Source organism: Pleurodeles waltl, chromosome 6 (assembly GCF_031143425.1).
Source record: "Pleurodeles waltl isolate 20211129_DDA chromosome 6, aPleWal1.hap1.20221129, whole genome shotgun sequence".
NCBI lineage: Eukaryota > Metazoa > Chordata > Amphibia > Caudata > Salamandridae > Pleurodeles > Pleurodeles waltl.
In genome coordinates, this window is record NC_090445.1 from 1248332017 (window position 1) to 1248460570 (window position 128554).

The 128554-nt window shown below is 45.7% G+C and overlaps 1 protein-coding gene across 2 annotated transcripts; it reads left to right on the plus strand.

Annotated features, from left to right (window-relative positions):
• Nucleotides 1-23037: 23037 nt before the first annotated feature.
• Nucleotides 23038-118208, plus strand: MACROH2A2 (macroH2A.2 histone). Of its 2 annotated transcripts, none has more exons than XM_069240555.1 (9): nt 23038-23167; nt 44074-44307; nt 45886-45992; nt 61902-62105; nt 73632-73742; nt 75804-75903; nt 78284-78373; nt 97781-97955; nt 117035-118208. In XM_069240555.1, the coding sequence occupies exons 2-9, from the start codon at nt 44136-44138 to the stop codon at nt 117198-117200; spliced, it is 1125 nt and encodes a 374-aa protein (XP_069096656.1). In that variant the 5' UTR covers nt 23038-23167; nt 44074-44135; the 3' UTR covers nt 117201-118208. The 2 variants fall into 2 exon arrangements, with proteins under 2 accessions (XP_069096656.1, XP_069096657.1); XM_069240556.1 differs by having other exon boundaries at nt 23056-23171; nt 117035-117625.
• The last annotated feature ends 10346 nt before the right edge of the window (nt 118209-128554 follow it).

A 128554-nucleotide genomic window follows, 5' to 3' on the forward strand; every position in this document is an offset into this window, starting at 1 on the left:
TCGACTCATATTAACTAAGGCCTAAAAGATTTATTAGCAAAATTGAATACATTTAGCCTTTCAACATTAATGTAAAATCACAATTTAATCAAATATTTCACCATTATTAGTTAGCTTCATTAGTCTCCGTATTCATCGGCGGCCACTCCCAGTGGTCACATTTCAAGTGCACGTTTTAGTAAAACATATTAATACAGTTTTTATGCGGCATCATTATACATTAGTTCATAGACATTTCATGTTAATATAGATTATATAAGCTATGCTCTCTCAGCAGCACTGTGTGGGTTTGGTGAGGGGTCCCTGGGGGTGGCACAATTGGTGTTACAGCCCTCAGAGACCTTCCTTAGGACACCAGGCCATAGGTACCAGGGGTACCATTTACTTGGGGCTTATAGTGGTAGCTAAAGAGTTTGCCACTTGTGCAAAACAACTGTGCAATGTTGGAGAAAGAGATCTGGCACTGGGAACCTGTTTAGCCACATCAGAATCCAGGCAAAAAGTAGGGGCTAACCATGTAAAAAATGGTGCTTTCCTACAGTGATTATAGGAAAAAAGGCACAGCGGAGAAAAGTAATTGCCTAGGGTCATACTGTTTGGTCAAGCTTGGAAGCTGGGACTGAAACCAGGTTTCCTGATTACACCTAGTGCAATCCAGAACCTAGACGGATAACAATTCTTTCTCCCTTCTGCCCTGTTGAACATTTTATTTGTGATCTCAAAGGAAAGTAGGTTGTCTTATGCCTACAATGCAAGGCCTGTTGTCATATATGGAGCAACAGTATGGTCAATTCAACCATATATAAGAGAGAGGGCTTTGTACAGCACACATCCTGAACTAAATTATTTTATGTTGCTCTCAAATGTGATGATAACTGAAAATGAAGCAGAGGGAAGAAACTTGCCCTGGGTCACACAGTTTGCTCAAGCTGGGAAGCTATGATTGAAACCAGGGTCCCTCAACTAGTTTGCCCTGGGTCCAATAATTTTTTCTGACTGGCCTGGGAATGTAAAGCAGGGGCATGCAAATTATGCTTTTTATGTAGGATGAGGCAACAGCAATGGAAACACCCCTCTTCGTACAAGAGCTTTGCTTGGGCAGAAATAGTGCAAGTTTCCCCTTTCAGAGGGCATGCACAGCTGGGGAACCATTGGAAGGAAACAACAGTGCAAGCTATAGTTCCTTATGGAATAGAGACAGTACTACAGTAGCAGAACAAGTTTCTCTCACTCACAAAAGGCAATACATAGAGTCCTCCATATTCTCAGAACAAATCCAGCATTGTGTAGTTGTGCAAGGTTTCATTGCTCACATAACATAAACAGTAAAAACATTTCTAGCATTCGCTTTAAGAATTTTAAAATTCTATTAAGGACATGGAGGCAAGGATTATGCTTATCTATCTTCACTTTAATTTTAGCAGCAGCCAATCAGAAAGTATACAAAGAAAGACCAATCTGCAGCTCTTAAAATGTCTTCTAATTGGGAACCCAAGACAAAAGATTTTGATGGCATGGCCCCTCTAGTAGAATGAGTGCCAAATTTAGAAATATCAATGCCCGCTTCAGCCAAGAGCCAGCGAACCCATCTGGCCAGATTGTCAGACGAAACAGGGTGGTAAGGTTTGACCAATGAAATCAATAACTGTCCCCCCATATCAGAACAAAATTCTTCTGAACTTACCTCATAAGCTCTCAGACATTGTACTACACACAATTTGGAATTTTCAACAAAACTAGGATAAGAAATGTATTTCAGATTACATTTAGTACGATGGGAAATAGAAAAGGTTACTCCCTCAGGAAAAAAAACCCTACCTGCCAAATCCAAAGCCCTAACATCAGAAACCCGTTTGCAGGAGATTAAACATAATAACATAGTGAGTTTACCGAAAGCTGTTCCCTGGAAAGGAATCTATTAACCGGCCATGACTCTAAAAATCTTAAGACTATATTCACATCCAAAAGGGTAGAATAACGCGGCAAAGGGGGACAGCCAACCTTATGCCTCTCAAAAGCTTATAAACAATGGGTAACTCCCCCACAGGTTTACCATCCACTGGCAAATGACCCATTGAAATGGACTACCAATAATTATTAACCGATCTATAAGCCAAGCTTGACGAAGCAAGAGAAGACAAAAAATGTAGGACCAGACTGCAATCCGCTGAAGACGGATCAGCGTTCCATGCACCGAGAACACCATCATTTCCAAGCGGAAGCATATCTCTTGTGGGTACTGGAAGACCAGGCTCCAGCACTGAAAGCGGAAAACTACTGCAAAAGTCCTGGGATACTCCATCATTCCCTGAAAGACGCCAAGCCACTTGGGCCAGCTGCCCTGTGAGAATTAGAGGATGAGGAAGGCCCAGGGGATCCAGTAGGAGGTTGGGTCGGAACGGAATCAATATCGGTAGGTCGCAACTCAACTCCAGAGCTACCGGAAACCAAGCCTGGGACCTCAAGAGAGGAGTCACTAGAATGAGATCTGCCTGCTGATGACGGATCTGAGCCAAAACCCTGGGAATCATCAAGAAGGGAGGAAATGCATAGCCCAGACCCAGAGACCAGTTCTGGAGAAAAGCGTCTGTCTCTACTGCCCCCGGAGCTGGTCTCCAGCTGGAAAATCTCTTCATCTGCCGATTGAGGTGGGAGGCAAACAGATCTACTGAGAAGGGACACCACAGGTAGGGGAGAACTCGAAAGACCTTGGGATGATGCCTCCAGATGCTGAAATCCCGAAGGTGACGAGAGTGCCAATCTGCCACAGAATTGCGGCTCCCCGGTAGGTATTCCGCTACTACTGAAATCCAGAGTTGTAGACAAAAATGCCAAAAGTCCTTGCCAATCTCTGCTAGAATGCGAGACTTGGTCCTGCCCAATTTGTTGACATATCTCATTGTCGATATATTGTCCATATGAAGAAGGGCACAACAATTCGTCTTGACAGGAGACAGGCTCTTGATTGCAAACGAGCCCGCTAGAAACTCCAGACAATTGATATGGAGGTCCAGCTCTGATCCGGGCCAGGACCCCCTGTGGAAACCGACCCTCAACGAGCCCCCCAACCCCAAAGACTGGCGTCAGACTCTGGGGAAGAACCAAAGATGGCCCTGTCATTCCAAGCTTCCATATGGTCTAACCACCAACGCATCTCCGAGCGAGCCTCCTTTGAAAAGGGAATCTGGTCCACATATCTGAGACCTCTCTAAAGATGAAAAATGTTCAATCTCTGCAGAGCTCTGTAGTGTGAGGACCCGGGAGGATCGCTTGAATGGAAAAAGAGAGCAGGCAGATCATGCGGGCAATTTCCCTCAATGATGCAGTCTGTCTGAGCAACAGTAAGCTCAATTCTCTCTAGATCAGACAAATCTTCTGAGGAGGAAGGATCAACTGAGCCAGAGTAGAGTCTATCCGAAAGCCCAAGAAATGGACCATTCCAGATGGTCAAGGACTAGACGGGGACATTGAGCCATAATGAGAATGTCATTGAGGTAAATTATAAGATGGACCCCCCGAGCACGGAGGAACTCTACCACCGACCTCATCACCTTTGTGAAGCACCAAGCGTCTCAAGTAATCTTGTGCCATGCTTGCAAAAAACACCCTGTCCTGCCCCTAAAACAACCTCTGAGCTTAAAATTAGGCTCACCTGCAGATCCTGCGTCCTGGGAGTATGATTGGGAGCCTCTAGATCTCCGTCTGCGGAATCTGGAGCGACCTGCTCCTAGGCGGGAGGGGTAGAAGGTGGACACAGAGAAATCGTAGTCTTGGAAACCACCTCTCCCCTGATGACAGTATCCCCACTGAGGACCTTGTTGGCTGAAACAGCCGAAGGCTAGCTCTCTGTAGTGTCCGGCCCCACGAAAAAGTGGGCGAGGAAGCTTCTTGATATACCCTTGGGCCTTGTCCAAATTGGCATAAGTTGCCGTAAATTTAGAAAGCTCCTTGAGGAAAGGAGAACCGAAAAGCAAATCCTGGGCCAAAGGACCTGACTCAAATGAAGCAAGGTCTGCTAACTTTGGATCAATTTTTATCAATAGAGAGCGATGAAGTTCACTGGAAATTGCACAATTAGCATTGCCCAGAAAGCATAGGGTCCTTTGTGACCAACCAAGCACAACATCGGGTCAATAGCATCACCAGAATCCTTGGCCTGAAACCCCATCTCCAAAATCTTGGTCAATGGGCCCGTCACGTCTAGAAGTCTGTCCTGGTAACCGCGCCAGGCACAATTGATCCCCTTCTTTGGATCCTTTGAAAACTTTTTCAAATATGCGACAAGAGTAGGATCCAGTTCAGGTGTCTCTGTCACCTTAGAGGGAAAAGCTGGTCTTGGGCATTCTGAACGTAATCTGGAGCGAACCTCCTTCTCGAACCCATGTCTAATGCGGGATTCCACATAGTCAGTTACTTCCGCAGGAGGCAACCATAGAGTAGAGCGGGGATGAACAATGTCCTCCGGTTCAAAAGTAAGAACATTTGGGGTAGGAGTAGAATCACCTGGTGGCGCATCTTCTTTTTGCGTTTTCGGGGAGGATCATCCCCCTAGTCTGAGGAATGCTCTGAGGAAGAGGAAGCCAAATCCTCCTTGGACTTAGACTTCGGGGTAGCAGAAGCATTATAGTCATGATCCCTGGCCAGAGATCTGATAAGACTCTCAAAATCCGCAGCATGCAGATTCTTACCTGGCCTGAGGGCCTGTGAGCTGCCAGACAGGAAGGGATCTACGATTATCTGAGACCCTGAGGGGGCCACCCATCCCTGCTGCTCTGCGAAACCAATGAGATGGTGTTTAATAGGCCTGATAGCCTGGCCAAGGCTTGATTGACTGTATGACGCACACCAGCATCCAGAGCATAGACAAGGTCTTGCTCAAAGGATCCCACAGGATCATCCACATAATATTCATCACCTCCTTGATCCTTATAGGCAGCCATACTGACTGGGTAAGAAATATACAACTCCAAAGGAGCAGAAATCCAGGTGAAGCAGGACAAAGTGGGCAGAATACCAGCCCTGAAAGCAGGTTAAAACACAAATATTACGTGGAGGGAGCTTTGCCCAAATATAAACAGGACCAACCTGTAAAACAATTGTTTCAACCCCAAGGAGAGCACACTTGGGGCGTATAATGGGGAGAAACACAGCCAAAAGCTAAAAGGAGACGAGGACACGTGTCTCAGCGTGTTAGATAATTATGGGGCACCACGCATGCGCAGGAGAACAAGCTGTGTGCAATAGAAAGAGGACTGTGTGGCATCGCCGCGTGTCCTCAATCCCCTGCTCCACCAAAAGCAGGACGCGTGGTGAGCAGCCACCGGCGGGAAGTGCAGCAACGCTCCTAAACACCAGGAGTAATATAACAATGCGCGCACAGCACGATTGAAAAGCGATAAAAAACAAGTCACGATCACAAATATATTCCGTGTTTAAAGATAAATCGAAAAGCCCTTACCTGGCTGCGAAGCAGCAAAGAAAGAGGAGTTGTTTCATGGTTGTCAGCGTTATATAAGGGGACTGGCTCAATGGTTATTAAGTATTGTGGATACACTAGGGATTTTTAGTTTTTTCTGAGTATACTTTCTGATTGGCTGCTGTTAAAATTAAAGTGAAGGAAGAGAAGCATAATCAGAGCCTCCGGACCTGACAGAGAATTAAGGCATGAGTGACATTTAGGTTGCAGACAGATTTCCGGAGTAGGTGCTTAACTCCCTGAGAGGAATGTTATGTGAAAGTAGTCTTTTTCTCACATGGTTAACCCCATTTTTGGCCTGTTTGTCAGTGTTTGTCAGTGTGCTTTTACTGTCTCACTGGGATCCTGCTAGTCAAGACCCCATTGCCCATAGTTTGTGTCCTACCTGTCAGTATGTTTTACTGTTTTGTCAGTATGCTTGACTGTGTCACTGGACTCCTGCTAATCAGAAATCCAGTGCTTATGCTCTCTCTGATTCCAACTTTGTACTTACATACTGGTAACCGAGTATTCCACTCCAAATTGGCATACTTGACCCCTCCCTTATAAGTCCCTAGTATTTGGTACCTAGGAAGCCAGGGCACTGGGGTTCCAGGAGAACCCTATGTGATGCAGCATTTGTCTTGCCACCCATAAGGAGCTTATACAAACACTTCTTCAGGACTGCCATAGCAGCCTGAGTGAAATAGTGTAAACACTATTTCACTGCCATTTTCACTGTACCAGGTCACTTATAAGTCACCTCTAAATCTAACCTTCAGACCCCAAAAGCTAGGTGCATAGTATACTGTGTGTGAGGGCGCCTCTGCACTAGCAGAGGTGCTCCCACGTCATCCAGGCACATTTTCCCAGACTTCGTGAGTGCGGGGAAGCCATTGTAACTGTGCACTACATATAGGTCACTACATATATGTAGCTTCACAATGGTAACTCTGAATATGGCCATGTGAGGTGTCTAGGAACTGGTAATTGTACCCCAATCTGATTCTGGTACTGTGGGGCCAATTCCATGCACCCTAGGGGCTCAACCAAGCCCCCCTACTGCCAGACCAGCCTTCTGAGATTTTCACTGCAGCCCCAGCTGCTGCCACCTCACAGACAGGCTTCCGCACTCCTGGGGATTGAGATGCTCATTCCCAGGAAGACAGAACAATGCCTTTCCTTTAGGAGAGGGGTTTAACACCCTCTCCCTTTGGACATAAGTGTTACAGGCATGGGAGGGGTATCCTCCCATGGCCTTTGGAAATGCTTTGAAAGGCACAGATGGTGCCCTCCTTGCACAATCCAGTCTACACTGGTTCAGGGACCCCCATTCCCTGCTCTGGCATTAAACTGGACAAAGGAAAGAGGAGTGACCACTCCCCTGTCCATCACCACCCCAGGGGTGGTGCCCAGAGCTCCTCTAGAGTGTCCCTGGGTTGTGCCTTCTTGTTTTCAGTATGGTCAGGGAACTCTGGGAGCATCTGAGTGGGCAGTGCCAGCAGGTGACATCAGAGACCCCTCCTGGTATGTCCATACCTGGTTAAGTGATCATTCCCCCTCTAGGGGCTATTTAGGGTCTCTCCTGTGGGTCTTTCCTCAGTTTCGGTTTTGCAAGACTCCACCAGGAATACTCTGCAACCTCTGCTTCGCCTTATGCTGTCTGATCAACTGCAGAACTGCTCCAGGAACTCTACAACTGCAACAAAGTATCCAAGAAGACTACTACAACTCTGTAACATCAACTCCTGCCAGCAACCGCAACAGTTTCTGGGTTGTGCACGCTCCGAGGACTGCCTGTCTTCATCCTGCACCAGAAGGTCTGAAGGAATCTCCCGTGGAGTGACGGAGTCACTACCCTGCTTCAGCAGGCACCTCTCTGCAGCAACAACCAGTACTCTGGGTCCCCTCTCCTGATGACGAGCGTGGATCCTGGAACACAGGTGGTGGACCGAAGTGTCCCAGACTGTCCAAAAGTACAACTGTCCAAATTTGGTGGAGGTAAGTGCTTGCGTCCCCAAGCCAGGCAGTACCCCTGAGCACCGCGTGTTTTGCAGCTCCTAGGGCTTCTGTGTGTTCCTCCAAGGAATCCTTTATGCACAGCGTAGCCCAGGTCCCCAGCACTCTATCCTGCTACTCTCAGCTCCCTGGGTTGTTCTTCGGCAGCGTGGGATCTCTTTGTGTAGTGCTGGGACGACCGCTGTTGGAAATGGACCGTTTTGCAGGGTTATCCCCAGTCTTTTTGCCTCCTTCCTACTATTTATTTTTTCTGACCTGTTTTTGTTGGCTTTAGGACTCTGGACACTTTACCACTGCTAACCAGTGCTAAAGTGCATATGCTCTCTGTGTAAAGTGTACTGTTGAATGGTTTATCCATGAAGGCATATTTGATTTACTGGTAAGTTCCTAGTACAGTGCACTAGAGGTGCCCAGGACCTGTATATCAAATGCTACTAGTGGGCTTGCAGCACTGGTTGTGCCACCCACATTAGTAGCCCTGTAAACATGGCTCAGTCCTGCCTCTGCAGTGTTTGTGTGTGCAGTTTTAAACTGCCAATTCGACTTGTCAAGTGTACCCACTTGCCAGGCCTAAACCTTCCTTTTTACCACATGTAAGGCACCCCTAAGGTAGGCCCATGGGCAGGGTGCAGTGTATGTTTAAGGTAGGACATATACTAGTGTGTGTTATATGTCCTAACAGTGAAATACTGCCTAAGTTGGTTGTAGGAAGTTGGCTCTGTATGTGCTATTTCAAAGTAAGGAATAGCATGCACAGAGTCCAAGGGTTCCCCTTAGAGGTAAAATAGTGGTAAGAAGAGATAATACTAATGCTATATTTTGTGGTAGTGTGGTCGAGCAGTAGGCTTATCCAAGGAGTAGTGTTAAGCATTTGTTGTACATACACATAGACAATAAATGAGGTACACACACTCAGAGACAAATCCAGCCAATAGGTTTTGTATAGAAAAATATCTTTTCTTAGTTTATTTTAAGAACCACAGGTTCAAATTTAACATGTAATATCTTGTTTGAAAGGTATTGCAGGTAAGTACATTAGGAACTTTGAATTATTTCAATTGCATGTATACTTTTCAAGTTATTCACAAATAGCTATTTTTAAAGTGGACACTGCAATTTTCACAGTTCCTGGGGGAGGTAAGTATTTGTTAGTTTTACCAGGTAAGTAAGACACTTACAGGGTTCAGTTCTTGGTCCAAGGTAGCCCACCGTTGGGGGTTCAGAGCAACCCCAAAGTTACCACACCAGCAGCTCAGGGCCGGTCAGGTGCAGAGTTCCAAGTGGTGCCCAAAACGCATAGGCTTCAATGGAGAGAAGGGGGTGCCCCGGTTCCAGTCTGCCAGCAGGTAAGTACCCGCGTCTTCGGAGGGCAGACCAGGGGGGTTTTGTAGGGCATCGGGGGACACACAAGCCCACACAGAAATTTCACCCTCAGCGGCGCGGGGCGGCCGGGTGCAGTGTTAGAACAAGCGTCGGGTTCGCAATGGAAGTCAATGAGAGATCAAGGGATCTCTTCAGCGCTGCAGGCAGGCAAGGGGGGGCTTCCTCGGGGAAACCTCCACTTGGGCAAGGGAGAGGGACTCCTGGGGGTCACTTCTGCAGTGAAAGTCCGGTCCTTCAGGTCCTGGGGGCTGCGGGTGCAGGGTCTTTTCCAGGCGTCGGGACTTAGGTTTCAGAGAGTTGCGGTCAGGGGAAGCCTCGGGATTCCCTCTGCAGGCGGCGCTGTGGGGGCTCAGGGGGGACAGGTTTTGGTACTCACAGTCGTAGAGTAGTCCGGGGGTCCTCCCTGAGGTGTTGGTTCTCCACCAGCCGAGTCGGGGTCGCCGGGTGCAGTGTTGCAAGTCTCACGCTTCTTGCGGGGAGATTGCAGGGTTCTTTAAAGCTGCTCCTTTGGATAAAGTTGCAGTCTTTTTGGAGCAGGTCCGCTGTCCTCGGGAGTTTCTTGTCGTCGTCGAAGCAGGGCAGTCCTCAGAGGATTCAGAGGTCGCTGGTCCCTTTGGAAGGCGTCGCTGGAGCAGAGTTCTTTGGAAGGCAGGAGACAGGCCGGTGAGTTTCTGGAGCCAAGGCAGTTGTTGTCTTCTGGTCTTCCTCTGCAGGGGTTTTCAGCTAGGCAGTCCTTCTTCTTCTTGTTGCAGGAATCTAATTTCTAGGTTCAGGGAGAGCCCTTAAATACTAAATTTAAGGGTGTGTTTAGGTCTGGGGGGTTAGTAGCCAATGGCTACTAGCCCTGAGGGTGGGTACACCCTCTTTGTGCCTCCTCCCAAGGGGGGGGGTCACATTCCTATCCCTATTGGGGGAATCCTCCTTCTTCAAGATGGAGGATTTCTAAAAGTCAGAGGCACCTCAGCTCAGGACACCTTAGGGGCTGTCCTGACTGGCCAGTGACTCCTCCTTGTTTTTCTCATTATCTCTCCTGGACTTGCCGCCAAAAGTGGGGGCTGGGTCCAGGAGGCGGGCATCTCCACTAGCTGGAGTGCCCTGGGGCATTGTAACACGAAGCTTGAGCCTTTGAAGCTCACTGCTAGGTGTTACAGTTCCTGCAGGGGGGAGGTGTGAAGCACCTCCACCCAGAGCAGGCTTTGTTTCTGTCCTCAGAGAGCACAAAGGCTCTCACCGCATGAGGTCAGACACCCGTCTCTCAGCAGCAGGCTGGCACAGACCAGTCAGTCCTGCACTGAACAATTGGGTAAAATACAGGGGGTATCTCTAAGATGCCCTCTGTGTGCATTTTTTAATAAATCCAACACTGGCATCAGTGTGGGTTTATTATTCTGAGAAGTTTGATACTAAACTTCCCAGTATTCAGTGTAGCCATTATGGAGCTGTGGAGTTCGTTTTTGACAGACTCCCAGCCCATATACTCTTATGGCTACCCTGCACTTACAATGTCTAAGGTTTTGCTTAGACACTGTAGGGGCATAGTGCTCATGCACATATGCCCTCACCTGTGGTATAGTGCACCCTGCCTTAGGGCTGTAAGGCCTACTAGAGGGGTGACTTACCTATGCCACAGGCAGTGGGAGGTTGGCATGGCACCCTCAGGGGAGTGCCATGTCGACTTAGTCATTTTCTCCCCATCAGCACACACAAGCTGGCAAGCAGTGTGTCTGTGCTGAGTGAGGGGTCCCTAGGGTGGCATAAGACATGCTGCAGCCCTTAGAGACCTTCCCTGGCATCAGGGCCCTTGGTACCAGGGGTACCAGTTACAAGGGACTTACCTAGGTGCCAGGGTTGTGCCAATTGTGGAAACAATGGTACATTTTAGGTGAAAGAACACTGGTGCTGGGGCCTGGTTAGCAGGATCCCAGCACACTTCTCAGTCAAGTCAGCATCAGTATCAGGCAAAAAGTGGGGGGTAACTGCAACAGGGAGCCATTTCTTTACACAAGCCCCCCCCAGCCCACAGGCCAGGAGACTCAGCCAAAGCTGGGAGAGTCTTCCTAGTCTGTCAGGCGAGGAAGAGTAGAGGAAATAGGCTGGTTTGTTGCAGGGCCTACTCTGCCTTACATCCTCCTGTTCAGGTCATTCCCTCTGGGGAACTGACCTACTTCCACAGTGATAGGACCTAGTCTGAACTGCCTCTTGTCTGTGCTTTTTATGTCTTCACCCATTCTCTCTATTTTGGGGTTAGAAGTATCCACCTCTGCTAATCTTATCTTAGCCAGGGTCACCCCTAGCTTACCCAAAGAGGTTACCCAGAGCTGGAGTAACCCCACCATGACCAACAGGGTCAGGGGGCCTAACTTGCTATTTGGCATGGGGTCAGACCACCATGCCAAGGATAGTGCAGCCATAAAGGCTAACACCCAGCAGAGGCCACTGACAGCTGTCAGTGCCCAGAACCACACCTTTAGCTCTTCACCTACAAGGGAAGGGGCTAAGTTACAGGCTTCTTTGGGTTCAGGGTGCCTGTCTGCTGTATTAGAGTGGGGGGTTACCACATCTTGTAGTAAACACCCTTCTTCCACTCTTTCTTCTGTTAGCTGAGGAGCCACCCACTCAGGCTTAACAGTTGCCTGACTAGCCAGGACTTCTTGTGGGTCAGGTTGGACTTTATCAGAGCCACTTTTGGAGTTCTCCTCTACTGGAGCAGAATCTCCTTGGCTTGCTGGAACCTTGGCTAAAGGTTGTCCACCTTTCCTACTCTGTTTCCTTTTCTTTTTCTTCTGGGGCCTACTTGCATTTACTGCAGAGGCAGGCACTCCAGAATCCTTGGGAGAGGACTGGCACTGGACCAGTTCCTCTCTTGGGCTCTGACTAACCTCTGGGTAGTCATTTCCAAGGAGACAATCAAGGGGGAGGTCTGTACTGACTACCACCCTTCTCCAGCTAAAAGTCCCACCCACTTCTATGGGCACAAAAGCCACAGGCCTATCAGTGACCCTGTCTGGGCTAACTCTTACTCTGGCCATCTCACCTGGGATGTACTGGTTTGAGAACACCAGCCTGTCATGCACAATAGTGTGACTGGCACAAGTGTCTCTCAGGGTAGTGGCTGGGATTCCATTCACCAGTAGGTGGTGGAAGTGTCTACTTCCCTCTGGAATCTCCAACTCACCTGTTGGGCCCTTTTTCCAGTTGAAGGCTATGAAGACCTCCTCATCTGGGGAGTCATCCCCAATGGCTACACCGGTCACCCCTGGGATTTTGCTAGGGGGTTTGTTTTTGGGACAAGAAGTGTCCTTGGTGTGGTGCCCTGTCTGTTTACAGTTATGGCACCATGCCTTAGTGGCATCCCAGCTCTTACCCTGGTACCCACCTTTGTTTTGGGTTGTGTCTCTGGGCCCACCCACCTGGTCTGGTTTTTGGGGGCCTACAGGGGACTCTTTTTCTTTGTTTCTAGTGTCACCCACTTTCTCCTGGGGAGGCTTTGTAACCCCTTTCTTTTGGTCACCCCCAGTGGAAGTTTTGGTTACCCTAGTCTTGACCCAGTGGTCTGCCTTCTTTCCCAATTCTTGGGGAGAAATTGGACCTAGGTCTACCAGATACTGATGCAACTTTTCATTGAAGCAGTTACTTAAAATGTGTTCTTTCATAAACAAATTATAAAGCCCAACATAGTCATATACTTCATTTCCAGTTACCCAACCATCCAGTGTTTTCACTGAGTAGTCAACATAATCAACCCAGGTCTGGCTCGAGGATTTTTGAGCCCCCCTGAATCTAATCCTATACTCCTCAGTGGAGAATCCAAAGCCCTCAATCAGGGTACCCTTCATGAGGTCATAAGATTCTGCATCTTTTTTAGAGAGTGTGAGGAGTCTATCCCTACACTTTCCTGTGAACATTTCCCAAAGGAGAGCACCCCAGTGAGATTTGTTCACTTTTCTGGTTTCACAAGCCCTCTCAAAAGCTATGAACCATTTGGTGATGTCATCACCATCTTCATATTTAGTTACAATCCCTTTGGGGATTTTCAACATGTCAGGAGAATCTCTGACCCTAGTTATGTTGCTGCCACCATTGATGGGTCCTAGGCCCATCTCTTGTCTTTCCCTTTCTATGGCTAGGATCTGTCTTTCCAAAGCCAATCTTTTGGCCATCCTGGCTAACTGGATGTCCTCTTTACTGGAGTTATCCTCAGTGATTTCAGAGTTGTTGGTCCCTCCTGTGAGGGAACCAGCATCTCTGACTATTATTTGTGGAGTCAGGGCTTGAGAAGCCCTGTTCTCCCTAGATAGGACTGGTGGGGGGGAATCACCCTCCAAGTCACTATCATCATCCTCTGTGTTGCCATCCTCAGAGGGGTTGGCTCTTTCAAACTCTGCCAGCAGCTCCTGGAGCTGTAGTTTGGAAGGTCTGGAGCCCATTGCTATTTTCTTTAGTTTACAGAGTGACCTTAGCTCTCTCATCTGTAGATGGAGGTAAGGTGTGGTGTCGAGTTCCACCACATTCACATCTGTATTAGACATTATGCTTCTAAAAGTTGGAATACTTTTTAAGAAACTAAAACTAGTTCTAGAATCTAATTCAAACTTTTACCAAACTTTTAAACTCTAAAAGAAAATGCTAACAGGGACTAACACAAGGCCCTAGCAGGACTTTTAAGAATTTAGAAAACTTTTCAAATTGCAAAAATCAATTTCTAATGACAATTTTGGAATTTGTCGTGTGATCAGGTATTGGCTGAGTAGTCCAGCAAATGCAAAGTCTTGTATCCCACCGCTGCCACCAATGTAGGAAGTTGGCTCTGTATGTGCTATTTCAAAGTAAGGAATAGCATGCACAGAGTCCAAGGGTTCCCCTTAGAGGTAAAATAGTGGTAAAAAGAGATAATACTAATGCTCTATTTTGTGGTAGTGTGGTCGAGCAGTAGGCTTATCCAAGGAGTAGTGTTAAGCATTTGTTGTACATACACATAGACAATAAATGAGGTACACACACTCAGAGACAAATCCAGCCAATAGGTTTTGTATAGAAAAATATCTTTTCTTAGTTTATTTTAAGAACCACAGGTTCAAATTTAACATGTAATATCTTGTTTGAAAGGTATTGCAGGTAAGTACATTAGGAACTTTGAATTATTTCAATTGCATGTATACTTTTCAAGTTATTCACAAATAGCTATTTTTAAAGTGGACACAGTGCAATTTTCACAGTTCCTGGGGGAGGTAAGTATTTGTTAGTTTTACCAGGTAAGTAAGACACTTACAGGGTTCAGTTCTTGGTCCAAGGTAGCCCACCGTTGGGGGTTCAGAGCAACCCCAAAGTTACCACACCAGCAGCTCAGGGCCGGTCAGGTGCAGAGTTCCAAGTGGTGCCCAAAACGCATAGGCTTCAATGGAGAGAAGGGGGTGCCCCGGTTTCAGTCTGCCAGCAGGTAAGTACCCGCGTCTTCGGAGGGCAGACCAGGGGGGTTTTGTAGGGCACCGGGGGGGACACAAGCCCACAAAGAAATTTCACCCTCAGCGGCGCGGGGGCGGCCGGGTGCAGTGTTAGAAACAGCGTCGGGTTCGCAATGGAAGTCAATGAGAGATCAAGGGATCTCTTCAGCGCTGCAGGCAGGCAAGGGGGGGCTTCCTCGGGGAAACCTCCACTTGGGCAAGGGAGAGGGACTCCTGGGGGTCACTTCTGCAGTGAAAGTCCGGTCCTTCAGGTCCTGGGGGCTGCGGGTGCAGGGTCTTTTCCAGGCGTCGGGACTTAGGTTTCAGAGAGTTGCGGTCAGGGGAAGCCTCGGGATTCCCTCTGCAGGCGGCGCTGTGGGGGCTCAGGGGGGACAGGTTTTGGTACTCACAGTCGTAGAGTAGTCCGGGGGTCCTCCCTGAGGTGTTGGTTCTCCACCAGCCGAGTCGGGGTCGCCGGGAGCAGTGTTGCAAGTCTCACGCTTCTTGCGGGGAGATTGCAGGGTTCTTTAAAGCTGCTCCTTTGGATAAAGTTGCAGTCTTTTTGGAGCAGGTCCGCTGTCCTCGGGAGTTTCTTGTCGTCGTCGAAGCAGGGCAGTCCTCAGAGGATTCAGAGGTCGCTGGTCCCTTTGGAAGGCGTCGCTGGAGCAGAGTTCTTTGGAAGGCAGGAGACAGGCCGGTGAGTTTCTGGAGCCAAGGCAGTTGTTGTCTTCTGGTCTTCCTCTGCAGGGGTTTTCAGCTAGGCAGTCCTTCTTCTTCTTGTTGCAGGAATCTAATTTCTAGGTTCAGGGAGAGCCCTTAATTACTAAATTTAAGGGCGTGTTTAGGTCTGGGGGGTTAGTAGCCAATGGCTACTAGCCCTGAGGGTGGGTACACCCTCTTTGTGCCTCCTCCCAAGGGGAGGGGGTCACATTCCTATCCCTATTGGGGGAATCCTCCTTCTTCAAGATAGAGGATTTCTAAAAGTCAGAGGCACCTCAGCTCAGGACACCTTAGGGGCTGTCCTGACTGGCCAGTGACTCCTCCTTGTTTTTCTCATTATCTCTCCTGGACTTGCCGCCAAAAGTGGAGGCTGGGTCCAAGAGGCGGGCATCTCCACTAGCTGGAGTGCCCTGGGGCATTGTAACACGAAGCTTGAGCCTTTGAAGCTCACTGCTAGGTGTTACAGTTCCTGCAGGGGGGAGGTGTGAAGCACCTCCACCCAGAGCAGGCTTTGTTTCTGTCCTCAGAGAGCACAAAGGCTCTCACCGCATGAGGTCAGACACCCGTCTCTCAGCAGCAGGCTGGCACAGACCAGTCAGTCCTGCACTGAACAATTGGGTAAAATACAGGGGGTATCTCTAAGATGCCCTCTGTGTGCATTTTTTAATAAATCCAACACTGGCATCAGTGTGGGTTTATTATTCTGAGAAGTTTGATACTAAACTTCCCAGTATTCAGTGTAGCCATTATGGAGCTGTGGAGTTCGTTTTTGACAGACTCCCAGCCCATATACTCTTATGGCTACCCTGCACTTACAATGTCTAAGGTTTTGCTTAGACACTGTAGGGGCATAGTGCTCATGCACATATGCCCTCACCTGTGGTATAGTGCACCCTGCCTTAGGGCTGTAAGGCCTACTAGAGGGGTGACTTACCTATGCCACAGGCAGTGGGAGGTTGGCATGGCACCCTGAGGGGAGTGCCATGTCGACTTAGTCATTTTCTCCCCATCAGCACACACAAGCTGGCAAGCAGTGTGTCTGTGCTGAGTGAGGGGTCCCTAGGGTGGCATAAGACATGCTGCAGCCCTTAGAGACCTTCCCTGGCATCAGGGCCCTTGGTACCAGGGGTACCAGTTACAAGGGACTTACCTAGGTGCCAGGGTTGTGCCAATTGTGGAAACAATGGTACATTTTAGGTGAAAGAACACTGGTGCTGGGGCCTGGTTAGCAGGATCCCAGCACACTTCTCAGTCAAGTCAGCATCAGTATCAGGCAAAAAGTGGGGGGTAACTGCAACAGGGAGCCATTTCTTTACATTGGTGTTCCCTGTGCAAGGCCTATCTCTCTCATAGGTTAACATGGAGGCTGCCTTTAAATATCCTTAAAGCTCAGATTCTCTTTGAGGGCAGATATAAATGTGGAGTTTAGGGTCTCTGAGCTCACAATTTAAAAATACATCTTTTAGTGAAGTTGGTTTTTAGATTGTTAGTTTGAAAATGCCACTTTTAGAAAGTAGGAATTTTCTTGCTAAATCCATTCTGTGATTCTGCCTGTTTGTGGATTCCCCGTCTGGGTCAGTTTGACAGATGAGCTGTTCACACCTCTCCTCTAGACAGTGACACAAAGGGGGCTAGGGTGTAGCCTGCATATCTTGATTAGCCATCTGTGCTGGAGGGGAGGGGAGCAGTAGTCACTCACAACTGAAAGGACTGTGGCTGCCCTCATACAATGCCGTCTCTGGTCCCCTGGGGAGTGTCTGGGGCCTGGCCTGGACAAGGAAGGATCTTGCAAACACTTGAGACTTTGCTTTGAAGTTCGCTAGGTTCAAAGGCAGAACTGGGTATAAGAATAAGACCCAAAACCCCAGACTTTTTTAAATATCTTTCTGGAATCAAGAGGAACCTCTGCCCAGGAGAAGAGCTGAAGAGCTGAAGGAGGAGTACTGTCCCTTTGCAGTGTTGCTTTGCTGGACTAGCCTACAGTTGCTGTTCTGCCTAAAAAGAGTGCAAAGGGTGAACTTTGTTGTGTGTCCTGCTTAAGAAAATTCTCCAAGGGCTTGGAGTAGAGCTTGCCTCCTGTTGGAAGTCTCAGCGACACCAAAGACTTCAGTTTCCTCGACCTGCAGCACAGGGAACCGTGTGTTTTGTGCTGTTCAATAGGAGAAACCACTGCGACGCCGCCAACGACGCCGCTGGCCTGCACCGTGACCTGCAGATGCCACACTGAGTCGCATTGCCCCGCTTCGCACTGCGACCCTGGTCTCACCGACGCTGTCATCAGATGACTTCACTGAGCCGATGCTTGCACCGCGACCTGTGGGCCCCGCACTCTGGCATCGCCTACTCACACCGCAGCCTGGGCATCCCCAACGACGCCGCTCCTGCTGACACCGGCGCCACTGCCTGCACCATGGCCTGTGGACACCCCTCGTAAGGTATACGAAGCAGCGTCACATCCCACACCACAGCCCCAGTCCACCGACGCCAGCATCATTGACTCCTGTGTCGTCACCAGGAATCCTGCCTGCACCGTGGCCTGTGGACACCGCTCGTGAGGGTCATGAAGCACGGTCCCGTGCTGCACTGCTGGCTTGGGCCTACTGATGAAAGTGATTCAGAAACCAGGACACCGCATGCCACACCGCCCCGCTTCATATCGCAGCCCTGGTCTCACCGACACCGCTGGACGCCGTCACCAAGCCGCTGCCTGCACCGTGACCCCACATGTCGAATCGTCCCGCTTTGCACTGCAGCCCCGACGCCATCCACGCCGGCGCACCTGACTTCATCAGCCTGAAGTTCGATCTGCAACACGTGTGACCTCAAGGGCCCGACGACTCCTGCACAGACACCGGACCTGACACCGCGACATCAGCGACGCCACTCTCCAGAGCTCACTGCGAGGAACACAACGTGCTGCAAATCCAAGGTACTGTTTGCGGGTCTTCCCACACCGTAGCTGGCCCAAAACGCTGCGGCCGGCCTGAACTGTTGGTTTTGCTGATTACGACACCCTGATAGCCCCAGGTGGAGCTTTTGACTTCAAGGAACTGTATTTTTTAGTAAATCTTGCAGAATTCATATTTTTATTACTGTATGTTGGATTTTTATCGTATTTGGTCTTGTTTTATATAGATAAATATTGGCTATTTTTCTAAAACTGGTGTCTGTTTGTATTGTTTTCACGTATTATTGAGCGTTATGTGCAAATGCCTTACACATTGCTTCTGAGATAAGCCGGACTGCTTGTGCCAAGCTACCAAGGGGGTGAGCAGGGGTTATCTGAGCGGGTAGCTCCCTTATCCTGAGTAGAGTGAGTGTTCCTACTTGGACAGGGTGCAAACAGACTGCCAACTAGAAACCCCATTTCTAACAACCGCGATTTGCAACTCCTTTGTCCCCGTGTCCTGGGACTCCTGTGGGCGCATCCTGGTCTTCTGAGCTGAGGGCTCTCTGAAGTGCTGAGAGCCCCCTCTATCTCCTCAGTCTGAGTTGAGACCCACAGATCCGTTCTGGGCCCGGGTAGCGCCTTTTCCCGCCAAATGTGTCTTTTGTGTGAGCCAAGGCTTGTTCGCAGAATCCAACAACGAAAACCAGCCTGCATCCATCCATTTGACGTGGGACATCTCTTGCACCAAGCAGGAACCCGCAGCTGTCTTCTTTGGGGCATTTCTGGCTTTTTCTTCCAACCGGAGAATGCACTTTTGCACCTACATCCGGATTAGCAGGGGCTCCTGTTCTTCCTGAACTCTTCAGCTGTTCTTGGACTTGGTCTCTTCTCTCCGCAGGTCTTCAGGTCCAGGAATCCATTGTTGCGGTCTTGCAGTCTTGCTTGGTTTATGCATAATTCTTTATAACGACTTCTAGTGTGTTCTGAGAAAACTTGCTGTACTTTACACCTGCTTTTCTAGGCTCTAAGTTGGGGTATTTTACTTACCTTTGGTGTTTTCTAACACTCCTGGCCCACCTCTACACACTACTCTTGCCTAGGTGGGAAACCGACATTCGCATTCCACTATTTTAGTATATGGTTTGTGTTCTCCCTAGGCCCATTGTACCCTCTGGTGATTTTCACTATTTGCATTACCCTATGACTGTTTACGTACCTGATTTTGGTTACTAGTGAATATTTTGTGTATAAATCCCTTCCTAAGGGAGTATAGCCTCTATGATATATTTGACATTGTGTCACTAAAACAAAGTACCTTTATTTTTGGTAACACTGAGTATTGTATTTCTTGTGTGTAAGTACTGTGTGACTACAGTGGTATTGCAAGGGCTTTGCATGTTTTCTAGTTCAGCCTTGAATGCTCTGCCTACTTCTACCTCTAGACAGCCTGGCTTCTAGACACTGACTACATTTCACTAATAAGGGATAACTGCACCTGGTATAAGGTGTAAGTACCTGTGGTACCCACTACAAACCAGGCCAGGCTCTCACAAATGTATAGGAGAATGATTGAATGCGTGTACTGACACCATTCTCACTTAGGTGATGTTCTATGTCAGGACCCTCAAATCCTGCTGCTGTCATTCTGAGCCCTGTCTGAATTAATTCTTTGTTCTTTCACATATTGGTAAAATTGCAGTGACCTAGTAGGTCATTATTTGGAACAACCTCGCCACAGACAAAGTAACTACGCTCTAGGCAGGCACACAGTTTTCAACCTCTTTAAAAAATGTTTTGAATAGGCATGCATCAACTTGTGTGCTATCCCAGCCCATGTGTTGCACCTGTTCAAAATTGCTGGGCTGACAGTGGTGTTAAGCAGAAGGACCAGGGTTATGCACTGCCTCGTATATTCAGATGCTGGAAGAGACTTGACAAGACTTCCTTAAAGGCACTAAGAAGCCAAATCAGACCATGCTGGGGCGGATATCAGGATGCCACATCATGGGAGGAGATGAAGGCTAGAGGCAGCATCATCTGTGTTATTGCATAACTGCGTGTAAGGCAGCACCAAACATGAAACAGGATGAGATAGCTTGGTATCCATATCAACTCATTACCTCACCTCGACCTGGGCCCAGCTCGCAGTCAGGCTGCCTTGGGCAGCACAGCAAGCATGCTGCCAACCACTGCCACTGCTCTGAGAGCTGCAGGAAGCACCTTGCTGCACAATTTAGAGGAACGTCATCAAGTGTGATATACCATTTTATTATGGTGATGCTGAACTAGCACTAAAATGCATTACTAATCTACAATGCAGGGCACTTGGCTGGCCTGCTCCTGACAGATGGGGGGCAACTTTTCTGGTGCATGCATTGGAGAAATGCACAACTGGAACTACAGAGGCAGGGCAGCAGGGAGATTTGATGCAAAATTACTAGGGGGCATATTTATCAAGGGTTTTGTAACGCCCTTGCACTAAGCAATGCGGCATAGGGCAATGCAAAACCTATCACAAGATTTACGAAGCTGTGGATGTTCACTTTGTATGTCTTGGTAAATCTGGATTAATGCAAGGCAGTGCATTGTCGCTGCCTTAAGTTAAGTTGCCCTTGGGAGACGTTCCATGGGTGCAGTATGGGTGCTCCTATTACAGCAGGTGTTTTAATAAAAATATTAATGAATATTCATGTATTCTGAGTAATGGATTTGCATAGAAAAATGTAATAATATAGAGAACAATAATGCACGCATTTGAAAATGTGTCCACCAATGTTCATGAAGTAGACTTATTAATGGCTTATTAATATGAAATATGGAGCTTATGTTTGATGAATGTAATAGTATATCATATTAAGGGTTATGCATTATGTCTTTGCTTTATTAAATGCAGACCGTAACTTAGCGGAGGTCTTGGCCTAGGTTCCACAGCCTCATGTCAAGCTGTATTTCTGAAATGATTAATCAAATGTTTGCTTTGAGAGTTAAATTGTAATTTTCCACTGTGCTGACTACATGTGCTCGTAGCTAAAAGTCTTTCTCATGAGAACTGCTTCCTAGAAGATGATATTCTTGTAAAATTGTGTGTAAAACTGACTTTCTCAGGAGGAGAACAATAGAAACACTGACTGGAGTACAAACTGCAACAATATTGTTAACTGACGAGCTGGATGATGAGAATGGGACAAAAGAAGCCAATCAGCGACATGTGAACTGAGTACTAGCAGAAATTATAGATTTGTTATTTTAGTTTTATTGGACAAAGTGCGAACACATGATTCCTTGACCAATAGGGACTTGGGAAGTAATTTTAGGAAATCTAACTTTGCCGGACTGCACTGAAGGAAGACAGCACAGTTGCCCATTTTGTCTCTTACCGAAAGGCCATTACTTTACTGAGAGTCTAGAAACGTGCTTTACTTTAATGCTTAAAGACTTTGAGTTTTCTGAACTTTGATGCCGAATACTGATGCCTTGCCGACCAAAGTGATGTCCTGATGGCGAAGACTATGTTAGCTTTCCAATCCAATTGAGGAGAGGTATACTGTTAAGCATTTGTTTTGTTATGCCTATCTGCTTTCTTTTCTAGGTACTAATCGCACTATTTTGATAGAGCCATAGTTAGATGTTTTCTACATTTGTGTTGACTAAATGTCTTGCATGAAGCCCAACATGCTAATGCTAATCTGGTGTTAGATAAGGATCCTCACTAATGAAGGTCTGCCATAGGGAGTAATAGTCGATGTCTTTCCTTTGCTGAATCTAAATGTATGTGATATCGTTTGCGTAATTGTTTTTGTTATTAATTTGCGCTGTAACCTTAGAATGTGTAATTGTTATAGCTTTGATTAGATTATGTTTCTTTCGCCGCTTTTGGACAGCCAGGGATGTTCATGTATGCTTATCATTTGACTTTGAGATTATTTTACGTGACATTAGCATTGTTAATATAGGGAAATAAATATCCTAACTTTTACTAAAAGGTGTAGCTATTCATGGGTGAAAGGTTATGATGTGTGATAATTACTAGCTTCAATTGATTACTAATGCGATTGATTATTGATTGGTTATCGATTATTGATCTGCACGTACTGGACCTATGGTGGGAACATGAGAGTCAAAAGGTTAATCGACCTATTGGCCTCCCCTTGTAAGTTTAGCTAACACTCCCACTTAAGAACCCATGGATTCAGAAGCATTCCCAGATTTACCGATACTGGTAGACCTGAAATAAAATCCCTACTGATGAGCGTGTGGGAGACACCTTTAGCATGTCTTGCATGCGGGGAGGGGGAGCTCACGTTTTGCTACATTTGCTACGTTTTACTACGCCATTGATTTCACGTAACACAGCAAGATGTATTGTGTGATATATTGATAAATACGCCCTAAGTGTCTGTATTATAATTAAAAAAAATGCAGGTGTGTTTATGCCTGTTGGCCACTGGTCAATGAGCACCTTATGGTTAAAGCAGGCTATCATTGTTTTCTTATTTATTCTGATATGGTGTATTAGATACCTTTTGCGGCTGACTGCTTTAAGAAATGAAGGAAATACGTATTTTGGTCCCTTTGCGTCCGGGCTGGTCACTTTATCTCTAGGAACAAAAACAACCATGTGTTCATGTGCTGAGAATGTAGAGTTGGTCTGAGCTGTGTAAAAAAAATATTTTTAACGGAGCAATTTTGCCTATGGTTGGTTTCGTAATAATTCAAAGACAGTTTCGACGGTCCTAAAATACTTTTGATGATGTGATCGCTTCTTATATCTGTAGCTTTAAATGAATAATTCAGAGGGGAAAATAGCAAGTGCCGATTTTTCCAGTTACTACTACGGGCCTTAGCACAGATATCGGTCATGCCGATAAAAGACTGGTCAAGTTTTAGCTGTATCTCGCGTTTAAAATGCGTGCATAATCGATTTCATATTAGTTTAGTTCGGTGTTTCAGAGTTCATAGCATTCCTTGGATTTCACTGAAAAATTAATGTTAAAGGTCCGAACTAAAGGACGCGCTATAAAATTATCAAATAAAAATGGGAACTGAATTTCCCAGCGTATGAAATGGATTGGCCAGTTGGAACAGCTGCACTCGTATGGGCAGCCCCTTTCCACTTATATTCCCTCCCCTTTCCTTTGCCCGCCATTTCCCTACCGCCTTCTACTACCCGAGCGCCCTGCAATCTAAATAGACAGAGAACAAGGAAAGAAAGGACGAGGGAGGGTTCTCGACTGTTAAGGTGCTGCGTCGACGTTGACCGTAAGTAAGAGAAAACCCCGCCAATGCTGTGTTAATCGTGGACTTCGTCCACCGGGCCATATTTTTAAAAACAAAAAAACGTTGATTCTTTACCTAAACGAGCAAATGCCGCCTGAGCTCTTCAGAAACGAACACTGGGTTTGTGTCGAGTCAATAAATGGCATTCTAGCTGTTTTGAGTACGTCGCTTCCTCTACTGTGATATGCACGAAAAATAATCGACTGTAACTGTATTGTATCTTCGTTTCAAGACCAAGAGATTTTACGCATACATTAGCCGTTTGTTGTATTTGATGCAGCTGCGGGTTTTGTGAGCTCTCCTCCCGAAGGAGCTCTGAACGTAGGGCGCCATCGCCTCTCCCGCACGCGCGCTGCTGTCCCCGCCTCTTAATGTCAAGAAAGGCTTGATGCCCGATCTGCTAAAATAAACGTAATTAAATAGACTTCGCGACCCCTCGCATCATGACAACGACTTTTATTATTTTACATTAGACCCTTTTTAATCGTTTCAGTTGTTTTCTTCATCCTCCCGCTTTTTAATCCCGCCTACTCGGTGGCCTCGCCGAACCTGTATTTGTGTTCATTACAAATGATAAATGATGCGGCAAGCGCGATCTTGACTTATGTTGCCACTTATTTTACATAGCCTTGTAAGTAACCTCTTCACAGTAATCAGTTTATTTTTCGTGGTGACAATAAAATTTTTTTAAAAAACACTGTTCTCTCAATGTGTTTGTCCGTTTTCGTTTCACAAAATTGTTTAACCGTTTCCCGGCCCGAGGGTCTAACCAACGGGCTCCATTTTCGAGGTTCTAGGTGGTGGGTTGGAGAATACTGGACTGCACCGTGTTACCCGTAGAAAGGAATTTAAGAACAATACAACATATTACAAAAGACAAGATGCATTGCGTTTTGCGACTACAGTGAGCGTATATACCTTGGCTTGACACATTTTCTAGTGATCTCGTTTAGTTATAAGTAATGCTTTGCACACCCCGTACGTATGTTCACCGTTCTGTGATAGCTCAAGGCATCTCAGCTGGAACACTTAAGGCGCGTCCCCCAGGGGGTCCTTGCAGTAGCTGTTTTACACCCACTGTGTAATGGCGGACTTCTTCCGGATTGGCTTACTGTGCATCTTGACGGGAGGTGTGATCGTGCACCGGGGTTACTTCCCGTATTTGCTGATGTTACTAAAATGCCAGCTTGTGCCTCGCTGAGCCGTTTCTTTTTAGCCGCGTAATTTTCTCTGAGGTGAATTGTGCAATTTGTCCCACTTAAAAAGGTGCATTTCAAACCACCTTTACAATGTTGATACATATGTTATATTTTAAACAGCCGACTACCTTTGTGGGTAAAATGGCCCACAATTACCCTAATCTAGTGAACATTATAACTACGTGTTCTTAAGCTAGAAATGCCACGTAGCAAAAGATAAACATCTCTGCATATAATTTATCGTGTTTTAGGATTTATGCTTTCTAACATTGTGCCTCACCATATCGGCATAATTTCGCCCAAGTTGCCATGAGCAGCAGTAGCTCTTTAGCAACTAAAGCCAATAGTACTTAAGCACTCCAGACTTGTCTACTTTGACAATGTAGAAAGCGAAACTGCAACCAACGGAACTTCGAGGGTGACTATTTTTTTTTTTTTTTTACCAGAACTTCGGCTCCCCACAAACATAGAAATAGGACTATCATGTGCATCCATGCGTGGGCATGGACATTTGTGAAATATGGCAGGACAAATGGTGAAAAAATTGTGTTAATCCAGCAATTCAGGGTCGCCTGGTCTCTCTACATTTAGTATGCTGAGCATCTGAAAACCAAAAATGCGCGAGAAAGTAAGCGAAACAAAAGTGTCATGCATGAATATTAACCTGAGCAAAACATACTTGTATTTGCAAACTTTTCAGACAAGCCTTATTCGTCTTTCACTTATTCCCAGGGTCGCAGGAATAATGTGGCAGCGATTCCACATTATGCGGCATGGGTTAATAAATTATGCTGCAAGAAAAGAGTTTTTGGAACACTTATTGTATTACGTATTATTTTTTCTTTTTTACACCTGTTAACACAGGGCCACATTGGACCTTCAACCTTTGGGATGGGCTTTCCACGGCGCGGCAACTCATGTTGCCGCTTGTAGTGAAGCTCACATTTTACCTAACTTTTGATCCAGTTGAGCGCAAAAAACCTTTTTTAATGTGCTGGCTATGTACGTGTCAAATCCATAATTAGTGAAAAACGCTACAAAATATCATAATTTGAGTGTCTCTGGTTATACTGCAGTCCTACTTGGAAATCACCCAGCCAAAATATTTACGTTACTTTTCCACATGTACACACATTATGATGCTTTTATGTCTGTCAGCTGAAGCGCTGCAACTTGCTGAATGTCATCTAGGAGCCCAAAATCCCAGCAGTATAAAATACTCCGCTGTTGGTTCTAGGCGACGTTTGGCACACTTCAAGGCACATGTGTGAACAAGAAATGTTTTTATATATTTGTATTACACATGCATTTAATGCACTTGTTATTATTAGGCCAGATTTTAAATTAAAAAAGCCTTTTAATACGTTTTGGGGCCATTTGAATCTGCACAAACCTTTACGATAAAAAAACAAAAGTTCACCCATTTTATGTTTGACATGTAAAGTTTCGTGTAGGTCCGTAAAACGTGGTCAACCACAATGAGGTGATGGGTGAACTGCTTGCATTAATCTGGGCCACTGGCAATCGCTCAGCGCCACATTCCAGTCCGTTGCTTTTTGCCAGCCATGACACTAGGAAGAGGCTCACTTAATGCAAATCGGTACTGGCCCTGGTTCTCATAGGAAAAGATAACTTTCTACCTATTTGGTCCTCAACAGTAAGGTGCAGCTTAAGTCCTCTAACACAGTGAGCTTAGGATTTACACCAGGGCGAATCTGTCAAATTTAGAGCATAAACTAGGTTAAACAAGGTGATGGATGGAATGCTTGAATTAATCTTAGCCACGGATGATCACTCAAGGCCACATTCCAGTTTCTTTTTAGGGTCGAGCCTAGTTTGCATGTGTTGGTGCCTGCGTCTCGCTTGCAAGAGACTCTCGTGTACAGTAAAAGGCTTGGAGCTCGCTCACTACATAACAACATTTGTTGGCCTGCAGCACTCTTCTTTACAGCCTCGTAATTCATCACTGCAGGACAAGCATCTTTTCCGTTCATTTCCTTGGAGCAGGGACCAATCACTGATTGATTCAACTTATCCTGTGACTGTCTGCTGCTCCCGATGTGACATAGGCATTGTTTTGTTCTTTTTAATTCGTAGTGCCCTGCAGACAGATGTGTGAAATTGCATTTTTTTTCTACAGTTACATTTCTTTTTATTTTGCAGTCTTCTTCTCTCACTTTAATCTGCCTCACCCCAATCCAAAACAATCCGCCTGCTTCAATAAGCATCCCTCAATCCACCCCATCTGACACTAATCCACCCCACCCAATCCATTTCAGTCTGCCCCCACTTCAGCCCACTCCATTCCACCCGTCAACGCACTCTTATCCAATCCAGCCCAGTCCATCAAATCAAGCTTGCTGCTACCAGTCCACCCACACCGCCCCAATCTACTTTGCTCCACACCATCCAGTCCACATCAATCCTCCCTACTCCAGTCCAAACCACCTCTATCTACCCCACCCCACTACAATCCAGTTCACCCCATGCCATACCAGTCCACCTCATCTCAATACAATCCATCCACCCCATCCTATTTCAATCTAGTCCATCCATCCCACCTCCTCTCAGTTAAGCCCAACCCCCTCAATCAAATTCACCCCACCTCAGTGCAATCTACCCCACTCTACTTCATTCCAATCCACCCCAGCCCTATCACTTAAATTCAGTTCACCCACCCCAGTCGAATCTAACACACTCCATCCCAACCCATTCCAATCCACCATAGCCATATCACTCAAATTCAAACCGCCCATGCTCATTTAATACTCTACTCAAATCCATCCCATTTCAATCCACCCGCTCTTCTTCAATCCATTCCACACCACTACCTCAAGCACTCCAGCCCACTTCACCCTATTCCACCTGACCCCATTCTACGATGCTTGCTACCACTGAATTCTACTCCTCTCCACGACACCCTCCTCCACTCTACAACAATCCAACAAATCCACTCTCCCACACTCTACTCTCCACTCTGCCGCTCCACAACGCTAACCTTTGGCCGTGCTGAAGAGCTGACACACTGGTCTACATCATGGCGAGAACACATTGCCAAAGCCAGTAGCTCTAGTAAAAATGAGACCAATTGGCTTTGCCAACACCAGTTTTTTTGCTTACTCTGCATCTAGAGTGAGGCTTCCTTGTGCACGTCAGTGCTGATCCTGCTACTAACAGTCCATCCCAAAGTGCCAGGCTAGCAGGGACTAAAAATGGAGACAAGGGGTCAAAAATGTGGCTCCCCATTTTAATTTTACACAGCTTTCGAGCATTCCGATACAGAAAAGCTCGACAGAAGTTTGCTGAACTTGGTATAAAAGGAAAACATTATTCAAAGAACTTCCTTTTGGTTGGTTTGGGGTAAATCAGCTAGTAGCTTTTGAGAAATTAGCTTTACGTTTGTGTGTGTGTTTGTGTTTTTTTTTTCTCGTTCATGAAGTTGTTATATTGAATTATAGAAATCTGGACTATTAATTGATGGAGGTCTGTGTATCTGGGTCTGTGGGCCACTGCAGACCCAAAACTAAACCAAATATTTGTGTCTTTTGCGCAAGGTATCTTTTTCATCTGTTATCCATGTTGAGTCCACAGAACTGAAAGGCTGACAGCATTAGAGAAAATGTTGTAGCCACCATTACTGGACAGTTGGACTCTTTTCTTTTCCATGGCAAAAAAATTGTTGGGCATTTAGTGAATCGGAGTGACTATACTGGCCCCTCAGGTGTTTAAAAAAAAAACAACAAAAATGCTGTTATTGCCGGAAGACTTGCAGGCCCTTAGTCTTGAGGTTGTAGGTGCCTAAGAGATGCAAATCCTGGTTAGAGGTTGTAGGAAGTTGGCTCTGTATGTGCTATTTCAAAGTAAGGAATAGCATGCACAGAGTCCAAGGGTTCCCCTTAGAGGTAAAATAGTGGTAAAAATAGATAATACCAATGCTCTTATTTTGTGGTAGTGTGGTCGAGCAGTAGGCTTATCCAAGGAGTAGTGTTAAGCATTTGTTGTACATACACATAGACAATAAATGAGGTACACACACTCAGAGACAAATCCAGCCAATAGGTTTTTATATAGAAAAATATCTTTTCTTAGTTTATTTTAAGAACCACAGGTTCAAATTCTACATGTAATATCTCATTCGAAAGGTATTGCAGGTAAGTACTTTAGGAACTTCAAATCATCAAAATTGCATGTATACTTTTCAAGTTATTGACAAATAGCTGTTTTAAAAGTGGACACTTAGTGCAATTTTCACAGTTCCTGGGGGAGGTAAGTTTTTGTTAGTTTTACCAGGTAAGTAAGTCACTTACTGGGTTCAGTTCTTGGTCCAAGGTAGCCCACCGTTGGGGGTTCCGAGCAACCCCAAAGTCACCACACCAGCAGCTCAGGGCCGGTCAGGTGCAGAGTTCAAAGTGGTGCCCAAAACACATAGGCTAGAATGGAGAGAAGGGGGTGCCCCGGTTCCGGTCTGCTTGCAGGTAAGTACCCGCGTCTTCGGAGGGCAGACCAGGGGGGTTTTGTAGGGCACCGGGGGGGACACAAGCCCACACAGAAATTTCACCCTCAGCAGCGCGGGGGCGGCCGGGTGCAGTGTAGAAACAAGCGTCGGGTTTTCAATGTTAGTCTATGAGAGATCTCGGGATCTCTTCAGCGCTGCAGGCAGGCAAGGGGGGGGTTCCTCGGGGAAACCTCCACTTGGGCAAGGGAGAGGGACTCCTGGGGGTCACTCCTCCAGTGAAAGTCCGGTCCTTCAGGTCCTGGGGGCTGCGGGTGCAGGGTCTCTCTCAGGTGTCGGGACTTAGGTTTCAGAGAGTCGCGGTCAGGGGAAGCCTCGGGATTCCCTCTGCAGGCGGCGCTGTGGGGGCTCAGGGGGGACAGGTTTTGGTACTCACAGTATCAGAGTAGTCCTGGGGTCCCTCCTGAGGCGTCGGATCTCCACCAGCCGAGTCGGGGTCGCCGGGTGCAGTGTTGCAAGTCTCACGCTTCTTGCGGGGAGCTTGCAGGGTTGTTTAAAGCTGCTGGAAACAAAGTTGCAGCTTTTCTTGGAGCAGGTCCGCTGTCCTCGGGAGTTTCTTGTCTTTTTGAAGCAGGGGCAGTCCTCAGAGGATGTCGAGGTCGCTGGTCCCTTTGGAAGGCGTCGCTGGAGCAGGATCTTTGGAAGGCAGGAGACAGGCCGGTGAGTTTCTGGAGCCAAGGCAGTTGTCGTCTTCTGGTCTTCCTCTGCAGGGGTTTTTCAGCTAGGCAGTCCTTCTTCTTGTAGTTGCAGGAATCTAATTTTCTAGGGTTCAGGGTAGCCCTTAAATACTAAATTTAAGGGCGTGTTTTAGGTCTGGGGGGTTAGTAGCCAATGGCTACTAGCCCTGAGGGTGGGTACACCCTCTTTGTGCCTCCTCCCAAGGGGAGGGGGTCACAATCCTAACCCTATTGGGGGAATCCTCCATCTGCAAGATGGAGGATTTCTAAAAGTCAGAGACACCTCAGCTCAGGACACCTTAGGGGCTGTCCTGACTGGCCAGTGACTCCTCCTTGTGGCTTTCTTTGTTCCCTCCAGCCTTGCCGCCAAAAGTGGGGGCCGTGGCCGGAGGGGGCGGGCAACTCCACTAAGCTGGAGTGCCCTGCTGGGCTGTGACAAAGGGGTGAGCCTTTGAGGCTCACCGCCAGGTGTCACAGCTCCTGCCTGGGGGAGGTGTTAGCATCTCCACCCAGTGCAGGCTTTGTTACTGGCCTCAGAGTGACAAAGGCACTCTCCCCATGGGGCCAGCAACATGTCTCTAGTGTGGCAGGCTGCTGGAACTAGTCAGCCTACACAGATAGTCGGTTAGGTTTCAGGGGGCACCTCTAAGGTGCCCTCTGTGGTGTATGTTACAATAAAATGTACACTGGCATCAGTGTGCATTTATTGTGCTGAGAAGTTTGATACCAAACTTCCCAGTTTTCAGTGTAGCCATTATGGTGCTGTGGAGTTCGTGTTTGACAGACTCCCAGACCATATACTCTTATGGCTACCCTGCACTTACAATGTCTAAGGTTTTGTTTAGACACTGTAGGGGTACCATGCTCATGCACTGGTACCCTCACCTATGGTATAGTGCACCCTGCCTTAGGGCTGTAAGGCCTGCTAGAGGGGTGTCTTACCTATACTGCATAGGCAGTGAGAGGCTGGCATGGCACCCTGAGGGGAGTGCCATGTCGACTTACTCGTTTTGTCCTCACTAGCACACACAAGCTGGCAAGCAGTGTGTCTGTGCTGAGTGAGAGGTCTCCAGGGTGGCATAAGACATGCTGCAGCCCTTAGAGACCTTCCTTGGCATCAGGGCCCTTGGTACTAGAAGTACCAGTTACAAGGGACTTATCTGGATGCCAGGGTCTGCCAATTGTGGATACAAAAGTACAGGTTAGGGAAAGAACACTGGTGCTGGGGCCTGGTTAGCAGGCCTCAGCACACTTTCAATTGTAAACATAGCATCAGCAAAGGCAAAAAGTCAGGGGGCAACCATGCCAAGGAGGCATTTCCTTACAGAGGTCTTGTAGAGGTGCAGGCTTTGGGTGGAAATTGCAGCTCCGAAACAATGTCCAAGGACCCCAAAAAAAGGATAAGCACATGCCATGAAGCTTTCTGTGAAGCTGCCATCCATTGCAGCAAAGTTTGCAGCAAATTTCGAAACTTTACAATCAGGTGTATTGCCGCTGCCCCACTCACTGGAAAACTTAAAGACTAAAGGAACTGTGTGGTTAGCTTTGGTTACAACACCTAACCACGCACATCATTTGATGTAAACCTCATCACATTTTGAATTGTCTGCAGTTTTAACTTCTGAATTTTGCTATTTTACTCACGTTGCATCTAAAATTATGGAATAGAAGATGAGAGAGTATATAAAAAGGGCTTGTAAAGTGTATGGAGGATCACAAGGGAGTTGTATATATGTTGCTAATGCAGTTGAACAACAGTTAATTTACGCTTTTGTTTTCTTCTAAACGTATATGGAAGAGTGAATTCGTGCACTGGAATAGAGAACACCCCGCTATTCTAATGTTGGTACTTCATTTTTACTTATTAGTACTGGCAGAGCAGTAAAGGCACATTGTTGTTTTGAAATACACTTATTTGGATCAGGTATCTAAGACATACAAAATACATGGTTCCTGTTTTGTGAAGGGCACCGAATTCTCAGGAAATGTAAGAGACCGGAGGAGTGAAATCTAGCTTAAACAAGGGGTAGTGGATGAGGACTTTGAAATCTTTAAAGTATGGGGTCGGAGGATGGTGATGTTCAGTACATTGAACTGGAGTCCATGGAGGGGGTGGTGAAAACAATCTGATTGTGTGGTTGCTGTCCAGTAGAGGTTAAAAAAGAGGGCATAAGCATGGGCCAGTGGCCATGTGAAACGTAGATGAGAACCATGGAAGGTTTTGTGTAGGAAAGTCTTTGGCATTGTAAGGTAAGTTGTGCTGCCTTGTTTTACTATTCTAACTAATCCACTGTTTTACTACCAATAAAATCAATCGGGCAAGACCACTGGCACTGCTCTCTTTCGTTTTTAGGTCTTTCAGGACATGTATATACTTTGTGACTTAAGCCCACCCATTGGCCTTCTTATTTGTTCCCCCTGTTGTTCTATAAAATGGCTTACTTGCTATTGGTGAATTCTTCTTCTTTGTCCCTCCTTGTGTTTTTTGTTTCCTCCCATTGAACAATCCAAAGTACTGTCTTATTGCTTTTGTTGTTTATCTGTTCGTTTAGTGGGACTATTTTTAGGGTCAAGTGCACAAGCGCTCTGGCCTGTTGTAATTTCTCTCTGGGCTTTTAACCACACCTACTCTTGCTATTCATTCTTTGTTGTGCTGGTTTTACATGGTAAATTTTTTTGGTGCATTTGTGAAATGTTCCTCCTTTTTTGTGTTCTGAGTTCCTCCCAGGCGATTTCGCTAAGTGAACATTTTTGTTAGCCGTCTCACTACGTCATTCTTCCTCCAGGTACAGTGTGTGATGTCCCCTCCTCCGGTTTCGGTTTGCCTTTCATCCCAGCCACGATCCTTTCTAGTCATTCACGCAGGGTGCCAATAACTTACGCTTATGGCCGCCGTGGCGCTTTGAATTGAGTTGCTTATGTCAATTTTTACTTTTCATTTTCAATTTGTGTCAAGAAAAGTCCAGTTAGAAATTTACACGCTAATAGCTCTAGCAAACTGGAGATCCATTCTGTTTCAAATGCTTGTTTTTCTTTATTCCCTGCTCGTGGTTTTCAGTGTCTGCACCTGTCCCCGCCTCTCCACACATCAGTCCTGGTCTGTCTAATACTCTTTCTGATCACGTTTGCTGAGCAGTCAAAGACCAGGTCAAATGTTAGCCTCTGTTTCCCCACCCTCTCCCTCGTCGGTTTCTTAGTTTTATTATAACAGGCAGTGTCGGCATTTGCGCTTTCAGGGGAAGTGATTCACAAGTGCTCCCTGTGGGGGGTGTTTTCCTTTTTTTTTTTTTTTTTTTTTTTTTTTTTTTTTTTCTCAACCAGTTTATCTTTACAGCCTCTCGGTGACCTGGAGGTCTCATCATTTGCTGTCTCTTCCTGTGCCAACTCAGTTGTTGGAAGGGGGCTGATATCTTCTGTTAGCTTCCAGGAGGTAACGGATGGGTTTCAGAAGCCAGTATGTTAAACACAGCCTCCCTGAGATAGGGATATGTCGATGCCAACATGATGTGAAGATCATGCTATTTGCGGTGCATTTCAACTGTGGCAGCTTAGACATGGTGAATCTCCTTTGTATTTTTTAATTTTATTATGGTGTAATGTGAGTGTTGGTGAAAGCTTTGTGTCCTATCGATCCCCTTCTACGTGCAGCCAGCTCCATCCCCTTACCCAATCCCTGTTTAATCACCCACCCTGTCCCTGTTTCAACCGCCCTTGTCTGGCCTCTCCCCACCACCACAAATCTGCTCCTTAACAGGGTTTTACTCATTCAGTTGAAAGCATTCAGCATCCATTTTCTGGATTTCCTCTCATAATATTGCCTGGCTGATCCAGAGGACGCTCTCCTTCCAGACTGAATTATTAATCATTCCCATTAATACCTGCAGGACTGAGCGATGGGTAAAGAACAAAACGTAAAATTAGGTTCCCCCTGTTGTTGCTTTTAAACCCCTCTCTGCTGTCACTCACTGGGGAGATGCAGCAGAGGATACATTTCATTCACAAAAAAATGTCCAGACGCAGATGGCAAGTTTTTGGCGGCATCACTGGAATGCAGACGAAACACTAGCAGGTTTTGTGCTGGAACTTTGGACCCGGCACTTGGCTCTGGAGAAACAGAGAGGCTGTTTAGGGTTGAGCGCGCACAAGCACTCTGGATCATATTGTAATCTCTCTGTGGGCTTCTAATCACACCCATGTCATGCCCATCACTCATTAGTTCATGGGCTTGCCTTTTAAAAATTGATTGATTTCATTTGTGAAAAGCATGCATACGTCTTGCCTTTGTGTTAAGCTCTCCTCAAGCGCACTGGTAAACGACTGAAAACATACAAGGTTCTGAGTTTTCAGCTGGCTTCTGGACTACTTGCTTTTCATTTCCTACGCAGCGCGATCACGGTGGGTAGAAGTCAAGCGATTTGCATGACATCGACCCTTTTAAATGGATAATTGCACTTTTGCTGGTAACATGGATTATTGCACTTGTACTGAAGTTGCACTGCGAGCCACCTTCCGTTTCCTTTTCTGTGTCTCCTTCATGCTCATGGTGACCATCAGCTTGCATAAGTGAAACTGTTTTATGTGGCAAGATAAGTCCTTTTTAGGAGTTTACAATAGCTCTAAGGCGGGCAAAGAACAAGACCCGTTGCTTTGCAAATGCTTATTATGGGCGAGCACAAAGTGCTCCGTCCATTCTGTAATCTCTCTTTGGGCTTGAAACCACGCCCATGCCAGGTCAGTCACTTACCATGGTTCGTGGGCTTGCCTTTTAAAATCCGCTTGCTTTCAATTGTGAAAGGCATGCATATGTCATGCCTTTACTGGTGTTTAGCCCACCTACACAGCACCGGGAAAGTACCAAAAATTAAGAGCCTCGATGTTTTTAGCCTGGAGTCCGGATGACTTTATCTGTTTGTTTTTCCACGTTTTTTTTTTTTTTTTTTTCCTCTACAACACTAATCGGTCTAACTCGAAAAAATGCGAGACCCGTTGCATTGAAAATGCCTGTTCTTAAGGGTCTCCTGCCAATTCACATGGGGCCCACATACATAAAATCCTCTCTCTTCCAGGAAGGGGGTGCTCTGTCACAAATAATTGCATGTTATTTATTCACTTGTTTATATTTAGCACAGGGGCATTACATTTATTTTGGTTTAGGCATGGGGTGATTAAGCACTTTGCTTAGAATCAGTTTGTTCAGTGCCGGGGCTCAAACCTGGTTCCTCAGTCACCTGTCTCTCAGTTGTATACTCTGCATGCCTATTTTAGGTGCCGATTTAGAACTTGGGTGACACTGGAATTTATGACCCCTGTTTGTTTTATCTACAAAGTGCTTTGCAAGTGAGAAGCTGCAGCCATTTGTTTTGTGTCATATCGGAAAATGCGCTGGAGGGTTTTTACTTGCCACAGTCACAAACGAATGACAAGTTTGCAAGCCACTTTTGGGAACCCATGGGTCTTTTGTTTACTTATGAACGGTGCATTGTCAGATCATCCCAAGCTTCCCTTGAAATAAGGAATTCTGTTTTTAGATCTTCAAAATCCGTAATCAGTAGGGGTCTCTGTGGAAATCCACAGATCTCGTAACAAATTAATGTCCCTGAGAAGGCAGTTGAGCTGTGCCCTGCAGTGTGTGACTGACTTATTCTCAGCCTTGTCTGCATTTCAAAGACACTTCTGTCATTAAACATCCACAGTATCAGTCCAACGTCTGGTTTTGTTATCACTTGCTTTTTGTCTCTATTATAAATTTCTACTGGTATTGCAAAAGACAGTTTACAAAACCTTCTTTTTTTTTATTATTTTTTATTTGCTTGAGTGTCTTTTTATTTCAAATTTGAAGGAATTTCACAAATTAGAGCTGAGAAAGTGGGCGAGTTGTTTGCAGCTCGCCTCTGCCCCCCCATCCCATCAAAACCCCACAGTGAAGCATTTCCCGTCTTCATCGTGCCGCTCCCACAAAGACAGTGGTATCCATGGCGTGGGGCCCCCACGAGCTGCAGCGGCTGGGTTAGCATCACTTGCATGCGCGCCCTCTAAGTATATTGTTGGGTCACAAGTGCAGGGTTTAGTGAATATTAGTTTAGTTTGCTTTATGATATTGTAGTTAATCTGTTAAGTTTAACATGTCCTTTTGCCAAATTTGAATTCATGGGCATCTTCGGAAAACCCCTCCCAGAACACGTTTCCCAACTCTGCCTCATCAAACTTTACACCATTTGACATACACATAGTTATATGTTGGAAACTAGAGCTTTGCTTCTAGTGAACATTTAAATGATTTACCTATAATAAGGGCATGCGCTGGAAAAAATGGCACTGTTCTGTTTTTAGCTACTAATGGTGGCACACACTACTCCAACAAAGCCATTTAAAATTAATCTCTGCCAAGAACTGGACATCATGACTTCCGAAGCGGTCAACTAATAAATGATGCTGGTGTGAAGTGAAATTAAATTGGATCAACATCCTTTATCTGTTGTACGGACTGTAAAAAAAAAAATAGATTAGTGGAACTTGAGTACACCTTGACTTATGCAGGATACAAAATCAATACAAATCATTGTGCTTTTTAGTGTCCATAATGACTGTCATGCTTACCGCGGAATGAAGAGTGACCGAATTCACACCTGCATTTACCAACAGGTGTAGTACACAATATATAAGCAAGTGTTAAATACACATTTGCAACCTGCACATTTTCACTAGTAACATCTTCTTTTATAGCTGTGCGTACCACTTTTCTACCATTTCTAAGCACCGTAAATAGCCATTGCAGCTATTACCAGATTTTAATTGTACTTCATGTAACAACCTCTGAAGGATGGAAGGCTCTGATAGCCTGGCTAGAACACAAACTACTGGCTCTCGGAGGGAGCACCTAAGTAGCTGCTCCCTCCAGATGGGAGCAATGCCAGATCCAGCAGTATGCAGGAGCCAGCTGGTACTGCAGGGCCTTAAGGCTCCCCTGCTGCCCCCAGTGGGTGCTTGGTAGGTGCCTCAGGAGGGTACTTGGGCATGCACCTTTTAAATGACGTAGGCCCCAGGGATAGGGTTCCTGGGGCCGAAATAGCCTGGAGAGGGGGGCTGCGCTTCCCCCCCTCCCCTTCTTTAATAAATTGTGCACTGTGGAATATGACTGTTGGGGCCCAAAATGGTTTGGGGGGGGGGGTGGGGGAAGCAACCATCTCTCCTTAAATATACCACCCCAGAGGATCAGGTCCCCGGGGCCCTGAAATAACAGCCCCCCCCCCCCCCCCCTTTTTTTGTTTTGTTAAAAAAGAGACCGCTCGATGATGGGATATCCAGAGCCGAAGAAGACCCGAGACTACCCTGCTGAATTAAAAAAAAAAAAAAAAAAAAAAGCCCGGGGCATGTGGTCCCCAGGATAAAAGAAGGTTTGGGGTGGAGGGGCCACATGCCCCCTCACCTTTTTAAATATGTGGTTTCGGGGCCCACTATGACTCGGCAAGGTGGACCTCACCCCTCAGATATGCTTTGGCTTCGGTGGGAGGGGCAGGGCAGGGGGTCTCTGGGGCAAGAAGACAAACCTTATACTGAGCATGCCAAAGGCTATGCGCAGTGTGGGATTGGCAGGCTGTTTGGGGTTTGGCCACAGTGCCTGGCAGAAGGCCAAGCCCTGTGGCTGACCCAGTGTTGCAAATGGCCAAAGGCTGCCAGCTTGGTGTTGGCAGCTGATAGTTGGAAGTAGGGTCTGGCTGCAAGATAGGCTATGCAGCTAACCACACGCATGAACACAGGATGGGTTTGGCTGCCTGGTGGTGGCCTGCATGGAGTTTGACTTGGGGCCTGGCTGTATGCCAGGCCCAGAAGTCAAACCCACACAAGCGCAGTGTGGTTTTGGCTACCTGGGTGGGACAGAGGGTTGACTGCAGTGGCTGCAGCACAGGCCCGGTTACCAACTCCGTGTCGGGGAGACAGTCTTACATATGGTAACAAAATAATACTGTACTTTTTTTTGTTGTTGCTTTAAACCTTTAGTAATTCATTCAGAAAACTAATGTTAAAGTAGGGATATATTTGGGTGATGGTCAGTGATTTTACCATTCTGAACTTAAAAAAAAAAAAAAAAACACAAGTTCAGCAGTTATACTTAGCAACAGTAACTATAACTTGTGCCCCGCCATGTACAGCTTATGACCCCACATAGTACATCACTCGAATTATTTTATGATATCATCAAACTTTTGAACACATTGCTGTATAAACGGGTATGGAATTAGAGCTATGAAAGTAAGTACAGAATAGCTCAGAATAATATGAAGATGTATTTATGAATGCCATTACTCTCATTGTTGCAGCAAGCTTACGTTATGTGCAGTATTGACCCTATACCATACACTTCACAGGTAGCCTAATTCACATTAACAGTCAATCACAGATATATGGGAAACCCTCATTGCACACGGTTTTCAGTATGTGTACAGACGTTCAGAGAAAGCCACTTTACTCAAGGTGCTTTAAGTCTGCGGACCACTTTTGTCAGTATCAAACCACTCAGTCGTCAGACCTACATTGAGAAAAATTGAGAAATGAAGTTGATATAAGAAAAGTTGATACTGTAACCAATGTTCTCCTTATGAAGAGACTATACTCTGTACCACACTGTTTCCAGACACTGAAACTCTTCTGACATATACACTACAGAGTATTAAAACGTATCTACCAAGAATAGTGTACGCTTGGTGTGAAAAAACTTGTCAAAAGAGACACCATTCGCATAAAAAACCAGGGTCTGAAGATCACACTAACTTCAGCTCTCATACTGTGGTGAAATCTTCAGACAAGTCTTCTGAAGCAAAGAAACATGTATATAGGTTAGTACCTGCAGCACACAGTGTTATGTAGTAATGGTCATCATGAGAAAATTTCACTTCAAAACTCTTTATACACCGGTGCGTTGAAGCCCAGCTGAGGTATTTTCTGCGAGTACAGCTCATACCTAATAGAATACTCCCAACTTTCTTTTCACACTTCCACAATGGGCCAATTTAAGACAAGCACTTCTTGTACTTTTTCTGTTGCAGCACTTTGCCTTCAAAATGTAGTTCAATCTCTACTCTTGTTATACGTAACACTAAATGTGTGCTCTGATACAGTATTTATAGCAGAGTGAGCCTATGAATCCCGCTGTATCTCCTGAACTTTTTACTTTTAGAATGACCTAATTGTGTAGCTGTTTCTAGCCAATTGAATTAAAACCATAATAAATGACTTTGTTTACAATATGCATTTTCTTGCTCAAAGTGTGTATACGTTTTTTTGGTCCTACCAACAACTAGAAAACATGAAATCCGTTAACCATACCTGCCTATGGTGTTCATTGCATTAAAAATAAAACAGAAATACTTTGCCCCAGAGTTTTTTTTTTTTCTTTTATTCTCCAGAGGCTTTTTATTGTATGCAGTGACAATCAGTGAACATGCATGGCTAAGCCCTCTCCCAAGGAAATGGGGCAAGAGAGTCTTTCCATCCACAGAAGGCACACCACCCTGGACTTCCCTTGTTGTCTGCTGAGCTAGGGCCCAAAATCCACAGCTATGCACATTGCCAAAATATGGTCTCTTCTGAGTGGAAAAAATGTGATGTATCTGTTGGGTTTCTGGACATTTCTTATTGCGAGTTCTAGGCCTACCTACCCAAGTTAGGTACAATCTCTGTAAACGTGGGGGAATACTAGTTAGAAGGAGGTTTTTGGATACCTCCAGATTTATGAATTTGCCATCATAGAAATGTGAGGATTTTTTGTGTTAAAGTTTGAGGTTTACAAGGAATGCTGGGTAATAAAACCTGTTGACAGCTGTGCAAGTCAAGCCATCTTGAATTCCCCTAGGTGTTAGGTTTTCAAACATGTACAGGTTTGCTAGGTTTTCATAGGTGCCAACTAAGATAGGGCCCAAAATCCACAACTACCTACCAAAAAGTGAGTTTGTTTTGAATGGAAGAATGTGATGTGTCCATGTTACGTTTTGGGCCACTTCCTGTCACGTGCATTAGGTCTAACCACACAAGTGAGGTACCATTTTTGTCAGAAGAAGTGTGGGAGCTTATAATAGTAGGATGTTTGTTATTACCAATTGCATTTCACTGCATATGTGCCTACCAAGTGTAAGCCAGTGTGTAAGAAAGACATTTTAAACAAGCATTTGCAATGCAATGTGTCTCGCATTTGCTTGAGTTAGCGCTATTAACGTTGTAAACTCCTAACTGGACTTTTCTTGCCACACACTACAAGAAAAAAAACTGCGCGATCGCGCTATGTAAAGAAAAAGATGAAGTAGTCCGGAAACCGCGCTGAAAACATAGAGCCTCGAATGGTTTCAGTATTTTACCAGTGCAATGTAGGTGGGCTAAACATCGGAAAAGGGCATGACGTATGCATGCCTTTCACAAATGAAGGCAAGCTCACGAACCAATGAAAGTGACTGATGTGATATGGGCGTGGTTAGAAGCCCAAAGAGAGATTACAGCATGGGACCGAGCGCTTTGCGCTCGTCCTTTTTAAAAAAAAAAAAAAAAAACTCTCTAAATCATATACCAGTAGAGGCACCCACAAATTTGGAGATGTACAAATAACCACTGCTCCTAAACCCCATAATTTAAAAAAATACATAAGTTTACTTGATACTCATTTTTCACTCTCATATTTCACTTTATGAATTGATCTATACTCTAAAATTTAAAATCATTGTACGGTTCATCTCATTTGTTGGCTCTGGGTACCATGGGCTCTTGGAACATCTACAAACCCTGTATATATCCCTGGGATCAGAAGGCCTAGAGGGCATAATGGTGTAATGCTTTTGTAAACTGGCCAGTATGACAAAAGATTACAGATTAAAACTTTGTCACAAATCTTTGGGGGTTTTTTCCGCTACTTTTCAGTATGGCTTTATTTCAGCAGCTAGTTTCTTTGGAAACCCTTGAGAAATCTACACGTATGACCCCATGCTGAATTCGTAAATGTATTGACTTTTCAGAAATCAGTAGGTTTTCCTGGTCACCATGGGTTTCACACTGGTTTCTATCACAAACTAAAAGTAGGTTAGGAGCTCCAAAAAAGAGGAAAATTAGCTGTGTGTGTGTGTGTTTTATTTATTTCTTTTTTTTCTTTTTTTTTTCTTCTTCCAAGCTCTGCATGTTCCTGAAAGCTGGGAAGAGGGTGACTTTGGCACAGCAAACTTTTGAGGCCATTTAAAAAAAAAAACGTACCTAGAGCACGTTTTACCCTATTTTTCCCAAAAGCCTCAGAATTTAGCTATATTTTGTGTACTTTCTCTGCCCTCTTGAGGGGGATCCATTTCAGAATCCCTAGTATGTTGGATAAAAGGACACATTTGTTGTTGATATCCTATGGGGGGGGGGGGGGGGGGGGGAAGAGAAGAGTTACAGAGCCCTAGCCCCGAACAGCCTAAAAGTGCTTAGCATGTTATCATTGGCACAGCTTTTTTAATACTATGGCTAGTACAGTCTATATTACTGCTAGTTCATTAGCCTGCTCTTTCCCCACCCACATCTCGCATATGGCATTAGAATGAAGTGCAAGGGTAGAATTGTGAAACGGAGGTGAGAAAGGGACACGTTAAAAGTTCCATGGTGGTGTTAGTCATTCTTTGCCCGACCTTTCCTCCAATTTTTTTGTACTTGCTCTGCTTGTCATGCCATACCAACAATTTATTCAATCATTAATTTGTTCCAGATTTCTAGGCACTTGTTTTTTGGAGACAAACCGCCTGTTAGGAATAATGACTTAAGATCTCCCTCTGTTGCAATAAAACTACTGGTAGATAAAAAAAAAAAAAAAATTAGGTCACATGCGCAAGCACTTTGACATGTTGTAAGTATCGTGGGCCTTTAACCACACTCATGTCACACCCATCACTTTCACTTGTTCGTGGGCTTACCTTTCAAAAATCACTTGATGTCATTGGTAAATGCTCTGTTTGGCCCACCTTGGGACTGTTTTTATCACGCCTTGCAGATTGGCCCTTTTACATGGATTATTTTACGATTGCCGACACTTCAGCACGGGCGCACTCTTTGTTTTTGTGTGTGTGTCTCCTCTTCGTGCTGGCCATGGCGCTCACATCGTCAACAGATACTACAGCGTGAACTTGATCGGCAGTATTAAAGCGCTGGTCACATTAGGTAACTGAACACGCAGTCATTTCTTGTGGCTCTCACCGTAAGCAAAACAAAAGGATGATGGGCGGAATGCTGAACAATGCAACCACTTAGCCCAGCCACAGATCGTGGTTTAATCCATCGTTCTTTTGCTCACCATGCCACCCCAGTTTGGACCCCGCTATATGCAAATCCGTCTTGACCCTGTTCCTCAAGGGAACAGTCCAGCTCGAACCGCCAAGCCAGGGCTCTCCCCTTAAAACACTTGACATTGTAAATACTTTAGGCTAGAAACAAATCCTCAAAGCAAAAGCAGCTCTCTCGGCACAGCAGGCGATCCGTAACTTACAATATTCACTGCACTCTGGAAACTTACTCCATAATGCTTTGCAGGGCATTACTTTTACAAAACATTTTTGCTAAAAACTCGGCCTTTGATGTTCCTAGGGCAATGGGACCACCACCAAACATTCACGACACCGTTCTCTTTTTGTCGACATCATGTTTGGGTCCGCATTCTAGGCTAGTGGAGACCCCAAAATATAATCCACCATTCAGTGCCTGTCTAAGCTATCCTTTCTGTTTTTATATATGTATAATATCTTTGCTATATGCCTGCTACCTCTGAAAAAATGTAGTGCCCTCTAGGGGCTAAAACATGGTCCCACTGCATTTTTTTATAGCCACACAAAAAGAAAATGGCAATGTCCGCTAGGGGCTAACTATATAGTTGTATGACCATGTTTCTTACAAATGCTGTTTTCATTGTGGTGTCCTCCTAGGGGTTGTTCTAAGCGTTAGTCATATCAACATATTAAAATATTCATGGCATGAAATCTTGTCCCATATTGCTTTTGACTTTTATAAAACATTTTTGCACATGACTTGGCCTGTTGTCGTTTTAGGACAAAGGGACCACCTTTCAAACATTCAAAGCAATGTGCTTTTTCTGTCTACACCATCTCTGGGTCCCCACACTATGTTAGTGGGGACTCTAAAATAATAACCCCATCTACCATTTATCTTTTTATGCTGTCTGAAGGCTGGAACTTTTGTTTTACCGCTGGGCGAAATTGTTTTATTGGCCTTGTTTGTAATATCATTGTAATAGTCCTGCTAGCCTTGAAAATGTGTGATGCACTATGCCCTCTAGCGGCTAAATATTTAAGTATAGTGCATTACTTACACATTTTTTTCGTATGGTTATACTCTCTAAGAGCTGTTGTTACATGACCATGCATGTTTCTTCCAAATGCTATTTTTATTGTGGTGTCCTCCAGGGGATGTTCTCAGCATTGCAGTGAACATACTATAATTTTTAAGTGGCCCCATGATGCTTAGCAGAGCAATACTTTTTCAAAAAAATGTGCTCATAACTCAGCCTGTGGTGGTCCCAGGGCAAATGGAACCTTCAAAATGCCACCTTCAAAACACTTTCTGTCCACATCATCTTTGGGTCCCCACATTAGGTTAGTGGAAACCCCAAAATAATCATCCCTCCCACCAGTCCGTGGTTTTTAAGCTTTCTCATGGCTACTACTTTTGTTTTACAACTGGGAGAACTTTTGATTAAAGGCCTTATTTGTAATATCACTGCAGTAGGCCTGCTAGTTCAAACACCCTCTAGGGACCAAGTATATGGTGACACTGCATTACTTTCTCCTGCCTTTTTTTAATGGGGTAATACCCTCTAGGGGCTAACAGTACATGGCCATTTTTCTTACAAATGATACTTTTGTAATGGTGCCTTCTAGGGGCCGTTTTGAGCATTAGTCTAATGCCAAAAGTTTATTACTTATAAAGGTTTATATGATACTTGAATTTTGTTTTAATAGTCTCTCCTTATTATAGTAATGACCATAATTCAGACCAACTTAACATCCTTATTATACTATGATTGTTAGAACACTCTTTATTTTTGGGTGACCCTATTAGTTTATTTCTCCTGTGGTTGTCTTGTGTCTTTTGGAGATTTGTGTTAGCCAGCCAGCAACTCTGATGGTGGGGTGGTGAAAGTTGTATTCTATTAGAATTAGCAAGGCAGATTTAAATTAGGAAGCTAAATGGCAACATTTTAATTTTTGCTGCAGAAAGGGGAAGAAAGTAAGTGTAAGTGCTTTAGTTATATGCAGGGCCACTGGAATTATATGGCTGGAAAAGATGAAATCATGAGGGAGGGTTGACCTATTTATGTGGCAAGAAAATTCCAGTTATGAATTTACAATGCCAATAGCTCTAACTCAAGTAAATGGGAGATCTATTGCATTGCAAATGCTTCTTTTGTAATGTTTGCTAGCAATTTGACCGTGCTGTTTTGCGATACTGATGTACCTGATAAATTATTCTTTCTCTTTGCAGTATTTTTCAGCAGTAATTAACTGAGTTCATCTGGCCCTCTGCAAGAATTAAACTGCATAAAGATGTCCGCAAGAGGTGGAAAGAAGAAAACAACAAAACTGTCCCGTTCATCTAGGGCAGGAGTTATTTTCCCAGTTGGAAGAATGATGCGATACTTAAGGCGAGGAACATACAAGTATAGGATAGGCATGGGAGCTCCAGTCTATATGGCGGCTGTAATCGAGTATTTGGCAGGTAACTGTAGTGCCAGTCTTGCTGCATGTATCTTTTTTTTAGCTCTAAACCATACACAACACAATGATTTGTTTTGATAATCAAATGTGTCAGAGTATTAAAACAGCTACCCTTTTTCCTTCTCTATTGGTTTCGTTAAGTGTTTTCCTAACTTGTATACAATGCAAATATTAATTTTGCCTACTGTAGACTAGTTCCTAACCTGTGGTCCAGGGACCCCTTGCAGTCCACGAATCCTCAACTTTAGCAGATTAGGTAACTAGCTTTCAGTAATGACTCAGTGGGGGGGGGGGGGGGGGGGGGAGGGGGTCCCCAGGTTCCAGTATTGATAAAGAAGGGGTCCACAGAAGTCAAAAGGTTGGGAACCACTGCTTTAGACTGTTGCATATACCAACCCCAAGCCTAATGAGAGTTCCACCTATATTGCCTTTCAGGATTCAGACTGTCCAACTGACAATATTTGCCCTACCAGTAGAACCTGTACCAGTGTGAAAGGGCTTGTGCTGCAGGGGATCGGGCCTACTTGTCCCAAGGACAAAAAAAGAAACATGAAAACTTGTTGCCCTTGACACCAAACAATATGTTCTGGGCTTCGGGCGGTAGGAATTCCACATTCCTATGGCTACAGATTGGTCCTGATGGCTCCCTGGTTTGTAACCAGGGCCAAACCTCATGGTGGCATTACAGAATTATAACTTGTTGCTGGTTATATAAATTTAGGTATCTTGTACCTCAAAATATATCCTTGTTCACTTGCAAGGAGAGAAACCTTTATTGACGTTGAGCGCTTTGAACTCTTTATTATAGCGCCAATTAAGGTTGGCGGTGTCCCTGTGAACCTGTAGAAGTACTGAAGGTCCAAAACCTTGAACTGTGCAGAGAAGGGCATAAATCACACTATGGATTTAATCATGCTTCAGTTGTTGTTTTTTGCTCATGGGGTTTAACTTCATTTGAAATAGCATGGTGAAACACTACACTGCTTGGTCATTCTGGCTACAGTAATGCTACTGATCAACTCGTTTTGCTGTACCTGAAAGATCCGTGATGGTTTCTTGCTGTATGTATCTTAAAACATACTCGTGATTGCCTTGAGGTTTAAAGAGTGTTCAAGAGGCTGATTGCCCTTCACCTATGCCAGTATTATTTGATCAGGTTGTTCTGGAGTACTACATTTCTTTATAACACCTAGAGGTAGAGAATACAAATGGATCCAAAGTAGTCAGTTCTCAAGCTCTTTTCACCTTCATTTTTTGTAATGAGCCGGGGTGTAATAGTATCAAGTTGGTTCAGACAGGAAGGCCTTCTTTCTGCTTAGCTGTATGTTTAAGATACTACTGTTCTTACTAACACTGTCAATCATTTGTCAGGAGACTGCCCTGTGATTATTGAGGAGAACATGTAAGGCTGCCCTCTACCTCTGGATTGTAGGGGTGCACATTGAGAACACACTGCTCAGCTTATATATCCTACTATCGAAAGGGCAGACTCTTACAAATTAAATCCTGGTGTGCACTCTGCCTGGTGGTTTCAGTACCAGTACTTGTAAATGAGATTTTTATAACTGTTTCCTTACAGCTGAAATCTTGGAGTTGGCGGGGAATGCTGCCAGGGACAACAAAAAGGGAAGGATCACACCCAGGCATATTCTTTTAGCGGTTGCAAATGATGAGGAATTGAACCAGGTAACTATGGCTTACCATGCGCCTCGTCAATGATGACTTGCTGTTGGCAGATATTGCTTCATGTTCGAAAATTTTGACTAAGCCTACGCTGTTTCAGCAAATGTAAATTATTAGGATAACTTGATTTCTAATATAGACAGTCATTTTTCTGATCTCACTGGCCAGAGAACATGTTTTAGAAAATGTCACCTGTATTGTTGCCATACTTGTGTTGCTTTTCACACTTCCCTTTCTCGCCATATTTTACACCTATCATGATTCTTTAGGTTTGATACTTTTTATATGTTGTAAATTCTGGAACCTGTATTTTATAGCATGCTTGCTAGGACTTTTAAGGCGGCTTATATTAGTCCAAACTGTTGGAAACTATCATTATGTTTCACTGCATAACTGGTTACTGAATATTGCATGGACTGGAAGGATCCCCGAGGCCCGCGACTAACGAGGTGGAGAGGGGAGCTGCTGCAGTGGGTGGGTTATGAGAGCGAGGTAAAGCTACAGGAAGCCAAACGAGAGCAAGGTTCCCTAGGTGGTGCTCGAGCCTGGATGGCATTAGTGGCTGCTTTGGACCAACAGGACTGCAAACACTAGGTGACAAACAGCCTTCTCCATGAATAAGTAATCCACGGAACAAGAAGACCACTTGGAGCACACATACTAGAATGACTTTTCGAAGTAGGGTGGAGAGTACCTCCCACGTTTACCATAGGCGCGAGATTTTGCCTAGGATTCACTCTATATTACAGGGGACCTTTCACAAGGGCATCAAGTGGCTCTAGGCACGGGGGTGAGAGGAGGCATAGAGCGGGTTTGTTGTTCTAATGTATGTTTATGCCATAGGGTTCAGTGACTGAGTGGATGTGGGAGCACAAGGATTTACTAGCTATTGCCGTTTGTAGTCCCCGATGCAACCTCCGCATGCTTTACTATGACATCCTGTATGTTACTGTTACTATGGTTGTACAAGCTTACTGCTTGATGGCCGGAAGGCTTGATTCTCACTAGAATGTTACTTGTGAAATTAAAACACCTCAGAAAACTGTTTAAAAATAAAATAAAAACAAGAAATGTGATGCTAGACAAATGCAGATGGTAATTTGGGTACCAACAGGGTTAATAAGTGTGTGTGTGTGTGTGTGTGTATATATATATAATTGCTACTCACCTTAGAACAAACTCAACCTCTATAATGATATTTTGGATGTACTTGTTTAATGTTCAGTTGTTAGATTACATCTTTTCCCTCCATCTTCTTCTTCCCGATAGTTCGAACGTTAACAAATGTTCTATGAAGGAACCCACAGCAACTATACTGTTTTGTTGGATAGTGTAGATTTTCCAAATAATTTATGATGGAAAGTCTTAATTTTATTAAAGGCACAGAGGCGAGTATTATGCTTACTTTTCCTGCTTTATTTACAATAGCAGCTGCAGGCAAGAAGAATAACCAATCCCATAAGAGTAGCAGAACAAGCTGCCAATGGGAATCAAAGAGGAAGAAAGGGCCAATCAGGACGCAATACACCTAGATATACCAAGCTTGACTGCAAGCAGCCTCTTTTCTTCTGCGAGAAAGTCTGTCTGGCTGTCCATCTAGCCCTCACAGCCTTCCTTCCCCGAGTACTGAGCCAGGTAGTATTGACAGACATGTATTACATTCAGAAGCAGGGTGCTTCTGCTCCCCTCAGCTTTCTCAGTTAGCTCAGTCCATCTGGTGTTGGGATACGGCAATAAGTTTGAGCGAGCTTTAGGAGTCCACAGCACACCCCAAGGTTCCAGAAGCTCTGAGTGGGCCCTTGCGGGAGTGGACTACAACTCCCAGAATGCACCTGGCTCAAACTCAAAAACGGCCACTGGACAGTAGTCCGTCTCTTCAGGATTTGATGCAGGGGACCCTGGTTAGCTATTTTTCACCTGTAGCAAACTGGGAGTCCCTCCTTGAACCAGCTAAAGCCAGGCAAAGTCCTTCTTACAGTGATGTCCAAGTGTGCAGCTGGTGCAGTCCTTCAGAGTGCAGTGTTCAGGTGCAGGTCAGGGGTTCAGCAGGGCAATCCTTCTTTTCCTGATGTTCTTCTTTGTTGGGATCTGGTAGGGGTCTGAGGTGTGGGTGTAGCTCTGCTATATTTACGCTTGCTCCAGGGTGAAATGGGGCGGGGGTGTCCTGGTTCTCCAACCAGATGCAGGGTATTTCCCCCTGGGAAGTGTGGCAAAATCAATCCCAGGGAACAACATTCTTCAAAAATCCATCATGGCTGAAAATGATTTTTGGAGGTCAAGTCTGGCCCACCCACTGGTGTGGCTAAAAATCCTAAACAAACCCCTCTCCTAATCTAATCAAGAGGGGACCTAATTGTCTGGGGTTGCAGAATGCGAGGAAGGTGCTGGGATGCTCCAAATGTCTTTTTCTGTTATTGAAGACCAGTTTGGCAGCCCCCCCCCCCCCAGCCCCCCCTCTTCTGCTTCCCCATCTGCTGAGGCAGTTCTCATCCTAACCTCCGCCTTGCCCCCCTCCCCTCTCCCCCGGCGCACATCCTTTGTGTTCAGCCCAGCCCACTTCACTCCTTATCAAGGCAGGTTGGCAGAGGCTAACCAATCAGAGGAGGGCACTACAGAGATGAATTTGGCAACTTTTCAGGTAGAGTTTAAAACTCTTTACCTTTACTAGTTTATATTATAACAATTGTGAGTTGTGGGATTTATTATAACAATTCATTTGATACCAAACTCGAGGTATCTGACAATTAAAGGGACTTTGTTAATTAAAATAAGGTCGCCCCATTTTAGTCTATGGATGCCATTAACTACGGGGGCGGGGACTAATTTGGCTGTTTTACCTCACCAGTGCTTATAAAACTATTTTTAGAAGGTCCCTGCTTATAGTGATCTAGCACCCAACCCTAGGGGTACATTGGGCACACCTTAGAGGTGATGTGTAAAAATAAGGTAGTTTAATACTTAAGTAATACTTACGAAGTACTTTTAATTCCAAAGTCAAATTTGCATTTAACTCTTCTTTAAAAGCAGGTAGCAAGGCAGGCCTGCATTTAAAATGACCCTGGGCACATCCGCAGGTCACCTATGGGTGCCCTACCTATGCTGTGGTCCCTAAAGCTACATGCCCTACTTCTAGATAAGTCTTGGCTGCTCATCCACAGCTACCTCCAGAGAACCCTGGCTTTCTAGAAGCTGTCTACACCTCACTAAAAGGTAATTCTCTTCCAGGGGATCCTCATCAATAGTCATAAACATTGAATATTCCCGTCCCTTGTGCGGGGACCCCGGAGCATATATAAAATACACACATATACCGTATGAAATATGCATGAAAAATATATATAGCATTTTTAGTAGACACATTTTCATACTAAACTCACATATACATGTGTAAAACAGCAATGCAGACTATAATCATAAACAGGCTAAAATGCTTTATTTCTATGGAGTTTTTTTTTTTTTTTAATTTTTCTCAAAATTACAATAAGAGAAAAAATATCTACTAAAACCACACCACTGAGCCCAGGGAAATCAGCAGTAGCAATCCTCAGAGAAAAAGATAAAAAAAACTACATTAAAAAACACTAGAGCATTCTTAGCCAATAAGCTGCATGCAGGTTAACGCAGGAGAACCATGCCTTTAAGACCCTGAGCACCTCCAGTATCCCACCATGCCTCGGGTGAAGGAGAGGTGACAGTTGGTTCACAGTTAGGTCAGTTCTTTTTTCCGGCTTCTTCTGGGAGGATCCTGGAGCATTGAGCTCTGTTTTTCTCAGAAAAATACTTTAGAACAGCATTTTTTCCTACTTTACTCGACATCTAACATCATTGTCTGAGTTTGGAGGTTTTTTCCTGACAGAAAAATGCCTTCACTTTTTGTGAAATGCCCTTCCTGTGGGAAGAAGAAGGCCCAGTCAGATCCACACACTGCCCTGACACTTGCAAACACTGCAAGAACATGTCAAACATGACTCTGAAGGACAGAGAAAAGATCAGGCTTCATGGGCTTCACGAGAGGCAGAAAACATCATCCTCTTCGCTTCCCAGGCAGCCAACAGGCCACTCTCAGGAGAGAATGGCTAGATCGACGTCAGCAGGTAGGAAAGTACCTGTTTGTTCCCCATCGATACGGCGTCGAGAGAACATGGCCATCGCAGGGGCATATCTCCGTCGACGGCAACCCGCTGATCGACGTCAAGCCATCACCGGCGCGCCCATTCGCCGCCGAAGGCCTCGCACCCCTCGACGTCAAGAGAGATGACGTTGAAATCGCCACAGCGGCGAGAGTGAGGACATCTGCTGTCGGCCGCCCACCCCTCCACGTCGAGGCACACGGCTGCGAGCAGGTCGCGGTCCAGAGATTGCCGTTCGACGTCGAGACAGGAACAACCGGCGGCGCTCCCTTCGACGTCATTACGGCTGTCTACGTCGACACAGGTTTTACCTGTCTTGCAGGGAGCAGAACATCTGCTTCCGCCAGCGGATAAGACCACTCCATCTCCAGTGGTCTCCATAAGGAGTGGTTCATCTCGGTCGAGAGCGGCATCGTCGGGGCATGTCTCACCCATCAATTTGTCACCAAGATGGTTGGAGAGCCTTAACAGACCAACGGCCTCCCCGGATTCGCAGTATTCACGGATGTACTCTCCTACTGCCTCTCTCCCGAGAACACCATCACCGACAGCGCGGGCAGGACGGGCTCGTTCTGCTTCTCGCCAACCGACCACGAGGCCTGGGCGCTCTGCTACAGCATCTCGCAGCAGGTCACGTTCCCAGCGTCGGTCTAGATCACGATCAAGACACAGAAGGTCGCCCTCTTGGTCATCGTCAGGGTCATCTGTCAGACGATACTCCCCCACCTTAACAGATTCTCCACCAGCTAGAGTTTCACCGGTGGACGACCTCACTACTTTTAATGAGGTGCTTTTCAGGGGAGCACAGAACCATCAACCTCCTCATCAGTCATTTTTGAGACTCTACAGCATACAGCGGTTTCGAAAAAGCTACTACCGCTAGTGCCTGGTCTGTTGCAGCCGACCATGGACACCTTTTTGGCGCCAGCCACCCTCAAATCTGCTCCTGCTAGGATTTTGAAAAAATATAAAGCACCTGAACAAGAGCCTTTATTTCTCAGAACGGATCCGCCTCCGGACTCAGTCATATTGGCCGCAGCATGAAGAACTCACTCGGTGGCATCATCCTCCACGGTTCCACCGGACAAAGAGCAGACATCTAGACTCTCTGGGGAGAAAAATATGCGGCACGGCGGCATCTATGATGAAGGTCTCCAGCCTAGGCAGATATGACCGTTCACTGTGGGACTCTCTCAACAGGTTCACAGAAAAATTACCTAGAGAAGACAGACAGGATTTCCAGGAGATCCTTCAAGAGGGATGTCTGGTATCCAACCAAGTCCTCAGCGCAGCGGCAGATGGGGCAGACTTAGCTGCACATGGGATCTGTGCAAGAAGGTCTTCCTGGTTGAGATTGACTGGATTAAAACAGGAAGCAAAACAGTGCATCCTCAATCTTCCATTCAACGGGAACTCGCTGTTTGGTACCCATACGGACGAAGAAATGGCACGCATGAAAACTGAAGTGGACACCATGAGGGCAGTGGGCCTGGAGAGGAAGAAGGACTTCAGGCGGAGGTATAGGCCTTATGACAGGCGTCCTTTCCAGCAGAGGGTTCAAACCCCTCACTGGTCCCAGAGGCCACAGCAAAGGCAGGGACGCCCACTTTTTCAGTCTCGTAAAGCCACAAGGGAACGAGGGTCAAGTAGACCGCAACAGTCCACACCCAAAGCGCCGGCCAAGCAATGAGGACTCGCTTCCCTTAACACTGTGCACCACTCCGGTGGGGGGGGGGGGGACTTTATTCACGAGTGGCGTTCTGTCACAAAAGACAAATGGGTGCTCAACATTGTCGAAAATGGCTACTCTTCTTTTCCGGCAACCTCCACCGCACTTCCCACCAGCCAAATGCAATCCGTCTCACGTCCGCCTATTGCACAAATAGGCTGTCGCCCTTTTACGAAAGAAGGCAATAGAAAAAGTTCCACTCGCTCACAGAGGGAAGGGGGTTTACTCCTGTTATTTTCTGGTGGCGAAGAAAGGCCGAGAGGGCGTTTTCAGACCAATTCTGGACTTACGGCTTCTGAACAAGTACATAAGAAAGCAAAAGTTCAGGATGCTGGCTCTTCACCAGATTTTCCCTCCGCTACATCAGGGAGACTGGATGTGCTCCATCGACCTGCAGGATGCATACTTTCACATCTCGATAGTTCCCAAGCATCGGAAATTCCTGCGCTTCCAGATAGTGCTGTGAGGCTATCAGTTCAAAGTGCTACCATTCGGCCTGAAATCTGCCCCGCGTCTTCTCGCAATGCGTGGCAGTGGTAGCGGCACATCTCCGAAAACAAAAAATCTTCATTTACCCATACCTAGACGACTGGCTACTGAAAGCCTCCTCTCCCAAGCAGGCGAGAACCCATCGGGACATTGTGCTCAAGGTTTTCGAGTCTCTAGGTCTTCAAGTCAACTGCCAAAAGTCCACCTTGATTCCAATGCAGAACCTCCACTACCTGGGAGCAATACTAAACACAGAGCTCCAAAGAGTGTATCCTTCAGGAACGACTTATCAATAAAGAAAAAGTGTCAAGACCTGTTACGATCCGACGCATCTACGGTCAGGGGACATCTCTGCTGGGCTCCATGGCATCATGCATTTTCATTGTCCTGAATGCCAGGCTACATATGAGGCCCCTCCAAGAGGTGTTGGAAACCAACTGGAGCTAAAGGACAGACCGCTGGGAGGACAGAGTGCGGCTGCCGAGAGCAGCACGTCAGTCATTGCAATGGTGGATGCACAGACCTCACCTATCGGTAGGGGCTCCGTTACACCAGTGTAGGAAGTTGGCTCTGTATGTGCTATTTCAAAGTAAGGAATAGCATGCACAGAGTCCAAGGGTTCCCCTTAGAGGTAAAATAGTGGTAAAAAGAGATAATACTAATGCTCTATTTTGTGGTAGTGTGGTCGAGCAGTAGGCTTATCCAAGGAGTAGTGTTAAGCATTTGTTGTACATACACATAGACAATAAATGAGGTACACACACTCCGAGACAAATCCAGCCAATAGGTTTTGCATAGAAAAATATCTTTTCTTAGTTTATTTATTTTAAGAACCACAGGTTCAAATTTAACATGTAATATCTTGTTTGAAAGGTATTGCAGGTAAGTACATTAGGAACTTTGAATCATTTCAATTGCATGTATACTTTTCAAGTTATTCACAAATAGCTATTTTAAAAGTGGACACTTAGTGCAATTTTTTGGGGAGGTAAGTTTTTGTTAGTTTTACCAGGTAAGTACGACACTTACAGGGTTCAGTTCTTGGTCCAAGGTAGCCCACCGTTGGGGGTTCAGAGCAACCCCAAAGTTACCACACCAGCAGCTCAGGGCCGGTCAGGTGCAGAGTTCAAAGTGGTGCCCAAAACGCATAGGCTTCAATGGAGAGAAGGGGGTGCCCCGGTTCCAGTCTGCCAGCAGGTAAGTACCCGCGTCTTCGGAGGGCAGACCAGGGGGGTTTTGTAGGGCACCGGGGGGGGGACACAAGCCCACACAGAAATTTCACCCTCAGCGGCGCGGGGGCGGCCGGGTGCAGTGTTAGAACAAGCGTCGGGTTCGCAATGGAAGTCAATGAGAGATCAAGGGATCTCTTCAGCGCTGCAGGCAGGCAAGGGGGGCCTTCCTCGGGGAAACCTCCACTTGGGCAAGGGAGAGGGACTCCTGGGGGTCACTTCTGCAGTGAAAGTCAGGTCCTGGGGGCTGCGGGTGCAGGGTCTTTTCCAGGCGTCGGGACTTTGGTTTCAGAGAGTCGCGGTCAGGGGAAGCCTCGGGATTCCCTCTGCAGGCGGCGCTGTGGGGGCTCAGGGGGGACAGGTTTTGGTACTCACAGGCGTAGAGTAGTCCGGGGGTCCTCCCTGAGGTGTTGGTTCTCCACCAGCCGAGTCGGGGTCGCCGGGTGCAGTGTTGCAAGTCTCACGCTTCTTGCGGGGAGATTGCAGGGTTCTTTAAAGCTGCTCCTTTGGATAAAGTTGCAGTCTTTTTGGAGCAGGTCCGCTGTCCTCGGGAGTTTCTTGTCGTCGTCGAAGCAGGGCAGTCCTCAGAGGATTCAGAGGTCGCTGGTCCCTTTGGAAGGCGTCGCTGGAGCAGAGTTCTTTGGAAGGCAGGAGACAGGCCGGTGAGTTTCTGGAGCCAAGGCAGTTGTTGTCTTCTGGTCTTCCTCTGCAGGGGTTTTCAGCTAGGCAGTCCTTCTTCTTGTTGTTGCAGGAATCTAGTTTCTAGGTTCAGGGAGAGCCCTTAAATACTAAATTTAAGGGCGTGTTTAGGTCTGGGGGGTTAGTAGCCAATGGCTACTAGCCCTGAGGGTGGGTACACCCTCTTTGTGCCTCCTCCCAAGGGGAGGGGGTCACATCCCTAATCCTATTGGGGGAATCCTCCATCTGCAAGATGGAGGATTTCTAAAAGTCAGTCACCTCAGCTCAGGACACCTTAGGAGCTGTCCTGACTGGCCAGTGACTCCTTGTTGTTCTCATTATTTTCTCCGGCCTTGCCGCCAAAAGTGGGGGCCGGGGCCGGAGGGGGCGGGCAACTCCACTAGCTGGAGTGTCCTGCGGTGCTGTGACAAAGGGGTGAGCCTTTGAGGCTCACCGCCAGGTGTTACAGCTCCTGCCTGGGGGAGGTGTTAGCATCTCCACCCAGTGCAGGCTTTGTTACTGGCCTCAGAGTGACAAAGGCACTCTCCCCATGGGGCCAGCAACATGTCTCTAGTGTGGCAGGCTGCTAAAACTAGTCAGCCTACACAGATAGTCGGTTAAGTTTCAGGGGGCACCTCTAAGGTGCCCTCTGTGGTGTACTTTACAATAAAATGTACACTGGCATCAGTGTGCATTTATTGTGCTGAGAAGTTTGATACCAAACTTCCCAGTTTTCAGTGTAGCCATTATGGTGCTGTGGAGTTCGTGTAAAACAGACTCCCAGACCATATACTCTTATGGCTACCCTGCACTTACAATGTCTAAGGTTTTGCTTAGACACTGTAGGGGCACAGTGCTCATGCACTGGTACCCTCACCTATGGTATAGTGCACCCTGCCTTAGGGCTGTAAGGCCTGCTAGAGGGGTGTCTTACCTATACTGCATAGGCAGTGAGAGGCTGGCATGGCACCCTGAGGGGAGTGCCATGTCGACTTACTCATTTTGTTCTCACTAGCACACACAAGCTGGTAAGCAGTGTGTCTGTGCTGGGTGAGGGGTCTCTAGGGTGGCATAATACATGCTGCAGCCCTTAGAGACCTTCCCTGGCATCAGGGCCCTTGGTACCAGAGGTACCAGTTACAAGGGACTTATCTGGGTGCCAGGGTGTGCCAATTGTGGAATCAAAAGTACAGGTTAGGGAAAGAACACTGGTGCTGGGGCCTGGTTAGCAGGCCTCAGCACACTTTCAATTCAAAACATAGCATCAGCAAAGGCAAAAAGTCAGGGGGTAACCATGCCAAGGAGGCATTTCCTTACAACCAGGTAATTCCATCCGACACTCTGGTAACGGATGCGTCTCTTCAAGGATGGGGGGCCCATCTAGGTCCCCTTCAAGCTCAGGGCCTGTGGTCCGACAACGAAAGGAAGTACCACATCAATCTACTGGAGCTCAGAGCGGTCCATCTGACTCAAGTCTTTTGCTCCATCGATTCAGGGGAAATCTCTCCTAATACAAACGGACAATACAACCACAATGTATTACTTGAACAGACAAGGGGGAACGAGATCCCTACCCTATCTCGGGAGTCCCAAACAATCTGGCATTGGCTCCTGGCCAGAGGAATGTCGCTTATAGCGGTTCACCTACCAGGTCAACAAAACATGGAAGCAGATTTCCTGAGCAGACACCTAGAGGACGCCCACGATTGGGTCCTACACGACGAAGTCGTAGAAGACATCTTCGCTCAATGAGGTCGGCCTCAATTGGATCTCTTTGCAGACGAGGTAAACAAGAAATGCCCAGACTTCGCGTCCAGGTTCTACCGTCCGGGATCTCGAGGGAATGCCCTGTTGATCGACTGGTCAGGGATATTTCTCTACGCTTTTCCACCGATTTCCCCCTCATACCGGCAGTGATCAACAAACCTTACAGATCCAGCACCAGAATGATTTTCATAGCTCCACAATGGCCCCGTCAGTTCTGGTACACAGATCTCCTCAACCTATCTGAACAACCTCACAGGAGGCTGCCGTGCAGACCGGATCTTCTGAGCAGGATGGAGGGCAGGGTACTGCACCCCAACCTACCCTCTCTGAGCTTGACAGCATGGCTCCTGAATTCCTGCAGTATGGGCACCTAGGGCTCTCGCAGGAGTGCATGAACATCTTGAAAGAGTCCAGACGACCTTCCACGCGGCGTTCTTACGCTTTTAAGTGGAAGAGGTTCTACATATGGTTCGGTCAACAAGGTCAGAATCCCATACGGGCTCAGGAGGAGGTCATACTGTCTTACTTACTCCATCTGGCAAAGTCCGGTCTGCAGGTATCCTCTATTAAGGTACATTTATCTGCCATTGCAGCCTATCGTAAGTCACCTTCTCAGGAATCCTTCTTTACGAAACCAGTAGTCAAGGATTTCTTGGAAGGTTGGAAAAGTTTTTCCGCCCTTTCGGAGACCCTCCCCTCCATGGGAACTGAACATAGTACTGTCAAAACTTATGGGCCCTCCTTTCGAACCTATACACAAAGCCTCTTTGCAACATCTTACGTGGAAGACGGCTTTTTTTGGTAGCCATTACTTCTGCAAGGAGGGTCAGTGAAATTGAGGCTTTGTCCTCCAGAGAACCAACCGTACACAGTCTTTCACGACAATAGAGTAGTTCTGCGAAGTCGCCCATCATTCCTACCGAAGGTGGTGTCAGAATTCCACATCAATCAGACTATTTCTCTACCAACTTTCTTCCCCAATCCGGAGACTCCGGCGGAGAAAGCGTTGCACTCCCTAGATCTGAAAAGAGTGCTTAAATTTTATTTGGATAAAACAAAGTTGATTAGACATTCCAACCATTTGTTTATAAATTATGGTCATTTAAGAACAGGAGAGGCAGCATCTAAACGAACCATATCAAGATGGATAGTTTCTTGTATTGTTAATGCATACCAGTTGGCTAACAAACAACTACTTGCTAGACCTAAAGCGCATTCCACAAGAGGAAAAGCGGCTACTGCTGCCCTCCTTAATGTTCCAATATCTGAAATTTGTAAGGCTGCTACATGGAAGTCTGTACATACATTTACTAGACATTACTGTTTGGACTCAGATGCAAGAGCAGATGCCCAAGTTGGGCAGGCCTCTCTGAGAAATTTGTTTGCATAATACATTTCTATTCCTACACTTCTATTGGACAGTCCGCAGAGTCAAGGGATGGGCTTGCTAATCTATTCAATGTTTATGACTATTGATGAGGATCCCCTGGAAGAGAAGGATAAGTTACTTACCTGTAAATCCTAGTTCTCTTCCAGGGGTATCCTCATCAAAGTCATAAACAACCCACCCTCCTCCCCGGAAGCACGTCTCCTAGAAGTGCAGGGCACACTATCTTTTGAATCGGCTACACAGCCTTGTCACCGTAAAAAAAGTACTGACCTAACTGTGAACCAACTGTCACCTCTCCTTCACCCCTGAGGCATGGTGGGATACTGGAGGTGCTCAGGGTCTTAAAGGCACGGTGCCAAAGTTTTTATGGTTCTCCTGTGTTAACCTGCATGCAGCCTATTGGCTAAGAATGCTCTAGTGTTTTTCAATGTAGTTTTTTATCTTTTTCTCTGATGATTGCTGTAGGAAGTTGGCTCTGTATGCACTATTTCAAAGTAAGGAATAGTATGCACAGAGTCCAAGGGTTCCCCTTAGAGGTAAGATAGTGGCAAAACAAGATAATACTAATGCTCTATTTTGTGGTAGTGTGTTCGAGCAGTAGGCTTATCAAAGGAGTAGTGGTAAGCATTTGTTGTACACACACAGGCAATAAATGAGGAACACACACTCAGGCCAATAGGTTTTTGTATAGAAAAATACCTTTTCTTAGTTTATTTTAAGAACTACAGGTTCAAATTTTACATGTAATACTTTGAATGAAAGGTATTGCAGGTAAGTACTTCAGGAACTTTGAATAATCACAATAGCATATATACTTTTCAAATAAAACACATATAGCTATTTTAAAACTAGACACTTAGTGCAATTTTCACAGTTCCTAGGGGAGGTAAGTAATTGTTAGTTCTTGCAGGTAAGTAAACCACCTAGGGGGTTCAAGTTTGGGTCCAAGGTAGCCCACAGTTGGGGGTTCAGAGCAACCCCAAAATTACCACACCAGCAGCTCCGGGTCGGTCAGGTGCAGAGTTCAAAGTAGTGCCCAAAAGCCTAGACTTCAATGGAGAAGGGGGTGCCCCGGTTCCAGTCTGCCAGCAGGTAAATACCTGCGTCTTCGGAGGGCAGACCAGGGGGGTTTTGTAGGGCACGGGGGGGGGACACAAGTTACCACAGAAAGTACACCCTCAGCAGCACGGGGGCGGTCGGGTGCAGTGTGCAAACTAGCGTCTGGTTTTCAATTGGAATCAATGGGAGACCAAAGGGTCTCTTCAGCGATGCAGGGGGGGGGGGGGGGCTCCTCTGGGTAGCCACCACCTGGGCAAGGGAGAGGGCCACCTGGGGGTCGCGCCTTCCCTGGAGGTCGGATCCTTCAGGTCCTGGGGGCTGCGGGTGCAGAGTCTTTACCAGGCGTCGGGTCTTTGAAGCAGGCAGACGCGGTCAGGGGGAACCTCGGGATTCCCTCTGCAGGCGTCGCTGTGGGTGCTCAGGGGGGGGGTCAACTCTGGCTACGCACGGTCTCGTAGTCGCCGGGGAGTCCTCCCTGAAGTGGTTGTTCGCAAGCCGAGCCGGGGGCGTCGGGGTGCAGAGTGTCAAGTCTCACGCTTCCGGCGGGAAACGCAAGTTGTTTGAAAGCTGCTTCTTTGTTGCAAAGTTGCAGTCTTTGGTGAACAGAGCCGCTGTCCTCGGGAGTTCTTGGTCCTTCTAGATGCAGGGCAGTCCTCTGAGGCTTCAGAGGTCGCTGGTCCCTGGGGAAAGCGTCGCTGGAGCAGTGTCTTTAGAAGTGGGGAGACAGGCCGGTAGAGCTGGGGCCAAAGCAGTTGGTGTCTCGGTCTTCTCTGCCGGGTTTTTCAGCTTAGCAGTCCTCTTCTTCTTAGGTTGCAGGAATCTATCTTGCTGTGTTCTGGGAGCCCCTAAATACTCGATTTAGGGGTGTGTTTAGGTCTGGGGGGTTAGTAGCCAATGGCTACTAACCCTGAGGGTGGCTACACCCTCTTTGTGCCTCCTCCCTGAGGGGAGGGGGGCACATCCCTAATCCTATTGGGGGAATCCTCCATCTGCAAGATGGAGGATTTCTAAAAGTCAGTCACCTCAGCTCAGGACACCTTAGGGGCTGTCCTGACTGGCCAGTGACTCCTCCTTGGTTTTTCTCATTATCTCTCCTGGACTTGCCGCCAAAAGTGGGGGCTGTGTCCAGGGGGCGGGCATCTCCACTAGCTGGAGTGCCCTGGGGCATTGTAACACGAAGCCTGAGCCTTTGAGGCTCAACTCTAGGTGTTACAGTTCCTGCAGGGGGGGAGGTGTTAAGCACCTCCACCCAGAGCAGGCTTTTGTTTCTGTCCTCGGAGAGCACAAAGGCTCTCACCACATGGGGTCAGAAACTGGTCTCTCAGCAGCAGGCTGGCACAGACCAGTCAGTCCTGCACTGAACAATTGGGTAGAGGGGGTATCTCTAAGATGCCCTCTGTGTGCATTTTTTAATAAATCAAACACTGGCATCAGTGTGGGTATATTATTCTGAGAAGTTTGATACCAAACTTCCTAGTATTCAGTGTAGCCATTATGGAGCTGTGGAGTTCGTTTTTGACAGACTCCCAGACGATATACTCTTATGGCTACCCTGCACTTACAATGTCTAAGGTTTTTCTTAGACACTGTAGGGGCATAGTGCTCATGCACCTATGCCCTCGCCTGTGGTATAGTGCACCCTGCCTTAGGGCTGTAAAGCCTGTTAGAGGGGTGACTTACCTATGCCATAGGCAGTGTGTGGTTGGCATGGCACCCTGAGGGGAGTGCCATGTCGACTTAGTCATTTTCTCCCCACCAGCACACAAGCTGGCAAGCAGTGTGTCGGTGCTGAGTGAGGGGTCCCTAGGGTGGCATAAGACATGCTGCAGCCCTTAGAGACCTTCCCTGGCATCCGGGCCCTTGGTACCAGGGGTACCAGTTACAAGGGACTTACCTGGGTGCCAGGGTTGTGCCAATTGTGGAGACAACAGTACATTTTAGGTGAAAGAACACTGGTGCTTGGGGCCTGGTTAGCAGGGTTCCAGCATACTTCTCAGTCAAGTCAGCATCAGGCAAAAAGTGGGGGGTAACTGCAACAGGGAGCCATTTCTTTACAAGGGTCTTGCCACAGATGATACACTTTAGAGCAGTGTTTATCAACCTTTTGACTCCTGAAGACCCCCACTGAATCAGTACTGGAAGCCTGGGAGGTTTGGCGCTGCATCTCGGCGACTAACTTTTAATGTTTAGTTTTATTTAGGAAAGCTGAATCCTAAGGTCTGATTCTACATTTTCTAAGCGATTTATGGTTTTATTTGTTTGGTACTTGAAATCTGAGAGCTTTATCACATGAATGTGGGGTGGGGAAAAAGTAAAACCATAAGGACCTCTTATCTCTCCATAGCATCTGACACATGTAACTCATTTGTTTTATAGCACCTCTCATACCAGTGTAGGGTGTCTGAGTACTTTACCAGAGATTACAACATGTAAGGATTAACATGTCAACCACACTGGTATGCATTTTCTAAGTTCTTGGTCTGGAGTCTAACAAACTCAGGAATCAGAACATAGTGGTTAGCGTTGACTTTAATAATAAGAATGTATTTCTACTCGAGCAAGCCTTTTTTTTGCAGCCGAAGGAAAATGAGACTTGGAGAAAAAACAACGTTATAATTTGTGCCATGCAGCCCTTTGGCAGCTCATAGCTCACTGTGCTAGATTATGATTGTAACTTATGAACTGCACAGTAGCAAAAGAATCTCTGTGACAAAAGCAGTAACCCACTGTGCTATGTAAATAAAATACTGTTCTTTGCATGATGCACATTCTTTGCAGCAGGTATATTAACCATCTGGGCTACCTCAGGTGAGTCAAAACTAGCGCTAAATAAAACTCCCATCAGCAGGTATATTAATCACTAGCGTTATCTTGACGCTTTTATTTTTGCCTAAAAGCTGCTGGATTTACGAGGAACTTGGCATTGCTGTTAAAACCGCTGCACAAAGGAAGTTATAAATATAAAAACATGGACATGTTTCTGTCAGAAGACACAGCTGAAGAAGTGCCTTCCTGTCGGCCCAGGCCTGGGGACCCCCCTGGGAATGTGTCACGCACCTCTAGGGGGCCACGGCCCCCAGTTTGGGAACCACTGGTTTAGAGAGTACCATAGTTCTAGAGTCATGGAGATGTGTATGTGTAGGAGAGGTAAGAAAGGTGTCTTTGGAAATAGAGGGAAGAGCTACACCCATTTCGTCCCCATGATTACAGTGATGACATTAGTGAGCATATTTGTGAAACCTTGAGGAAGGCATTAGCACACACAAAAACAATACTTTCTTAGTGGAATTGTTCCACAATGCAATCTTTCACCCTTGCTCCACCTCCACCACTACTTCAGTACTTGGGTAGGCAAGTAACAGCTTCATAATACTATACACCTACATGTTCATTTGTAGAAATATTTGCATACTCCTTACGCTGTAACATTTATTTTCATAGTTGTTAAAGGGAGTAACCATTGCAAGTGGCGGAGTTCTGCCTAGAATTCTTCCCGAGTTGCTGGCCAAAAAACGAGGTTCCCGAAGCAAGGGGGAAACCATCCTCTCACCAGCCCCCGAGAAGATAAAGAAAAGCAAAACACCATCACCAGCCAAAAAGCCAGCAAAGAAAGGGAAGGCTGCCAAAGGCAAGATGGCAAAAAAGGTATGGACACGTTCTGTTTCTATTTGTCTGCCAACATCAAACTGTTGTGGTCATGAACGATCTTTACTAAAAATACTATTAAATACGTGGAAACAGTTGTTGTAAATGTGTTGTTAAATGGCATGGCCTTCCTTAGTAAGGTAGTATCAGAAGGACTGAGTAAATTGTGCCGACTATGTAGTAGTAGACAGTTAATGTAATAAAAGTTTTTAAGCACATTTTGTGGATTCTCACGTCTGAACATGAGCAAATGTGGTTATACAGATGCACCTTCCCTGGTACCTAATGTATGCCGACTTATTATTTCGTACAGCCCTCATTTCTTGGTGTGCATTCATGTAAGGAAATGCCTCCTTGGCATGGTTGCCCCCTGACTTTTTGCCTTTGCTGATGCTATGTTTACAATTGAAAGTGTGCTGAGGCCTGCTAACCAGGCCCCAGCACCAGTGTTCTTTCCCTAACCTGTACTTTTGTATCCACAATTGGCAGACCCTGGCATCCAGATAAGTCCCTTGTAACTGGTACTTCTAGTACCAAGGGCCCTGATGCCAAGGAAGGTCTCTAAGGGCTGCAGCATGTCTTATGCCACCCTGGAGACCTCTCACTCAGCACAGACACACTGCTTGCCAGCTTGTGTGTGCTAGTGAGGACAAAACGAGTAAGTCGACATGGCACTCCCCTCAGGGTGCCATGCCAGCCTCTCACTGCCTATGCAGTATAGGTAAGACACCCCTCTAGCAGGCCTTACAGCCCTAAGGCAGGGTGCACTATACCATAGGTGAGGGTACCAGTGCATGAGCATGGTACCCCTACAGTGTCTAAACAAAACCTTAGACATTGTAAGTGCAGGGTAGCCATAAGAGTATATGGTCTGGGAGTCTGTCAAACACGAACTCCACAGCACCATAATGGCTACACTGAAAACTGGGAAGTTTGGTATCAAACTTCTCAGCACAATAAATGCACACTGATGCCAGTGTACATTTTATTGTAAAATACACCCCAGAGGGCACCTTAGAGGTGCCCCCTGAAACTTAACCGACTATCTGTGTAGACTGACTAGTTTTAGCAGCCTGCCACAAACTGAGACATGTTGCTGGCCCCATGGGGAGAGTGCCTTTGTCACTCTGAGGCCAGTAACAAAGCCTGCACTGGGTGGAGATGCTAACACCTCTCCCAGGCAGGAATTGTCACACCTGGCGGTGAGCCTCAAAGGCTCACCTCCTTTGTGCCAACCCAGCAGGACACTCCAGCTAGTGGAGTTGCCCGCCCCCTCCGGCCAGGCCCCACTTTTGGCGGCAAGGCCGGAGAAAATAATGAGAATAACAAGGAGGAGTCACTGGCCAGTCAGGACAGCCCCTAAGGTGTCCTGAGCTGAGGTGACTCTAACTTTTAGAAATCCTCCATCTTGCAGATGGAGGATTCCCCCAATAGGGTTAGGATTGTGACCCCCTCCCCTTGGGAGGAGGCACAAAGAGGGTGTACCCACCCTCAGGGCTAGTAGCCATTGGCTACTAACCCCCCAGACCTAAACACGCCCTTAAATTTAGTATTTAAGGGCTACCCTGAACCCTAGAAAATTAGATTCCTGCAACAAGAAGAAGGACTGCCCAGCTGAAAACCCCTGCAGCGGAAGACCAGAAGACGACAACTGCCTTGGCTCCAGAAACTCACCGGCCTGTCTCCTGCCTTCCAAAGATCCTGCTCCAGCGACGCCTTCCGAAGGGACCAGCGACCTCGACATCCTCTGAGGACTGCCCCTGCTTCGAAAAGACAAGAAACTCCCGAGGACAGCGGACCTGCTCCAAGAAAAGCTGCAACTTTGTTTCCAGCAACTTTAAAGATCCCTGCAAGCTCCCCGCAAGAAGCGTGAGACTTGCAACACTGCACCCGGCGACCCCGACTCGACTGGTGGCGATCCAACACCTCAGGAGGGACCCCAGGACTACTCTGATACTGTGAGTACCAAAACCTGTCCCCCCTGAGCCCCCACAGCGCCGCCTGCAGAGGGAATCCCGAGGCTTCCCCTGACCGCGACTCTTTTGAACCTAAAGTCCCGACACCTGGGAGAGACCCTGCACCCGCAGCCCCCAGGACCTGAAGGACCGGACTTTCACTGGAGAAGTGACCCCCAGGAGTCCCTCTCCCTTGCCCAAGTGGAGGTTTCCCCGAGGAATCCCCCCCTTGCCTGCCTGCAGCGCTGAAGAGATCCCGAGATCTCTCATAGACTAACATTGCGAACCCGACGCTTGTTTCTACACTGCACCCGGCCGCCCCCGCGCCGCTGAGGGTGAAATTTCTGTGTGGACTTGTGTCCCCCCCGGTGCCCTACAAAACCCCCCTGGTCTGCCCTCCGAAGACGCGGGTACTTACCTGCAAGCAGACCGGAACCGGGGCACCCCCTTCTCTCCATTCTAGCCTATGTGTTTTGGGCACCACTTTGAACTCTGCACCTGACCGGCCCTGAGCTGCTGGTGTGGTGACTTTGGGGTTGCTCTGAACCCCCAACGGTGGGCTACCTTGGACCAAGAACTGAACCCTGTAAGTGTCTTACTTACCTGGAAAAACTAATCAAAACTTACCTCCCCTAGGAACTGTGAAAATTGCACTAAGTGTCCACTTTTAGAACAGCTATTTGTCAATAACTTGAAAAGTATACATGCAATTTTGATGATTTGAAGTTCCTAAAGTACTTACCTGCAATACCTTTCGAACGAGCTATTACATGTAGAATTTGAACCTGTGGTTCTTAAGATAAACTAAGAAAAGATATTTTTCTATATAAAAACCTATTGGCTGGATTTGTCTCTGAGTGTGTGTACCTCATTTATTGTCTATGTGTATGTACAACAAATGCTTAACACTACTCCTTGGATAAGCCTACTGCTCGACCACACTACCACAAAATAGAGCATTAGTATTATCTCTTTTTACCACTATTTTACCTCTAAGGGGAACCCTTGGACTCTGTGCATGCTATTCCTTACTTTGAAATAGCACATACAGAGCCAACTTCCTACATTGGTGGATCAGCGGTGGGGTACAAGACTTTGCATTTGCTGGACTACTCAGCCAATACCTGATCACACGACAAATTCCAAAATTGTCATTAGAAATTGATTTTTGCAATTTGAAAAGTTTTCTAAATTCTTAAAAGACCTGCTAGGGCCTTGTGTTAGATCCTGTTTAGCATTTCTTTTAGAGTTTAAAAGTTTGTTAAAAGTTTGAATTAGATTCTAGAACCAGTTTTAGTTTCTTAAAAAGTATTCCAACTTTTAGAAGCATAATGTCTAGCACAGATGTGAATGTGGTGGAACTCGACACCACACCTTACCTCCATCTACAGATGAGAGAGCTAAGGTCACTCTGTAAACTAAAGAAAATAGCAATGGGCCCCAAACCTACCAAAGTACAGCTCCAGGAGCTTTTGGCAGAGTTTGAAAAGGCCAACCCCTCTGAGGATGGCAACTCAGAGGATGAAGATAGTGACTTGGAGGGAAATTCCCCCCCTCCAGTCCTACTTAGGGAGAGCAGGGCTTCTCAAGCCCTGACTCCACAAATAATAGTCAGAGATGCTGGTTCCCTCACAGGAGGGACCAACAACTCTGAAATCACTGAGGATAACTCCAGTGAAGAGGACATCCAGTTAGCCAGGATGGCCAAAAGATTGGCTTTGGAAAGACAGATCCTAGCCATAGAGAGGGAAAGACAAGAGATGGGCCTAGGACCCATCAATGGTGGCAGCAATATAAATAGGGTCAGAGATTCTCCTGACATGTTGAAAATCCCCAAAGGGATTGTAACTAAATATGAAGATGGTGATGACATCACCAAATGGTTCACAGCTTTTGAGAGGGCTTGTGTAACCAGAAAAGTGAACAAATCTCACTGGGGTGCTCTCCTTTGGGAAATGTTCACAGGAAAGTGTAGGGATAGACTCCTCACACTCTCTGGACAAGATGCAGAATCTTATGACCTCATGAAGGGTACCCTGATTGAGGGCTTTGGATTCTCCACTGAGGAGTACAGGATTAGGTTCAGGGGGGCTCAAAAATCCTCGAGCCAGACCTGGGTTGACTTTGTTGACTACTCAGTGAAAACACTAGATGGTTGGATTCAAGGCAGTGGTGTAAGTAATTATGATGGGCTGTACAATTTATTTGTGAAAGAACACCTGTTAAGTAATTGTTTCAATGATAAACTGCATCAGCATCTGGTAGACCTAGGACCAATTTCTCCCCAAGAATTGGGAAAGAAGGCGGACCATTGGGTCAAGACAAGGGTGTCCAAGACTTCAACAGGGGGTGACCAAAAGAAAGGGGTCACAAAGACTCCCCAGCAGAAGGGTGATGAGACAACCAAAACTAAAAATAGTAAAGAGTCTTCTACAGGCCCCCAAAAACCTGCACAGGAGGGTGGGCCCAGAGCCTCTTCACAAAACAATGGGTACAAGGGTAAAAACTTTGATCCCAAAAAGGCCTGGTGTCATAGCTGTAAACAGCATGGACACCAAACTGGAGACAAGGCCTGTCCCAAGAAAGGTTCCACTCCAAACTCCCATCCAGGTAACACTGGTATGGCTAGTCTCCAAGTGGGATCAACAGTGTGCCCAGAGCAAATCAGGGTCCACACTGAAGCTACTCTAGTCTCTGAGGGTGGGGTGGATTTAGCCACACTAGCTGTCTGGCCGCCTAACATGCAAAAATACAGACAGCAACTCTTAATTAATGGGACTAGAATAGAGGGCCTGAGGGATACAGGTGCCAGTGTCACCATGGTGACAGAGAAACTGGTTTCCCCTGGCCAATACCTGACTGGAAAAACTTACACAGTCACCAACGCTGACAATCAGAGAAAAGTACATCCCATGGCAATGGTTACTTTAGAATGGGGAGGGGTCAATGGCCTGAAACAGGTGGTGGTCTCTTCAAATATCCCAGTGGACTGTCTGCTTGGAAATGACCTGGAGTCCTCAGCATGGGCTGAGGTAGAACTAAAAACCCATGCAGCAATGCTGGGTATCCCTGAACTGGTGTGTGTGAAAACAAGAGCACAATGCAAGGCACAGGGTGAAAAAGTAGAGCTGGAGTCTGGAAAAATGGCCCAGCCTACCAAGAGAACAGGAAAGTCAGTTGGGAAACCAACTGCAACACAGCAAAAGAAAGGGAACCTCTCTTCTCAGGAAGAAGTTCTGCCCTCTGAGGGAACTGAGCCTTTGGAGCTTGAACCTTATCAGGTTGAGCTCTTAGGCCCAGGGGGACCCTCAAGGGAAGAGCTGTGTAAGGGACAAGAAACCTGTCCCTCTCTTGAAGGCCTTAGGCAGCAAGCTGCTGAAGAGTCCAAAGGCAAGAAAAATGGAACACATAGGGTCTATTGGGAAGATGGGCTCCTGTACACTGAGGCCAGAGACCCCAAACCTGGTGCCACTAGGAGAGTGGTAGTGCCTCAGCCGTTCAGAGAGTTCATCCTAACATTGGCCCATGACATTCCCCTTGCTGGACATTTGGGACAAACCAAGACGTGGGAGAGGTTAGTCAACCACTTCTACTGGCCCAATATGTCCAACATGGTTAAGGAGTTTTGCCTCTCCTGCCCCACCTGTCAAGCCAGTGGTAAGACAGGTGGGCATCCAAAGGCCCCCCTCATTCCACTTCCTGTGGTGGGGGTGCCCTTTGAAAGAGTGGGTGTGGACATAGTTGGTCCACTGGAACCTCCCACAGCCTCAGGAAATATGTATATCCTGGTAGTAGTGGATCATGCTACCAGGTATCCTGAAGCTATTCCCCTTAGGTCGACTACTGCCCCTGCAGTAGCCAAGGCCCTCATTGGTATCTTTACCAGAGTGGGTTTCCCTAAGGAGGTGGTGTCTGACAGAGGTACCAACTTCATGTCAGCATACCTAAAGCACATGTGGAATGAGTGTGGAGTGACTTATAAATTCACTACACCTTACCATCCACAAACTAATGGCTTAGTTGAGAGATTCAACAAGACATTAAAGGGCATGATCATGGGGCTCCCAGAAAAACTCAAAAGGAGATGGGATGTCCTCCTGCCATGTCTGCTTTTCGCTTACAGGGAGGTACCACAGAAGGGAGTAGGGTTCTCACCCTTTGAACTTCTGTTTGGTCATCCTGTAAGGGGACCACTTGCCCTTGTTAAAGAAGGCTGGGAGAGACCTCTCCATGAGCCTAAACAGGACATAGTGGACTATGTACTTGGCCTTCGCTCTAGAATGGCAGAGTACATGGAAAAGGCAACCAAAAACCTTGAGGCCAGCCAACAGCTCCAGAAGTTTTGGTATGACCAAAAGGCTGCACTGGTTGAGTTCCAACCAGGGCAGAAAGTCTGGGTTCTGGAGCCTGTGGCTCCCAGGGCACTCCAGGACAAATGGAGTGGCCCTTACCCAGTACTAGAGAGGAAGAGTCAGGTCACCTACTTGGTGGACCTGGGCACAAGCAGGAGCCCCAAGAGGGTGATCCATGTGAACCGCCTTAAGCTCTTCCATGACAGGGCTGATGTGAATCTGTTAATGGTAACAGATGAGGATCAGGAGGCAGAGAGTGAACCTCTCCCTGATCTTCTGTCATCAGACCCAAAAGATGGCACAGTAGATGGAGTGATCTACTCAGACACCCTCTCTGGCCAACAGCAGGCTGATTGTAGGAGAGTCCTACAACAGTTTCCTGAGCTTTTCTCCCTAACCCCTGGTCAGACCCACCTGTGTACCCATGATGTGGACACAGGAGACAGCATGCCTGTCAAGAACAAAATCTTCAGACAGTCTGACCATGTTAAGGAAAGCATCAAGGTGGAAGTCCACAAGATGCTGGAATTGGGAGTGATTGAGCGCTCTGACAGCCCCTGGGCTAGCCCAGTGGTCTTAGTCCCCAAACCTCACACCAAAGATGGAAAGAAAGAGATGAGGTTTTGTGTGGACTACAGAGGGCTCAATTCTGTCACCAAGACAGATGCCCATCCAATTCCAAGAGCTGATGAGCTCATTGATAAATTAGGTGCTGCCAAATTTCTAAGTACCTTTGACTTGACAGCAGGGTACTGGCAAATAAAAATGGCACCTGGAGCAAAAGAAAAGACAGCATTCTCCACACCTGATGGGCATTATCAGTTTACTGTTATGCCCTTTGGTTTAAAGAATGCCCCTGCCACCTTCCAAAGGTTGGTGAATCAAGTCCTTGCTGGCTTGGAGTCCTTTAGCACAGCTTATCTTGATGATATTGCTGTCTTTAGCTCCACCTGGCAGGATCACCTGGTCCACCTGAGGAAGGTTTTGAAGGCTCTGCAATCTGCAGGCCTCTCTATCAAGGCATCCAAATGCCAGATAGGGCAGGGAACTGTGGTTTACTTGGGACACCTTGTAGGTGGAGGCCAAGTTCAGCCACTCCAACCCAAGATCCAGACTATTCTGGACTGGGTAGCTCCAAAAACCCAGACTCAAGTCAGGGCATTCCTTGGCTTGACTGGGTACTACAGGAGGTTTGTGAAGGGATATGGATCCATTGTGACAGCCCTCACTGAACTCACCTCCAAGAAAATGCCCAAGAAAGTAAACTGGACTGTGGACTGCCAACAGGCCTTTGACACCCTGAAACAGGCAATGTGCTCAGCACCAGTTCTCAAAGCTCCAGATTATTCTAAGCAGTTCATTGTGCAGACTGATGCCTCTGAACATGGGATAGGGGCAGTTTTGTCCCAAACAAATGATGATGGCCTTGACCAGCCTGTTGCTTTCATTAGCAGGAGGTTACTCCCCAGGGAGCAGCGTTGGAGTGCCATTGAGAGGGAGGCCTTTGCTGTGGTTTGGTCCCTGAAGAAGCTGAGACCATACCTCTTTGGGACTCACTTCCTAGTTCAAACTGACCACAGACCTCTCAAATGGCTGATGCAAATGAAAGGTGAAAATCCTAAACTGTTGAGGTGGTCCATCTCCCTACAGGGAATGGACTTTATAGTGGAACACAGACCTGGGACTGCCCATGCCAATGCAGATGGCCTTTCCAGGTTCTTCCACTTAGAAAATGAAGACTCTCTTGGGAAAGGTTAGTCTCATCCTCTTTCGTTTGGGGGGGGGTTGTGTAAGGAAATGCCTCCTTGGCATGGTTGCCCCCTGACTTTTTGCCTTTGCTGATGCTATGTTTACAATTGAAAGTGTGCTGAGGCCTGCTAACCAGGCCCCAGCACCAGTGTTCTTTCCCTAACCTGTACTTTTGTATCCACAATTGGCAGACCCTGGCATCCAGATAAGTCCCTTGTAACTGGTACTTCTAGTACCAAGGGCCCTGATGCCAAGGAAGGTCTCTAAGGGCTGCAGCATGTCTTATGCCACCCTGGAGACCTCTCACTCAGCACAGACACACTGCTTGCCAGCTTGTGTGTGCTAGTGAGGACAAAACGAGTAAGTCGACATGGCACTCCCCTCAGGGTGCCATGCCAGCCTCTCACTGCCTATGCAGTATAGGTAAGACACCCCTCTAGCAGGCCTTACAGCCCTAAGGCAGGGTGCACTATACCATAGGTGAGGGTACCAGTGCATGAGCATGGTACCCCTACAGTGTCTAAACAAAACCTTAGACATTGTAAGTGCAGGGTAGCCATAAGAGTATATGGTCTGGGAGTCTGTCAAACACGAACTCCACAGCACCATAATGGCTACACTGAAAACTGGGAAGTTTGGTATCAAACTTCTCAGCACAATAAATGCACACTGATGCCAGTGTACATTTTATTGTAAAATACACCCCAGAGGGCACCTTAGAGGTGCCCCCTGAAACTTAACCGACTATCTGTGTAGACTGACTAGTTTTAGCAGCCTGCCACAAACTGAGACATGTTGCTGGCCCCATGGGGAGAGTGCCTTTGTCACTCTGAGGCCAGTAACAAAGCCTGCACTGGGTGGAGATGCTAACACCTCTCCCAGGCAGGAATTGTCACACCTGGCGGTGAGCCTCAAAGGCTCACCTCCTTTGTGCCAACCCAGCAGGACACTCCAGCTAGTGGAGTTGCCCGCCCCCTCCGGCCAGGCCCCACTTTTGGCGGCAAGGCCGGAGAAAATAATGAGAATAACAAGGAGGAGTCACTGGCCAGTCAGGACAGCCCCTAAGGTGTCCTGAGCTGAGGTGACTCTAACTTTTAGAAATCCTCCATCTTGCAGATGGAGGATTCCCCCAATAGGGTTAGGATTGTGACCCCCTCCCCTTGGGAGGAGGCACAAAGAGGGTGTACCCACCCTCAGGGCTAGTAGCCATTGGCTACTAACCCCCCAGACCTAAACACGCCCTTAAATTTAGTATTTAAGGGCTACCCTGAACCCTAGAAAATTAGATTCCTGCAACAAGAAGAAGGACTGCCCAGCTGAAAACCCCTGCAGCGGAAGACCAGAAGACGACAACTGCCTTGGCTCCAGAAACTCACCGGCCTGTCTCCTGCCTTCCAAAGATCCTGCTCCAGCGACGCCTTCCGAAGGGACCAGCGACCTCGACATCCTCTGAGGACTGCCCCTGCTTCGAAAAGACAAGAAACTCCCGAGGACAGCGGACCTGCTCCAAGAAAAGCTGCAACTTTGTTTCCAGCAACTTTAAAGATCCCTGCAAGCTCCCCGCAAGAAGCGTGAGACTTGCAACACTGCACCCGGCGACCCCGACTCGACTGGTGGCGATCCAACACCTCAGGAGGGACCCCAGGACTACTCTGATACTGTGAGTACCAAAACCTGTCCCCCCTGAGCCCCCACAGCGCCGCCTGCAGAGGGAATCCCGAGGCTTCCCCTGACCGCGACTCTTTTGAACCTAAAGTCCCGACACCTGGGAGAGACCCTGCACCCGCAGCCCCCAGGACCTGAAGGACCGGACTTTCACTGGAGAAGTGACCCCCAGGAGTCCCTCTCCCTTGCCCAAGTGGAGGTTTCCCCGAGGAATCCCCCCCTTGCCTGCCTGCAGCGCTGAAGAGATCCCGAGATCTCTCATAGACTAACATTGCGAACCCGACGCTTGTTTCTACACTGCACCCGGCCGCCCCCGCGCCGCTGAGGGTGAAATTTCTGTGTGGACTTGTGTCCCCCCCGGTGCCCTACAAAACCCCCCTGGTCTGCCCTCCGAAGACGCGGGTACTTACCTGCAAGCAGACCGGAACCGGGGCACCCCCTTCTCTCCATTCTAGCCTATGTGTTTTGGGCACCACTTTGAACTCTGCACCTGACCGGCCCTGAGCTGCTGGTGTGGTGACTTTGGGGTTGCTCTGAACCCCCAACGGTGGGCTACCTTGGACCAAGAACTGAACCCTGTAAGTGTCTTACTTACCTGGAAAAACTAATCAAAACTTACCTCCCCTAGGAACTGTGAAAATTGCACTAAGTGTCCACTTTTAGAACAGCTATTTGTCAATAACTTGAAAAGTATACATGCAATTTTGATGATTTGAAGTTCCTAAAGTACTTACCTGCAATACCTTTCGAACGAGCTATTACATGTAGAATTTGAACCTGTGGTTCTTAAGATAAACTAAGAAAAGATATTTTTCTATATAAAAACCTATTGGCTGGATTTGTCTCTGAGTGTGTGTACCTCATTTATTGTCTATGTGTATGTACAACAAATGCTTAACACTACTCCTTGGATAAGCCTACTGCTCGACCACACTACCACAAAATAGAGCATTAGTATTATCTCTTTTTACCACTATTTTACCTCTAAGGGGAACCCTTGGACTCTGTGCATGCTATTCCTTACTTTGAAATAGCACATACAGAGCCAACTTCCTGCAATTCAAGTTTGCACTCTTCACTCTGGCTGAACGATGTGGTGGTAATGAGGCAGGGCAGTTACTCAATGGATGTGTAAGAGATGCACTAGTTTGCAGAGCGCAGGCTATTTATTGAGGCTAGAAGCACTGTTTGCAACCACTGAAAGTGCATTCTTGATAAATAAGTGAAAGTCCTTTAGATTACCAAGTGATAGACAACCTCCGACTACAATATAGGACCAGAGACTTTCAGGCGGTTCAAATCTAATGGAATCCAGAAATGTTTGAGATTGCTGTATGTTGTTGTTGTTGTATGGCTTGTCTCGTTTATTCCTGTCATCTTCGTTGTCTAAACAGGATCACACTCCTCCCACCACCCCTTCCAGTTGTTATCTAAAAGAGTTATTTTGTGAGTGGTTCTCCCCCAGCAGAATCTTATTGTTTCACTGCTAATTGCTGAGATTTGTTAAATTAGCAAACTGAAAATGTCAGTTGTACATTTCAGATTGTGGTCTCCACTACCTCGAAAGTAAGTACTACAGACTACAATATTTTACAACAAAATTGTCTCAAACTGCGACGTAGATGAGTCTACCCTTCTTTCTGTGCTTGGGAGAAGTGTCTTTGCTGCAAGATGTGGCGATACCAGATTTTACTTGGTTTTGTATTAGCGTAATTATCTGGTGTGTTGCAATCTAGAACGGAAAAATATATTTAAATGTTTTGCCATTACTGCTATATTTATTGGGAGATTCTCTATCTCAACAGGAAAAGTCGTCCGATAGTGGAAAAGAAAGTTCTTCAAACGCAGCATCCGAAGATGGGCCAGGGGATGGATTCACTGTCCTGTCTTCAAAAAGTCTCTTCCTCGGACAAAAGGTAATCATATAGTGCATAAATTATATTCTATTTAAAAACTAAAATATACCTCCTGGTGTCAAATGAGACCATGATTCCTTATTAAGCTATTCCTGCTTAAGCATTTTGAATGTGCATCAAGATAACGGCTAGTAAGTAGAGGAGGAAGCTGGCCCTTTATGTGGTATGTGAATACTGTGTAAAGGGTCCAGGGGTTCCTCAGTTAGTGGATAGGGCTTGCTATACAATCCTAAAGTGCTCTATTTAAGGGGTAGTGTGGTGGGGCAGGCTTAGGCTTAACAGAGAGGAGTGCAAGCCGTCTACAAATACACAATAGTCAATAAATGAGACACACAACTCAAAAAAGGAGATGCACCCCAGTTTATAAAAATAGCAAGTATCTTCATATATACTTAGGCAGTACAGAAAAATTATTCAGGTAAGTACGTTTTTAAATAGGAATTCTTTTCACTTTAAAAGGTGGACATATTGCCATTTTGGAGTTCTGCATTGTTATCCAATGGGAGGAAAACCAAGTTCTGCAAACTGGTAGAGTACAGTGACTTACAAGACCAATATCCTTAGGTTAAGGTGAGTAGTGGGCAAGGTCCAAGGGCAGCACCAACAGTACACCCATAGCGGCACGGGGAAGGCCGGGTGCAGATTGCAAAACGGCGCTGGGTGTCCAATGCGTTCCTATGGAGATCAGGCACTGTGGAAAAAGGCTGCAGGCTCTGGCCAGAGGGTCAGTTGGACTGAACCAACAGTTGGGCTCAGGTCTCAAGATGCTCAGGCACCTTTTGGTCATCTTCTTCACGACTCAAGGGCTACGGGTGCAGAGGGGTGTGTGTGCAGAGACTGCAGGCGTCGTCTTGAAATCCAGGAAGGGTAAAACTACAATGGACTCCTGTGGGAAGTGGACATAGCTCTGACCCAGAATTTCTAGGTATTCCATCTGAAAGATGGATACCTCTGGGGAAAATAAGTGTCCACCTTGCAGTAGCCCACCTTAGGGGGGTGGTACTAGACTGGAGGTGGCACACCTACCTGACTAGCTAATTTTCCTGCCCGTCCAGGTGCTGAATGGGCTCTGGAGGTGGGGGTGGCTTCTTCTCCTGTGAGGGTACCTAGATTTGCATTTAAAGGTGGCAGCCCTGTGAGGCTTACCACCTTAAGAAGGCTAATCAGCAGGTCATCCTGTGGGGGTGGTGGGGTTGGGGGAAGAGAGAATGTTACACCACCTTCCTGGCCAGGCTTTTGTTCTGGGCTTCTTGAGAGCAGAAGGCTGTCACCCTTGGGGGCCAGAACTGTCTCAAGTGGAAGGCTGATAGAAACTGGTCAGCAAGCACACCAGAGGATGGTAGGTTTTCAGGGGGGCACCTTGAAGGTGCAGCACATGCATGTAAGATGGCTTTCCTTGGTTACTTACTATGTCTAAGACTTGACAAAGACCTATAGTAAGGGCATATCCGCTCGTGCAGCTATGCCCTCACATGTAATATAATGCACCCTGCCTTAGGGCTGTGAGGCCTGCTAGAGTGGTGTCTTACATGTATTGCAATCAGTGTTAAGGAACATGGCACACAGGGTGTGTGCCATGTCATGTTTTCATGTTTGTCTGGACCAAGACACGCAGCCTGCATTTGCAGCCTGTCATGTGCTTAGTGAGGGGTGCCTTAGGGACTCTTTAGCACCTCAGGCCCTAGGTTCCCATGGTACCATTTACTAGGCACTTAACAGAGGGTGCTAAAGGATTTGCCAGTTGGGGAAACAATTGTACAGTTTAGGGCAAGAGATCTCGCCCTGGGGACCTGGTTAGTAGGAACCCAGTGCTCTTTCAGTTGAAATCACACCAGGCCAGTCAAAAAGTGTAAAAGGGGGTGGGGGGGGGGGGGGAGATAATCTTTAAAAAAGAGGCACTTTCCTACAAGTAGTAAATAGGTAATGTTTCTTAACTCCTAATTCCCCCAACCCCACCCACCAGTCCCCATCAAAAGAGTTCTTTTTTTTTACTAGAAATGGTTTAACTTTAATTGCAATTTTTTTTTTTTAACCTCTTCCACATTCTCATCTGTCACACAGCTGTGTCTTACTCAGAATGATCTCAGCCACATTGGCACCATGAAGGTTGAAGGCATCATACACCCAACTTCAGCTGACATAGACCTCAAGGAAGATATTGGTAAGTCCACATGGAGGGGAGGTCGAATGATGAGATTACACTTCTTTACTGTAGGCACATTTTCTGGATTGTGGTTGTGTGTTTTTTTGTTTTTTTTTGTTTTTTTTTTTGTCTCACCTACCAAGACAGTACAAGCTGGTGAAATTGCTATTGTGAACTTATAGTGGGCTACCCACTTACCCAACCAACTCTCCTTCCCCCAGCACTGTGTTGCTCCCTACTCTGCCTTGCCTGTTTTCTTGGCAGCAAAAAGTTTTGCCTGTGGTATAGCTGCAGAACACAGACTTTTAGGTTTTGTTTTTCTTTTTTCATCTCCTGCATTCCATATATCCATGAAAGCACAAGCTTTGGCATACACCAGCTGTTAGGTCACGGGGGGAGGGGGGGGCTGGCTGGCTGGCTATCTGCTGCGCTCACTTAGCTAGCATGTTAGGCAGAAGGTTGTCTTCTCTTTGAGGTCCATAAATCTCGTCCCTCTGCTGCTACAGATGAAATGGCTGCATCCCGGGGAAAGTAGATTCAGCCTTGGGAAGCATTTCACTTAATATTCTGACACTTATTCTTTTTCAATTTTGTTCAGTTTGTTCAGAGTGAAAAGAGGGTGAAAAATGACTTAAGACATTTATAAAGATGCAGAAGTTTGAAGTCAGTGTGCCTATTTAAGATGCCATAAGATGTTTGCTTTTCGTCCACTATTTTTAAATGTTTTTTTCTTCAACTTTTTAAACAATATTTTTCAGCCAACGATTGGCAAAGTCAATAGCTCTGGGCTCATTATAAAGGCAAGACCTACTAGCTTTGCTAATGCTTGTTTCAGTTGTGTTACAACTACACATCTGTAGATTTTACATCTTTCCTCTGTGTTAGGTTCTTCTCTGCTTAGCTGATGTGATCAATCTACAGTGAACCAAGTACACCGTTGAGGAATGTTTATCACCTCACGTTAGAAAGAACCTTTTTTTGTAGCCCTGCACAACATCAGTCAATAAATACTTGAAGGAGTGTCTATAGTTTTAGGTTACGAATAGCCCCTAAAGAAAGGATCCATAGGCACAGTGGTAATTTAGAAGCCCATTTTGGTTCTTTACAATATCACACACAAGAATTGCACTAAGAAAAAGATACTAAGTAAGAAAGTATTTCTTTCACCAGTCAGATCCTGTTGCTTAGCACATCTAAAATAACTACACTGAATATTGATAAAACAATAAAATTAACGTTTCTACCATAGTTAAAATGTCATCAACCAACTTAACATCTTACACATATTTCTAATTGCTATTCGTGGAGAGAACGGAGTAGTGCAACTTGCATCTATAGTTTCTTGGGCAAAATCATCGCACTGCATACCTCTTTACAGCATAGCACTGTAGTTATCAGTAGTCAGGAGCAGGTCTTCCCTGAAGAGAAAAACACACACCAACAGTAGCTTCTATCCTCCAGACATGGCACTTTATCAGCTCTCAGGGTAGAACAGAATGCAGAAGCATCACAGAAGTCTGAAGATCTTCTGGCAGTATCTTAGGGGTGAAGGAACTTTGCTGACAAGTGGTCAGTTATGAGATGGGAATTTCTGACAATCTTAGGAATGTCTGGCATAACCAATGTGCATTAATGTTCAAATCTTAAACACATTTTTGTAAACAAATAAATTAATTATCGGTCAATCCAGACTATACTTTTTATTATTATCTGACTTTGATATAGAAATAACAAGGCACTTGTTCCAGATTATCTAAGGTGTCTTATTTAATGTCATTGTCCGAATGGCTTGACAATTTCACAGGTACTTGGAAAGATGAGGGCAGGCGACATCTGCATCAAAGGCAGACATGTCAATGATTAGGCAGACATAGAGAAGATGGAGGCTTGGCATGCTCAAGTTGAAATCTGGGCTTAGGGACTTCGTCGAAGTGTGAAACGAGTGTTTAATGTGAAAGGCTCTTCTGTATTTGACTTGGATGGTTAAAAATTACTGTTGTACTTTTGGGCAACATGTCACTGAAAGCCTAACAATTAGTTGAGTGGCTGGCGGTGACTCCCATTACCCACAGAGTTCAAGGTATAGGATTTTTCTTTTTTACTTTAACTGATGGTGAGAGGAACAAACAAAGTTCTATGTAAAGAGCGCGGTCATAAAAGCTAACTGTTCAGCAGATAGTCATACAAAAAATTGAGTATGCACTCAAGTTTGCTTATTGGTCCAATAAGTAGCCAAGTTAATTTATTAGCTTTTTGAGCCAGCAGACCTTCAACGACATGCGCTATCTCATTCAGATATAAGCTCATAAACTGCAGTTGACTGTGTATGTAGCGTTGTCTAAAATGCAAGATGCCTATAAAATGAAATTGCTTCTCATTTTTATACCAATTCTTGTAGGAAATGCTTTGGAGAAGGCTGGAGGGAAGGAATTCCTGGAAGCTGTAAAGGAGCTACGCAAGTCCCATGGGTCCCTTGAGGTTTCTGAAGGTAAGGTTAAGTGGTATGCAAGGACTTTGGGCGTGATTTTGAGTTTCGTGGAGAGGATGCTTCGTTGCAACTGTGACTGACTACCCTCTTCTCAAACCTTCAGTCTGCCCACCTGATTTACAAGTAAGAGTATCTTGATGACAAGCTTACTACGGCTCTGCTGCTGACATAGGGCTCCCACGACCTGAGCGAGAACAGGTCATTGGGGTTTTGACGGTTTGCCCACCTGATGTAGAGTGGTGGTGGGGGGGGGGGGAAATCCATATACTAAATGCTAGTGGAATCTGAAATGGTGCACCCAACCAAGGTGCTTAGGGTAGTTAGCTGGGGAAAGGTGAAAACACCAGAGGTCAGTACAGCATGTGTTCCCAGCGACCAGATGCAGAGGGGATACCTACCCAGTTGCCCCATCGGCTAACATAGGAAGTAGTGGTTGGAGTTTGTGTGTTTCAGGACCCTTTCCAGCAGACCCCGGGGAAACCAGCAGAGTAGTGGAAGGTTGGAGAGTGCCCCCACCCCAGGATACCCAAAAGACAGGAGTTGCTACACCAGGGACCAGGATGCAGAGGGGAGAAGGTACTCTCACTGAAGTCAATGGAAGCCTCGGATTGTCCAGCTGCTGTCAAGACCTGTGGACCAGGCCGGTCGAACTCTCGGACCGATTCCAGGCGTGGAGGATCGGACGAGAAGGGGGGCATTCTAGCACCCTTGGAGGTGCTCAGGTGGCAATGCTCACCCTCCTAGAGATGAAGTTCCTGTACGTCAGTGGACGACAAAGTCCAGCTGTGGAGTCCAGGATCTGCAGAAGGTCCGAGAGTTCACCTACGAGCTGTCAGTCGCAGGATTGCAGGAGGGTCAGTGACCAGCTAGACCACCAACAAGCACTGGCAAACGCAGGCAGGAGCTGAAGATGTATTTGCAGAGGTTTGGGGACCAGCAAGGTCCAAAGGACTTTACCCTTGACAGGGAGTCAGGGCTGGCTCTCAGCACGCAAGAAGACTAGCAGAAGTCATTGGAGCCCCCAGGAGTGACCCACAGGTGATGGACACGGAGTCACAATGAGGTCTCAGCAGCACAACAAACCAGAAGTCCCAGTTGCAGGAGTTGTTGGCCAAGGGTTTATCTTCGAGTTGCAGAATGCTGGAGGCCTGGATTTCTTGGCGCTTAAAGATCTCCTGGAGAAAGAGGCAAGTAAGCCTTGACAACAGTCATGGTGCACAGGGGTTCTAGTCCGGAGGCAGGAGTAGGGGCCCACAGTCTCCCAAGTTTGTCAGAAGACAAGCAGGACCCAGAGGAGACCGCAGACGAACCAGATGTGATGCAGGGCCTTTTGATGTCCATGGGACAGCAGACCCTACTGGTCGGTCAACGTTGTCTTGAGGTGCCTGCAGTTGCAGGGGAGTGACTCATTCACTCCAAGGGAGGTTCCTTCGTGCTTCCAGGTGCAAACAGTCTTTGTGACCCTGGAGGATGCATAGCCTTGGGTGTTGCTGAATTCGTGCAGGACCTGGAGAACCAGTATTGCAGTTGGAGCCTTCCCACCGGAAGCAAAATTGTTTTGGTTCCAAAAGCAGAGAAGCAGCGGTTCCAGAGGCCAGGAGCAGAATATGTGGTGCAGAGTTCTTGTAGATCCTTGCTTGACGAATCTGAGGACCCGCTCTGTGAGGAGCCCTTAAGTAACCCTGAAAGGGGCAAGTGACTCACCTATCAGAGGGGGTCCGGGATGTCATCTACCTGGCCTAGCCAGTCAGATGCTCCCAGGGGCCTCTGCACTTCCTATTTTCAAGATAACAGAATCAAGTAGCCACCTGGCAGAGCTCTGTGTACCTCCCTTTGGGAGGAGCCGGACGGGGGGGGGGCGGGAAGCAGTCATGCCCCTGTCTTTTATGCAGTTTCACGCCAGGGGTTCCAGTAGTGATGCAAACCAGATTATCCAAAGAGGGCACCAAATGTGCCCTTCAAAACTGTTTGGTAGTGCGCAGAGGCCACCCCACCCCAGCCCTTAGACACCTAGTACACGGGGGGGGGAAGTGGTCACACCTCTCCCTTGCAGGTAATCCTTTTGTCTGCCTTCTGGTTGAGCAGGGCTCACCATCATGGGGCAGAACAGTGTCTGGAGTCTGCAGCAGTGTGGGCTGGTGGCTAGAACCCGTAAGGCTGCACTGGGGAATCCTCTAAGGAACCCCCAAGAGTACAGGAGATCATGCAACTAGCAGGCAACTTGGAATCAATGTAGTTGTATGATTCCAACATGTTTGACACCAAACATGCCTAGGTTTGGGGCAGCCATTATGTAGTTGGACCACTCTTGTTGACCAGCGTCCACTACATACCTTAAGATGGCTCCCCCCCCACACTTACAAAGCCCAAGGAATGGAGTTTGGGGTTTGTAGGGGTACCCTGCTCATGCAAAGGTACCCTCACACTTGGGTCATGCACCCTGCACTTGGGCTGAAGGGCCTACCAGAGGGGTGACTTGGATATAAGGAAAACCTTTCATCTTAAGTGAAAGGTGCATGCACCATTTTGCACAGAGCCCCAATGGTAAAATACTTTCTTGAAGGACTTAAGGTGTATCTCCCAGTCATGAACCCCTCTCCTCCATGGGAACTCAACATTGACCTTTCCAAGTTAATGGTCTCCATGTGAGTCAATACATAAAGCCATTTTGCAACAGCTCACCTGGAAAGCAACTTTTGTGGTAGCTATAACTTAAACCCGTAAGGTAAGTGAAATTCAAGCTCTGTTCTAGCTACCATACAGTTTTTCACACCAGTAGGGTGGTTATGAAGACTCGTATCAGTTTTCTACAAAAGGCAGTCTAAGCGTTCCACATCAATCAAACTATCTCTCCATCTAATTTCTTCGCTAAATCCCCCCCCCCCCCTCCTTGACTCCAGCTGAAAGGTGGACTACATTTACTGGATGTTTAAAGAGTGTTGAAATTCTACTTCAACAAGACCAAGAGTATTGGAAAATCGTATTACCCTGTTAACTACGGTCCAGTGCAGACAGGTTTAGCCTCATCTAAACAGTTCATTTCAAAATTGATTGTTTCACATATGCTGCTTTCTTAACAGGTAGCTAAGTAGTCATTACCTGCATGACCTAGTGTGCACTCTTCTTGGTAAAAATCTACTACTGCAACTCTATTAAGAAATGTACCAATTTCTGAGTTCTGTAAATTAGCTACCTGGAAATCTACCCAAAACTTTACTAGGCATTGCTGCATCGAGGAATCTTTGTTTAAATATTGGAGATTTAAATCCACTTGTTATGGGATGGGCTTGCTATTCTTGTCAGTGTTTGACTATTGATGAGGATGCCCTGGAAGAGAAGGATACATTGCTTACCTGTAATCCTAGTGCTCTTCCAGGGGAACCCTCTTTAAAGTCCTAAGCAATCCACCCAGCTCCCCGGACTGAGGCCATTACAGCTCTCAAGAAGTTCTGTATGCAGAATGCTTTCGTTTTATTGTTTAAAAAAAAAAAGACCTGGCTTGACTGTCACTGATGGGGCATGATGGGATACGGGGGTACTGTTAGGTTCTTAAAGACCAAGCTTACACTTTGAATGCAGCCTATTGGTTAACAATGCCTCATATTCACTTTCATTTTGCTGTAAAATAAAGGTTTGTAGAAGGCTTCCCATAGTACGCTTTTTGTATTGATTGTTATGATCTTAAAAGAAAATGTAATCTGGCCATTTATTTTTTTTTTTTTTACCATTTCAATGGGGGGTGGGGGGTGTGTGTGTGTGTATATATATGTGTTCGATGGCATGTGTAGCTGCAGATACACATGCTGTGCATATCCCGCCATCTAGTGTTGGGCTCTGAGTGTTACAAGTTGTTTTTCTTCGAAGAAGTCTTTTCGAGTCACGAGATCGAGGGACTCCTCCCCTTTCGGCTCCATTGCACATGGGCGTTGACTCCATCTTAGATTGTTTTCTTTCTGCCATCGGGTTTGGACGTGTTCCTCTTCGCTTCGTGTTTCGGTTCGGAAAGTTAGTTAAATCTCTGAAAATTTGATGGTATTGTTTGCGTTTGGTATCGGGTTAGCTATAGCAGATCGACACCGAATAAAAGAAGAGCTCTGGTAGCCCTTCGGGGCTTCTATCCCCCTTGCACAGATCAGCAGTTGGTCTGTAATTTGTGTTTGTCCCCCGAACACAAAGAAGATACTTGCGAGGCCTGTTGGGCATTTCGGTCGAAGAAGACGCTACGGGACCGAAGAGCTCGAAGGCGTCAAATGGCATCGACGCCGTTAGGACAACACGACGTCGAAGAAGAGGAGACTTTCTCCATTGCCGACTCGGACGAGGCCGAAAGTGAGCAGCTGACGAAAACAATGAGTAAACCTGCCCGGGCCAAAACTCACGCCAAAATAATGAAGGCCCAGGGGACGCCGCTGCTGGCAGGCCACGGCTTAACCCGTAAACTCGGTGACCAACCATCGGCACCGGAAAAGGGCACACACGTGTCTAAGTCATCCGACTCCGGTCGAGATACTGGCACAGAGTATACTCTGCACCGAGATACTGGCTCTGACCAAACTCGACACCGAGATACTGGCTCCGAGCAAAGTCGGCACCGAGAGATCGGCACCCCGAAACCGAAAAAGGTGGCTTCGGAGCCGAAAAAGACTGTGGAAAATTTTTGGGGCCGAAACACCCATCATTAGAGCCGAAACAAAGTTCTTATTCCGAAGAACAAGGCCTTTCAGCACAACTACAAGGCCATAAATTTAAACAGGAATTAGAGATTGGGGAGCCAGACTATACACAAAGAAGGCTCCATATTCAAAAAGATACAGGGAAAATAAGAACTCTTCCCCCTATTAAAATGAAAAGGAAACTTGCTTTCCAAGACACAGAGAAACGACCAAAAGCAAAGGTGGCGAAAGAAAAAACTCCACCACATTTTTCGCCACAACCATCGCCACAGCACTCACCGCAACTGTCCCCAATTGCAACACCCCCTATGATGCAATCTCCAACGCACACAGGAATGACCCAGATGCATGGGATCTATATGATGCACCAGTATCTGACAATAGTCCAGACTGCTACCCGGCAAGACTGTCACCTCCTGAAGACAGTACTGCTTACATGCAGGTGGTGTCCAGAGCAGCTACTTTTCACAATGTAGCACTGCATGCTGAACCTATTGAGGATGACTTTTTATTTAATACTTTGGCAGACTCTGGTACAGGCTGTGTGTTGACGACAATGTTACCAGGGATGTTAAAACACGCGAAACAAGTGTTTCAAGACCCCGTCAAAGGCAGAGCCATTCCACCTAGGGTGGAAAAAAAGTACAAGCCTCCCCCTACGGACCCTGTGTACATCACGCAACAACTAACACCTGACTCAGTGGTAGTAGGCGCAGCATGCAAAAGGGCAAACTCACAGACTTCTGGGGATGCACCACCACCTGACAAAGACAAGTCGAAAGTTTGATTCAGCGGGGAAAAGAGTTGCAGCACAGGCAGTGGTGCATTGCCAATTCACAGGCTTTATTGCAAGATATGACAGGGCTCATTGGGATGAAATGCAGCATTTTATTGAACATCTTCCCAAGGAGTTTCAAAAGTGTGCACAGCAAGGGGTGGAGGAGGGCCAAAGTATATCCAACAACCAGATACGATCGGCAATTGACGCAGCGGACACAGCTGCCAGAACTGTGAATACAGCGGTCACTATTTGGAGAAAATTTGCAAGAAATAAGACTTGTGGGTCCTAGCCATTATCCAACATGGTTATTGCATAGAATTCCTACAATTACCACCAAATGTGCCTCCAACAACACACATGTCCAAACAGCACTTGGACCTATTACAACTAGAAGTCCAAGCGTTGTTACAAAAAGAGGCAATAGAACTGGTACCAAACCATCAGAAAGGAACAGGTGTTTACTCCCTGTATTTTCTAATACCAAAAAAGGACAAAACACTGAGACCCATATTAGATCTCAGATCACTTTCACATGGTGACACTTCAAGACATGATTCCCTTGCACAAACAACAAAACTACATGTCCACATTAGACCTCAAGGATGATTACATCCATATACCCATACATCCTTCCCACAGGAAATACTTCAGGTTTGTAATCCAAGGAGTACATTAACAATTCAAAGTGTTACCATTCGGGATAACAACAGCACCAAGGGTATTTACAAAATGTCTTGCAGTAGTAGCGGCACATATCAGAAGACAGCAAATACACGTATTCCCGTATCTAGACGATTGGTTAATCAAAACCAACACTCAGAAACAGTGTCTTCAACACACAAAATGTGTCATAGAAACCCTTCACAAACTCGGGTTCTCAATAAACTACCAAAAATCACACTTCCAGCCATGTCAAATACAACAATACTTAGGAGCAACAATCAACACAAAAAAAGGGATTGCCACTCCAAGTCCACAAAGGGTACAAGCATTCCAAAACATAGTACAACGCATGCACCCAAACGAAAAATATCAAGTGAAATTAGTGATGAAGCTACTAGGCATGATGTCCTCGTGCATAGCCATTGTCCCAAACGCAAGATTACACATGCGGCCCTTACAACAGTGCCTAGCAACACAATGAACACAAGCACAGGGTCAACTTCAAGATCTAGTGTTAAGAGACCGCCAAACACACACCTCGCTTCAATGGTGGAATCCTATAAATGTAAACCAAGGGTGGCCTTTCCAAGACCCAGTGCCTCAATACGTGATCACAACAGATGCTTCCATGGTACGGTGGGGAGCACACCTCAACCAACACAGCATTCAGGGACAATGGAACACTCAGCAAAAACAGCTTCATATAAATCAACTAGAACTACTAGCAGTGTTTCTAGCGTTGAAAGCATTTCAACCAGTAATAGCCCACAAACACATTCTTGTCAAAACAGACATGACAACAATGTACTACTTAAACAGGGAGGGACACATTCATCACAACTGTGTCTCTTAGCACAGAAGATTTGGCATTGGGCGATTCACATTCGCCTAATAGCGCAATACATCCCAGGGATTCAAAACCAGTTGGCCGGCAATCTCAGTCGAGATCACCAACAAATCCACAAATGGAAAATTCATCCCCAGATACTACAAACCTACTTCCAAAACTGGGGAACACCGCAAATGGACCTATTTGCAACAAAAGAAAACGCAAAATGCCAACACTTTGCATCCAGGTATCCACAGCCTCACTCCAAGGGCAATGCGTTATGGATGAGTTGGTCAGGGATATTTGCTTACGCATTTCCCCCTCTCCCACTCCTTCCGTATCTAGTAAACAAATTACGCATTCAACTTCACTATTTAGAATCCCAGTCATAAAAGCATTTATGGAGGGGCTAAAAAGGATCATTCCACCAACAACACCACCATTTGAACCCATGCACTCTTGTGAGATGCAATACTTAACCTGGAAAGTAGCCTTCCTAATAGCTATCACATCTCTCAGAAGAGTAAACGAAATACAAGCCTTTACCATACAGGAACCCTTTATACAAATACACAAACATAGTGGTTCTCCGCACTAATCCAACATTTTTGCCAAAGGTCATTTCACAGTTCCACTTAAATCAAACAGTAGAACTCCCAGTGTTCTTTCCAGAACCAGACTCTAGCTGAAAGAGCATTACATACATTAGACATCAAAAGGGCACTAATGTACTACATTGATAGAACCAAACAATTTCGCAAAACAGAACAATTGTTTGTAGCTTTCCAACAACCTCGTGCAGGAAATCCAATATCCAAACAAGGCATTGCCAGATGGATAGTTAAGTGTATTCAAACCTGTTATGATAAAGCAAAGAGAGAACTGCCTATTACACCAAAGGCACACTCCACTAGAAAGAAAGGTGCCACCATGGCCTTTCTAGGAAATATGCCAATGATCGAAATCTGTAAGGCAGCCACATGGTCTACGCCTCATACATTCACTAAACATTACTGTGTGGATGTGTTAACAACGCAACAAGTCACAGCAGGACAGGCAGTATTACGAACATTATTTCAAACAACTTCAACTCCTACAGGCTAAACCACCGCTTTTGGGGAGATAACTGCTTACTAGTCTATGCACAGTATGTGTATCTGCAGCTATACATGCCATTGAACGGAAAATGTCACTTACCCAGTGTACATCTGTTCGTGGCATGAGACGCTGCAGATTCACATGCGCCCTCCCACCTCCCCGGGAGCCTATAGCCGTTATCAGTTGATAAAATAAAAATAAACTTGTACATTTGTAAACTTGTAAATATAACACTTTTAGTCACATTATGTACATACATACTTACTCCATTGCATGGGCACTATTACTATATACACAACTCCTACCTCTCCCTCTGCGGGGAAAACAATCTAAGATGGAGTCGACGCCCATGCGCAATGGAGCCGAAAGGGGAGGAGTCCCTCGATCTTGTGACTCGAAAAGACTTCTTCGAAGAAAAACAACTTGTAACACTCAGAGCCCAACACTAGATGGCGGGATATGCACAGCATGTGAATCTGCAGCGTCTCATGCCACGAACAGATGTACACTGGGTAAGTGACATTTTCCATATATATATATATATATATATATGTGTGTGTGTGTAGCTGCAGATACACATGCTGTGCACTGTTCCTGCCATCTAGTGTTGGGCTCGGAGTGTTACAAGTTGTTTTTCTTCGAAGAAGTATTTTCGAGTCACGGGACCGAGTGACTCCTCCCTTTCGGCTCCATTGCATATGGGCATCGACTCAATCTTAGATTTGTTTTCTTCCCGCCATCAGGTTCAGACGTGTTCCTCTTCGCTCCGTTATTCGAATTGGAAAAAGACTAGATTTCACCGAAAAGCGTCTGTTGTTTTCGATTGGGAAGCATCTTGCATCGACACCGGCGAAACACAGCTTCAGTGGCCCTTCGGGGCTCCCGCGCTCAACTGGGGCCTGGTCGGCCCGACTGCAGAAGACGTCGAAGCCTAATGGACCGGACCCCTTTCTGTTTCTGCCCACAGTGCCACGCCAAGTATCCATATACAGACCAACATCGGGTCTGTAATCTGTGCTCGTCACCGGAGCACAGGGAAGATATTTGCGAGGCCTGCAAGTGCTTTCGTTCGAAGAAGACCTTGAGGGATCGGAGGGCGAGGCGGATGCAGATGGCGTCAAAGTTCAGAACACTTCGACATCGAAGAGGAGGAGATGGCTATCTCCATCCAAGGATCGGACTCGGACGACTCCGACGCAGACCAACCGCCCACAGCAGGCCAACACATTAGTACGCCTGCCCCGACCCAAAACCACATTCATCCTAAGAAGCATAAGGCCTCGGACGCCGCTGCCGGAAGGCCATGGCTCGACCCATAAAAAATTAAGCTGTGACCAAGTCACATCTTCAACACCGAAAAAGGCCAAAATCGTGCCGAAGTCTTCAGACTCGAGCCGCTAATCCGTCAACGAAAAAACTTGGCCTTGACTCTTCGAGTCGACGAAGCCTTGAAAAAGTCTTTCGAATCAGACGCCTTCCATCAGTATGGGCATTTCAGGGCCAAAAACACCAGCTTCGGAGCTGAAAAAAGCCTTGTACACAGAGGAACATGGACTCTAAACAACTAAAGGAGAGGCACAGATTTGAGGAGGAACTTCAAATGGAAGTTTGATGAAACACAGGCAATGATACAGATCCATAAGGATACTGGGAAGATCCAAACTGCCCCTCCTCTCAAATTAAAAAGAGAACTTGCTTTCCAGGGATGATCAGAGACTGTACAGGAAAAGGCTAAAGTGCCCAGGGAAAAATCGCCCACTCGCCATTTTTAACCAGAACTTTCTCCTCCACATTCACCACAAAGAACAGTCACCTCTTGCCACGCCCACTGCAGTCACCCACACACACTATGCAGTTGCAAGACGATGCAGACCCCTGGGACCTCTACGATCCCCCTGTGTCGGACAATAGCCCTGAGTGCTACCCTTCAAAACCCTCTCCACCTGAGGATAGCACCTCCTACACCCACGTCTTGGCCAGGGCTGCTGCATTCCATAACATAAGCATGCATTCAGAGCCATTGGAGGACGATTTTCTCATTAATACTTTGTCCACAAAGCATGCTTCCTTTGTTAGATTGTTTTCCCGCAGGAGGGTGAAGAAATGTGTGTGTGTGTGTGTGTGTGTGTGTGTATATATATATATATATATAATATGTATGTATATGTTCGGTGGCATGTGTAGCTGCAGATACACATGCTATGCACATCCCGCCATCTGGTGTTGGGCTCGGAGTGTTACAAGTTGTTTTTCTTCGAAGAAGTCTTTTCGAGTCACAAGATCGAGGGACTCCTCCCATTTCGGCTCCATTGCGCATGGGCGTCGACTCCATCTTAGATTGTTTTTTTTTTTTCCGCCATCGGGTTCGGACGTGTTCCTTTTCGCTCTGTGTTTTGGGTCGGAAAGTTAGTTAGAATCTCGGAAAAATCGTCGGTATTTGTTTGCGTTCGGTATCTGGTTAGTTATAACAGATCGACGCCGACTTTTGAAGAGCTCTGGTGGCCCTTCTGGGTTTTTTCGATCCCCCTGCGGGGCCTGGTCGGCCCGGCCACGTGTTTCTTCAAGGCTGATGGAACGGACCCCATTCCGCTTCTGCCCAAAATGTCATTAGTATCCATATACAGATCAGCATCTGGTCTGTAACTTGTGTCTGTCTCCAGAGCACAAGGAGGATACCTGTGAAGCCTGTCGAGCGTTTCGGTCGAGGAAGACCTTTAAGAGACCGAAGAGCAAGAAGACTGCAGATGGCGTCGGCGCCGACAGGACAAGGGCGTTTCGAAGAGGAAGAAGAAAGCTTCTCCATCCATGAATCGGACGAGCTCGATCCCGAAGAAACGCCGAAAACCGTGAGTAAGACGTCAAAACATAACTCATGAGAAGACAACAAAAGCCCAGGGGACGCCACCGCCAACAGGCCATGGCTTAACCCGAAAAATAGGTGACCGATCATCGGCACCGAAGAAGGGCATGCATGTGGCGAAGTCATCCGACTCCGGTCGAGATACCGCCACACAGCTATCTCGGGCCCGAGACAGCGGCTCCGATCAGATTCGGCACCGAGACAGTGGCACTGAAATGGTTCGGCACCGAGACACCACGACGCCGAAAATAAAGAAGGTTGCCTCGGAGCCCAAAAAGGCGACCGAAAAGATTTCGATTCCGAAACATCCAGCCTCTGGACCGAAAACTGGTTCCTACACAGAGGAACAGGGATTGTCCTCCCAGATGCAAGGACATAAGTTCGTAGAGGAACTTCAATCTGTTGAGCCAGACTACACTCAAAAAAGGCTCCACATTCAAAAAGACACAGGGAAGATAAGCACTCTTCCCCCAATTAAAATGAAAAGAAGACTTGCCTTTCAAGAAAAGGACAAGCAGCCACAGGCAAAGGTGGCAAGACGAACAACTCCTCCACCATCAATGCACACATCACCGGTAGCCACTCCACCACTGATGCAATCCCCGACTCATACTGCAATGAGTCAAGATGATCCTGATGCATGGGACCTTTATGATGCTCCTGTATCAGATAACAGCCCAGACTGTTACCCTACGAGGCCGTCGCCACCTGAAGACAGTACATCCTACACGTGGAAAAACCAATGGCGTATTGCCAATTCACAAGCACTTTTGGCAAGATACGATAGAGCTCGTTGGGACGAAATGCAGCATTTCATAGAACACTTACCCAAAGAGTTCCAGAAAAGGGCACAACAAGTGGTAGAAGAAGGACAAAGTATCTCCAATAATCAGATACGGTCATCAATGGACGCATCAGATACAGCTGCAAGGACAGTAAATACTGCAATAACAATAAGGAGACACGCATGGTTGCGTATGTCAGGATTCAAGCCGGAAATACAACAAGCCGTGTTGAATAGGCCCTTTAATGAACAGCAGTTGTTTGGGCCGGAAGTCGACACTGCTATTGAAAAACTCAAAAAAGATACTGATACCGCAAAAGCCATGGGCGCACTCTACTCCCCACAAAGCAGAGGCACATTTCGCAAGACCCCATTTAGGGGAGGGTTTCGAGGTCAACCTACGGAGGCCACAACCTCACAAGCAAGGCCCACTTATCAAGGCCAATACCAGCTGGGAAGTTTTCGGGGGCAATATAGAGGGGCACAATTCCAAAAAAAATAGAGGGAAGTTCCAAAACCCCTCAAAACAAACAGTGACTTCCAAGTCACACATCCCCAACACAACACCTGTGGGGGGGAGACTAAGACTATTTTACAAACATTGGGAGCAGATAACAACAGACACTTGGGTACTGGCAATTATCCAGCATGGTTATTGCATAGAATTTCTCAAATTCCCTCCAAAAGTACCACCGAAAACACACTATGTCAAAAGAACATATAAATCTTCTAGGACTAGAAGTTCAGGCATTACTACTAAAAGAATCAATAGAATTAGTACCAGAACACCAGAAAGGAACAGGAGTTTACTCTCTCTACTTTCTCATACCCAAAAAAGACAAGACTCTGAGACCTATATTAGATCTCCGAACATTAAATACCTACATCAAATCAGATCACTTTCACATGGTGACATTACAAGACGTAATCCCACTACTCAAACAACAAGACTACATGACAACACTAGACCTAAAGGATGCATATTTCCATATGCCGATACATCCTTCACTCAGAAAGTACTTAAGGTTTGTATTCCAAGGGATACATTACCAATTCAAGGTGTTGCCATTCGGAATAACAACTGCGCCAAGAGTTTTTACAACGTGCCTAGCAGTCGTAGCTGCACATATCAGAAGGCAGCAAATACATGTGTTCCCGTACCTAGACGATTGGTTAATCAAAACCAACACGCTAGAACATTGTTCACAACACACAGAGTATGTCATAGAAACCCTCCACAAACTAGGTTTCACAATCAACTACACAGTCACACCTTCTGCCGTGTCAAACACAGCAATACTTGGGGGCGACAATCAACACAGCAAAAGGGATTGCCACTCCAAGTCCACAAAGAGTTCAGGCATTTCACAATGTAATACAGGCCATGTATCCAAATCAAAAAATACAAGTCAAAATGGTGATGAAACTCTTAGGCATGATGTCCTCATGCATAGCCATTGTCCCAAACGCAAGGTTGCACATGCGGCCCTTACAACAGTGCCTCGCATCACAGTGGTCACAGGCACAGGGTCAAATTCTAGATCTGGTGTTGGTAGAGCACCAAACATACACCTCGCTTCAATGGTGGAACAGTATAAATTTAAACCAAGGGTGGCCTTTCCAAGACCCAGTGCCACAATATGTAATAACAGATGCCTCCATGATAGGGTGGGGAGCACACCTCAATCAATACAGCATCCAAGGACAATGGGACACTCACCAAAAACAGTTTCACATAAATCACTTAGAACTATTGGCAGTATTTCTAGCGCTGAAAGCATTTCAACCCATAATAAGCTACAAACACATTCTTGTCAAAACAGACAACATGACAACGATGTATTACCTAAACAAACAGGGAGGCACACACTCAGCACAGTTGTGTCTCCTGGCACAGAAAATACGGCATTGGGCGATTCACAACCACATTCGCCTAATAGCACAATTTATTCCAGGAATTCAGAACCAGCTAGCAGACCATCTTTCTCGTGATCACCAACAGATCCACGAATGGGAGATTCACCCCCAAATACTGAATACTTACTTCCAGAGTTGGGGAACACCACAAATAGATCTATTTGCAACAAAGGAAAATGCAAAATGCCAAAACTTCGCATCCAGGTACCCGCAAGATCAGTCTTAGGGCAATGCGTTATGGATGAGTTGGTCAGGGATATTTGCTTACGCTTTTCCCCCTCTCCCGCTCCTTCCATATCTAGTAAACAAGCTGAGTCAAAACAAACTCCAACTTATACTAATAGCACCAACATGGGCAAGGCAACCTTGGTACACAACACTACTAGACCTCTCAGTAGTGCCTCATGTCAAACTACCAAAAATACCAGATCTGTTAAGGCAACACAAACAACAGATCAGACACCCAAATCCAGCATTGCTGAATCTAGCAATCTGGCTCCTGAAGTCCTAGAGTTCGGACATTTAGACCTTACACAAGAATGTATGGAGGTCATAAAACAAGCTAGGAAACATACGTATTCACTCCATTGCATGGGCACTATTACTAGCATATACAACTCCTACCTCACCCTCTGCGGGGGAAAACAATCTAAGATGGAGTCGACGCCCATGCGCAATGGAGCCGAAATGGGAGGAGTCCCTCGATCTCGTGACTCGAAAAGACTTCTTCAAAGAAAAACAACTTGTAACACTCCGAGCCCAACACCAGATGGCGGGATGTGCACAGCATGTGTGTGTGTGTGTGTGTGTGTGTGTGTGTGTGTGTGTGTATATATATATATATATATATATATATATATATATATATATATATATATATATATATATAGTCCTGCCATCTAGTGTTTGGCTTGGAGGGCTCCATTGCGCATGGGCATAGACTCCATGTTAGATTGTTTTCTTTCCGCCATCAGGTTCGGACTTGTTTCTTTTCGCTCCGGTAGTTTGAGGCGGAAAAGTTCTGAAAACTCTTTCGTCTGTATTGTTTCGATCGCGTATCATCTCTCATCGACACTTCGGTACCGGTGGATCCAGCTTCTTTACTCGCCCTTCGGGGCCCCAGCACCCAACTCTGGCCTGGTCGGGCCGACCCCATGGAAGCCTTATGGACTGGACCCCATTTCGATTTTGTCCTCTGTGCCACGCCAAGTTCCCATATACAGATTAACATCTCGTCTGTAATCTGTCTATCTCCAGACCATCGAGAGGATACTTGTTAGGCCTACCGATCCTTCCGCTCAAAGAAGACTCTGATACAGAAGAGCACGAAGGTTGGAAATGGTGTTGAAGCACTGAACGTCTCGATGTGGAGGAAGAGGAGATTATGCACACCAGTCTCCGTCCGAGGGTCCGATTCCGAGCAAGAGTCTGAGGAGGACAGCACGTGAGTACGCCTGCCCCTGTCCAATCTGTGCCCAAACACAAGGCCTCTGGAACGCCACTGCCAGAAGGCCATGGCTCCGCCTGCAAAAAGACTTTCGGTGACCAGGCAACAACTTTGGCACTGAGAAAGGCCACGTCACCTAAGGCTTTGGACTCTAGCCGAAGCACAGGCTCCGAAACAGGCAAACACCGACCCATCTTGTCGAAGCCTCAAAAATCCCTATCTGAGCAGAGGCCAACATCCACTCCCGCCCTTTCGCTCCCGAGAGAACCAGCTTCAGAGCCGAAAAGACCCATCTACACAGAGGTGCATGGACTTTCGAAACAACTTAAAGAAAGCCATAGATTTTTGGAGGAACTCACACAAATGGAGGAAATTGATGAAAGGCTGGCCAGAATTCATATTCATAAAGACACTGGCAAGATTATAACTGCACCTCCTCTGAAGACTGAGGAAGCTAGCCTTTCAAGGACAATTGGACACTGATCAGCAACCAGCTAAAGTGCCAAGGACTAAGCAAAAATCTCCACCTCCACAATTTTCACCTCATCAGTCTACTTCTCATTCTCCTCACCTGATTGTCTCTCCACCTAATACTCCTACACCTGCACAGTCTCCTGTACACTCTGCAGATTCACAACATGACAATGTCGACCCATGGGATCTCTATGATCCAGATCCCATTTCCGATAATAGTCCAGACTGCTATCCTTCCAAACCATCACCACCAGAAGATAGCAATGGATACACTGAAGTTCTGGCTAGGGCGGCGGCATACCACAACGTCGCCATGCACACTGAGCCTTTTGAGGATGATTTTCTCTTTAATACATTATCCTCCACTCGCACTACTTACCAGTCCCCTCCCATGCTTCCTGGCATCCACCTCACAATCCAAATCATTTTACAAGCCTCGGTACCAACGAGGTGGGTTTAGAGGAAATTATAAAGGCCAGTGCCCCAGAGGTGGGGGAAATTAGCCAGCAAAACAAGCCTCACAGACCAAACAGTGACTTGCTCCACAACCTCCCTCATCACACTTCACCTGTGGGAGGAAGACTGCAAATGTTCCACAAAAATTGGTTACCCATTACAACAGACAACTGGGTATTGTCTATTAGCCATGGTTACTGCATAGAATTGGCACAAATTCCCCCAGATATACTTCAAAAACCACCCAAACTCTCCTCCCAACACATCTCCATGTTGAAAGAAGAAGTACAGTCACTGTTACTCAAACAAGCCATAGAGCTTGTTCCACAACATCAGATATGAACAGGGGGTTTACTTCCTGTACTTCCTTATTCCCCAAAAAGATGGAACCTTGAGACTAGAATACTAGATCTCAGAACTCTCCATCTTTACATCCTATCCGAAAACGTTTACATGGTAACACTACAGGATGTAGTCCCACTGCTACAACAAGATTTCATGGCAACATTAGACCTCAAGGATGCGTATTTTCACATACCCATCCATCCAGCGCACAGAAAATATCTTGGGTTTGTAATACAGGGAAAACATTACCAGTTCAAAGTGTTACTCTTCCCGATAACAACAGCTCCCAGAATATTTACAGAATGCCTTGCAGTAGTTGCAGCCTACCTAAGAAGGCAACACATCCATGTCTTTCCATATCTCGACGATTGGCTAATAAAATCCAACAGTCATACACAGCGCCAAAACCATACACATTATGTAATCCAAACCCTACCCCCACTAGGGTTCTTTATAAACTACCAACCGGCGCAAATTCAACAGTATCAGACCCAAGTCCACGAAGAGTCCAAACATTCCACAATGCATTGGCACAAATTCAGTCAAACCAACAGTACACAGTCAAATTTGCCATGAAACTGTTGGGCATGATAGCATCATGCATCGCCATTGTCCCAAATGCAAGATTAAATATGCAGCCCTTACAACAGTGCCTTGCAAAACAATGGTCACAGGCACACGGTCAACTTCAAGATCTAGTGTTGATAGACCGCCAAACACACATCGCTTCAGTGGTGGAATTCCACAAATTTAAACAAAGGGCAGCCATTTCAAGACCCTGTGCCTCAAACCACACTTACAACAGATGCATCAATGATTTGATGGGGAGCACACCTCAGCAATCACAACATTCAAGGACAATGGGACACCAAACACAAACCAATTCACATAAATCACCTGGAATTGCTAGCCGTATTCCTAGCACTCAAAGCCTTTCAACCTTTTCTTGTTCACAAACACATTCTCATCAAAACAGACAACCTGACTACAATGTATTACCTAAACAAACAAGGAGGGACCCACACATCGCAACTGTCCCTTCTAGCACAAAAGATTTGGCATTGGGCAATACACAACATTCAGCTAGTAGCACAATACATTCCAGGGATACACACTCAATTAGCAGATGTTCTCAGCCAAGATTATCAACAAACACATGAGTGGGAAATTCATCCCCAAGTGCTTCAGACATACTTTCATCACTGGGGAACACCAGACATAGACCTATTCGCCACCAGCGAAAACGCGAAATGCCAAAGTTTCGCATCCAGGTTCCCACACCCTCTGTCCAAGAGCAATGCACTATGGATAAACGTATCAGGGATATTTACTTACGCTATCACCACCCCCACCCCCCGCTCGTTACATTTCTAGTCAACAAACTGCGTCAAAACAAACTCAAGCTCATACTTATAGCCCAAAATTTCTACCAAAGGTGATATCACTGTTTCATATCACAGTGGAACTCCCAGTCTTCTTCCCACAGCCAGACTCTGTAGCAGAAAAAGCACTGCATACATTGGACATTAAAAGAGCTATAATGTAATACATTGATAGAACTAAATCATTTAGGAAAACCAAACAGTTATTTGTGGCGTTTCAAAAACCACATACTGGTAATACTATCTCAAAACAATGACTAGCTAGATGGATGGTAAAATGCATCCAAACATGTTACCTAAAAGCCAAAGGGTAGCTATTAGTAACAGCAAAAGCACGTTCCACCAGGAAAAAAAGGAGCAACAATGGCTTTTTTAGGAAATATACCAATGACCGAAATTTGTAAACCAGCCACTTGTTCAACACCACATACATTTACCAAGCATTGCTGTGTAGATGTGTTAGCAACACAAGAAGCCGCAGTAGGACAGGCTGTAGTAAGAACACTATTTCAAACAACTTCGGCTCCTACACGCTGACCACCGCTTATGGGAGGGAAAACTGCTTTGTAGTTCATGCATAGCATGTGTATCTGCATCTACACATGCCATCTAACGGAAAATGTCACTTACCCAGTGTACATATGTCCGTGGCATGTTCCGCTGCAGATTCACATGCGCCCTCCCGCCTTCCCGGGAGCCCTTAGCCGTTTAAGTTAAAACATTCATTTGTACACGTGTGTGTGTGTATGTGTGTGTGTGTGTGTGTGTGTGTGTGTATATATATATATCTATTCCATTTGCATGGACATCTCTTTTCTTCATACTCTAACATTCCTACCTTACCCTCTGCGGGAAAACAATCTAACATAGAGTCGATGCCTATGCGCAATGGAGCAGAAGTGGAGGAGTCACTCGATCCCGTGACTCGAAGGCTTCTTCGAAGAAAAAGAACTTGTAACACTCCGAGCTCAATACTAGATGGCAGGACTATGCATAGCATGTGAATCTGCAGCGGAACATGCCACGAACAGATGTCCACTGGGTGAGTAACATTTTCCGTTCAATGGCATGTGTAGCTGCAGATTCACATGCTTTGCGTAGACTGAAAAGCAGTCCCTCCCAAAATAACTGGTAGCTAGTCTGTAGGAGTTGGAGTAATTTGAAATAGCGTTTTAAGCACTGCTTGACTGACATTTGCTTGTTGGCAAGAGAACACAGCCACACAGTAGTGTTTATTGTGTGGGGTGTGGACCATGTGGCTTACCCTCCTAAGGGAAAACAATTTAACAAGGACTCTATGCCCATGCGCACTATCACCGAGAGGTGGAGTCACTCGATCTCATGACTTGAAAAAGCAAAAAGCTTCTTCGAAGAAAAATAACTTGTAACACTCCGAGCCCAACACTAGATGGCGGACTTATGCCAAGCATGTGAATCTGCAGCACTACATGCCACAGAGGTCTACTTGGTGGGTAACATTTTCCATATATATATATATATATATATATATACGTGTGTGTATATATATATATAAAATAATGTGTTTGCTTACTAAGTGTGCGGAGGACCCCACACATAGGCAGGACTAGTCAGTGGCTATGACTTTGGTGAGGATTCCCCTGGAAGAGAACTAGGATATTACAGTTAAACAATTTATCCTTTTCTGATGATGAATATGCTTTCATTTTTGATCATCAGCTGCCCTCAGTCAGGCGAATGGACTGGCGGCCAAATTTGTCATTCACTGTCACATTCCACAATGGGGATCAGACAAATGTGAAGAACAACTAGAGAAGACCGTCAAAAACTGCTTGACAGCTGCTGAAGATAAAAAGCTGAAGTCTGTGGCTTTCCCTACCTTCCCAAGTGGCAGGTAAGTTGTTCTAAAAATACTTCCTTCTACAGAACGGTTTTTATTTGCAGCCAGATGTTTGTGAACTTTAGAGCTGTCACAGATCTGCATAGACTTTTGTTTAGGTTTTGCATCCTTTTACTCTTAATGTGTGAGTTCAGTTATAACTGGAACAAATCGCCTTGAGACCCTCGTTTTTTGTCCTCTTTTTGTGCCGGATTCTTTCAGCAGCTCAGATATGTATGGGACCTTCTTTAGATGAAGGGTCTTGTATTTTAGTCATCCAATTTTAAATGTGCTACTTGCATCGGTCGTTGATCAGTAGGTGCTGTGGATGAACTCTTTGGTAGAAGACCCTGCAGCATAGTGCAGAACTACATTGATTGGATGAGCAAGGGTAGCTTTGTCAAAATTATAACTAAGAGCTATGCAGAGCAGGGATTTCCGATCTTAGATAGGTTAACTGTATTTACAAAACAAGAGCACCCTTCCACATGCGTCATCTCACACAGACCCAATGACCCTAGACTCCAGATTCTCCAAGTTCAGGGTTCACTCCTTTTCCTTTACACAAGGTTGGATATCCTCACTATGGGGCACAATAACTTAGGGAAACTACACTTCAAGGCCCCTCAGGGTTCTGCATCAGCTGTCCTTTACCTGGTCTGTTTCTTCCCATTCCGCTGATTGCACAGGCAACTTGGCGCACTTCACGACTGGTTGGACAGACTAGCAAGACACGTGTAGAAGCACCCGTCCCCTCCTGATTCACACTGTTATAGCTCATCCTGAATTTGCTGCATATTCTACTAGACATGCTAGCCTTTCCCAAGACAGCTTGCATTAGCCCATTGTCAACCCACGGTTGGCAGGCCCAGCGTACTGTCCTTAATGCAGATGCCGACATAACAGATCCTAGGAGTCAGACACTGAGCGTAGCCATAACAGGCTTTCACATGAGGTAGCTTCCTTGGAACCATACTCCCTGAAATGCCACTTATGCTCCACCTGCCTAGCACAAGTATGCCCTCTCCAGTGCTTTTTTTCTGATAATGGATGAGAGCCGTCAGACTTTTTCCATTTTGTTTATTTCCTTGTGTTCCTTACATTCATCTTGCAAACAGGATGTATACATTGAAAACATTCACAGTAACATATGTATTAGCAAAAACCACTTGTTGCTTATGTTACCCATTGTTTGGTTCACACCTCCAAAATCTACACTGGCTTCTGGTTCAGAAGAGCTGCCAGTTCAAGCTCCTCACCCACACGTTCAAGGCCTTGCATGATTTGGGACCTGCCCACTTCAACCACTGCCTTAGATTCCACAACCCCCAAACAACGTCTGCTCTGTCTCCCTTGCGCTGGCTCACACACCCTGAAAACAATGCAGCAGAGAAGGAGGAACACTCCTTCCCAACTCTACAGGAGTTCCATAGGAAACTGAAAACCTGGCTGTTTGCCCAAGACCCTAGAACCTGCCAGCGCCTGGACACCCTCAGGAGTTACCGGTTGCACTCTACAAGTCGACTGATCGATTGACCGTGTTCTTTTGCCTTAAACCCCTAAATAAACTGTACCAAAGCAAAAAATAAATCCGCCTTAAACCCAGGTGAACCTGGGCAATTTTAGTTAATTATGAACAGTGGTTCTCATTGTTATCATTTGTCTAAAATGTCAATGAATGACACTTTAATTAGTAAATCTGATGGCCAATACATTTAGCATTTCACAAAGACTTTTCTCCAAAGATGTTATCTAATAGTCCATGTCCAAACACGTGCAATTTGTTCTCTGTGAAAGAATAATATAACAGCCAGAAGTAGTCTGAAAGAAGTGACTGTTTGAAAATTCCTGTGTGTTTATAAGCAGTCAGTCAGCGGTTACGAGGAGATTCTTCAAGAGGAGAATACGCCTGGGACTCAGCAGAGGTTTAGAAGACCAAGTGACATCCCCAGGGTCATGCCACTGCCTGTGCAATTTCAAGATGCCCACTCCCCTATATATACAGGAAGGCTTTTCTTTCCTTGCATAACTGGATACGGATTACCATTTTGCAAGGCTGTAGGAAGCTGGCTCTTTTTATAGTATTGTAGAGTCCGGAGGTTCCTTTACTAGTGGACAGAGGTTTGCTCTAGCAATCCCAATGTGCTCTTAGGGGAAGTGTGGTTGAGCAGCCTTAGGCTTATCAAAGAGGAGTGTTGGACATTTCCCATAGGCACACAGTCTATAAATGAGACACACAGCTCAATAATGAGAGCCACACCAACATACAAAGACAACCATTTGCACTGCATTAGGTCTCACATTTTCTTGAGTTAGCGCTATCGCCATTGTAAATTCATAATGAGACTTTTCTTGCCACATAAATTGGTCAACCCTGCCTCATAATTTCATCTTTTCCTGCCATATAATTTAAGTGGCCCAGCATTTAACTAAAGCACTTCCATTTACCTTCTTCCTCTGTCTTAGAACATATACAATTATCATCATATAAACGTCTATCAGAAATAAACATTTGGCGTTAGAGTGTAATGCTCAAAACACCATAACACAAATATAATTTGGGATGGATTGGAGGGTGTGTACTGACACATTTCCTGCAGACACAGAAAAGGAAAACCACTTTGATGCTTCAGGTCCTGACAAGTAATTTGTGCCGTCCACATACAGACAGGGAAAAAGAGGTTTTTGTAGTAAATGTGAATTGATAGACAAAGATAAGAAAAACGCCATAGAAAGAAAGATCTTAAACAAAAAAAAAAAAGTGAAAGGACACATAGTCAAGACAGAGCAGGTACAAAAGGCAGAATGAAAGTAAGGGGAAAAAATAGTGAAAGAAAAAACACCTGCTGAAGAAAAAGAGGAATAAAACAAGGAAATACCCAAGTTTTTGTGAGTTTGAAAGAGGAGGTGGGAAGAGGGAAAATATAATAAAATAAATAAGCAGAGGAGTAGAAATTGACAAAGCCAAGAGTGAAACTGTTAATATGAGGATTTTAAGACCTGGAAAGAGAAAAGTGGGGGAGAGTAAACAGAATAAAGGAAAGAGCGGAATGAGAGGTGAAATGGATCCTCCCAAATAAAGATGGCAGCTAAGAATAGATTTAATTGGCTCCTCCACATTCTCAAACAGAAGTCAGATTGTGGAACAGCAGGGGGCACTGCAACACAGGCGTTGCATTAGTAATTAGTATAGTTGTATGTGAACCCCAATACAGCAATATTGGTGCACTTCAGATCAGTATGGGGTTTTGTAGGCAGAGCTGTGTCTTGGCCCTGTGCTGGAATAACAAAGGCAGTGGGGGAGGAATGAGAAACTGAGTGCATTGTAATTCCTGGTATTGGAATATTGGGGTGCTGTAGGTTAGGGTTCAGTTGAACTGACAGTTGTATGTGGGCTGCAGTACTGGAATAGTAACAAGCACACAAGGTCAGAAGTGAGGTATGTTGAGCTATGTGTGGAACCTAGTGCTGGCATGCCAGTGCCTCACAGCGTTAGCCTGGAGGTTCCCTGGTGAAGCTGCGAGTGGGGCCCAATATGGGAGTGGCATGGCCTCTGAACCACATGAGCGAGGAGTCCTGAAGGGCATGTGTATGACCCTTTTTGCTGAGAAAAAAATGTGCTCTGAATGTTCGAATTGATGGATTCTGCTGGAGTGGTTCCCGTTAACCGTGGTGTTGGATGTTAGACTTGTGGTGCACTGGCTGAGCTGTGTTTTGCTCTTTTGGGTCCAGTACTGGCTTGGTAGTGGGACTAAACATTAGAATTGAGCTGCTGTAATGGAACTGTATGCAAGTGGGATCCCGGTATAGGAAAAGAAGTGACCTCTCCAGGGTAGAACTGATGTGCACTGATGGATTGGCGCCCTAGGTGCTAGTACTGGAACAGCAGAGTGCACGGATTGTAAGAACTGAGGTGCTCTGGCAGACAGCTTGTGTGTGGTTCTGGCACTGGCAAGGCTGAGGGCTTAGAGTGTGTGAACTGAGGTGCACTGATGGAGCTGCACCCGAGGTCCATGTAATGGAACAGCAGAGTGTACTGACTGCAAGAACTGAGGTGCCTTGGCAAACCACTTGTGTGGGGTTCTGGCATGGGTGTACGGCTGAGGGGCTTAGGCCAACAACGTGTGGGGTTGTGGCACTGGCACAGCTGAGGGCTTGTGTGTGTACTGAGGTGCACTGATGGAGCTGTGAGTGGGGTCCCAGTAAGGAGCAGAAGTGGGCATTGTCTCAAAGGATTGCGGAGCCCTTGTAGAGCTAGGTGAGGGTCCCAGCACTGGAACAGCAGTGGGCACGAAGTGCTTGGAAGGAGGTGCTTTAGCAGAGTTGCATGTGGGTAGCAGAGCTGGAAGAGCAGGGACACCATACAAAGCTTTCCTAGGTGACTTCAGGTTACATCTGGGTGCAGGGCCTTCTAGATGGGGAATCTTCCTTTTATTCTTGTTGGGACAAAAGTGGAGGTAGCAGCTTAATTTACAACTCCACTGAAGTACTTATTAGGAAATGTCCGACACATCTGACAAAGCAGGAAATGTCAAGCAGTCACAGTTTATTCCAACGGTCATACAAACTATTTTGTGGTGTGCAGATAACACTGCTAATTTTGTTGCAGACCCTGATGTAAGGAGCTCTAGGGGGCTATGCTATATGCAATTACAAGCCACCCTCCCTTGTGCTCTGCACCAGGAGGCACAGTCGGGCAGACCAAATGTGGCCAAGATAGTCTGATTTATGGCTTTGTTTACAGCTACCTCTTTGGAGGGCCATGGGACCACAAGGACACCATTGGCCCACTTCTGCTCTGGCTAGGCATCACAGGTACAGTGGTACTTTATGGTGTCAGGTTTTGGAGGTCCAGAGTCCTCATGTCTCTTGGGGTGTCTGCAGTGAAATAACTCATCTGCTTCACTGGAGTTTCTGGGTCTTTGTTGAAGACACAGTCCTCCCAGGTGGTCACTACACCCCTTATATTGCCACGCCGTTTGGAAAGTGGGCATAACCCTGTCCTAGAGTTCCTAATTCGGTCAACACCAGGATGGCAGATTTCTAAATGTTGTGTCCAGATCAGGCAGCTCACCTTGGGGGTGAGACTGATATACCAACTTTCCTGCCTGTCCAGGTGCCGTATGGGCCTGGAGAAGGGGCATCGGCACCTCCCTTCTTTGGGAAGCCAGATCTGCATACCAAGGGCAGTGAGCTTCTTTGAAGCAGCGTGCCTTGAATTGCAGATTTGCAAGTCATCCTGTTGGGAGGGGTGTGTTAACACCCCTGCCAGAACAGACTTTGATCCTGTCTGCCTTGGAACAACGGCTCTCACCCTTGGAAGTCAAACACCTGTCAGTTGGTGTGAGGATAGTTAAAACTAGTCAGCCAGCACACAGGTAGAAGGTAGGTTGTCAGGGGGCACCTCTAAGGTGCCCTTGGATGCATGTAATAATAAGTGGGGGCTAATTAATTCTGGATGTTTGATAACAGATGTCCTGGTTTTCAGTGAAGCCATCATGTAGCTGTGGAACTCGTACTGACCAGTATCCAGCACATGTACTTGAAATGGCTTCCCTGTGAGCTCATTATGTCTGAGAATTGGTAGACATAGGCCCAACTATCTGCTTATGCAGATATTCCTTCACATGTGATATAATGCACCCTGCCGTAGGGCTGTAGGCATGCTAGAGGGGTGACTTACATATATTGCATGCAGTGTTAGGGGACATGACACACAGGCTGTGTGCCATGTCGTGTTTTCACTATTTTTCTGCACCAAGACATGCAGCCAGCAATGGCAGTCTGCTTGTGCTAGGTGAAGGGTCCATGAAGGTAGCACAATACATGCTGCAGCCCTTTGGGATCCTCGTTGGTACCCATGCCCTAGGTACCAGGGTCACCATTTACTAGGTACTTACAGGGGTGCTAAAGGTATGGCCAATTTGGTAACTATTGCACAGCTTTAGGGAAAGAAATCGGACACTGGGGACCTGGTTAGCAGGAATCCAGTGCACTGTCTGTCAAAAGTACATCAGATAACCAAGCAAAAAGTGAGTCCACATCCAGGCTGCCTCGGTCTGGTTATTATCCAAGACCTGTAAAAAAGTTAAGGCTCCTCCGCTTTAAGCAATGGATCTGTCCCACACTGAAGGCTCAGGGGCACTACGGTCACTACTTTAATGTAAGCCTAGTAAATTAATCACAATAGTAGTTTACAAGGAAAATCTAGCTAGCAAATCTCTTCAGAACACTGACACAGACCTTTATGGGGCAATTAAACACAATTATGTACATTAGGAATCCATTCCCTTTATTGGTGATGTTTAGTTCAACTGGTGAAAATCGCTACCATTCTGTCAAGTAAGGGGACATTGCTGGTGCTGATCGCTTCTGTATTTGATGAGAAAAACAAGGCAGGGTGTGTGGATGAATCCTTCAACCTTTTATCTACAACAGGGTTGCACAAGAAGTAAAAACTGAATTGCCACCTAAATGTAATTTCAGGTTTTAATTTGAGCAGACAATTGAATTTGATTTTGTTTAAAATATTTGCCCTCTCTATTAACTTTTAGGGCAACCTTTTATTTTGTGCGGGCTAGCATAGTACCGAGTGCATCGAGGCCGTATAGATCCAAACGTCTAGTGGGAAAAGTGAAACGAAGTACATGTAGATTTGACCATTTTGGAAATTTCCTTTAGATGGCAGTATAGTGCTAACTGATTTTAACAGTCCAAAATGTTTTATCCATCATTAATAAGGATTACCAGAGTATGGAACAATACAATACATTCAAGTTAATTTCTTGATTCCCTGTTTTCGCCTAGAAATGCAGTTTTCTTAGACACGTATCTTTACAGTGAATTAAAGATTGCACAAGTTGAAATATGTTGACTCTTTGGAGAGTGGTTGTTTATTAAAACTAGTTCCTCCTTATTTGCATTTATCTAGTTAGACTAGTTGCACTTTATTTCTAAAAAGCTGAAAATCCATATAAATGTTCATCTGCTAAGATAAATGCTTACTTACCTTTTCAATTCCTTTGATTAAAAAGTGACAGATGCCACTAACCAGTGCTGCAAGCATGATTGAAGGGACATGGTTTCTACCTGAAGGTGGCAGTTCTCCAGCACTGGATATTTCATAAATTAACATGCTTGAATTATCTTTGCTGTCAGGCTGGGAGCAGTTGGCAATCAATGCAAATATATCAGTATGCACATAAAGTTAAATAACCTTAAACAGCCTTCAAATATTTGTAATCTATCCACCCGATTTTATTACTTGAACTTGAGCTAGTTATCTGGAGAGGCTCACAACTCGTCTCCCTCTTTAAGGGTCACCTGTTGATTTTCTGACCTACATCGAATGAAGGGGAAAAGTAAAGGATTACTATCCTAAGTGTGAACTTTTCGAGTACATTCCTACTTTTATGGTCTCTGGGCTATTCATCCTTCCTCAGAAGATGAATCTCAATATCATTTTTGTGGTTGTATGGCTAATCTCAGACATTTGCCACATCAAAAGCCTCTTCAATGTATGTAAGTCCTATGGAGCCAAAATAAATTTGTGAAGGGCCCACCTATTAAGTGCCTGATGTTTCTACATAAGGATGAGCATTCACTGGAGAAAAAAAAAAGTACAGTTTGTAAGATCTGCAGCAACAAGATACTCCCAGACCTGGAAGAACATCTACTATTAGCATTTAAAACAGCTTCACCTAGTGGTTTGTCTTTCAAGAGCTCCCTCTGACATTACTGCAAAAACTGAAAATTGGGCACCTAAAAAGATTATCAGCTAAGCACCCTTTGGTTATGCCTCAAAGGGCCATACATCTCTTGCCTGACTGAAAAAATGTTGGCAGATCAGTTAGGGGAGGGTCTGTCAGACATACTTTGGTAGATGTTTGTCTGATATACCGCACAGCCCCTTTATAGAGAACATTGTCAACAATGCCACTGTCTGCAATGGCAAGACACAGTGCATTTAAGCACTGTTGATGAGGACAAAGACTCCATTGATAAATATAACTTAAATGACGAACACCCTTTTGATGACAATGTAGACCTCAGCAACTGTGAGGACATTGGCACAGCTGTCAGTGAAAACTCCCCCGTCATCTGGGCCCTCAGTGTTAAAGGCATTGACAGTGTGACTAAGTGGGATCCCTGGGTTTCCGTGAAGCCAATTTATATCATGAGCACAAGTTTTGTGCTAACTGCCCTCTGAAGTTCAAACTGAACAATGAACACACCATCTGAATGTTCGGTCATGAGACCATAAGTCTGCAGATGCGTCTCATGCGCTTATTTTGGACCAAAAACTCTGGTACACGGGGATAAAATCCTTTTGAGCATATTGCACGAATACAGATGAGTAGGACTATCCAAGATGGAAAAACAGAAAAGGTGCTCTGTGGATAGAGGAGATAGGTTTTTCTGACCATGAAGTGTTTGAGGTAGAGGAGACTCTGGGGGACCACCAAGAACTCTAGGTATACGAGGTTGAAAAAAAAAAAAACAATGTAGGTAATCTCCAAAACCCTCGGTGCCACATGCACATAAAGCACTGGATACGCCAAAGAAGAAAAGTCATCCTTGCACACACCCAAAGCACCCTAGGCCAGGCCTTTGAGTGAAATTCTAGATTCAGAAAAAATGAAGCCCTAAACGCCAAAGAAAAAAAAAAGTTGACGGAACACTAGAAACTTCCCATCCTTCTGGAAAACAAAAACTCACTGGTAAGGATATACTGAAAGGTGGCACCTCAACTTTTGAGGCCCATTGATTGTCGAAAGGCATGGAGGGACAGGCATCCTCTAAGGAAATAGTCTGAGGGGAACCAAAAACCTCCAACAAAATAGGCATTGAAAGGAAGAAGAGGGCAGTGGAGACTGTAATAGAAAACTTGGTGCAGAACAATCTTTTGAGAAAGCCATAACTCTAAAAGTTCAGCCTTTTAGTCACTAAATGGCCAACACAATCATTCGTCAGAAGGGGCCGGGGTGATCAGGATGCAGACATGGAGGTAAAGGAATATCTTAGCGCAGACCCTGAAAACATTGAATCCAACAAGCCACATGAGCAAGCATTGTGTGAAGATTTCGAGCCTGACTTGCCTTAGGAGGAAATTGAAGTATATCCCTGAATGCCATCCCCTGCTGATGTATTGATGTATGGTGCTGTTGTGAAAAGGGCTGCATGGGCTTTTGGTGTAGAGATTGAGGTGAAGAAAGCGGATGCATGCTTTCCTTTGGAAACTTTCATCCCAGTTTGCAAGAAAAACAGCTGCTCCCTGTGCTTCACAACATTGTTCAGTAGAGTAAGGTGGTGTTCTAATGGCTGACTACGACAAAGGCAGTCACTCCACACATTGATAAGAAATGTTTAGCTTTCACTAAAGACCCAAAATATATTACACAGTCAGGTTGGACTTTGTTCTCCTATTGCCTCAAGAGCTAGGAAATGGGCCATGTTTCCAGCATTCGTGGGGCTGCCGTCATTCAAGGAAAGTAAAAAGCTTGTGGTGGGGAGAATATGGAAATAGCAGCTACCACACAATGGTACATTGTGAACTCTTAACACCCTATTGAACAAGCATGTCCATCAGTTTGGGAAGATGTGATAGACTGTCACATGTCCCAGAAGAATATCACAAGAAGGTTAAAAAGTGATACTGTAAGCAGAAAGTGGGCAACCGGACTAGTCCTGAGGAGACATGCATTTTTGCGCATCTCAGGACTTTAACCCCAAGGTACAAGCCAATGTTATTGAAATGCCTCTGACAGGGAGCCAGTTGTTTGGGCCAGAACTGGACCAAACGCTGGAAGAAATTAAAAAAATAATAATAATAAGCGTGGAAAACCTTTTAAGTATATGGACCAACTTTTAAAGAGGACCCCACCCCTGCCCAAAAAAAGACACTTTGTTCTGCCTTAGCTATACAAGGGTGACAATTTGGCAACAGTGATCTCAAACGCTTACTTTCATATTCCATTTCATATCAGACATTTGTATCTAAGGTTTGTTAATTTAAAGTTCTATTACTCACAAAGTCTGCACTAAGGATATTTACCAAGCAGCAAAATCGGACTCCTTCCAGCTGTGTCAGGATATCATAAAAAGGGTAGTATCTCTTCTACACACGCTAGGGTTACTAGTAAATTGTGAAAAATCTACCTCACCCCAGTACCAATGGCGCCTTTTTTTAGTCTCAAAACTCGACACACACTTAGCTATGGTGTAGCAGACTAATCAAAATCCAGGCCATGCTAACCCAAATTTTTCTCTACCAGATATCAGTTTTCTGGTGAGAAAGGAAATGAAACTCCTAGGAATAATGGCTTTGTACGTTCACCTCGTTTCTAACAAGAGACTGCATATGAGACCAGACCAGTAGTGGATGAATAATCAGTTAGCGCAGCAACAGGCTTGCAAGATCTAGGAGATATATAGACAAGGTCAGCAAGGGACTGGGATGAAGGTGGGGAAGAATGTAGGGCCTTCATGGCATCACTCCCACAAGCATAACCACCACGGACACCGCACTAGTGAGTTGGGGGTCACACATAGGGACACTCAAGATAAGTGGGTCGTGCACATCACATGACATGACCAGACACATCAGCTTCCTGGAATTGAAAGCAATCTTCCTAAGGTCTTCCAAAGCAATGTGGAGGGGAAATATGTGCAATTTTTAACAGACCGCACAACAGCAATGCTTTACCTAAACATGCAGGAGCAGTATTGTGGTGAAGGGTACCGAGTCTTTCCACACCATCAGAAACTGCCGGTTTCCTGACTAGCTCACAGTGCCTCTCCTGAACCTCTAACCTTACAGGGAGAAGGTGATTTGTGGCAGCCTGAACCTTGACTATCTTCCGAGAGCAGTCATGTGAACCGATCTCAATCTTTCGTCATATTAACTCATGCATTCCAAGGTGAAAACACAAAGAGGATATGTGATGAGTTTTCAATGCATTTATTGAAATGTAATCCTGTATAACGAGAATTATCTGTGATAATTAGGCAGACAAAACGGAGCAAAACAAACCGCATTATGTACATGGTGAAAACAATGAACATTCCCACCATTGTTTATTGGTTCTAGAAATGTAATCGATTCTGACTTAGCCCTAATTAACCTAAAGAGCACATTTTTGGGTGTCTCCTTCTGCCCTGCCCAATTCAAGGGATTAGCCCTAGCATTGTACCTGAAACTGGTGTCAGGAGTCTGCAGGTGTGATGAACGGCAGTCCTCGTCAGGAGGCTGCTGGATCAGCACCAGTAAAGGTGCATTGTCGAGCATAGGTCCTGAGGTGGTCATGGCTGGAATGCTCCTCTGACACTTCCCTCTCTGCATTGCTTATATAATAAAACTGCACTGTGTTCAAAGAAGCAGCTCTGACGTGATGCTTTGACTTGGTATTAGAAGCTGGCAGCACAGCATCCAGAATATCTTTCTGTATGTAGCCTTGGACACAGTGTTCCTGGTTGTGTCAAATAAGCATCATGCACCATGCAGAATAATATTGTGTAAGCTGATACATAAAAAAATAATACTGCTAAAAACATGATGTAGCTAAATTCTAAAATGTACAACAAGTAAAATGTGCAATGCGAAAAGCTCAAAACAAAATAAAAAAACAGGGGAATCAACTCGGGCCAATACGGACATTACTACAGTATCATACCCAAAATGTTTAGAAATGTCAATTGCAATGAACATTTCACTAACTGCAAATACTGTCTCAGGAATGGAAAACGTACAAGTATATGGGCTAAGCAGACAAACAAGTTGTACACACAACTGGTACAAAAAGCAGTCTTTAGGAGGCACACCTTTTCAGCAGTGGATAAAACTATAGGTAGACCTTTGCAACACCAGAAAATGAAAACTGGCAGTACTTTACATCCAGGCACTATCGTTCACAATCACTAGTGAACATCCTGTCAAAACTGGTACGTGTCCTGTCAAAAAGCTGGTAAGAGATTTGTTTCTCAGTTCTAGAAAAGCTCAGCCTCTCCAACATGACAATGAGTTTCATTGCTCCCTAAGAGGCCTTGACAGCCCTGGTTCTCACATCTACAGCTACTATGTCAAACTTTTCCTGCACAGGGACCCTAACCATGCAACACGGGGCTGTACTGGACCTCCAAATCCTGGGGAGATGCAATTGACACATGGTTCCTGATTTTGCCGAATTAAATCCCCTGAATCTACTGAACGCCATGTTTTGCAGCATGAATCCTTTTCAGGATTCACTTTGATGTATGTTATGCTGCCATCTAGTGGGTTGGTCCAGAATTGTCTGTTCCCTTTTTTGTTCTGGTTTTTTTTTTTTTTTTTTTTTTTTTTTTTTTCCCTCTCCTTTCTACACCTAGTCAACCACCATTTGGCGCTTGGTCAGTACCCTGTGTGACGTCAGACTGCTCACTGAAAGTTCCAATACATGGTAGCCATCCTCCGGTTATTTTTTCCGCCGTTGAGTCTGGAAGCAAAGGGAGGAGTTCTGAAGTTTTTTGGGATAATGTCAAAGAATCCAGCAAAAATCAAGGTTTTTGGAAAAGAAAATCTCCAAACGAAATAAGGGAAGAGCGACAGAGAAGGGAACTGCCAGTCTGATCACAAGGGATGCAGATGGAGTTCGCATGTGGCAGCAGAATGAAGCAAGGTAGGGGTCATAGAAAACACCCCCTTTAAAATCTCCCCCAACTTCCACCATAAATTGACCCGGTGCGACCCGCACGAAGTCTGCAACCTCTGCCTGCTGAAAGACCATGGGGACATGAACTGCATGGCCGGAGCTGCATTCCTACTGAAAACAATCAAGGTGCGCCAAAAGTAGAGCGCTAAACACCATACAACAATGCACAGCCAGAAACTTCAAACGTACCTGAAGGACCTAGGCCTACACAGCAACAATTAAGAGCAGGTTGGGGTTGCAGAATCGACCCATGGATGGTTGGACATGGAAATTCTCGAGGGGGCGCAGAGAAAAAATGCACGCTGAAGAAAGTGACGAAGGATGTTGAAAAGACTCAAGAAGGTAAAAAGACCATTGAAAACCTCAGAGGACCAGATTCCCCCAAAGAAAGTTGCATAAGGCACTCCCAATGTCCAAGAAAATGCTGATCGAGGGTCACCCCCGACCAAAGAAGGCCCACGCATACCAGACCAGGAATACCAAGAAAGGCAGAGTGTCGAAACAGGCAACAACCTGCATGGGGAAAGAAAACCCAAAACTGTTGGAGGAAGAACTGATGCCAAGAAAGAGACCCTAGATGACGAAGGATGTCAAAAAGGTCTTGGAGGCAAGAAAGAGGTATCTAGTAGAGGCAGAAATGGCAGTGCTCCTTCAAAGCAAAAAGGAGTTAAACGGGCTGAAGCAATTCAGGTTCCCAGCTAAGTCTTTGACGAGCACAGACGAGCAATGCGCTGTCTTAAAGGCGCTGGCAACCCGATAGCCCCATAAAGATACAGCAGAAGGAGGATTTCTACAACCCAAAAGGGTAAGAAGTAGCAGGGAGCTTCAAGGAAGAATGGAATGACCTTGACCTGGAGAGCCCAGAAGAAGAGGTCAACAGCTATCCCTCGAGGCCTTCACCCACCAATGACGTCAGTCTACAACAGCCTGATAAAGAGGGCAGCTGAAATAAGTGGTGTGCCTCTAGAAGGAAGAAAAGAGAGACCAGGCTTCCTTCTAGAAACCCTAATGCCATCAAGCAAGGGGAACCTGTATCTCCCAATGCTACCCAGCATACTGGACCAGTGCAAGGAGGCCTTCAAGGAACCTGCTGCAGCACATTGGGTGACACCAGAGGTGGAAAAGTGTAAACCTTCAAAGGGCCCCAAATACATCCAGGGGAACACAGTGGCGGGCCCCATCATCGTTGCTACTGCAAGGAGGAGGAGCAATGCACACAACTCTACAGGCCTTCCTCCAGAAAGGGGCAGCATAAGTCTGGACGTGGTAAGGAGGAAGATAGAGTGGAGGCAACACAATGGCGTGTAGAAAACACCAAACACCTTCCTCAATAGATATGGCCACCAACAGTGGAGCGAGATTGATGAGCTAATGAAAAGGCCCCCAGAAAAGGTAAGAATGATGGTGAAAGCAATCATCCATGAGGGGAAAAAACATTGCCAACACCTCCCTAAAATCAGGACTGAATGCTGCTGAGACACAGCAATTAGACAAATGTGTACAGGAGCAACCCTGAGGAGGCATGCATGGCTCAGAATCTCTTGCTTCACGTCAGAAGTCCAGACCTCCCATCATAAACCAACCCTTCACTGGAGATGCCTTGTTTGGTCAAGAGGTAGAGGAGTCCTTACATGAGATTAAGAAGGTCAGTGAGACAGCAGAGGCAATGGGTGCTCTCCAAGACAAAGGCACCTTCAGGAGGGGAGGAAATACCTTAGAAGATCCACAGGAAGGAGACCCTTTGCGACAGTCAACAGCAGCAACAGGCCCAGGGCAGTACAGAACAGATGTTTCAACAAGCCAGATACTAGCATTGGCAACATCCCGCAAGATAGCCCTTTTGGGTTAGAGGGAGAGCTAGAGACCATTCCTCCAGGGGAGGACTCTGAGTGACTCTGCAATAGCCCAATGTCCACACACAACACCGGTGGGAGGCAGAATAACACAGTACCCACAAGAATGTGCAAAGATTACCACAGACAATTAGGTTTTAAGCATGGTAAGCTATGGCAACTGTATAGAACTCACAACCCCACTCACACCAAACCCACCAAGGAAGTTATGATATCAGAAAACAGAACCAGTACAACTAAGTAAAGAAGTCCAACATCTGCATAAACATGCAATAGATCGGGTACCAACAAAGGAGTAGAAGGGACATTTTTCACCCTACTTTCTGGCACCAAAGCAAGGCCTTGCACCAAGGCTGATTCTGGATCTCAGATTTATAAACAAATTCATTTGCGCACAACTTTTCAAAATGACAACCCTACAAGAGGTAATTGCACTCCTATAAAAGCGTTGACTAAATGTCAACCATATATCTAAAGGACGCCTATTTGCTTGTATCCATGAATTCAGCACACAAAAAGTACCTCAGATTTGTACTTGAAGATTCACTATCAATTAAAGTTCTTACCCTTTGGAGTAAAGTTGGCACCAAGGGTTTTTACAAAATGCCTGGCAAAGTCGCAGCATTCCTAAGAAGGAAGGGGATTCATGTATACCCCTACCTGGAAGACTGGCTGATATAAGCAAATTTAAAGGAGATATGTAAAAGGAGCACTCAAACAGTGACCACAATCCTACAAAAAATGGGGTTCGTCATAAACCACAAGAAATCATCCCCAGGACCACAACTGGAGAAGATTTTCCTAGGAGAGCAACAATGGATGCGAGAAACGCGCGCACACATACCCTACTCAATCAGAGCAAACTCACCTTTACCAGAGTGGGTCATCTCTGACAGTGAGGACAGTCATGAAACTAATGGGCATGATGGCATCATGCATCCCCCTTATAATCCATGCAAGACTACACATGTGCCCATTCCAGGAATGGCTAGACAACAGCTGGTCACAAGCCACTGGGAGTTGGGAAGATCTAGTGGTTGTAACAGAATACAGAGAAAGATACAATGGTGGGCATCCAAAGACATAACCAAGGGGAGACCTTTCATGACGACTCCTCTACTGGTGACCATTACAACTGATGCGTCTCACAAGGAATGGGGAGCACACACCGGCAACTTGAAAATTGGAGGCCAGTGGAACAAGGCAGATTCATTAAAACACATCAGCTTCCTAGAGATGAAGACATTGTTCCTAGCCCTGAAAGCCTTTCAGACACAAGTAACCGGCAAAATCGTACTAATCCAGACAGACAGTACAACAATGTTCTACCTGAACAAACAAGGGGGCACAAGGAAAGTTACCCTAAGCAAACTAGCCCGAGAGATATGAAATGAGCAATACCACACCGCAACGGATCAACTTACAAACGGACCACCTACTGGGGAAAGACAACATATAGGCAGACAGGAAAGCAGCTCACATGAATGGGAGATAAAACAAGAAAGCTTAGAAAAAATCTGCAGGATTTTGGGGGCACCATCAATCGACCTGTTTGCATCAACTGAAAATGCCAACTCTTTGCCTCCAGGTTTCAACACCCCCAGTCAGAAGGGAATGTCCCGTCACTAAACTGGTCAAGGAGATTTGCCTATGCCTTTCCTCCAATTCTAAAAATACCAAAAGTACTGGCGAAGGCCAGGCAACTAGGGACGAATCTCATCCTAATAGCCCCATGGTGCACCAAACAAACCTGGTGTCAAATCTTCCCGAGCTGTTTAAAGAACAAATGATGAAGATCAAGGTGGAGAGAGATCTGCTCACAATGCAAAAGGGGGGAGTGTTCCACCCAGAATCAGCAATACTCGATCTGACCGCGCGCAGCTCTTGGATACATAGGATTCAGACACCTAAACCTACCACCTAGGACCATGGAAATACTGACAGAGGCTAGAACGCCAACAACAAAACAATGCTACGCAACAAAATGGAATAGGTACCTCATGGTCCACAAACAATAATACCTTGGAGGCACCTGTGGTAAAAAGATTCCTGGAGGGATCCAAAAGAATTGACCCCAGAGAAAGCACCAGCCCCAATTTAGAGCTTGAATACGGTGTTAACACAGTTGATGACAAAACCATTTGAGTCTATGCACAAAGCAGAGTTCTGGTTTACCACAGTAAAAACAGTCTTTCTGATAGTAATCCCATCGCTACGAAGAGTAATCCAGCTTCAACCGCTAACAATATAGGAACCATACATGCAAATTCACAAGGACAAGGTAGGTCTCAGTACAAATCCTCAATTTCTACCTAAGGTGGTGAACAAATTCCATGTCAACCAAAACATCCAGTTGCCAGTATTCTTTCAGAATCCATAGACACAACTGGAAAAGACAGTATACTACCGAGAGGAAACCAAACAGTTTTTTGCAAGGAAACAAACTGTTAGTTTCATGTGCCAAATCAAGCAGGGGGTCACCCATTGCAAAGGGAACTATTGCACAATGGATCATAGAGACAATACAAACATGCTAACCCTCAGCTGGCAAATGTCTACCTAATCGGACAATAGCACACTCAACAAGAAAGAAGGCGCAACATGGGCATCCCCCACACACACACGTCCACAAGGGATTATTGGGTGGACAAACAAATGAATAAAAAAAGCTCATATGGGACAGAAGGTACTACAGCATCTGTTTGCGAGCTCATCAGTTCACCCCAACTAACCCAAGGAAGGGAATAACCGCTACATAATCTAAGGCACAGCATGTGAATCCAGAAAAGGATTAATGCTGCAGAACGAAATGGTTACAGTAGGAGTAGTTTTTCAGCCTAAATAGCTGTCTGGATTCACATGCAGCCCAACCACCTCCCCGAAAATGAGAACAAGATAAACAGGTGGGGAAGAGGTCCTATATAAAGATACACTTAAAAAAAAGAAAGAAAGAGAAGAACAAGAATAGAAAAATAATTTGAAGATGGCTACCATGCACAGGAAGTCCCAGGATGCCGTCTGACAACATACAGTGGATGGACCAAACACCAAATTGTGGTCGACAACGCTTGAAAGAATACACAATCAGATAAAAGGGAAACCTATAATTCCGGAGCCAACCACTAGATGGTAAAAAAAAGGTGCACAGCGTGTGAATCCAGAAAACTCTTCAGGCTGCAAAACTACTTACTACTAATGGTAAGTAACCATTTCGTTATGTGGTTAGGGAATAACTGGGAGGTGCCAGTAGAAGATAGGCCTTCAAGTGGAAAGATACATAACATGGTGTCAAAGTAAGAAAATGCAGTGCATACCTCATCAAGTCATTTATAGTTCAATTTCAAATGCCTCACAAAATGTAAACCTTTTTATGCTTTACTAAAGGTACATTTTTCAGCCATTGCGGCTTGCCTGAAAGGACTGCATACTCAATTTTTTTATTTTTTAGTCCCACTGATCAATAGATTCACAGGGAGGGCAAGGAAGCTCCTCCAGGCTAGAAATGTATTTACTCTGCAATGGGTTCCTAACCTAGTACTAGCAGGGTCAATTAAAGCACCATTTGAACCCATATATAAGGCCTTAGTCGTGCACCTTAAATTGAAAACAGATTTTCAAAAAATATTACGTAGCCATACCCAAGGTTACTGAAATAATAACACACCCAAAATTCATAGCAAAGGTCTTCTCGCCTTTCGACGTAAAGACTAAACCAGTCTTCCAAAAGCCTTCAGATGCAGCAAAAGGGCTCTGCACACATTGGATGTCAGGAGAGAGGTGTTGTACTACATGCAAACAGCACATACTATCAGAAAAACGCAATAATTATTCGCTGGATATTCTACTTACGCCCTAGGGACGGTTGTATCTAAGAATACTATTGTTAGAGGGATTGTGCAGATTATTCATATGTGCTGCAACCTGGGAAATTAACCTTTCCCCCTAAACAAAATCGCATTGTACCAGAACAACGGGAGCTACTCTGGCCTTTCTGACCAACGTCTCTGAACAAGAAATATGCAACGCAGCCACATGGGCTTCAGGTTGTACTTTAACAAAGCATAACAGCATTGATTTACATTCACATTAAGGAGCTTAAAGCTGTACTTGGAAATTTTTTTTTTTAATTCCTCCCTTTCTTCTACCCACCACCGCAAGGCAGGTAATACTGCTACATAATCGGTGAAAAGCATGTGAATCAAGAAGAAATTTCATGCTGCAAAAGAATCCAGCTAGTTACCTGTAATTATGTTTTTTCAGCTTGAAACTCATCCAGATTTACGCATGACCCTCTCCATTGCATGATGTTAGTAGAAAGTGGGTGGGTTGGGGGGGGGGGGGGGGTGGCTAATCTAGCATGGTGGGTACGCAATTGGCAATTGTGGATTTAAATTGTATAAAGCATGTTTCAACCTGCAAAACCATAATTGCAGGTATGTAACTGGTTTTGTAATTAATTTTCTGGTTAGACAATTGGTGCACTTTTACAAAATGTATTCATGCTAATCCATGTTTTTTTGTTGTTTTTGTTTTTGTTTTTTTAAATTCTACCCAGAAATGGCTTTCCCAAGCAGACTGCAGCCCAGGTGATCCTTCGAGCCATTGCCAGTCATTTTGTTGGTTCTAGCTCTTCCACACTGAAGAACATTTACTTTCTGCTGTATGATAGCGAAAGTATTGGTATCTATGTTCAAGAAATGGCAAAGCTGGACGTCAAGTAACTGGATCAAAGGCAACAGCATAGAACGGACCGATCCAGTGTGGCACATTTTTAAAGAAAGAGAGTTAATTGAATGGACGTGGTTGATAGAAACAGGATTTTTTTATTTCACGACTTGTGGGGATGTGAACTAGCTTGAGGGTTTTTTTTGTTTTTTTTAAATAAAAGGCGTGCTTTTCAGTTGAAGACTTTGGGTTGGTGGGGCTATAGTTAATGGAAAAGAAAGGATGGGAACGTTGGGTTGCGCTGTATATCTTCTACATACCGTGCCCTTGGCAGTTTTTATAAATCCCAGAATTGTTTTTTTGTGGTCACCAGTCATAATCACTTCATGGACTTGTTTCTTCCCTCACAGTTTTAGACTCCTTTTGTAGTGCATTTGGCTTGCACAGTCCTACTTTTTAAAAACAAAAAACAAAAAGTTAATTCTAATAGTTTTATCCCGTTTGTGTACTTTTTAAGGGGTGGGAGGGCGGGAGAGGGGAGTAGAACAGAGCCTAAGCGCCTAAAACTGAATACAAAGAAAGTCAAATAACTTGGCTGCATTCCATGTTTAAAATAATTTTAGCGACCACACTGTGTTCACAATGGTTTTGTCCAGTTCCTTAAACCATTTCTGTAGTTTGTTAAATATTGCAGTTTTTGTTTTTTTGTAAAGAAAATGTTGGAAAAAATATGGTTCTCATGCGTATTATTTTACTGTTAGCAATGTATGGTATCTTTCTCATCCCAACAGTTAATATGGTATAGTATAAGAATATCGGCCATAGGGTAAAAAGGTGGTAGAATTTTCCATACGAGTATTTGATCTTTACCAAAGCAAAAACCACTGAATGAAGTTACACCAAACATAGCACAAAATGTTACATTTAGATGTAATGGATACCTTAGTAAAACTCTCAGAAACTACTTATACATTGATCTAAGGTGTGCTTTGAAATACTTAATCTTTTTTGTATTTGAACCTTCAATTTGGCAATACATGCATTCAATGGATTTAAATTTAAAATGAGTGTGATGGGCCTAGAATCTTTTTTTTTTTTTTCCTATTGTGCTTTAAGCTGTCTGTCTTTTTGGATCCATATGACATAGACGTCTCCTTGAAATCTAGCTGGCTCCTACAGTCTAAGTTGTTTTTGCATCCTCCTATTTATTTATTTTTTATTCCCAAATGTATTTCAAGTGCGAGATCCATAAATGAAAACTTGATCTCTGGACCATGCTACACACTTAAGTTCTGATCAGCAAATGAACCAGTGTGAAGCAAGTAATAGGTGAATGTGTATCATAACGAAACTAAAAATGTTGATGGAAAAACTTAAAAGGCAAGTTTTGGTTCTTTACAGCAGTTATTTAAAAAAAAAGAAATCTACAAAAAAAACTCCAGTTCCAGGCAGGTGTTATGGTTCTCTCCTCAATGTAACAACCACTGACATTTACCAGTTTCAGTGATTTGTAAAATGTACTGATCATGATCTCACACATGTTGCAGATAAAATCAAAGGTGACACATCTATGATGTCACTGTTTTTATTTGGAGTTGTATGTTTGCATGTACACATGCTCTGCATACTTCTGACATTTAGTGTCAGGCTTGAATGTTTGCAAGTTTTTTCTTCAGAGAACTCTTTTGAGTCACAAGATGTACTATTTTTGGGCAGTACACATGTGCCCTTCCTTATGCCACGTTTCATTGGATTTGTCCCACACGCCCCATCGGTCCCCGCCCCCCCCATGTAAAAAATAATCAGGGTCACGAGATTTGCCGTGTCCTGGGTTTATTTTGCGGGGGGGGGGGCAGCAAACTTTGAGGAAACTTCAACACTCCGCATCGGAAGAACCAATTTGTTGCAGAGTTTCCCTTCTCCAAAACCCTTTGGCGATATATGCCCAGTGACCGAGTCTCTAATTGCTGGGGCTGCGTGCCCGCTCCATCAACCTTTGGCACTGAAGAATGAGAATCCTTAAAGGGTGAAAGAATGGGCACACCTCCAAAACTGCCAACGGTGCCATATAATGAACCCATGATTGGACCATTACACAAAAGTTGTTTACCTCTGCTTCTCCCAAAAGCACACCCATGCTTTGTGCAAACCTTGCCTCACTTTACTCTCCTAGAAGACCTTCCACTTACAAAGGAAAATACTTTGTGTGCACTGCAAGATAAACCAGTAGTCCGCTGCCGATACCACTAATACAATCGGTGAACAAGATCCATTTGGTGCTGAGAAAGGAGGACACCGGTCTTCCCACATACCGCCACACCAGCCCAGAGGTCATGATATTCAAGCACCTCTGACCCTGAGGTAAAAGAGAAATTTCTAACAAACTTTAAGCCCAGCCACCTTCATTGAAGACCATGTTTAGAGTTTAACTACGTTCAGTTCTGACAAACACTCCAGGCTTCACAAGAGGCCTAATGCAGGACAGAGCACCACTCCTGACTGAGTCAAGTATTGCACCCCTTTCAGAAAACATTGCCACCACCAGGGTCACAGACACTTCGGCCTCTGGTTAGCACTGGCCGAATGCTTACATATCCGACAAAGGACCCAACCAAGAGATTGACCCTTCTCAGCCTTCATGCCCCACACAGCCTAAAGCCACCAAAATGCCTTGACACCACTCCACGTTTAACTCCAAAGACACTGTTGAATCCAGCACCCAGGCCTTTAGCACCACAGTTTATGCCAAAAGCGCCATCTAGGACCAGCTTCCCTAAAATGAGCCTTAATTCGGGCCTCACCGCCTCAGAGAGACAAACTCAATGTTTGGGCGGGAGGTGGGGCTAGCGAATACTAGTCTCTTGAGATGTCATACCTAGCTCTGCATCTCTGGGTTTATGCCTGATGTCCACAAGCATCTCCTTACCTTCCCATTTGATGAGGAACACCCGTTTGGGCCACAAATTGATGAGATGCTGGCAAATATCAAGAACACCAGCATTACAAAATCAATGCATGCCCTTGAAACTAGATACTAGGTGGCTCCTTCCGAAGGCAGTAGTGAAAGGTTAATTTTCCTGACCAACCCCTTTTCTGTCAGAGGCAGCAACTGTTCTTACACCAGTAGCCAGCAAACGGTATACCAAAGGCGCCAACAGGGGCAGTAACAAAGGTGGGGTAAAGGAGACTCTGAAAGTCCTCTGCCTCAAAGTACTGACTTGCGCAACCTCCGCCTGCCTAGCTCAAGTCTCAAGAGGAGACTTGAAGATTACCTTCCCCGCTGGGAGGAAATCACCTCAGATTAGTGGGGTTTTGTGATGGTCTGTCACAGTTACTGTCTAGAAATATTAACAAACCCCTCACAAGCTGCTGCTCACGTGCCATCAGCAGAGAACCTGTTTGCCTTCTCCAGGAAAAGGTGCAGCTGCCCTTTTCTCAAGGGAACCATAGAGAGGGTGCCCCTTCCTCACCAGGGCAAAGGAGTCAGGTTTTTTACTTCTTCATTCCCAACCAGGATAGCTCCCTAAGGCTAGTCTTGGACCTCAGGGTATTCAACAAATATATTGTCTGTGGAGAAGTGTGGCTCAATGGTTAGAGCGGCAGACCCTAAGCAGAGATCTGGCTCAAGACCAGGGTTCAAGTCCCGCTTCGGCAGGTCTTGGGCTCAATTCCCCTTGACCAGATAATTCTCGCCTCAGTGCCTAATCTAATTCATGGGTCCCACTCTGCAACTCTGGGCAATAGCTTGCTTAATCTCCACAACGGCCCCAACAGCGCTTGGATGCCTGGCTTCACCCTGGGGGTGCTCAGGAGTGGGCGCCTCACAGGGAAAAGCCAGGAGGGGTTCCATAGCGGTGTGAGTACAGCGCCTTGAGACCCTAACGGGTGAGTAGTGCGCTATACAAGTGCTAATTTACATTTTACAATTTTACATTTTTCTGTACATTTCCACATGACAACCGTGCAGGATGTCGTTCCTCTGCTCCAAAAAGGCACCTTCATAACCGCATAAGACCTTGAATGCCTACTATCACATACCCAGCCACCTGCCCACTGGTGCTATCCCCATCTTGTGGTAAGTGGACAACACTACCAATGCAGTGTACTGCCCTTTGAGGGTCACCACTGCCTCGAACGTTGGCAAAGTGCTCGAAAGTGGTGAGGGCTCATTTAAGAAGGGACGGCACTCATGTCACCCTATCTTTATGATCAGCAACTGAAGAGCACCAGCAGGCAGAAATGCCTTGCAGAGAATCAAACTGCAATGCTCACAGCCTAGGCTTCACCATAAATGCACTAAGTACCAACTTCAACCCCCAAAGGTCCAGTCCCACGTAAGTGCTGTCCTAAACGCCATTGTGTAGGCTAAGCTTACCTCAAACAAACGCTATTGACATGTCAGCAGCTGCTGCCTCTTTTTAGGGCCAGTTGCCAGCTGGTAGAACTGTAATGCAGCTGGTAGGAATGGGCAATCTAATGTTTCACCATAGTGCCCCATGCTGGGCTCCACATGCCTTTATTAAAGGAGTGCCTTTTAGTGCAGTGGAGGCTCATTAGGATGATCTAATGTTGAACTCTAGCACCTGTTGCTGTGCTGTGTTAGAACAGTAACAACCTGTTGCAGGGCAGGCCCGGCCCACAGGCACCCATTAACGAGGATGTTTCCGTCAGGCTGGGGTTGTGCATCTAGATGGGTATGATAACTCGGGGAATGTGGTCCAACCCCAATGCCAGGAAGGCAAAATCAGCTACCTACAGTTCTAGTCGGAAGCCTAGTTCTCGAAGCCTTCTTTCATGTCATTCAGGGCAAAATAGTAATCAAGACTGACAACCAGACTGCCACGTATTGCCTCCATAAGCCGGATGGTATGCATTCTACCCAGCTGTTAGCAGTAGTGCAGCAAAGCCAGTACTAGCCTGACATTCATGTAAGGTCTTAGTTTGGCTATTTAATTCTCAAGCAGGAGTCAGGACTATTCTCCAGGAAGACAATAGACCTGTTACGTATCGTGTTATGCTGCAAAGTGGAAAAGGTTTGTTCTTATTGCACACCAAAGCAACTGGACCCTCTGAAGCCTAGCATTCAGGAATCGTTTGCCATTGCTTGCACCTGCAAAACTATGTCTCACCCGCCACCTGGTTGCTGTTACTTGCTGATCCTTCTATCGCAACCCTGTCATTAAGTCATTCGTGGAGGGCCCCAAAAGAGTCATGGTTCCCAAAATGACCCTGCATGAAACTTTAATTTTCTGCTCACCGGGCTGGTGTCCCTTTCTCTAAACCGCTGCAGTTTTGTAATTTATAGTTCCTCTTCATTCAAATTGGCCTTCCTTATAGCCATAACTTCCCTCAGACTTATCAGAGCTACAGGCACCCTGCAAGAGGTGTTTATTCAGGTTCACAGGGACAGAGTTTTTCTCCGAACTAATCTGAACGTCCTCCCCACTCTAATAATCCCCTTTCCAACCTCCATGGAACTGATAACTCGTCCTTTTATGTTATTTATTACACATTAGGACTCGTTTTAGGCCAATGAATCTTGTGACCCAGTGGAGAAACACCGTAGGACGAGATAACTGATCAATATATCAAGCAATATATCAATGTTTACCATCACAATGTACTTTACTTTGGTTAAAGACATTAATCAATTTGTCGACGCAACCATGACCTTTCACCCATGAATAACCACACCTTTAATACAATTTTATGAATTTTATTCCCTGTGGATTACAATCTACCAGCAAAAGAGTTAATCTCAATACCAAAAAGCATAATAGCATAGTCACGGTATGGCAACTGTGATAAGATTTCATTAATGCAAGAATCACAAACATCAGAACATAGCACGGCGTAAACATAGATCAGAATACAGCAAATGTCATATACGTGTCAATTCAGCATAGCGTAATGTCAGTCATTTGTCTATTTGCGTCCGTCTAAGTGAACTCCTATCCTAACCACTGATTAGCATCAGCATGTTGGGCTTCATGCAAAACAATTTAGAACGCCAATTTGGAAAACATGTAGCTATGGTCTCTATCAAATGAGCAGTTGGTACCTAGAAAGGAAAAGCAAACAGACAAATTACAGATTACATTGTCATAATTACCCTCCAAAGATTAGGTCAGCACACAGGATCAGTCTTCGTCTTCAGGACATCAGTCAAAACGCCATCAGTCTAAACTCAACTAAGGGACATAGGAACACTTCCCTCATAAGGAGGAGAAGCGTAAAGGGGCAGTCTATGGGAGAAGATGGTTTTAATAAGTCTCAGTCACCAGAGTGACAGTTTCTGGATAAAATCAATAGCATTCCCTACCTAGTTCTAATGACCCTTCTGTGACACGGGTTTTTATCCCTTTTTCGTAATACATTCCCCCAAATTCTATTGGACATTTACTATACCCCACTATCTTTAAGCTACCAAATTAAACATTGGGTAACCCCAATTGTCACCCCACATTTATTCATAACATTTTGATTGGTCTTCGGAGTTGGCACGTCCAGTATTACTTCACATTTTGGCACGTTTTCTCAGGTCAGCAGATCCATTGTCTATCGGTTTAAAATGTCCTTGTACATTACATTAATCTACATTTGTTTTGATTGGTTATACAAAACTTAAACCAAGGCACCGAATATGCGCTTGGGAACGGAATTACAAAGATACATTCATCTTCCGAGTTAAAGAAAAAGAACATTTGCAGGGTCATGGCCCTTTGCGAGTCAGCACACTGGAAAACAGAAAAATGCATTTAATGAGAGCTAAGCAGCTAAAAAAAAAAAACACAGCTCACGATAACTTAAGGCCTATAAGATTTTTCAATATAAATGTAATATCGTAAATGTTAAGTTAAACTTGATTAACCATAGCATGAACAATTTTACTCATCATTATTAGTTTGCGTATACATTGGTGACCACACACCGTAATCATAATTCAAATGCATGTTTAAGCAAAATCGCTATTGTCGTTTTCTATGTAGCATCGTTAAGCATTGCTAAAAGCATTTCATTTTAGTATATGTATTATGTAAACTACGCTCTCTCCTCCTCTGACGCTCGTCATCACACAAACCTTTCACCTTCAATTTTTCACTTTACGCATAATGCGCATTTCAACATCTTGTCCCTTATGTGAACTTTCCCAGATTTCATTGAACATTTTCTCTTTCACTTTCTTCATTTCTTCTGGTTCTTTTAGTCCAATTTCTCTTAATTTTATCATTGATTTTGCATGCCCCCCACAATCCTAATAGATAGACCAGAACAATTAATAGACCCATTAGTATTTTTGCAAGTACCCCATTCCAAATGTTGGTAAACCAGCTCCCTACTCTGGCAATTCCTTTTACAAATTTCTCCCAAACTCCAGGTTCTTTCAAATCTGCACGATCTCTAGTTAGGTTATTAAGCATACCTCTAATCTTTTTACTATTGTCCAGAATGAACAAGCAACAATGACGCTCGTTGAGCATCTTGCAGACCCCTCGACTCTTTGCTAAAAGAATGTCTAAAGCAAGCCGATTTTGAAGAGTCATAGCTCTTTCTGCAGCAAGTTCAGTATCCATCAGGAGTATAGCCCCTGTGAAATTTGTCAGCATGTTATCCACAATAGTAGACAACTTTTGAATCTTCATAGAATTTAAGATAACCCCTACTGAAGGGATTATAGCTCCAAATATATCACCAATGACAGCAGCCACTGATTCTCGTTTTTGCCTAGCATGTTGTAATTCAGACATTTTAGGTATCTGTTTTAAGTCATCAATCTGGTAAATCTTTGTGAAAACTATTCCCAAATAACATGTCCCATACCATCCCTTAGGGAGACAGTAATAAGCATTAAGTCCACAGATGTAATAGATCCCAGGGATCGCTGGATCTTGTCCATTCAACATAAATGTCCACTTACTCTGAAATAAAAACACATGTCTGCATTCACTTGTTCCCACAAACAAATTGTCCTGCTCAGATTTTGGCCTATATATATATGTTCAATGGCATGTGTAGCTGCAGATACACATGCTGTGCACAGTCCGCCGTCTGGTGTTGGGCTCGGAGTGTTACAAGTTGTTTTTCTTCGAAGAAGTCTTTTCGAGTCACGAGACCGAGGGACTCCTCCCCTTTCGGTTCCATTGCGCATGGGCGTCGACTCCATCTTAGATTGTTTTTTTTTCCGCCATCGGGTTCGGACGTGTTCCTTTTCGCTCCGTGTTTCGGGTCGGAAAGTTAGTTAGAATCTCGGAAAAAATCGTCTGTATTGTTTCGTTCGGTATCGGGTTAGTTAGAACAAATCAACACCGAATCTTGAAGAGCTCCGGTGGCCCTTCGGGGTAATTTCGATCCCCGTCAGGGCCTGGTCGGCCCGACCGCGTGCGACTTCAAGACTGATGGAACGGACCCCGTTCCGCTTCTGTCCTAAATGCCATAACAAATATCCGTATACGGATCAGCATCTGGTCTGTAACTTGTGCCTGTCCCCGGAGCACAAGGAGGATACGTGTGAAGCCTGTCGAGCGTTTCGGTCGAGGAAGACGCTCGGAGACCGAAGAGCCAGAAGATTGCAAATGGCGTCCACGCCGACAGGACAACATCGGTTCGAGGACGAAAAGGAAGCGTTCTCCATCCACGAGTCGGATTCGGGGGAATCCGACGCCGAAGACATAACAACCGTGAGTAAGACGTCGAAAATTAGGACTCACGAAAAGTCCACAAAAGCCCAGGGGATGCCACTGCCAACAGGCCATGGCTTAACCCAAAAACTAGGTGACCGAGCCAAGGCACCGAAAAAGGGCATGCTGGTGTCGAAGTCATCCGACTCCGGTCGTGATACCGCCACACAGCAACCTCTGAGCCGAGACAGCGGCTCCGAGACAATTCGGCGCAGAGACAGCGGCACCGAAGATGTTCAGCACCGAGATACCATGCCGAAATCAAAGAAATCTTCGGAGCCTAAAAAGCCTACCGAAACTGTTTCGGTACCGAAAAAAGCCTCGGAACCGAAAATTAGTTCCTATACAGAGGAACAAGGACTAAACACCCAATTGCATAGATTTGGTGAAGAGCTTCAAACTGTAGAAACTGACTACACTCAAAGGAGGCTTCACATCCAGGAAGACACAGGGAAGATAACCACTCTTCCCCCAATCAAGATGAAAAGGAAACTTGTTTTCCAACAAGGGGACAAGCAACCACAAGCAAAGGTGGTAAAGAAAGTAACACCACCACCTTCTCCACCACAATCAACACATGCATCACCGGCGCAAACTCCACCACTAATGCACTCACCAGCTCATACCACAATGAGCCAGGATGATCCCGATGCATGGGACCTCTGACACCCCAGTGTCTGACAATAGTCCAGACTCATATCCAACTAAACCGTCACCACCTGAGGACAGTACATCATATGCACAGGTGGTCGCAAGGGCAGCCGAATTCCACAATGTCTCACTACATTCGGAACCTATTGAGGATGACTTTCTCTTTAACACCCTGTTCTCCACCCATAGCCAGTATCAAAGCCTTCCCATGCTCCCAGGAATGCTAAGGCACTCAAAACAAATATTTCAGGAGGCAGTTAAAGGCCGAGCCATAACTCCAAGGGTGGAGAAAAAATATAAGGCACCTCCCACAGACCCAATATTTATTACAACACAACTAACACCGGACTCAGTTGTGGGGGCAGCTCGTAAAAGAGCCAACTCATACATCAGGCGACGCACCACCTCCAGACAAGGAGAGACGCAAATTTGATGCAGCGGGAAAAAGAGTTGCAGCACAAGCAGCAAATCAGTGGCGTATCGCCAACTCGCAAGCACTCTTGGCAAGATACGACAGGGCTCATTGGGATGAAATGCAACATCTCATCGAACACCTTCCCAAGGAGTTCCAAAAAAGCACAACAAGTGGTGTAAGAGGGACAAAGTATCTCGAACAATCAGATACCGTCTTCCATGGATGCAGCCGATACAGCTGCAAGGACAATAAACACAGCAGTCACAATACGGAGGCACGCTTGGCTGCGCACTTCTGGGTTCAAACCCAAAATCCAACAGGCTGTGCTCAATATGCCGTTTAATGAACAGCAATTGTTTGGGCCGGAGGTAGACACTGCCATTGAAAAACTAAAAAAGGACACCGATACAGCCAAAGCCATGGGCGCACTCTACTCCCCGCAGAGCAGAGGCACATTTCGGAAGACACCTTTTAGGGGAGGGTTTCGGGGTCAACCCACAGAAACCAACACTTCACAGACAAGACCACCTACCTACCAGGGTCAATATCAAAGGGGAGGTTTTCGGGGACAATATAGAGGAGGCCAATTCCCAAGAAGTCGGGGAAAATTTCAAGGTCCCAAAACCCCTCAAAATAAACAGTGACTCACAAGTCACACAACCCCATCACACAACACCAGTGGGGGGAAGACTAAGCCAATTCTACGAATCTTGGGAAGAAATAACAGACACTTGGGTCTTAGCAATTATCCAACATGGCTATTGCATAGAATTTCACAAATTCCCTCCAAACTTCCCACCGAAAACACACAATATGTCAAAACCGCATATAGATCTTCTAGGACTAGAAGTTCAAGCATTACTACAAAAGGACGCAATAGAATTAGTACCAAACCTACAGAAAAACACAGGAGTTTACTCACTGTATTTTCTAATACCAAAGAAGGACAAAACTCTGAGACTAATACTAGATCTCAGAACACTAAATACCTACATCAAATCAGACCACTTTCACATGGTCACATTACAAGACGTAATCCCACTGCTCAAACAGCAAGACTACATGACAACATTAGACCTAAAGGATGCGTATTTCCACATACCGATACATCCTTCCCACAGGAAATACCTAAGGTTCGTATTCAAAGGAATACATTACCAATTCAAAGTGTTGCCATTCGGAATAACAACTGCGCCAAGAGTCTTTACAAAATGCCTGGCAGTAGTAGCTGCACATATCAGAAGGCAGCAGATACACGTGTTCCCTTACTTAGACGACTGGTTAATCAAGACCAACACGCTAACAAGGTGTTCACGTCACACAAAGTATGTCATACAGACCCTTCACAAGCTGGGTTTCTCCATCAACTATGCAAAGTCACACCTTTTGCCGTGTCAAACACAGCAATACTTAGGAGCGACAATCAACACAACAGAAGGGATAGCCACTCCAAGTCCACAAAGGGTTCAAACATTTCACAAGGTGATACAGGCCATGTATCCAACACAAAAGATACAAGCAAAAATGGTATTAAAACTCCTAGGCATGATGTCTTCATGCATAGCCATTGTCCCAAACGCAAGATTGCACATGCGGCCCTTACAACAATGCCTAGCATCACAATGGTCACATGCACAGGGTCAACTTCTAGATCTGGTGTTGATAG

Excerpts from the sequence above, each read along its gene's own strand:
- MACROH2A2 (XM_069240555.1), top strand. The coding sequence starts at position 44,136 with ATGTCCGCAAGAGGTGGAAAGAAGAAAACAACAAAACTGTCCCGTTCA. Across the intron at positions 45,993-61,901 it reads ATGATGAGGAATTGAACCAG|TTGTTAAAGGGAGTAACCAT; the intron begins GTAACTATGGCT and ends TTATTTTCATAG. Across the intron at positions 62,106-73,631 it reads AAGGCAAGATGGCAAAAAAG|GAAAAGTCGTCCGATAGTGG; the intron begins GTATGGACACGT and ends CTATCTCAACAG.